The sequence below is a fragment of the Drosophila santomea genome, chromosome X, assembly GCF_016746245.2.
Source record: "Drosophila santomea strain STO CAGO 1482 chromosome X, Prin_Dsan_1.1, whole genome shotgun sequence".
NCBI lineage: Eukaryota > Metazoa > Arthropoda > Insecta > Diptera > Drosophilidae > Drosophila > Drosophila santomea.
This window is the reverse complement of record NC_053021.2, coordinates 4,661,833-4,783,728: the sequence shown is the minus strand read 5'-3', so window position 1 is coordinate 4,783,728 and position 121,896 is coordinate 4,661,833. Positions and strand designations below refer to the sequence as shown.

Genomic DNA, 121,896 nt, shown 5'->3' with positions numbered 1-121,896 from the left:
AGTACGTGGTGATGACCCTCGGCGAGGTGATGTTTTCGGTGACTGGACTGGAGTTCTCCTACTCCCAGTCGCCGCCAAGCATGAAAAGTGTCCTCCAGGCCTGCTGGCTGCTAACGGTGGCCTTCGGCAATGTCATCGTCGTGGTCGTGGCGGAACTCAAGTTCTTCGACTCTCAGGCCAGCGAGTTCTTCCTGTTCGCCGGGCTCATGTTCGTCGACATGCTGGTCTTCATGTTCGTGGCCTACTACTATAAGCCATATGATGAGGTGGCTGCCCTGGCGGAGAGGGTAAGGGCTAGACGGGAACGGAAATGGCAGGATCTCGACCAATTCAAGAGGGACTAAGAATACGCATGCTAACTTGTCATTACACACTGTCTGCTTATTATACATATCCTTTTGTGTAGTTCCTTAATGATACGAAATAAATATTCCACAAATACTGCACAACAAAGTCTTTTTAATATCGGGCGAAAAATTCGAGCAGAATAAACTATTTCGAAGACGACATTTTGAATTTTTGTAATTTGCTATAGTGAGTGTATCAAATGTATCAAGTGTATAAAATGTTACTAACCTTCTAGTTTATCGGCATTCCTTTACATTTATTCAGCTCAACGTGTTTATTACCGCTCGCGTCCACTTATGGTATTAAAATAGAAAATGTATTATTATATTAATATAACTGTAAATAATATTCAAGCTTGCGCGGAGTTGCCAGATGACAAATGACTTAACAGCGTGCTGTAATGCGCACGCTGTCACCTGACATTTGGTCATTTTTAGGCCCTTTTGCGCTGACATTTGGTAGAGAAAAATATAAGAAGAGGAAGAGTTGAAAATCATATGACTTGTCGATCGATAGAGAAAAAAGGTTGAATTTTCACCGTCGCTCCGTATCGAACTGCACGCCCTTCACCACACAATTCGCGCAACTTTCGGTCGAGCGAGAGCAGCCCCATATTAAGGAATCCAGAAGTGCAGGAATCCAGTTCAATTCGCCACCTCTTCAACTTCCAGCCAGCTCCTCTGCGTTTGTGCGTGCGTGTGTCATCAAGATGAACAGCTCGGGCTTTATGTTTAACATCGATAATGGATATCTGGAGGGTCTGTGCCGCGGCTTCAAGTGCGGCATCCTGAAGCAGGCCGACTATCTTAACCTGGTGCAGTGCGAGACCTTGGAGGGTAAGTAGCAGCGCCATCGCAAGCGTAAACCCCATTTTCCCACACGCCCCTGGGTCACATGACCAGCGATAACAGAGTCGTGCGTGTGGGTATACATGTACGGCTGTTAATGTATTTCTGCGCCGGTGTGTGTAAGCTTGTCTTGTGATTTGTTGACGTTTTTCAACTCGATTTTCAACTTGACCGCCGCTCAATTACCTGGTATCTACTCCATTTTGCGAGCCATGGACTCCTTACAGAAGTATTGGAACTCATAGTTAGAACCACTGCCGAATTTTTTACCTTTCCATATTTATTTGAATTCAGGAAAAAAGTAGCATGATTTTCTAATAATGACAATATAAAGTCCGAACAAGTACTTCAGTTCACCATATTTTGTAGAGCATTATTTGTTTAACCTGATTTTACTTGGATTTTACAGACCTCAAGCTGCATCTGCAGGGAACGGACTATGGCAGCTTCCTGGCCAACGAGCCCTCGCCCTTGTCGGTGTCCGTTATCGACGACAAGTTGCGCGAAAAGCTGGTCATCGAGTTCCAGCACATGAGGAACCACGCTGTGGAGCCGCTGTCCAACTTCCTGGACTTCATTACCTACGGCTATATGATCGACAACATCATTCTGCTGATCACCGGAACGCTGCACCAGCGACCCATCTCGGAGCTGATCCCCAAGTGCCATCCACTGGGCAGCTTCGAGCAGATGGAAGCCATCCATGTGGCGTCCACTCCCGCTGAGCTCTACAATGCCGTCCTCGTGGACACGCCTCTGGCGCCCTTCTTCGTCGACTGCATTTCCGAGCAGGATCTGGATGAGATGAACATCGAGATCATCCGTAACACCCTTTACAAGGCCTATCTGGAGGCGTTCTACAACTTTTGCAAGAACATGGGTGGCGCCACCGCCGACGTCATGTGCGAGATCCTGGCTGTAAGTGAATAAATTAATAAGCATATATATCATTTACTTAACATATTGTTTCATTTTCAAAATAAAAACTTTCAGTTTGAGGCCGATCGTCGTGCAATTATCATTACCATCAACTCCTTCGGCACCGAGCTGTCCAAGGACGACCGTGCCAAGCTGTACCCCAACTGCGGCAAAATGTACCCCGATGGTCTAGCCGCTTTGGCGCGGGCTGACGACTACGAGCAGGTGAAGACCGTGGCTGAGTATTACGCGGAGTACGCCGCCCTGTTTGACGGATCCGGCAACAATCCCGGCGACAAGACGCTGGAGGACAAGTTCTTCGAACACGAGGTGAAGCTGAACGTGTACGCCTTCTTGCAACAGTTCCACTTCGGAGTCTTCTACGCATACCTCAAGCTGAAGGAGCAGGAGTGCCGTAACATCGTCTGGATCGCCGAGTGCGTTGCCCAGAAGCACCGCGCAAAGATCGACAACTACATACCCATTTTCTAAGCGCGCTAGATGATCGCTAACCATTTGGCATACAAATAATATTACATGTTTTTTTTTCCTGCCTTTCGATATGCGTTTTTTTTTGTTTGTCCCCTACCCTTGTTATTGAATTGTTTAATGTATATTATATTATGATACCGAGTCTGTATGTTTGTATGTAGCGAGTATTATTGCCGGCCCAGGCAAATTTTTGTCAAGTGTTCAGACCCAAGCCTAGATTTCTCAGTTTCCGTGGCTGCTCCTCCCATTGTTATCAGCATTGACCCCATAGATAACTATATAATATGTATTCGGGAGACCCATAATGTCCCTTCAGGGCTTCGTGTTTGTGTACATATGTATAATTACCGAACGGAACGAAAACAGTTCAAATTGAATGTAGAGAAAAGAAACATCAGCACCATATGTTAACTACTATATAGAAAATGCATACTTATACAAGAACTACATATGTGAATGATAAATCAATTATTAAAACATGTTTTCAAACATTCCCTTAAATGTCGCTGTCTAATAACTTTGTCATTTGCGTCTCATATATGCCAATATCAAGTCAAAGAGAAGAGACTAGTGAAAAGATAGCTCTGTTTAATAGCTCTTACTAAAACGATAACCATTGATACCAACTTTCTTGTTTTTTTTTTTTTGCATAATCTAAAAGCATTTTTCTTTTGATCTTATTTTCATACATATTTTCTCTTTTGAATGCTTAAGTAGCTAAACTTAAAATGCCAATCGTTGGGACAAACTATCTCGGGTCGTCTTGGGGTTACATAAAAATTGGATAAGATGTCAAACAAGTTATTGGCTATCGAATGATTTCAAGTTTGTTGTCGTAGAAAGCATTTCTAAAAATATTTTTTCTGCAAAATGATGGTACTTATAATATAATGGGCTTTTGTCTTTAATCAGTCCATATACATACATGGCTTTTAAAGGGGGAAGACAATAACTTTGACTTGTGGTACTATTTTCTTTAATTCTGGGTAATACCTCTGAATCACTTCTAAACTTTATGATAAATGTCAGTATTAATGATTGTCGGCATTGATGGCATCACATTGTCACTCAATTCATAAAGAAGATAGTAGCTACAGGGCGTGGGTGCTCAAGGATATCCTGATATTCTTTGTCTGCTCGCGGAGTTCAAGGTTTCAGTACTTCCAGGGTGCGTCTACAACAGTATTACTCACCGGGGATTCTCATGCGTAGACAAAGAAATCCTGCTTTGTATTCAAAAACAGAATATACAGTGTGTTAATTTCTTGTCATTTAAAGTATTCAAAAAGCGGTATATAGATACAATCTTTGATTATCTGAGCTGGATGGGCATAATATATGATTGCGCTTGGCCAAGTTGGTCAAGTGATGAGCCGCAGATGGGATTTCAGATCGGCTTTAATTATGCACAGTCAAAAGGAAATCAATAGGTTTTCTTTCTGTGTCGTGGGTTAATTGCATGCAGCATGCTACATACTACGTGCCCGTAGATTGGTGCATTCCCGTTAGGCCTTTGCCATAGCTTCGGATCTTGGCCCAGTGCGTATGGAGTCGCTGTGGAGCAGGTGCCGCCGACGAGCAGAAGAACCGACCAGCCGACGAACCCCGAACACGTTCGATGCGAAAAGAAAGCTGATGTTGTTGGTTCGATCAGCTGGGTACCGACCCGTGGAATCGCCCATAACTCGGCCTGGTGGCTCTAAGTCCGCGCAGTCGAGTTCCGCGTCCCCGAGCGTTGAGTTCAGTCTTATAAAGAGCAGCAGCCTCCGATTTCCTGGCAGACCGGGAAAACCAACCGTCACGCGCGCCAAGCCAAGTTCAAAACTATTTTACCATTTTTTTTTTTCACACACGGAGTGCTAAAGTTTTTTTTTGTGTTCCAAGTGCAATACGGCGGAAGTGTGTCTGACCAGCAGCTGGAGTTACGGCGCACTGGATAGCAGGATATTAGGATATCAGGACAACAGGATAATCTACCCATAGGTAAAGATATACGCGAAGAGGTGAAATGCGGTCGGCACGGAAGTGGGCCAATATGATGACCGCTGCTGGAGTTGGAAAAACCAACGCCAAAGACGGCCAAAGAGGCAATTGCACGTAAAACCCGCCAGTCGGCGTGGAATTGTTGAATTGTGGAATTGTGTCAACCAGTTTGGCCCCCACTTTGCGAGTATGTCCCCTCAAAGACCCGACTCCCCACATCTCCATCTACTTAGTACGTACATATATGGCTGGCCATCCGCTTCTGCGTCTGCTTCTGTTTGCTGTTTGCTGTGCGTTCTTCTTGCCTTGTCATTAACTTATTTGAATTTGGCAAAACAAAAGAGACGCGTCGAGCGTTCGTGTTCTTCGTTTTACTTTCTACAACCAACCCATCATCATCAACCACATTCTTCGCCGTCCGACGTCCCGTGTCCAAAGTCGCAGGTGCTGGAAAGTGGAACTGTTCGTCCGATCGCAACACAGGCACAGTCCGAAAGACCAAGCTTTGGCTCAGTTGCCTTTAGTGGCTAATTGATAAAGGCGACAGGATATGGAGAACAGATAACCGTTCTCGTTCGCAAAGTCAAAAGGCGAAGTAGTCCTAACAAAAAAAAACCAAGATACGTAGGGATAATTTTTTTTTCTAAAATACCTTCATGTTTACGTTTCTTTTAGAGCCACTATACTGCGTACACATTAAGTTCATTCCTTCAATCATTTATACTCATTACAAAGACTTTAAAAAGTTATTGAAAAGTCACATATTTTTTTTATGATTACAGCAGGTGGTAATACTCACATTTCCATAACTCAAACCTAGAACTATATTCGGTCAGGATGAAATATAAAATAAAAGTAATTACCAGCTTATTTTTAAAGTCGGTACCAATATCAATCATTGACTGTGGGAATCCAAGGTTTTCAGCTCGAAGCGTGCTTATTTTCTGGTCCATTGGGTCAGCCTTGACCGGAAATGCCGACCGCCGCACGCCGACTGCTTCCCCGGCCCCTGCCCCTGCCTCTGACCCTTCTCCACTCTTTTTCTGCCCCCACTCTGCTTGGACTACCCACGCCCATGGCGAACAGAAATTTCACCGCTGGCTGCATTAAAGAACTTAACCTTAATTTTGGCATAGGTCTCTCGACATGGTCATCATTATTATGGTAACTTTGATTTTACCTCCTCTTTGCTTTGTGTTGTTGTTGTTATTGTTGTTACTGCTGCGCCTGCTCTGCCCAGCGATTTCACCCACACACAGGCAGAAGAAAGCGGTAAGCACACACATGAACACACAGGGAGCCAAGAAATAACACAAATCAGGCAGAAAATCTCACAGCAGTCGAAAAAAACAAAAACAAAGCCCGAACGAAATTATGCAAATTTCTTCGGGGTCTAGCGCCTACATACATATATATGTACATATGTACATATGTACAAACATATATGGGGTTATATAAACCACACCGAAGGATGTACAAGTCTGACAAACTGTTTAGCATAATCGCAGCTCGCTGGTTTCGTAATCATCGAACGTGGCTTAGAAGCACAGATGCCGTGGCATCAAATATCCAACAAAAAATGGGAGACAGCAAAAAAGGAATATCATTTAAAAAAACTGTTTTTTTCTTTTGAAATTTTTGCATCACTTTTACACTTTCGCTGCCGCACTGAATAATTAACAGTTCGATTTCGATCAGCAAGCTCCCCTCCACCCAAAAAAAAAATCTGATTGTATTATGATAATTTCCAAAAAAAAACATACACACAAACACCAGACGCAGCTAACCACTGTCTCACTTTCTATTTTCCTATGCGCTTAATAATTAATTAATGCTAATAACTTTTCACAACCGTTATAATTTATTGACAAAATTCGAAACCGCTTGAAAACAAACAACAAGTGGGAGTGAGAGGAGAGCACACACGTGGGCTTTTTCTAATTTGTTCGTTTTGAAATGCAATATGCCAAACTGAACTTTCGAGCGTTTCGATTACGTATTGGAATTTTTGACCGGCTTTTCGGTGAAATTATTATGAAGCCAGTGCAACGCCAAAGTGCAGATTGCATTTCACACACGCAGCAATCGGCAGAATGGGTACAGTGAGTCCAGCCTGAAGTAAACCCAATCTCAGAAGTAGTAAAAAAAGGTTATGGTATTCTTAAGCTGTGCTTAACTTTACTATGTTTATTCTTAGGTGTGTTATTCGCAATTGAGGCATATTATAAATAAATTTGAATCTATTTGGGAAGAATAGAATAGAATGCCAGTTATAGGTGTTGGCCTGTGGGAGTCGGGAGTGTCCACTGTTCCTGCCCATTGAATCGGTTCCAAGTCGACCTGCGATTACGACCAAGTTACTTCGACTGTGGTCACATATTGCTACTGCTACTGCCAGTGCCAGTGGGCATTATTACGGACACTCATTCTCGGCATGGGACTTTGGACACTGCCATATTTAGCCACACACACTTTCTTTGCCCAAACAGCCACCAACTGGGTCACAAATGGTGTTTGTTGTTCCGCCCAAGCGGAAGGTCATCAATGGAATGGAATGGAATGTCCAGATGCCAGATGCCACATATCACGCTGCGAGCCACGTACGGTTGAAGAGGGCAGGAGGCGGAGCCCAGAAAAATGAAAGTGGAACAATGTGGAGCTGTTGAGCTCTTGAGCTGTGGAGCAGGTTCAGCTGGTCGAGATTTCTGGGTTTCTGTGCGTTGTTTACCGTTTCCAGACCAGACAAATGATGGAAATGGAAATGATGTAAGGAAATGGGCACCATTAGAATGGGCGGCAAGCATCGCAGATAATACTCGGTAATAAGCCGGTTATGGAAAAATGAATTACCATTATCCCCTGTGGCCCAGCCAGATTACACAAATTGTCCTCGGAGAACAGTGTGAAAGAAAAGAAACAGATAGGAAAGGAAAACAATAATCCACACAGTAGGTTAATAGTCAAAATATGGGTACAAATCGGTCAAATCCATATAGACTCAATGAAGAGCAGCTCTCCCAAGAAAACGAATGTGTTTAATAGCATGGAACAAACGAGCTTTTTTCAAGCATCACCACACTCAACGCGTTAATTGAAATTATAATTCAATATTCAGTTTAACGAACTGTTTTTTGTTTAGTTTCTAGGGCAGCCAAATATTCTCATTCGGATGGTCTTGCCCCACCCAACACCCCACTCCCATCCGAAACGTTTTGCATATTTATCTTTAAATAGTTCTGGCTCTGGTCCGAGCCCTTCGGGTTTCTCCGGCGGTTGAGCTCCAGTTAAGAGCCGCTAATTGATTTGGACATCTTGGGGCGCTCTGAAATTCCCCCCGCCGCTAAGCACTTGAGGTAAATGAGTCAATAGCTGAAATTTCACTTTGCCATCGGTGACTCCCTCTGCCACCCAAAAAAAACTCAAAAAAAAAAAAAAAAAAAACTGAAAAGAGCCCAGTTTGAGTTGGCAACGAGCTCCAACTTGTTGGCTCTTAGGAAATGAATGAATTTCAGAGTGGACAGATGGTGCGTTGCATACATAGGTACATATGTATATACATATGTATAGGTAGTATATATGGAGGCTATTCTAATGAGCCAACCCAATTCGTCAATTAAATAACTCTGCAGAGAAATTTCACTCTCGTTTTTTGTCTTTTCGCGATGCGTTGTTAAATTTGGCTTTTAGTTTTCAAAGCCATTGGGTTTCGCTGTTAATTTGTTTACTTTGCAATTGGAAGTGGGGAAAAGAGAAGAGAAGAAGAGGAGACCGAAACTGAGATGAAAAGAGAAGTGAAAGAAATTATGTCAATATTTATTTAAATTCATTTCTTTTGCAAAATACGAGGCGGAAGAATGCGGTGAAATTTAATCGCTGGCCACTTGAAAGCGATTTCCGAGCTGTTGACTTTTGGAATACCTCTTGGTTTTGTACCCACCTTCCTCAACCGCTCCACTTTGATTTCCATTTCAATTCCGATTTCGAATTCAGATTCGGAATCGGAATCGGATTCTGCCTACGCACAGAAAAACAAAGCAAATCGCAATGGAGCTCGATTTTTTTTATTTTATTTATTTTTACTATATTTTTCACTATATTCATTCACAAAGTGTACGAGTAGTTTATTTTGTGAGTTCTGGGATCAAATGTTTTTTGCCCCTAAAATGCGGCTTACAAAGTCAACAAGAGTGCTCTAATTTAATTCGTTTATAAATTCCAAACCTTGTGCACAAGTCTGTTAGTTGCAAACGTTTTGTGGTAATAACCATACAAACTGCAGTTGTTTCCATTAGGTCACCGTACTAACTTAGATTTTCGTGTTTGCTTAAAGATTCCCAAGACAAGATGACCAGCTCAAGGAACATGCTACTGATGCTGCTCCTGGTGGCCAGTGCCTCCATACTTCACTTGGAGGCCAAGACCGTCTTCCGGCGCACGGACAAGATATCGGAGAACTTCAAGCAGTTGGATCTGCCGCCCGAGGAGATCGATCCTAATGTGGCGCCCCCGGAATCGGAGCCACCCAAGGTGGAGGACGTGGCGAATGAAGTGGTCGATGCCGTAACGCCTGCTTCGCCCATCGACGAGAGTGCCAATGAGATTGCCAGCGGTGATGTGGAGACCCCGAACGCTGTGGCTTCCGCTGCAGAAGCTGTCGGCCCAGCCGCCACCGTTTCTGAGGTCGCAGAGGCAGCTGCTCCGGCGGTGGCCACCACTCTGGCAGCCAAACCCACCACTGCACCCACCACCGCCAAGCCGGAGAATCCCATCAGCAAGTTCTGCAAGTGCTCGGAGAGCCACTGCGACTGCTGCCGAAAGTTCGGATTGCCACTGCTGCCCAGCGGACCTGGCTGCGCCAAGATTGCCTATGTGGGCAACGACGAGATGAGCGTGTCCCTCAAATACGGAGACATCACCTTGGCCTCCCGCCGCATCTCCAGCAAGCGGGCTCGCCCCATTTGCGTGGGCCTCCCCGGCGGCTACTCCAAGTTCTGCGGCAAGGTCTATGGTCTGTCCCGCTCCAAGGAGTCCAAGGACTTCAAGGCCTGTCTGGCCTTTGAACTTCGCGCCGACGACGAGGTAGAGGCCTCCCTGCGCGTCTCCTGCTTCAAGTTTGGACCGGAAGGAGTCCGGGTGGCCGAGGCGGAGCCGTTGCCTGTGAAGCCCAGCTCAGATGACGATGATGACGACGATGATGACCTCTTCGGATTTGCCGGTAAGATAGCCTGTTCACATACGTATACATAATATTGGCTTGATATATTGCGTATCCGCCTGGTCGGACGAACTTCTCTAGCGCATTCTAAAATATTTTACTTAACTCCGTGCTCTTGTACTTTTATTTTTAATAGCTGGTGGCGATGATGATGAGGATGAGGAGGACGACTATGACAGCGATACGGATGCGGATACCGATGACGACGATGACACCGAGGACTATGCTGATGATGACGAGGCCGAGGCGCCCGAGGACGCGGATTACGGCGGCTTTAGTTTGGCCGGACTTCTGGACGAGCTCGACGATGACGAGGATGAGAAGCCGGTTAAGAAGCCAGCGGCTGCTCCTGCCGACCAAACCCGCGAGCATGTGATTGCCGATGGCCAGGCAGCCGCGACCGCGACTTCCACGAACGGCGACCAGGTGCAGAGCAAGGATGATACGGGAGCTCCTGCCGCTGGCGAGGTTGCTGCTGCTGCAGCTGCAGCACCTGTTGAGGGAGAAGTGGTCGCAGCGGTCACTCCGGCAACAAGTGCCGCAGCCGATGAAGACTCCACCACGCCCAAGTCCAAGAAGTCCAAGAAGGCGAAAAAGAACAAGAAGAAGAAGGCCGTCGCAGAGGCGCAGGATGAGACAGGATTCGCCTACGAGCTCCTCAACGGCATCCTGGATTTTTTCAACTGAGCGGCCAGCGCGAGTTTGCCAACATGCTGGGCAACAGTGTAAATACCTTGTACCGCCGCAGCTGGTCGAAACAAATGTAGTTCATAGTTCGTAGGTCGTAGCGCTTAAGGGCCCCCGAAATTTCACATATTTATTTCACCTATTTATTCGGTCCGATAATTTATTTTAAATTTATAACGAATTAAAATGAAAATTGTACTACCCAACAGAAAGCTAGTTGTTTTGTTTTTATTTTTTCTGCGAAGGCACCCACTACGTTCCTGGACTTCATTTACATCTAAATCGGAATGCTGGCATTTTTCGGGATTTTGCGGCCAACATTTCTGATTTGATTGAGGTTTGCAGTCTCTGCTGTTTTCGCTCCTGTAGCACGTTTTGCATTCCAGGTCCTCCACTTTGATCAGAACTAACTCGCATCGAAATTCTAGCTGCACTGTGGAATTAGCCGCAGTCCAAAAGGGGTTGACAAGATATACAACAGAAGCTGGTCCTGGATAGAACCTAAGTTCGCCACAAGTCGCAGGAGTTGCATTTGTGATTTAAAACTCGAGTTATGTAAATCACGTTAGGAGAACAAATGGGAAATGGGAAATTCTTGTAACTTATCTGGGAGTTAATTACAACGAAATGTACTCCTCTTTCCTGGGTTAGGGATGACTATAGGAATTTTTAGTTCCGTTTCCTATATAAGTTATCCAAGTTTTTATTCTCCTACTCTTACCGGGGTCCCGGCATCGCTGGCATTTTGATTAGTCATTTATGGGACCCACCTTCGTCCTTGGTCCTTGCCATAACTTTCAGCTCGGGAATCCCGACTAAGCCGCAGAAAACAGCATTTTTGGAGGTCGTGGTGCTGCGTTGATTAAGTGCCGGACCATTTGTCAAATTCCGGGATGGAGTAACTTTTAATTGGAAACTATGCGCAGCAGTTATGTGGACGGATGCGTGATGGGCGTGATGGGTACGGATCGGCTCCGTAATCCCTTTGGCCTTAATTGCCATGCTTCCCCATTTCCCCTATTGAAAGACTCGCCGCGGTTAACGCAGAAATATAAGCTGTAATTAATTACACATAGAGTAAAATATTTATTTATGGTTAAAAGTGACCATTCAATTTGATTGAATGAAGGTTTCACGAAAAAAAAAAATACGAAATACAAATGCTTATGCATACGTACTAAATCGTGGTATTCAATATACTTGTAAGTATTTCCACGTGGAACCATTTTGCCTTTGCTCACCTAAACCAATTGCTTTGCTCGGAAACTACAAAATCACTCGGAATTAAAACAGGAAAGGAGCAAATTGTCGTTCTATATATATATATATATATACATATATATGGATATCAATTACAAATAGAGGTTTCTGCAAACACACACATATCATAAATGTTTAACGTACATCAAAAAATTTCAAGTATTCATAGTGTATATTCGTGTATAATAGAAACAACTACGGCGTCTTTTGATTTGTAAACAATTTTGTAAGGTAAAAATTATACTATTTGGGAACATTGATTTTGATTTAATTCGAACGGAGTAAAAGAGGGATGGGCACAAAATAAATGACAAGATTGTAGGGAGCTCCAGTTGGCTTTCTATAACTAAACCTCCGTTCGCGTATCACACTTAAATGATATATAAGAACAAGTTAACTATTAGTCAAATGGATTCCCATAAAAATGCCGCTGAACTTGTCCGAAATTCGTATAAAGTTTGGTTCAACTTAACTTATCGCACTCAAATGGCACGGAGTAAAACTTGTGTGTAAATATTTCATGGTATATATTTTGTATACATATATGTATATATATAAGAGGGGTATATAATTATATAAGATATATATTTGTATTCAAGTAGTTTCTTGTATATTCGACCTTATTCAACCGACAGGTCATATAACTTGTAAATGTAATCTTAAATTATTGTGTTGATAGTGTACGCGAAATGGGTTAGGAAAGTTGAAATTCATGTTGTCAGGTTGTGATATTCTTCCGATTTTGGATTTTTACTTTGTATGTATACTTTGTTTGTGTGCTGTTGAGGGAGCAGTAAAATCAGTCTCGATTTTGAAGTAGTAGGTAGTGGTTGAAGTTCCGAAGTGATTCTGTCCGTTAGAGTGTCCCCAGGTCCTTGGATTCATTCCCTTGACCCAGCTTATGTCCAGTTTCTGTTGCCTCTCGACGACAATCGATTTCGTTGCCCCATTAAATCTCATCCAGTTAAATATATTCCTTAAGCCTCTTGGCCACTGGACTTTCAGCTGAGTTCAGCGCACTCATTTGGTTTGCAGTTATGGTCGAAAGAGGTTCAGGATATTTGATGTGGTGTCATACGCTTTCGCTTCACTTGCACTTAATCTCCAACTTAGGTCATTCACGATTCGTTGTTCCGTTCCGTTCAGTATTTTCTGTTTTTTTTTTTGCGTTTTTTTTTTCAATTCTAGCGCTCCCGTTTACTGAAAGCTTCGATCAAGTCTGGCCAAGTACTTAGATAGCTGGCACATAACTCATCGTCTCATTCCCCCGAATACATCCAATGTCTTCTCGTGTTGAGCAATACAATTCTCCATTCCTTGCCGGCATTTTCCATATTGTTCAAATGTTTGACAGGAGAGTGAGCATGGGGAGTTTGTGTGGCTGAGCTGAGTGTGTTCTTTTTTTCAATTTGTTTAAGTTTTCTTGTTCTTGACTTTGTGTACCTAAGATATTTGTTGTTGCTGCCGCTTGTGCAGCCCAAAAGATTGTGGTGGAATATATGACTTATTCTTTGTTTTGTTTTCTTTTGTATTTGGTTTTTTAAGACCGCCTTCCTACCAAAAACTTTGCCAGGTATTACAACGTCAGTTAAAGGCGGTTACCAACAAAAATAACAAGGCCAATTAATAATTTAACCAGCTGTCAAAATGCACTGAATATACTTAGCGTAGCTCGAAAAGTTGTATTCATCTAGAACATAAAGTAATAGAGAACTAACATTAACAAAAAAGAGCACTTTGCAATTGAAAAGTCTGACTTAAATATTCAAAAACAATTAATAAAAAAATGTTGTGAAAATCGTGTTGCTTCGTCGCTTGGCCGTTATTTCTTTTGTAAATTTTCTTAGTTTGTGATAGCAGCCGCCAAGAAGTTTTAAAATCCATTTTTTTTTGCCAGTTCCATTTCAATACAGTATTGCAAGCTTTTCTTAAGCTCATTATGGTATTTGCCTGAGTGCCTCGAGTTCCGACGACCGACGAAATTACAAAAGCAATCGGGAAAACTTATAGGGTATTGGATTTACTTTGCCTCCTCCTACAATGTCATAGAAGATTTCACATTAATAGTTTTTTTTTTTTTACCAATTTTCCTGGTTTTCCGGTTTCGCGTCATGCGGTCCCTTGCTAGCATTCGTAAGTTATTAATATTGAATATTCTGTGTGTAGTAAGCCATTTGCTGTAACTTTTTTTTATATAGAATATTTTTCTTCGTTCAGATGGTAACTGTTGTATTATGTGTGTTATTTATGTAGTGCTGGTGGTTTCAGTGTATTTTCGGTATTTTTACCACACGACATTTAGAAGTGTTAAATACTTATTTGCTTATTCTTGATCATAGACGCGCAAAAAATACTCGGCGCTAGACAATTATTTTGTATGTATCAATATATACGTATAGTTCAGCAAAAGCCAAACGAGCAGCAGCTCCAAAGGTGCACATCTTACAAAAAGCTCTCACATTGCTTTGTTGTAAATTGCAGTTAATATAGGAAAAATATATTAATACCTATATTGTTGGTGGAAGGTTTGGTAAGAAGCAACTATAAGACTATCACAAAGGAGGGTAAGTGTAAAATAAGGTATTTAAATGTATACAAAATGTTTAAAGTGTGTGTTAATAGTTGAGCAATTAAGTTGGACCGTTGGCATTATAAAATGGAATTCCATTAATATGCGTGCCACTATAAAAAATGATGTAAAGATTGCAAATGTGCTTGGACTATTTCGTACTGCTCTTTTTGGCTTTAATTTGTTTGCCAGATTTCTTGTCTTCACATGTAGGACATTGGCTAAAAAAACGTTTGCATATTTGCACTACTACTAAACGCCTTTGCCATCACTTTAAGTTCACATAAGGATTAGGTTATGAAGTCAATATTTTATTTTCTTGAAACTCGTCAGAAACCACGCGATTAATCATTACCACATAACGAACCACAAAAACGACATAACAAAATAGAGTGCAATTCTTTGCCCAGTATCTCTACATATGTATGCATATTGCATTTGCGGTTTTTCCTGTTTCCTTCGAGTATGTGCCACTCGAACAATGCAGATTTTTGTTTATATACTTTAATTTTTGCTGCATTCAATATTTTTTTAAGCGGTTAGGACTTGATTTGCTTTTGCATAAAACGTGCTTAGTCCATTTTTTCGATTTTGTAAAATTTGCTGATCAATATTTTTTGTAAGAAAATTATTGTCCGCATTTGCAGCGCCACCTACCGGTTGGGTTCGGAGTAAAGGGGTGTATGTTTTGTTTTTTTCATATGCAATTGGACTGTCAAAATTTTCTAGATGCTCACTTACAGATGTTTGCAAAGGTAGTCCACAAAATATTTTCAGTCCACAAGTCGCGTTGGCACCGAAAACTAGACCACACTTTTAAATGCAATTTCAAGTGATTATAATTTTCTAGAAATTGTTTGGCCCAAAACAAATTCGCCAGACGAATTGCAGTTGCCATCATAAAGTGCAAAGTGTTTAGCTCTAATCGCTGCAATCGTCCATTGGCCAAAAAAACGGAAAATGTCCCTGTAATTTTTGTTAAATATGCAACTGGAAACTCCTCATACGTTGACGTCCTGCACTCGTGCACTTCCGTGTTCGACTCCACCGCGGTTTGCGCTGCTGTTTCGTTGTGCCTGCGTTCTTGGTCTCTGGTTCTCCTGGTATGGATGGTTCCGGTTCGTTTCCATTTCGATGCTCCTACTTCGCCTCCTCCTATACTCCGTTTATGTACATTCAGTCTATGCTTCCTACTTCCTATGCCGCCGCCGCCGCCGCCGCCAACCGTTTAGATCACGAAGAGATCGCTGCAGCTAGAGGAGTTGCGCCGCTTGAGGCTGATGGCCTTCTTGAAGCGCAGCACCGACGAGATGAATACCTTGGTGCGGGCGGTCAGTTTCTTCACCACCTTGCGGTTGCAGGCATTCCGGTGTCCTCCGACCACTCCCTCCTCACCATCCTCCTCGTCATCGCTGTCGGCCAGTCCACTTCTCTCCCCAAACCGCTCCTCCGTCGCTCCTCCCAGTCGTCCCTCCAGCTGCAAGTCATCCATGGCTCGGAGTTGATAGCGCCGCTGCAGTTCGGCGGCTGCTTCCGCAGCTGCAGATGTGGAAACGCCGCCGTCGAACGAGCGACGTTTGCGGAATGGACGACGATGACGTATGTTGGCCGCCAGCATATTGAATTTGCTCAGCTGCGATGTCTTGACCACATCCTCGTCCTCGTCCACCTCGCTTTCGCCCATCTTCAATATGCTTTCCAGGTTCAAGGGCTTGCGGTTGGGATTCTCGATACGCGACCGACCGGCCTTCGATGTGCTAGGCACTCCGTCCGCATCATTGTTGGCCTCGCCGTTCTGCAGCCTTTCCGGCAGTCCGCCATCGAAAATCTCCTCGTCATCCTGACAAACGCTCATTTGTCGGACCATCCGACGGGTCTGCAGGTGCATGCCACGGTGCTTCTGGATAGTGCTTTGCAAATTCAGGCGCTGCAGCTCAAATTCGGTGAGCAATCGCAAGCGCTGCGGATTGAGTTTCACTTGCGCCACAATGCCGACTAGTAGCTCGTCCACATTGTGATCCAGTCCAGATGATGTCTCAATGAATTTGCATGCAATTTCCTTGGCCACCTTGCGGCCCACTGTAATTGGAGGATGATGGGTGACCAACTGGATTAGTGCTTAACCCTCATTTAAAACGAAAATGTTTTTGCAAACTCGTTTTACAAATAAAATGGCTGTGATTTGATGCGGTCAATCAACATACAAAAATATAAAGAATGCTTACTCTGACGAGTGACAACTCGATGTCGTTGCAAATCCGTTTTGTTGGCTACAAGGATGGCTCCGCGTGACAAGAGCATCTCGTTCTCCTTGAGATACTGCAGGACACGCTCGGCTGCGGCAAAAGTGTTTCGATCTATCACAGAGTAGACCACCACGAAGAGGTCGATGTTGTAGGTGGCGCAGAAGGCCTCCGTCTGCAGTCGAAAACCAATTTGGTGGTGGAAAAAAATAGAAACCAAGATTGATATGAGCCATCTGGCGCAGAAAAGTAGGCTACAAAAATCGTTCTAATTTTTTTTTTTTTTTTTTTTTTTTTTTTTTTTATTAAGTGAAGAATCTGTACATCATATATTGTATCTTAACATCACAGGGGAGAAATATTCTAGGGGTAACCAAACACTATATACAAATTAGTGAAGTAGGAGCATATATGCATAGCAGTTTTTACTGCTGTCCAAATGTCTTGGCAAAGCCTTGTCGTTCTAATGGAATTTAATGCTGGCTGACGAGCTATAACTTGGCTAAAAATGGTCAGAAAGTTAAAAGAATTATATTTTTGTACTCCTATTTACCAATACTAACCAACCAAATCACTTTTTGACCGACTCTATTAAAATAATTTTTGGCACAATTTTCGCATTTTTTGTAAGGGGTAACATCATCAAAAATTGCAAAAAATGTGAAAAAAATAGAATTTTTTTTTGAAAACACAGTTCGATTGGAAATTTAATTACGAACTCAACGAGGTATGGCATTCCATATTTGGACCATTATTTCGAATGCTGTGATCAAAATACTGATAATTCTTTACGCAAAAAAACCGAAAATCGCTTTTCTCCAAAAATCGAATATTTATGATTGGTATTTTTGGTATAACTTGGCTGCAAATGGTCAGAAAGCGAAAAGAAGGGGTCAAAAATTGGAGACAGTATTCAGGAGTTAGCGAAAAAATATAATGATATGCTAGATATGCTCATCCCAATAGCCTACCGAGGCGACTAAGTATCGAAGACCAAAGTCATCGGACAAGAACGAGAACAAGACTAAAACGTCACCACCCTCAAGACCTGATTAACCGGGACTTGATTTAAACGTATGATTACTCACCGACATCTCGCATGCGGGATGATCAATTATTTCCAAATCCGTTTCGATGTTATCGACTAGCACCGACACAGTCTTCTGTCCGTAGTCATCATCTGAAAGAAATATAAAAAATTGTGAGTTATGCAACTTGGGCATACAAATAACTAATTGCAAATTATATTCCTTTATATAACAAAGCACCCAACGTGTATTGTTGTTGCATTGTTCAAGCGTGTATTTCAAGGAGTGCATTTACCATGGTAAACAAATGAAAGGAAGCCCTGAGCCCGGAAAACAATCACGGAAATCAAAATAACAAGTACCCAAATGCAGTTCTAGAGGTCTTAAATCGATCAAATTGCACCAAGGGTGGCGACAGCCTTCGTGGGCGTTTGGGGGGCGTGCCGTCCATAAAACCGTAATCAAAGTGATTTAGCCCAGCAAGTTAATGTCGCAATTGACGCTACCCTTCCTCTGTCTACTTGGACTTGTTTTTTTAGCCCAGCCATGAAACGTGGAAAAGGACGCAGACAGTGAACTTGGAGTGGAGGGCACCGAGTGATGGCAACTGGGGACCGACCCTCGGTACTTCGGAATCGCAAAGCCTCCTTGTCCCTTGGTGCACACGGAAAGTGCTACGTCCCTGCAGCACTGCCAGAAAATTATATTCTTAATCTTACATTTTATTTCAGACGATACACGACATTGCCTTTTTGAAATAATGTTTGCAAACGTGCGAAATCAGGAATTTATAATCCTTATCGTTATATGAATATATATAATATATATATTCCAAGTTTTTAAATCTTAATTAAGCTCGATTTTTGCCAGTGCACGAGCACCGCCCAATGCACGCTGTGTCAGCAGTTTGAAACTAGCGAGCAGGAGGAAGGACAGCTTTGCTGTAAAGGAGTCGCAGAAGCAGACAATGACTGCAGTTTGCGTTCGACTCTGTTTGCATTCAGCTGTGGCAAATATTTAGACGCCAGTCGACCCGCATCTGCAGATCCCCCTTGCATCCCAATGGTGGAATGGTGAAATAGTTAAAAAAACAAGAAACAAAAAGCCCACACAGACACCTCGTCGCTTAATTTGCATGTTGCAAGTAATTTACGAAGCGTGGGCGGTGCCGCACAAATTGAATAGAAAAAGCAAACTCTATCTATGCTCTATTGACGAATTCGGTGGCCGAAGAAGGCACCTCGCCCTTTTCACAGCGAACCTGGGCCCTTCGACGGCTTAGTCGATTAGTCATGCAATTGGCCGGCGGCGAACAGCAACCGCGGAGTCATTGCAATGCAATTATCTAAACGCCTGTGCAAACAAGCCAAAGAAAAGCGGAAAAGCAGGGAAAGCCCCATTCGATTTTGGGGGGATTACAAGCGGTAGCCGTTCAAAACATTTTCGGGGCGTGTATTATTATCCACTGGTGGCTGAAGTAAATGTGTCTGAAATCGCAGAGGATTATTGGGGCTTTCTAGTTCCGGTTTGGGCAAAACCAAGTCAAATATAGATGGTAGTCTATTTTTGTTTAAATACAACAGGAACATTTGCGTACAGTTGTATTCAAAAAGTGTTTTAGCGTTGTTCTTTGAACATTGGCATACATTGAACATTTAACTGAAGTCCGGGCTATTTTCCAAAATCGGAGCCACTTAGATTTATTCCAAACGGACATGGCATGTAATAAATTTACCATCTGCTTTCGAGGGCGTGGCAAAAACAGTTCCGCCGCCCACAACTTTTTGTGGTCATGCAATGCTGGCAGCCATTAGCGAAATATGGCTAAGATGACGCCCACACGCAAAAGCACACTGAAATTTGCGTGTGCAGCAGGAAATCATTCGAGTAACGAAGCCACACACGCAGCCCTCAAGCAGGGTCAATATGGCAAGTATGGCAAGATGTGCAAGCAGGGGACATCCTGCAGCTTGGAAGTTCGGCTAGTAGCCAGTTGCAGGACAACTCATCTATGGTAATTGCTAACAATAGTTGGCACCACACAGGACGGCAAATTCCTGCATAAACAATGCCACTTTTTGCCCTTTGGCCTTGTCCAGCTGCAAATGCCAGAGTGGCGAACAGAGACGAGCATGAAAGTAAAGTTAAGTTGATTAAAATGGAATAACCAAAACGCAGGCAACCGCCTACCTGCCTGGAGGCCAAAAATCAAACATCAGGTAGACACACGTGTTGCGCCACTTGCAGCTGCAATTATCCGGCGCTAATGAAATATTGGGTTTCGGTAACTTCCGCAATGATCGGATTACTCGAGCCAGAACTAAAGCAGTTGTAGCAGGCTGTAGCATCCCGTACATAATTAAGTCAGTGCCAGAGCACTAGTGTGGTCCATTAAAGTCCGCTGCTCAAAGGGTAATTCGATAGTGCCGCAATTCAATTAATTCAACTTCGGAGCGGCCTGCGAATGAAGACATTCACAGAAGGTGCTGCAAGAGGTGATGCAAGACTAGCATCTTTTGGCCAAACTAATTGCGTTAATTTTCGCTTGACCTTGGCAGGTGGAAGAGTTTTCGGATTTCCGATTTAAGCAGAGCTTATCCATGCCCGTATAGCACTTGAAGTTCACATTAATTCAATAAGGTACATTTGCCACAATACGTTTGGTAGGAGTTACCAGGTTATTCTACAACGAAACAAAAACGAACCATGTCAAATGCTGACTGGAGAGTGGACAGACTGGAAAACAGCGCATCGCAGTCTATTTGCGTCTAATGCGATTTTCTGGACGAGAAGCGGGACACTAAGCCGATGGCTGTGGAAATTCTTCTCCACTTCACTCTGAAAATCCACTTAAAAGCTCCAAAGCCGCTATTAAAGTGGTTGGCAGCCAACTTGGCCATATTCTCTAGCGTTTCCACACTCCAGGATCCGGTGATATGGTCGCGAAAGTTAATGAAATTAGCGCTGGCGGTTTTCATATTTTATGACTTTGTGCCATAATTAAAATGCAAATGTGTTTGATTAAAAGCCGCGTAGTGAAGTGGCAGGGGAGGATTCTGAAAGGGGCGGCTTCATTTTCAATTACTTTGCCCAACGTGTGCCTGGACAAAAACAAAATCCGAAATTTACCCAAAACTTAAAAAGCCATTTAGAACATGATTCCCTTATAATTTCATCCAATTTGCGCATTCAAATGCGTAGTTTTAGCTCAGCGAACCAATTCATCTCAAATAACTCGCAGTTGCTGATAAATAAAAAAGAAAGTGACAATTGAAAAAAACGTGGGGTAAATAATGACTTACCGAGACTGAGGTCGTAGGCGCATATGTAATCGGAAGTGGTAAACTGGTAAGTCAGGGTGGTTTTGCCCACTCCGGAGGCGCCGAGCATTGCAATTTTGTAGGCAGGAACATTGGGATCTCCGTCGATGACTTCGCCTGATGCCCCCGATGCGTTGCTACGAATATAATAATAAGCGAATCAGTCACAGTGGGGCAACTCCTTACTTATACATATACACTCAAAAGGAAATTAACTTATTTAAATACTTCTTTGTACCATCGAAAACGAAGTACCATTAGAACTGCAACTAATGAAATTCATACCTAAAAATAAACAAAAAATTACAAGCTCAAGCTATTTGTGCCACTGTTCAGAAAAGGCGGCGTTTTCCTTGTCAATGAGATGGAAAACGCTTTGGCATTGTTGCGATTCATCCTCATCTTGGGCCCCCACACTCTATACACCATACTCATGACTTCAAGATGCCGTTGTCAATGGCAGAGGAAAGTGTTTGGTGTGGAAATTGTATGAAATTAGTCAGTCTATATAGACGCGAAAATGGCGCACGTTTCGCATTGTTGTCGCCATGTGAACTGTCATTTCATAAACAATTTATTGCCAGCCAGCCACTTTTGTTCGCGGAACGCCGAATGGCGAACATTGAACATTGAACACTGAACATTGAACATTGAACGTCGTGCGTAGAACCACTGAACTCACCTATTGTGTCGATCCACGCCGCTGTTTGAGGTGCCGGTGGAAGTCACGGAGTTGATGGAACGTGACCTGCGGCTTCTGTTTCAGAAAAGTACAAAATAAAAGGAATATAAATGGCTGCGCCTGAAAAACTATCAAGGCTTTCAGAACTTGCCTCAGGGAATCGCCCAAGTTGCAGATGCCGTGGGAAGTGATGCTGAAGCTCCGCAGGCGATAGTAGGTCATGTCCGGATCACCGGCATGAATGGCCGAGCGTCGCATCTCCGCTAGACGCGGCTGCAAAGTAAAAATAAAACAGCAATATTATAAAAAAGAATCACTTTTTCAATATAACGCATACGCCATGTGCGCTGTCTATCAGGCGTATACGCAATGTCACACGCTTAAAAATAGCGCATACGCCCCATTGCCATTCTGATAAAACTGTATACAATTTTGTCAACTTAATAAATTAATTTTTCAAATACATTTTGCAATGAAACGTATTTGTGGCCCAAAGCCCACAACTGCTGGCCCGTAGAAAAGTGGAAAAGTTCCTGCACCGATGCCTGATATCATTTAAGGTGTGATTACGGTCTTTACAAATGGAAAACATACGTCGAACCAAGGACACCTCCAGCAGTCTTGGGCGGCCCAAAACAATACGAATAGCGAGCACAAAGTACCGGCTTCGGCTTCTGTTCCTGCCAATTGCATGGCGGTGGATGGGCCCCCGATGGGCTTACAGCGCACACACATATTTGCGGTTGGCCTTTTCGGCAATGGTGGCACAAAAGTTTCTGCACATTTTCGGCTCCCTTGGGGGCTTCAGCCTCTCTTTTATAATTTTTCCTTTTTTTTTTTTTTGTTTGCTTGCAGGCGACGGAAGTGGCGGTGAAGTGTGAATGGATGTGGAACTGCAGTCGACAAGTTTGCCCCTTTTCGGTGTCGAGTGCGGCGCACACTTGACACTATTAGGCCTTTAATGCTGAGCCCCGGCCAGGTGCCAGGTGCTTGCCATTGATACCTTTTGAAGGTTTCCTCGCTCACTTTAATTGCAACCAACTGAACCCATTGCACCGAAATCAATTCCGAGACGGCGCATCTATAGTGTATCTATCTATAAAGTTCGGTGCGGGAAAAGGTGAAAACATCGGGTCATTGCCCCAGACTGTCCCACTATCTTGCCGTTTTGAGTCCCTTGCGACTGTGGCAGGTGCAGGCATTCCAGGTGGCACGTAGTTTGCGCAGCACGCGTTGCACAATTTTCACTCGAGTAATATTACAAACTAATTACATTAGGTGCAGCGACTAGACAACTGCAAGTCAGCCGAAGAAGCGCGGGGATTATGAAACCCATGGGCCGACACCGCCATAAATCCTAGATAATGACACACAGCCCGGGGACAAATGGATGAGTCGACCTTTATACACCTATTGAATATTTATATAAAACTGCGAATTGGCAAAAGAAAAATAACCTATAAAATCTCAAACGCAAACATATGACAACCAGTTTAAAAAAAAATCAAAAATATATTTTAATGATACAAATAAGACGTATGAGTATGGTCGCTTGTCCTGTGATAAGCAAAAAGTGTCTATATATATAGTATAGTATATATAGTGGTAGTGCACTCAACTTGCCAGCGGATTGTGGCGATTTTTCAAGTGTGCCAGAAACGATACAGGAAGGCACAAGTGGGAGTGGATCTGGCCACTGGGGGATGGTAGGTGGAAGTGGGTGCCTGATAAGCTTGGCAGCCAGGCTGCCACTCCTACTGCTCCCGAAAACAACTCGGGCAGCCAATGACCCAGGAGCGGAGGGCCAAAAGTAGAGCCATGTATCAAATGCTTACTCATGCTGAATGTGGCAAACTTGGCCGAGTCCCACACCCACAGAAGTTGGCTCCCCAGATACATGTGTAATCTGTGGTTCCTTCGTCTGGAGCACACATCATGCTTTTCTTTCGACTGCCCTCTACCGTTCGACTATTAAGCATAATTCAGCGCTGAGTGGAGTACTAATGGCTTTCCTTAAACGGCTTTGGTTCCCGGTCCGGGTTCGCGTCCGGGTCCAAGTTTCAATTACTTGTCGTCCCATGTCGATGCGATAATCCCCATGAGCCTGCTGCCTTAACTGACTGAATTGGACTGAATTCCCGCGACGTATGACTATGCAGTTGCCAAATTTTTGGCAAAAAATAAATAGTTTCCATGACTGCCCAGTTTTGTGGAAGTTTGGGATAATCGTGACTCGAATGTTTTATATCGCAGCCCCCGATTGAGTTTAAATACTACTTGTTTAGAAGCCATTTGTCAGAAATATAATTAAATTGCCTGCAAAGTGAAACAATTATATTACTCACCCTTCTACTTTCCGCCGGCATGCTGGATGTCCTTAGGCGTTGCCGCTCAGTCATGGGTTTTCCGGACTGGGAGGCCAGGACGACGGAGGAGGCCAGTTCGGCGATGGCGGTGCCGGATGTGCTGGCTCCGGAGGACTCACCTACGCCTCGTTCCCGCTTCATTGGCAAGTGGGTGGGCAGGTGCTGTTGCTGTTGCTCCTGCTGCAGCTGCAACTGCAACAGCTGCTGCTGCTTTTGCTGCTGCTGCTTGCTGGGAATCATGGAGACCGGAGACGGGGAGTCGGTGGAGTCACCATTGCCATCTGGTCCACTAGTCACCTCGGCGACAGCAGCCAAAGTGGTGCTGGAACCACCGAGAAACCCCAAGCCCACCGTCAAATTTAGATTGTGTGAAGATCCGCCAGGCAAACTGCTACCTACGGCATCGGATCCCACAATGCCCGGCATGTTTTCACCGGCACCGGCTGCTTGGGGATTCAGCGATCCCACTGTTCCATACTGTGGTGACACTGCTCCGGACATGGCCTGCTGAAAGGTCAGAACTCCGGCCAGAGACATGCGATCCCTGAAAACAGCAAGAAATAATGAAGATTTCGTTCATTACATTTAATTGCTCTTATTCTATTGGGGGTTACCTTAGAACTTTAGCCTTTAACATACCTTTAAGTTCGAAAACGATAACTACCTTCATGGTATCTACACCACACCCATTGTGTGATTCAATAGTCATGGCTCGGCTTAAGGTTAATTGCGTTTCAGCTCATAATTAGGCTACTTGGCGAGCTTGATGAAAACTGATTGAAAATTGCCCCGACCCTCTCTCCTTTAGTGTAATTATCCCAATTAAGGCGGACAACAAATATTCAGCGAGAAAAATTAAACTCTTATTAAATTCAAAAGGATATTCAGGGTGGCACTTGGATCAAACAGCAGTAGACGTTGTGTTCTTTTCCCTAAAGCAGATGTTTCATTCAGCGACATGACTGCAAATACCTCTTAAATTGCTCGAAAAAGAGAGAGAGAAAGAGGAATTGCGTTAAGATTTTCTTTGAAACTTCTGGCTTCCCAGGCGGGAAGCAATAGATGTGGCAAACTGTGAACTCATTAAAAAATTCCGTTTTTCCGCAATGAAATGTTGCAAAAGTGCATTTATTATACCCGTTACTCGTAGAGTAAAAGGGTATACTAGATTCGTTGAAAAGTATGTAACAGGCAGAAGGAAGGGTTTCCGACCATATAAAGTATATATATTCTTGATCGGGACCAATAGCCGAGTCGATATGACCATGTCCGTCTGTCCGTCTGTCAGTCTGTCCGTCTGTCCGTCTGTCTGTCCGTCCGTATGAACGCTGTGATCTCAGGAACTACAAAAGCTAGAAAGTTGAGATTAAGCATGCAGACTCCAGAGACATAGACGCAGCGCAAGTTTGTCGATTCATGTTGCCACGCCCACTCTAACGCCCACAAACCGCCCAAAACTGCCATGCCCACACTTTTGAAAAATGTTTTGATATTTTTTCATTTTTGTATTAGTCTTGTAAATTGCTATCGATTTGCCAAAAAACTTTCTGCCACGCCCACTCTAACGCCCACAAACCGCCAAAAACTGTGTTTAAGACTCTTTCTCCCTTCCACTAGCTGAGTAACGGGTATCAGATAGTCGGGGAAATCGACTATAGCGTTCTCTCTTGTTTTTATTTTCCTAAGCTAAATGCAATTGTGTCTGAAGCTCTCACAAGCCATTTGCTAGTGAATTGTGAATGGAATAAAGCGTGAAACATTTGAAATGCCATTTTGGCATTAAACCTTCAGTTCTGCTTTCGTTTTGAAAAAACCCATTGGGACAAGGTCGCTGGCGCTAGGAAGCCAAAGACAATGGCGAGTTCTTGGCCCACAAGGAGGCGACTAGAGGTCACAGTTGGGGGCTCTAGGCGGTCGGGGTCACCTAATTAGGGTGACCCTTTTCCTCTACCCACCTGCCAGCATTGTTGAAAACTTTTTAATTATCATTTTTACTTGTTTATGACTGGACGGACGCCTTCTGAGAAGACTTCTGCCCCCAGCTGCTGCTACTTAATCATCAGCTTAATCTTCCTTGAAGTTGAAGCGAAATGTTGTATTTATTTTTTTGAAGAAGAAAAACTTTGGCGCAAGTCATCACAAATTGCTCTTTTAACAACGTTATTCAAATACTGATTTGAATTAACCAATTCGATTCGTAGTTGAAGTAATGAACTGCGATCCTAAACATAATTAAACTAAAAAAAATGCATACAACTCCCACCTGGCACTGCTGCTGTGCGAAATGCGCTGAAAGTCGGTGGAGTCGATCGGAGCTCCACCGATGCTGTTCCGGGTGTACGTGTAATCCGAGTGCAAAAGATTTCCAGCTATGGATGAGGCGCGACGCCTGTTTAAAATCGGCGATTTTTGGGCGCGTAGACTCTGCTATGAATGGTGGTATGGTCAAAAATAAAGAGACAAGTTCAAAGGGGTTAGAGGTGACGCTGAAAAATAACTTTGTGTTATAGGATTGTAGATATTTATTGCAGCACACACATTTAATTATTTAACTAATTAGTTTTAAGTTGTGTCTGTTGGGCACAAAGCGTGAATATGACACCGCCATACAATCGCGATTGATATGAAAATGAGACATTTACGCAAACAAACTTTGTGGCAATAAATAATAATAAAATCGAACGAAAATGTTCAACAACAATAATAGATCGCCAATACTTACTCGACTGCCAGTTGGATTCTGCGCCGCGTTAACAAAGTCGTTGAAGGTGGTGAGTGGCGGGACAGCCTGCGGAGCAGGTTCCTCATCCAACTCCCACTCCGTATCGTAATCCAGCTCGGTGTCATCTGCGTACTGCTGCTGATGTTGATGCTGCTGCTGCTGCTGATGCTGCTGCAGATGCTGGTGCTGATGCTGCAGCTGTTGTGGATGCTGCAACTGTTGCGGATGCTGCTGATGAAGCTGGAGCTGTTGCTGAGGCTGCAACTGCATCTGCTGATGCTGCTGCTGATGTTGCAGCTGCTGATGCTGCTCAAACTGCAGATCATGGTGCGGATCGTAGTGCAGCTGCTGCTGCATCAGCTGGTGTTCCATGGCCTGGTTATAGCCGTAGGCAGATGCCGAGGTGCTCGGCCCCTGGTTGTAGAAGCCGCTCTGCTGTTGCACCCTTTGCAAGGCCGCCTCACGCGTGTGGTACGCCCCCTTTCCGCTGTGGGTGGGCGGTGTGGGCAGCAGGCGGTGCACCACGTGCACCCCGGGGGTCGGAAGCTGCACCTGCAACGCGGGCTGCTGGTGGTTCACCTGTGCGTGGGTGAGTGCCTGATGGCCAACCACTTGGTGCTGCTGGTGGGCGCCCCCTGGATGTTGCTGGTGGGCCACCTGTTGATGGGGCTGTTGTGGGTGATGGGTCACCACTTGGTGCTGCTGGTTGCCCACCAGCTGCTGATGCGGCACCGGTTGATATGGCTGCTGCGTAACTCCTTGATGTTGCTGGGCATTTATCTGTTGATGTTGCGGCTGCATCATTGTCTTTTGCTGCTGTTGTTGCGGCTGCTTGAGGATCGGCTTGAGGACATTGTAGGCCAGCTGGTGGGGAGCCGGCGAGGGCACGGGATTGTGGGTGCTGCTGCCAATGCTGTCGCTCTCGTCGCAGCTGGCATCTGAGCACCCGGACCGGAACCACGGGCAGCAATCAGGATAAAGTAAATATAACGTTGGAAATTTCATTACAATAAAAGCTAAGCCATTTCATAAACTAAGTAATGCTGCGTAGCTACTGCTAGTTACTGCTAACATTTCGGTATGCCTTAAAATTCAGCTGAGTTCCACGCTGTGGTTTAATTGATCTAACAAGATTGAAAAGCCAAATATAGATTCATGCCAAATCGACACCAAAATAGCTTGGGAAATTGCTGGGAAATGACACAATCTCAGCAGTTGAGTGATCAAGTCGTCTGTTAGTTTCATAATTGTCTTTCCATCGGCCAGTTGACAGACACAAACCACAACGATGTGGCTCAAACTAATATGGCCAGTTCCAGTCGACCCATTCGACGTCCTCTACGCTTTTCATTCCTGATATGGCAAAAATGTGCGAAGAGGACACCTGGGGCACCTGTGTCTGGGCCTGGGTGTCTATATATCGCTTTGGTGTTGTGTGTGTGTGTCTGTCTTTCCCAGGAATTATGTTTCCAAGTTGAAGCCAAATATGAAAATGTTTTGCCAGAACCCAAAAAGCAAAACTTTTTCCGAGACATTTTCCAACGACTTTCTGTTTGCACGCGTGTGTGTGTGTTTGCTTTCTGTTTACATGTTTATAGCCAAGCTTAAGTTTTCTTTGCTGTTTCCTTTTGTTGCTGGGCAAAAAAAATTAATAAACTTTGGCTCTTTGTGCGTCGGTGGGCGCCATAAAAATTTTCGGTTAGACCCGGAGCATCGCTTAAAATATGGCCACATATGACAGTCCAACAGACTCGACTCCACAAATACCCAGTCTAATATTCCTTGGTTTTTAGCAAGTCCCGTCACTCAAACGTTACGACGTACAAAGGTGTGGACCTTGACATTTTACAGAATATTTTATGAATATTCTGCTAAAAACGCAAAAGCAAAGGTAACAATTAAAATTGCAAAGAATGCAATTACACAAATTAATTCAAGGCATAAACGAAACCCAAATAGTCAGCAGTTCTAATTAATACTTAATATAAATGTCTCAATTTTGGTCTTCAAAACATTTAATTTAACGATTAAATGCGTTTCAAAGAGCACAATTTCCTCATCAAGCTACATTCTCATTATTTTTTAATTTTCTCTGCGGAATATACCCAGAAAATGTCGTCCTTGTTCAATGGGTGGCCATAAAAATTGTTTTCAACATATTTATGATTAAATTTCATGGCCCCGAGTTTGCCTAGGAAACTTTCTGGGTGCTTTCTCTTAATTAGCGTGTGGCACATTTCTTCGTCGACAGAGCTTAAGAATTTTATGATGCTGCCATCGTTTAAATTTTGACAACTGTAGCTAGCGACTAAAAGCTAGAAGTCTAATAAATGGGATTTTAAGGATGTTTGTAAGCATCTTTGTATTGTGACCACTAGAATTTCAATCATTCGATTAATGAGCACGCTATTCGAAGTATTTGTCAGTTGTCTTTGTTCATTTGAGGGCATGATTTTAACCAGCAAATTCGTTGATCTCGCCGATTTATCATAACGTTTGAGGCTCTGGCTCTTTTCGGTTCAAACATTTTTCAGCCGCATTCAATCAAATTAATCACCATGAGGGGCCCATCCATTACAGAAATGAATCGCCGGACCTTTTATCGAGCGGCTCCATTCAACAGTTTACCAAATGCAATTAAGTGGACAAAGGCAGAAAGTATCTTAAAGATGAAATCCCTTCACCTGACAAACAGGCATCCACCCACGCAAAAAAAGAGCCGATTATCCATGTAACCCGTTTGTGTCACTCTCCCCCATTTCGCCCCCCTAAGAATGGGGAAAAAAGAGCAAAAAGGCTTCAGGACAAGCAACGGGTAAATGTCGGACCTTTTTTGCTTTATACTCTTCATTTGCCACTTTTAACTTGATGTTTAATTTTCGTTTTTCAGAAAGGGAGCCCTTCCGGATCGTGCCTCTTATTTTGCCTGGTGCCTCTTTGGTGCGGCCTTGACTTATCCGTTTTATTATTTAAAGCGAACTTAAAGCGCATTCAGCAGCAGCAAGTGAAAGGTTGATCCTTCAGCATGCTTTATCCATTTGCCCAATATCCGTAGTTCCTTGATTCGCACGTCGCTCTCTGACACGGGTACGAAATTCAAGTTAAAGTGTATTTTCATTTTCTAGCTGAATTGCTAGAAATTGCTAGAAAATGCAATGTACACAAGCAGCCATTGTCGGGTCGGAGTTCCCTTAACGACATTTTCGGATGAAATGAAAACACTTTTTAAAGTCAAGTGGCTAAAGCTAATGCTCTGAGCAGATTTACAGCTAAATTGAATTAAGTGAAAGAGCTTTTCTTTAAGTCAACTTGGTCAAGATTCGGTTAATATTTTCGCAGCTACCATCACCATGGGGCTAACATCATCAATGAAAACGGTTTAGTTCTAAGACACTAGCTTGCACGCAAAAAGTTGCGCTCTAAAAAAGCTAACATAGAAAATGAACCAATAGGTAAAATTGACTTAATTCAACCAGCAATAAAATGAAAAATGTTGCAACTAGTGTAGTGCAAAGTGTTTCGAACACAAAGGACTCAACTCCGTGGGACTTGTCACTTAACTTGTTGTCAGGTGCCACAAAACAGCCGCAATTGCATCAATGTGGCAGCCACCACAACGGTGACGAGGCAAAAGGGAGTTGCGATCTGGCAGGTGACTTGCGGCCTCGTTATCCGGAGTCTGCAGCCTGGAGACCGGAGACCAGAGAACGGAGAACTGGAGAACCCGAGCATGGACCACGAAGCACGGAGAACGAAGTGCGCCCCATGTCATTGTCACAGTAAAGAGTCACTTTGTGCCCGGAAAACAAGTCCGGCCAGCAGTCTTAATTAACCTGCCAGCCGATGGACGTGCAGCATGCAAACAGGCAGCTCGCTCTGCAATTGGGGCCACCGCCCATGGCACGCACTTCCGACTTCCGCACTTCGTGGCAGGACATGCTCCTTAAAAAGGCGTCCTCGTCCCTTTGTCGTCCCTTTTGCTGCCCAGTAACTGGTGACTAATTCCCTAATCAAGAGCCAGCCCCTGCAGCGCCTGCATTTCCGTTGCGATAATCCAGATGGCCGAGATTTTACTTCTTTTACTTTGCCTGCTGTGAAAAGGTCTGCATAGCGTGCGCTTTTAATTGCGCTCTACAACACTGTCAAGCGATAAGCAGTGCGGATACTTAATCAAGTAAAAACTATGGCAACAAAGAGAATTTCTATTTTAAAATATTGCCAGGAAAGCTCAATGTTATATGTATAAATTTGGTTAATAAATAGTTTCTTATAACATTTTTCAACCAACCTATTTTATAGGTCACCGAAAACAAGAAGTATGGAAGTTCTATACACATCTTGTAAAAACTCACCGAAATCGAAAGCTCTTTCGAGGATGACAGACCCACGTTTCTCCTGCCGCTCCTGTCGCTCCTGCAGATCCTTGTTCTTCGAGGCTGCCAGCTCGGCGGAAGTGAAGGTGCTCGTCTTGTCGATGGACTTTCCCTTCGGCGTTTGTGGTAGCATGTATCCGCCAGAATAGCCCATCAGGTAGTTCGCCCCACAATTGTCCTCGCCGTCGGGAACGGAACGGGGAACCTTGCCACTGCCACAAACGCACTCGCAACAGGCCATAGTCACGTGCTTCTGTCCAGGACCGAGTTGCTGATTCTTGAGCGGCTGCTGACGTTGTTGGATCTCATCTGCGGAATTATCATGGTGCAGACAAGAGTACTTAATGCGACTGCAAAGCAATTTACCGCCGGCTCCTAGGAAGAGAGCGGATCCACGGTCCACTGACGAGTTGCTTGCCTTCAGAGCAGGTTTCAGGTTCGACTTCGCGGGCGAGGGATACAGATTCAGGCCGCTTCCTCCATCACCAGGCCCGTTGCCACCCGGCAAAGTCAAGTCCAGGACGCTACCGCTGCTGCTCGAGCTGACATTCGGGGCCAGGGTCACGGGTCCCAGGCCCAGGGCATTTAGGCCATTGCTGCTCAGGGTGGTCAGCGATCCTCGCGAGCGATTCCGCCGCAGCGAATTGACCCGGTTGGTGGGGGTCGTGAAGCTTACATTTCGAGTCGCATAAAGGTCAACGCTGCTGCCGCTGCCGCTGCGACTTCGCGGCTGAAAGACGCGCTGCTGCAGGTGTATGCCGATGTGTATTGAAACAGAAACCAAAACCAATGGTAACCAACCACTCACCTGTTGAGCGTTTTGCTGCTGCTGTTGCTGCTGCTGCTGCTGTTGATTCTGGATCTGCTGCTGGTACTGCCGCTCGGCGCGACCCCTTCGATCGGAGCGGTCGCCGCCGCTGTGACTCCGCATGCTGCCGCCGTACCGCTGCCGCTGGGGCTGGACGGGGCTGTTCTGCCGCGGAATCACCTGGAAAAGGGGCAGAGAAAAGCAACGAAAAGAGGGAAAGGGAAATGATTAATGTGCAACTGTTGTGCGAGAATGTGAGCGCCGTCGAAGAGTCGTCGAACAAGGCGTGGACCGGGGTCGTGGGCTACCTTATCCTCCAGCAGATTGGCAAACAGCCCCACATGATCCTCGTCTTCGTTCATCATGGCAAAGAAGTTCTTGAAAGTGTCCGGAAACGAGGCCGGAAACTGGCCACGCGCCTCCAACTTGGTATCCATGTCGCGTGTACAACTCTTCTCAATATTCTTCTATATATTTTCTTCTTCTCACTCTCTCTCTATCTCTCTCTCTCTCTCTCTCTCTCTCTCTTTTCTTATGAACAACTTTTTTTTTTTTAATCCATCGTCATCGCAAACCAAGTAACATGCAAGAAGAGAACAGGCATCAAGGTTAGAGTGGGACAGCGAAAGCGATAGGTATTGGACGTGCGGAAACAACTTAAAATAAATAAAATATATGTTAATTTAAAACTTTATTAATTCCGCAGATCTCTGAAACCTTAGAAAATGTTTACCAGCTTGCCCCTAAGAACATTCCTCCTGCGAATAGAGGTTTTCTTTTGAATTTGCAGCTAAAAATTGTTCCTTTTCAAATGGAAATATGCCGCATATACTGTTAATCCTCGCAGCTTTCAGTTTTCAGAATACAGCTTTCAGCGTTCGCATAAGTAAAATTCAGTTCCTTTTGTATAAACATTCATGCAGCAGTCACAATCCATACCATTTATAGGGACTTCGAGATTTAGATTAAGGCCAATACACAAGTTTTCTCAGCGGTTGAACCTTAATTGAAAGCGAACGTCTTTCAAGCGCAACTCAAGGGTAAGTGGGTGGGTGGTGAACAGGGTGGAAGTCCCACCACCCGTCGAAATACCTAGCATACTTTTTTGGCACCCCTTCGCCGCCACATCCACACCCCCACACCGCCAACTCCCATTTAACTTCCACTTCATCTCGGGCTTTTCCTCCGCGGCCTCTTCACACTCCTTTTTCCAAGCGGCTAAATTTGAAAAGTTATCAGACCGCCCCGTCCCGCAAAACTGATGTTTAAGTTGTTGACGTTGGAGGTGTCACTCCAATATGTGTATACATAATATATACACCCCGGAACAGATATATATATATACCCCCATCTCGAGAACTCCACGAAAAAGCATGGGACAAAAAGTTATTTAATGGCGGTTTTTTTTTCGGACTGGACGCCAAACAACTTATTCAACTTTTCTGCACTGCAAATGGACTAAACCCACCGCCACTTCTGTCTAACAAAAAAACAAAACCCCCCCGTCGGCCATGTAAATGAGGTGCAGATGTGCGCTCCACAAAAAAAGGAAACAAAAACATTGTCACTTTGAAACTTTGGCGAAATTCGTTTAGCACACTCCAACGCGCCTTCGAATTTCCCAGTGTTGAAAAGTAGAAACGAGGGCAAAACCCAAATTTAAACTCTTTGTTAGTTTCACTGCTATATAGCGGCATTGAGTTAGTTCCTCGATTCAATTGCACAACGACTGACTCAACAAGTTGCCTTAGTTTTCAGGGCGTGACATTATGCTTCGCTGGCGCTATGGGCGTGGCCAGTGCAGTCTAGACTGGAGTGCCAAGCCCATTCATTGGTCGCGGAAAACAATTAATTGCAAACCAACAAGTTACTTGGCTCAAATGCAAACACACTTGGAAAAGTGCAGTGTCAGCAAATGGGTGGCATGTTTAGATTTAAATCCTTAAATATCCACACTCTTTTGGCCCAACTATTTGTCTAGAAGGAAGGGCTAACATTTGAGTAAATAATTTAGATTATCATCAGCGCATAACTAAGATTTGTTATGTGCAAAAGCGAGAAGCTAAATTATTTCGAGTTCGAGTAGAAAAGTATGCGCTCTCCTAATGAGAGTATTTCCTAACCTAATCCCAACCTAATCCGCTTTACGAAAGCGTTTGATCTAACCGCAGTCGAGTTGTAATAACGAATAACCATAATGCCCTCTAATTTTCCACTGCAGCTCGAATTTGCTGCGAATTTGCGGCCAATTTGCAGTGGGAAAAGTTTTTATTGGGCGGGGGCTCAGAAGTCCCCCAAAAGAACCTCCCTTCGGCAATTTGCGAGGCGTCAGCGGAAGCAAAGCAGCCCCCATTTCCCTACCTTTTTGTTTTTTGTTTTCGGTTTTTTTTTTTTTTTTTTTTTCGCTTTTCTGGGCTGTAAAACAACGAGAAAAAAGTTAGCCTCTTTCGTCAAGTCCCCAGCTCAACCATGTCAAGTGGGAACCTGGCCCAGACTCTCGCGTCGGGCTTATTAAAAAGCTGCGGACACAGTGAATGGCTCTTGGGGGAGTGTAGGTGGGTGCACCTCGAGAAAAGTCGCCCATCTTCAATGCATTTTCTTAGATATCTCTCGAAAATTGCAAACTTCTTAACGAATAACGCCTGGAATATCACATGTAGTGCATATGAATGTGGATATGTGGATATATTATTATACCCATGGTTATGTAAATAATTCTTTGCTGTGTAGAAAAAAATTTAATAAGGGTATAGGCTAGGATTTTGCAAAAGCGTTTAGTGTCCTCAAATGATTGTCGGAAACAAGGACAGCGTTTCAAAAAATATGAGCATACCTCAAATGCAGTGCCATCCTGTCTCGGTGGCCTAGAATCCATATCCCAGGATTCCACATCCCTGCAGCCTTTTTAATTAGCAAACCGTATGTAAATTGTAAATTTTCCTCAAACTAAGGAGATGGCATCTGATTTGAGATTTCTGCTGGCAGCAACATATTATTCTCTGTCTTATGGTTTATTCAGTCATATACTCGTACATATGTACAATATATTAAGTGAACGTGAAGTTGAAGGCGCAAGAACATAGCTACAAGAGAGTTTATCGAGCCAAAAAGGCAACGTCCCCAATTTCAGTAGCAAATTGCACTCCCCTTTCTCGCCTATCCATCATTTTGGTTAGGCGCACAGTCGCGGTTACAATATTAGAGACGCATGGCACCGAAATCTGAATTGAAACTGTTGTAAAAAGTATAAACGCAACAAAAGCATTAAAAGCTAGTACTCATTACTAAACCCCATTAAATACACTCGATGCTTACTTAAGATTCTGGTTGTCAGATGCATAGTTTCCTGAGTTTCAATTAATGTTGAATATACAATAGCCAGAAAACAGCGAAACAGAGTAGATTTATATTACATTCGCTGAACCCCAGTTGCACGCATACGAGTATTTGTGTGAATTTATGGCCTGCCCAAATAGGTATGCTACGCAACGGCAAATGAACCACAGCCTGCGGCCAAAGAGAAAGGGGCGAAATGGGGTCAAAATGTGGACAAAGGGGACGAGAGGGGGAATCTGTAGAATCTGGAGGAAACAGCGTGAGAAGGGAACCAATTGAGGGCTCCTAGAGCAAGGGCAGTAATATGAAACGATGGCATAGGTGGGGCCAAGAAGATGTTGCAGCCGCCGCTTTCTGGAGGTTAAGTAGCAGCCCTGAATGAAACTAGGTTGTTGCGGTTTGCTAGGGACCTGTATCTAAGGTCAATGCGAGTGCAGCATTACTTTGAACTGCTCCAAAAATCATGTCGTTTATTGATATGAAAATGCTAACGAAACAGGTTGCTTAAGCAACTGCCTTAAAGTTGAAATATACTATTGACGTTTTATTCTATGAAAACGGCCAGTGAAAAGCCAGCGGTTCACTGACACATTCAACTGCAGCTGCTTAAACATTCATTTCCCTAAATAATTTCACGGTTTGTCAATCAATTCTAGTGGCAAATAAACAACCTTTTTTCCATTCTTCCCTTCTGAATACCAACCATTTCCCAGCACTTGGACACTGTGAGTGTGTATACACAACACAACACTAAAGGTTTGTCAACTTTTCATTTTTAAACTCGTGCACTGACAATCGATTCGAGGTTTATTTTAAATCAAACAAAAAAACCCGTTTTTGGATGAGAAGTTAAAATAATTATTTCCAAACGTTGGATTCAGTATTTATATGCATTGAAATAAAGTAAAAAGAAAACCTTTAACGTTGCATAAATTTGCAGGGTTTCACAATAGAGATCTCTTGACTTTTGTAGCACCCAAACCCCACCCCACGTTAACCTCTAATTTTCGGAATCAAAACTTTTCCGCTGATTGTTTGCATAGGTCGCGACAGTATCCGAATTGCATGAAGGAACGATCCCATCGGAGGCCGATAATTTATACCTAGCCGACCCAAAATCTAGAGGTCGCAAAGAAACGTCTTCGAGTGGAGGGAACGATACAAAAAAAAAGGGCAACTGGATGTGGAGTGGCACGTGGACATTGGACGTTGGACGTTGCGCTGGGCAACAAACTAACACAAAACATAAAACTGGCCAAAAGGAACCAGAAATAAATAAAAAGGCGCATGAAATTGGATTTGCACAACTACAACACATGGCGGTAAAGTGGGCAGAGTGGGTGAAAGTGAGGGAAAGTGCGGGAAAGTGTAAGGAAAATGAATGGGCTCAATCGGAATGAATGAAATGAATGAATGGAGTAACGGGAGCGGACAGCAGGAGCCAGAACCTTATAAATGTTTAAGATAAACCTCTTCCCCTTTGCCTTTTCACATCTCCCATTGAAAAGGAAAAACAGGCAAAAAATTATGGAGGAGAAAAGAATAACGGAAAAGCAGCAAGGGGCACTACGCACACATTTTCCCAGGGAATCGAGATACACAAGGAAAAATCGAATAAGTTTGTGCGTGTCCACCGCATCAATCAAGTTTTGCAAAGAAATTTGTCCTTTGTATAAATTCTTGGAACAAGTTCAAGACAAAAGTACAGATTAATTCAGGAAACATCAGTGATCCTTTTAAATTCCAAAGAAGAAATTATCATAACTAACAATATTTCCTCTACTTTAGTTCCGGTTTTGTAATTCATATCACTTGAGATCACTTGAAAGCCATATAAACTATTGCGTTTCTTAGAGTGCTGCCTTGCACGCTTGAGCTTTTCTATGAATTTGTTTTCTCCCTTTACATTTGCTCGTCATTCAATTGGGACAAAGAGCTGGAAGCTGGAAGATGGGAGCTGGATATTTATCCAGGGAGAAGGCCACTTGCGGCATGTTGATCTAGCTGTTAAGGCGTTTGTAATGACAGGGATAAAGTTTTATGACAACAGCCACCGGGCAGTGAAACTTTGGCTTTCACCTTCCACTGATTTCTCGGTTCATATTCAGGACTCCGTATCCTTAACCCACCCACATAATCCAGATGCTCGGTAGGCAGCACTGGCCTGCAGCCAACTGGGCAATCAACAAACCTTTTATGCCAAAACATTTGAGATTTGAGCTAAGGCAAATGCATAAGCGTAGGTTAACTTTTGGTGCCCAGAAGTCGAGATGAGTAAATAAACAGTCTGCGAACGGTCTCAATGTCAAGTGGGCAGCTTCATTTAAAACAAATATGTGTTTTCAGGACATATTGAGTTGCCCCAGTCCAATGGTATGGAAATTGTGTCAAAGACTCAGGACTTTTTGTGCACATAACCGAAATCAAATGAGTTTTTAATAACTGACCATGTGCTCGAGCATAATGTTGACTCTGACCAAATGTCGTTTGTATAAGTTTTGTTACGGCCATTTTTAAATTTTACTATGTGCAATAATTGAAAAGCTCATTCAGGGGTTTTTATTAACAAAAATATTTCATTTCTTACTTATTGCAATTTACAACTCTGCTTGCAACTTTACAATTCCATTCTCCATAGTGCAAAATGGCCAACAATGCCTTCAATGGCTCTTCAACAATGGATAAACAAAAAGCGGCACCGAATTCCCGTTATCGAATGCAATAAATCAAATAGAGACCATTATAATGAGACTTTCAGAAATGTAAAAACAGGGCAAATAAATTTGCAAATTAAACCATAATGCAACCGATTGGCCAGGAAGTGGCTACTTTGCATTGCTACTTGCATTTATTTATGGATTCCTCCGTTCTGCGGCTCTAATATTGCCTCCTCTGGTGTCCAACACGATGTATTGTGCCGACAGCTTTAAAAGGGGTCAACGGAATTATAAATAGAAGCACAACGGCCATAGTTTTAACCGGAAGTGAATCTGTCATTCGAATCTGGTAGAGTATTGGCCTACATACCTATGAGGTTCTTGACCGTTTTTAGTTTGTGAAACTAACTAATTCAAGTCCCTAACCTTAAAGAATACCAAGCTAAATAAGAATACCATAGGGACTTCAAGTCGCGGAAGTTCGACATCTGAGAAGTGCATATTCTCTATAACTGAAGCATCTCGAAATCACTTTCCACTCTGCCATTCAATTCCAATTAATCAGACGCTAATTGGAGCCCATTTCCGATATTAATTGATTCCACTACAGACACTTCGGGTTGGATAGGGCGCATTAAGATGCCTCTGGATGTAATTGAACACATGGACGGGGTATGAAAAGCCAGCGAGGGATGATAAATAGTTTGCGGTGCAGCTTCAATGGCTTCGCGGGGGTTAATTGGTTGGCGGGACATAACTTTAATTGCAACAGCAGCGGTGGACTTCTGGTATCCCTATTCCTATATTAAATTATACGCAATTGCGCATTCCATCGTTTGCATACACTTTCTAATACCTGTAGCCGAAATTCGGACTCCAAGTGCAAACAAAACAAAATTTAGGAAATACAATGCCAGCGCGTAGCCAAGCAGCGTTGTAGTTTGAGCAGATAAAGGCCGGAAGACAAAAGAACCATGGGTAACGAGCAGAGTATAGTGCAGAGTCGGGCAACAATAGAATCGGGGAGCCCCATTCCGATAAATCACGGACGAACTGACCGACTGGATCAGATTGCAATGTATAGCAGTTCGCCGGGGAAATCTTCTTCCTTTCACCAATCTTAATGCATTCGAGACACGGTTGATTGACTGCCAAGCACATTGAATAATCCAAAAGAGCGACGGCGAGCACAAGAGCCAACCAAAGTGTTGATTGCAAAATTTATCCCCGTGCATTTCGTATTCCCTACAATCGGGCGGGGAATGGGAATGGGATTGGGAATCGGGCTGGATATACATATATACTATATATACCCTCTGCGGTACTCCTATCCGCCCAACGGTTGACGAGTGGGGTGTGTAATCAGTTGTCAGGCATCTGTCAGGCCATTGGCGCCCCAGCCAAAAGCCAAAACCTGTCACCCGAGGGCTTCATCACTGTCAACTTGCTGGCCGGATCATTATCGCGACGTTCCCGCCGCCAATTTCTATGCAAAAGGGGGAATTTTATTTATTCGCAATCTGCAAAAAAGCGCCAATAGATGTCCCAAATATTACGGATAGTTTTATCTATTTATAATATCTACGCAGTTACTAGCTTTTCATGGAAGCTAAGTGCATGCGATCCCGCCGCAAAACAAGCTTGAAATGGGTACACATGAACTTGTAGAACGAAAAGGAGGATTTTAAAATTGAAGGAATCTTTTTCAATTACTAAAGTGTCATGGATTGGTACAGGTGTAAAATATTTTGAATTTCTAAGCCCGCCGCGCTCACTTCGAAGGCTTGAGATATTTTTAATTAAAATGAATTTCACATAATGAAGTGCACCAGTTGAAGTGCCAACTGCGGGGGAGATTTTTGGGAGACCAGAGGACTGCAGTTGGTAGGTGAAACATTTCAAGCGACTGTCAGGCTGGCGTGCCACTTCATTTGTACAATTTGCCACCCACCTTCTCTGCCCACTTCCCGCAGTCACCACCCACAGCCACCCACCTCAACGACATTTGAATACCAGTAACATCAGCCACGTTGCATTTTAGCTCCGACTCCCGGTTTACTTTTATTGCACGCAACAATTTCGTGCACATTTCCCAAGAGTGCACTAAAAAAAAAAAAACCATATCTGTGAAAATGCATTTGCATCAGGAAAAGTGAGAAAAATAAATTAACAACCTCAGTAGATCGTACAAAAAACAAAACATTGCGAAATGCATTTCTGGACTTGTAAAGTCCAATCGCTTGCCGCAATAGAAACTAAAAAAAAAATTATTTGAACAACTTAAACTGAGCTTTTAAAAAATGGTTTTTCTTTGGTGTAGAAGATGGAGGACGAACGATGCCGACAGCTCGCCTGGACGCTTTTCTTTCGAGCGGGGAAATGGGAAATGGAAGCGGAGGGTTGGCGAAAGAGCAACGGGAATGCGGCTACAAAGCCTCGCTCCTTGGAATCAACTTAGCCGCAATGCGCCTCCAGGTGCTCAACATTGTGTCCCACCATTGCCGGGACGAAACCAAGGATGCGGCAGATGGCTGTCTTCCTGGTGCCGCTTTGAACCACCAAGCACGTTGAGCCCGGGACACTGACACTGGCAAAATCCAGAAGGACCAACGAGAGCAGCCGGATACGGTTCATGCAAATGATGCAGCCCTTGAGGGTCCACCAACTGCATACATACACACATATAAATTGCGGCACAGAGAAACAGATACAAACAACATTGAGGGTCAATTATCAAAAAACTTCTACAGTTTCCCAAAGGGTAGAACATTTTCAGGGCATAGTTCAAATGCACTTTAATTAATATTCCAACGAACATCCAATATTAAATTTCGGAAGCCCCAAAGTCTCCGTTTAAATTAAAAGTTACGTATTTCTTGTAACTAACAACGGAGATAGCCTGCACACGTTTGTTAGCTCAAATGCGAGTATGTGCATATAGGGGGCAAAATATGTATCGCAGATATGAGACCATTAGTCCTCGTTTTGATTGGTTGTTTTCGGGCCTCAAAATGATTTTGTATTATTACTTAGCATGACACACATTAAACATTATTACACTTTTATTTTAGCTTGTTTTTCACTCGCTCCAGCTGTCCCTGTCAAAAAATTGGATCATTAATCACCATTAAACTAGACCAATGCGACGCCTACGGGGTTTTCTTTTTTTTTTTTGTAATGTTTTTTTCTCTTTGTTTGGTTAGAGAGCGAGCAGAGTGGCTTTAAATCGCAGGGATTGCATATTGAAGGACTAGTGAGATTAACGAATTATGATTTATTGCGCTCTGCTGTTGGTCATCTGCCAATCGCCCAGCCTACTTGGGTTTGCTTATCTGGCCAAAACATATATCCGCACTTAACACTTAATGAATATGAGCAGGAAGTCTCCGTCAAAACCCTTGACGAGAAATTTACCAATTTACAATACCACATTGCAAGACAGGGAAGTATTATTGCCAACCAACCACAAGTGCAAGTCTTCATGCCGAGTTAAGTGGCTTGTACTTTGACAATTTACATTTGCAAGTCTGCAATGTGGAAAACATGTATGCGATAAGCAACGAGCGAACGATTTTCTTGCGAATTTAAGGCACAGAAACATTTATTGAATGCATTATTAGTTAAACCAACAGAAAAAAATTAAACGGTGTTAGTTTCTAGCGAAAACTACTATAAGCGCATTATAATACACCTATAGAATCTTTTTTTCACCATAACTGAATTTTCTTTGATAACCTACATATCTGTTTTGGGACAACTGTACAATTGCACGTACAAAAACTGTCATTACAAAATGTCAGGGAATCTATCGTTATCGTTGTAATCGGTTCGAGCTAGGGTTGCTCCCTATATCCAACTCCCAGTTTTCTTTTCGATTCGACTTTAAGGACTAAGCTCGTCACAATATCAACAGCTGCGAGGAAGTAACTTTAATTATTGATTTTTATTCGGCTGCCGCACGGCGACGAGGACGTGGAAAGACGTGGACAAGACGGTTAAGTATGGCGGCTGATGTATCTGGGTGCGTGCTGCCGGCGACACATTTTTATTATAGTGCTGCTTTACCTTAATTACATTAAATCGATATTGCCCGTGTGTGTGTGTGCAAGGTGGCTTGGATGAAATGAAGCTGCAAATGGAGAAATGGTGAGAAATGGAGAGAAATTGAGAGAAATGGAGTCCCAAGTGAGGAGCTTAGCAGCAAAGAAAAGATAATGTGAAAGCAGCCTTTTCATTTTCTTCGCAATTTATGCACCCACACTCATATTTAATTCAGGCGGCAGGGCACCAAACAGAACACCAAACTGCTCCTGTTGATTAGTTTAGACGCTTTTGTGAAGCCTGCCACCACCGCGGGCGAAATTGTAAACAGCAGACAGGTGGCCGGTGGAATTTGAATAGGCCTCTATTAAAATTCGGTGAGTCCTGCCAATTCGAAAATGCGAGGCGGATTTGGTGTAAGCACAGTAAACAAAAGACCGACCGTGAATAATACCGAAATCAGCAATGTATACAATAGGAGAAACAAAGATTTTAATCACATTTTCTTTGACTGTCTAGCCAAAGTTGTCACTCAAAAATGTCCGTTGGCAATGTAACTGGTTTTTCCAGATAAAACGATACTGTACGCACATGTATGTAATTTGGGCCTCGAATGACTTATTTTCGTAATAATTGAAATTTTTAATTGAACAACGAATGCACTGGTTTGTCGGACCTAGGAAATGCCTGGGACTGACAGATACACATTTTGTAATTATAAAAACTCCCACGAATGTTCAGCAACATGAGCTCTTTTGCACAATACATCGACAATTATTTCTATCCGGACACCTTGGCTTTGCACTTCATTAGAGATTTGGATTTCATTATATTGAACACATTTTCCACATCGCTGCAGTTTGCTGTCACAGGAAATTCATTTTCTTACTTACACGTTTTCGCACTTCGATTTAGCACACGCACCTGCAAAATCGCTCCCTGTCACATTCATATTTCAATTTACTGTGAATCCCACGCTGAAATGTCATTGCCAATCTGTGTAACAGGTGTTAAAATGATTTTAATTGAGGCACAAATGGCATTTATCAACTGAGTTCACAGCCAATGTTGACAGCTCGCAAAGGGTTGATTACAGAGAGCAAATCGGACCGACTGATGATTTGCAATGGTTTTCACAGAAGTACCCAGTGTTCAGTATCCAGGTATCCAGTGAATAACTATTAAATTAAACCCACGCGTACGAAAAATACGGATTCCAACTGTGAAACATTCACCATCAACCTAATTCAAACAGACTGTTTCTCTGGCTCAAATACCGCCGTATTCTATGAGTCATTGTGATATTTTTGGGCCCTTTTTCTGTGTATGCATTTTTGTTAGTTACTCGTACTATATATTGTTGGAGGGCTGCGAGCGCGTAATTAGTCGAACCGTGTATTCATATTTGCCCGGAGCAAATATTGGCCCTACAACCACTTTATCCCCCAGTTGGAAGCCACTTAACTCGGGGGCTAACCAAAAACCCCTTCCTCGCACTCAGTACTCCATTTTCCTCTCGAGTTGCGCGGGTTTTGTTGTGTTTCCGGCAACTAAAACCTGGCGTTCGAGTCCGTGGAGAGGTTACATGTGTCACCCACATCGCCACATCCCCTCATCTGCACAACCCATGGACCTCAACCCCACACTGGCTCTGGGCACTCGAGTTTCTGGTTTAGATAAAATGCCTGCCTGGCTGCCAAAAGATAAGATATACATACATACTATGCACAACAAAGGCCTGATCGAAACGCTCGAGTGGTTCCACGTACACTGATAGTTGAGGGATTATGCTTTTATGACTTTTCCCCAACTATACACAGCAATTAAATTCCAAAGTAGTCCCTAAAATGAGAATATATTGCGATTGGCCGACTATTCAAGTACATGTCCAAGTCCAAGGTCTATAACAAAAACCGAACATCACAATTGAGAAGTAGATTTCCCGCAGTGAGGAAATGCTGATTGAAGCCATCTTCCCAAGGGTTTTCGCTTCACGGGAGCTCCAAGATTTGGTAATGGGGAAACAAAGTTACTTGGAAGCAGAAGGACCAAGTCCTTCATAATTAGTTTGACAATGCGGGGGCGTTGGATTTAAGTGGGTTTAATTTAAGCGCTGCTTGCCGAACGCTCTTATCGCCGATCAGCAATGGCATTTTCAATTGTATCAGCAGGCGGCAGAAATCGAAATGCGTGTTGATTGAGCCTATTAAGTATACGCTCTGTTGGCTACCGATTAATTATGAACAACGAGGACAGTGAAATGGCCGAAATGGCCAAAATGGCCACAGCGGGTAAGTACCTTCAACAGGCCCGGGGCTTAATTTTATGATTGATTAATCCATAAATATTAGATCAATAGAAAACAGGAAGCGGCGGAAAGAAGGCAAAACTTGCTGGGAATGTCGCAATTTTATAGCACATACCCGTATCTGCCGGCTAGTACATTTAAATGTCAATAAATATCCAGGCACTTTTCAATCTGCCCCCGCGGGAAGCCCTCATGGCCACTTGGCCTCTGATGGAAAACCTGGCCCCACGTTGGAGTACATTGACTTCGACGCCTTAATGGCTTTTTGACTCGACTCGACTCGATTCGAGTTAAGTTCAGTTGCATTTTTTCTGTATTACTTGATTTTTTTGTATTTCTGCAGACGACGCTAGGTGGAAAATAGCCGTGGAAAATGGTAAAGCCTGGTGGAAAACTCTCTGTAACAGCACACATGAACGCGCTTCCTCGACTGACAGGCAAATAACAACAAGCTGAATACACGCTTCACAAAATCCTGTGCCAAAAACGGGACTGCAGAGGTCCCCAAAATAATAACAGCAAACACAGTCGTTTAATTAAGGATACAGCTAGTCCGACGGTAAATAATTACCACAATAACAAATTACGAAATCTATAGAAAGTACACCAAAAGCTTTAGGAAATGATTGATTTCAACAGACATTTAAGTAAAACGAGAAAAATGTAAGCTAAGAAATTCAAAGTTAAGAAGGCAAAGTGCGTACAGATACCAACTTAATGATGCTGTAAGCCTCAATCTTCAGCATTTTTCCCCGTGCAGACATACGTATGTACATATGTAGATGCCAGGAGGCTCTTATCCAAAGGAGGGTATAATCTTTTTCGATCATTTCTTCAAAATCAATTATTACACCAAAATACCAATTTGAAGATTCCCAGGGGCACACGACCGAACGCGAGGAATAAAATAAAAATAAATAAATAAATCCGAGTCAAAACTTCGCTTTTCGCGCTGTGATTGACAAACTGAATCCGCCTTTTTCGACGCCCGACTTGGCTGCATATGGATTGGTCTATTAGGCGGCAGGTGTGGCTCAGGTGTGGGTTCTCGTGGTTCTCGTGGTTCTCGGGGTGCTCGGGGTTCGCCGGGTGGCTTGTGGGTGGTTCTGGCATTTGGTATTTTGTTATTGTGGCCGGGACACGCACGCCAAGTCAAATTGGCTCATTTATCTTATTTCACTTTGCTCGGCTATTCGAACGAAATGTTTTTCAGCAAGCGGTTTCTGTTGGTCGTTGGTTATAATGACCTTGCACAGAGTGTCCTTATTTCGTGCAGACTGCGAATGAGATTTAAATATTTCTTAAACAAAATTATCGTACATTTCTAGCTTATCTGTCGGCAAGAGTTTAGATTTTCCTTTCCAGGTAAACCAATTGTGCAAAATTCCCTAGCGAATCGTAAACAGGTGGGCTCAAAACGATATTGGAATTTTCATTTGTCCTGCCTGTATTGTGGATTCGGCATTCATACGCACAGATTTGTATGACGATGTTTGTTTGTCTTGAAAATCGCACACTTGTTTATGGAGTAATACAGTGCGAAGCATAAATATTTATACGCACAGTCGGCGACAAGGACAACGACCAAATTTGACTGCCATTTGCACATTTTTCCAGGGGACTGCGGCAGTTGGAAAAGTTTCCAGCTTATATTCGTGTGCGGTATATGATATAGAGACGATTTGAATGATTTTAAACGCATTAGCATATAAAACACATATGTTCCTCCCAGCGGCTCCCATTTTTTTTTACCAACACCCAACTTTTCGACATTTTACAGGGCCAAAGAGAAGCGTCAAGTTGAATGAATTTTCAAACGCAAGACAGATACGGAGTGAGGTGTAGTCACACATGTGCAAAAACAATAGACTTTTTTGTGTAAATACGCGAGGAAAAAAAAAGACAATTTGAATTTGTTTCCATCATCCTAATGCCCTGTAAATTCTGTACTCCTTTCTTCTTTATATTCACATTATTATAAAACGCTTTGTATTAAATAATTTTCATTAAAGGTACTAGTTAGTCTGCGCGGATTGAAAAGGAAAACTGATACAATTCTTTACGTGTAAACAACTGAAAATTCAGCATGTCTCGCGTACTTTTTCATATGCGAATGTGAGCAATTTTTCATTTTGCCAGTGGGCGAAGACTTTTAATGCGATTGCACAGCTGCCACAAACAAAAAAAAAAGAAAAAATAAAAACAGCAGTTTTTTGCCTTCTTTGGAACTCCTTTAAACTAGTTCTTAAAGTTTTCATTTCGGGCAGGCAATGCAGATGAGAAAAACTTAAGTCCAAGTTGTTTATTGACTCTATGACCGAATGAAATTTGAGTGCACGCTCTTTGTTGATTTTTCCCCAAAGCACTTTCAATGTGAATTGTAAATTTGTTGAATTGGCAGCGGTTTTCATACTTCTCCCATCCGAAACTCAACGCATCGAACGTGCAGTAAGTAAAGATAAACGCATTATCGACTGAGCTGCGAATGAGTCACTTCCTAATATAAATATTTCCATAATCAGTTCAACCATTCAATTAGAATCCTTATCACGAACGATGGTCTCCTAATAAACTTCAATCAGATTGATCGTTTTATCGCCAAAAACGCCCCAAAAAGGCAGGCAAAAAACGGAACTGAAATAGGCTTTCATGCTTTATGGCCATGTGATGTGTACATATCCCCCATCTGTGAATCCCCCATTCTTCCACCCATTGTTTCCCGAACTTTGGCCAATGCCGTGTTTGGTTGATTTTCTGTTTTCGGAAAAATTGTTAAGCCCCTTTTGTGGGTCAATCGGCGTAGGAAGATTCAGGGGAAAACTCATTGCGGCATTCTGAATGGAAGGAAATCCTAGGCAAGATTGTTGGGCATCTCAATTTCGCGGAATAGCGTATGAGGTGGAAATCCGTTTACCCTGATTTCTGGGGTATCCGGGCTCTTGCAGGAGGAAAGTGGCATTGATTGCTGAAAACTTCAAGAGGTTATTGCCTTAAACAAAGGTGCATGTATTTAACAAACACATCCTTCACTCAAATTGCAATAAGTGAATGGGGGCAACGAGTAAAACGCTGCCACTTAAATCACATAACGATAAAAAGAGGAAATAGCGGGACGGAAATGGAAATCGAGGGAAGGATAAAGGATAAAGCATTTAATGGGTAAAAGAGAGAGGGAAAGTGAAAGCGGTAGTAGGTAGTAGGTAACTGGACATCAAATAAGCAAAACAAACAAACAGGTACTCCAGCTCCAAATAAACCAAAAATATATGTATGTACATATATGCACACATATATAAACAGATATGCACATATATGAATACAAATAATACGAAAAAACAACGACGACAACAACAACAAAAGGCCGCATCGTCGGCATTAACAACAGCTTTTAAATTTCAGTTATAAATAATGAAAAAACCAACAAACAAACAGCAAACAAGCAAAATGGTTAGCGAACATAAAAAAAAACCCACCGTCAAACTGGGGTGAAAAAACAGAGTATAAACCGCATGCAACTGAAGTGAATATTAAAATTAAATTGGGAAATGGAATATGTATCGGAATAACCACAGCATGAGTTACAATATGAATATATGTGGCGATATTTCACAGAGCTAATGCTTCAGTGCCAATTGGAAACGAGATGAAATAGTAAATTCCAGGTGAACAGCATGGCTAATATCTGATACCAGAATGGGAATATGTTCAGCGCCCCAAAATCAAGTTACATTTTCTACGACTTATTTACGGGCCAGAAAAAAGCGACGGGATTAAGAAATTGTTGTTAAAAATGCCCTCAGATCGTTAAAAGAAAGCGTTTTAAGTGAATTTAATCTAAGAGCATACTCTCATACTCATACATGTCAGCTTTGATTTTGATTACCAGGTCCACTTCCTCTACATTTTTCAACATTTTTTACTTGTTTTATTCGCAATATCCTGCCCACCAAGGCTAGGACATCCGACTGCGAAGTCGGCAGTGGAAGCGCAATGGAGGGAAATTAAATTACCAGGCCCAGCAGATTCGAACAGTCCCACTGTTACACTGTTCCACTGTTCCACTGTCCCACTGTCGGCCCTTCCACCTACCAGTTTTCCTCCTCTGCCATCAAAATATTTGTATACATTAGTGGGAGCAACAAAGAAAATATGTGGAGCAAAACGCCAAAGGACATGGCCGGCATTTTTGATTTTGTTTACATTTGGCATTTTTCATATTTCTGTCGGTTTTTTCCTTTTCGCCTTCCAGTTTCCCAGGGCAAATGACAACGAAGGAGAAAACAAAAGTGTAGCATACATTAGGGGGTCTGCAGTGCCAGGCTGCCCAAAAGGAAAACCGAACAGTGGGTGAATGTGCGGGACAAAACTAAACACTCAAAGTTACACAGGTAATTTGTTTGGTAATTTTCGAATTGAAATCGTATATATATGTATAATTGGGGGAAAGTGATTTCAATGGAGATAGTATAAATTTCCCTCTATCTTGTAAATGTTTATTGCAACGTAACCTAAGTTCTGGCAAAATAGAATGTTACAACAAAATTCCCAGGCGAATAGCAACAATCAAATTCATATTATTCCGCCAGCGAAACGACGACAAAGGCAAAAGTGTCAAGTCCATGAAAAATCTACTCGTGAAAAACAAGAAGCAAGCGAAAAGGGCGCCAAGGGAAATAGGAAAAGGATGTGCATAAGGGGAGGCCACCAGGCAGATGGTACCCTCTTAGCAAATGCAAGGACACCGATATCCTCGGGCCCTACCAAACTGTGTGTGCCCCGTGGCACCGAGAAAAACTACAGAAGCTTAGCTTCTTACTCACATTATAGTCTATCGTATCAGTAACGTATGTCGATATTAAACCATACAATTTTGAAAATAACAAAAACAAAGCGACGTTATCTTAAGTAAAAGGCTCTTTATAAATTTTATGTGATATCATGGCAGACCGGGCTTTGGTTTCCCTCAGTGTACTGAAGTGAGATGGATGGGGCCCGAGTATGTGGGGAGAAAAGACAAAATTGTAGGCAAGTCGTGAGTCGTCTAAGCGTCTGTCTGGCACAATCAAAACAAGGAGCCGTCCACCGGGCCACCGCAATTCTAATTAACTGCCAGATACACAAGGACACTCGCACATCCCAGCATCTAAGGATCTAAGTAACCAAGGATGGTAAATGGAAGGTCTGCGTTTTTATACCCGTTACTCGTAGAGTAAAAGGGTATACTAGATTCGTTGAAAAGTATGTAACAGGCAGAAGGAAGCGTTTATGACCATATAAAGTATATATATTCTTGATCAGGACCAATAGCCGAGTCGATATGACCATGTCCGTCTGTCTGTCCGTCCGTATGAACGCTGTGATCTCAGGAACTACAAAAGCTAGAAAGTTGAGATTAAGCATAAAGACTCCAGAGACATAGACGCATGTTGCCACGCCCACTCTAACGACCACAAACCGCCCAAAGCTGCTACGCCCACACTTTTGAAAAATGTTTTGATATTTTTTCTTTTTTGTATTAGTCTTGTAAATTTCTATCGATTTGCCAAATCGATTTCTGCCACGCCCACTATAACGCCTACAAAGCGCCAAAAACTGTGTTTAAGACTCTCCCTAAGACCTTCTCCCTTCTACTAGCTGAGTAACGGGTATCAGATAGTCGGGGAACTCGAGTATAGCGTTCTCTCTCGTTAATCCACAAATTAAATCGAAACCTCGAAAGCTCGAAAATGTAGAAAACAAGACACGGATGGCTACGGCACTCTATTCTGCCAACGTCCTAAGCACTCGCCTCACTAATGCGCACTAAAAGGCATTAAGAGGCCAGCTTCCTCAAGTGTCCTTCTTGTTTTTCCCGCCCAACTGGCGGTATGTACCTTCCTTGGGCTCGCAACTTTTACTCATGTACTCATCATTAATTGTAATCGCAATAACATTTGTAATTGCAAATGACATAAGTAAGAGCTACACACGGAGCGATGATAATGATAATGATAACAACGAAAGCAACAACACATCAATGGCAGTGCCAACAACTTAAGTACAACAAAATTGAATTTGAGTCACTGGTCCTAAGGCTTCTCACCTGCGATTTGCTTCGTCCTTAGATCACATCTCCTGGGTGGTTCTGCACACTCATGATGAAAATTTTTGGCTTCAGGTGCGCGCTCTGGTTCCAAGTCATCGATAAAGCTACATCGGTTTGATTGCGAAATGCGATCGCAACTAGATGTTCTCAATTTCGGATATACAGTTTATATCATAGTTTGATGCAAGTATTGGTTCGATTGGGAATTTTTAGTAGGTGTCTTGAAACCGATGCTTAAACAGTGGCTTGTAATATTGTTATATTTTTTAATTCTGCGATAATTCGGAAGCGCGCTTTGCCTTCTTTTTCAATCGAAGGAGTTCAATCAAATATCGGGTGATAAGCTTGATCTGATATCGATCACTATAGTAACGATCAAGTATGGGATGCATTTTTAAGCTCTTCTTGGGTTGTACATAGATATCAATAGTGTTGTAATTAATAATATTCAGCGTACTTTCAATAGCTTTTCTCAAATGGGTTTGTTAAGACTATTCGATTATATTGATGTATTAAGCAACAGATCGTACAGAACTATATACTTGTGTGTACTTTGAATTGTCTAAAATGTTGATATTTTTGCTTAGTTCATTATTGGTTTTCTAGTCTCAATCAAGTTGATTGCATACATGGATTTATGTTTAATCAAACATTGATATATTTAAATGGTGAATCAGTTTGATCGTTCGATCTTTTGACACTCTTAAGATATATAAATTTGAGATTAAATATGTGATTCACAGCAAAACATTAATTACTTATATGGATTATATAATGTTTGCTACTGATGTGAAGTTCAATTGATGATAAATTATGTTAAACCAAGATTCAGATGATTGTTTGATTTCAGAATCCTTAATCCCTTGGATTCCTTCTCAGATGTTTAGCACTGAATATAAATTCGACAACGATTTCCAAGATTTCCTTTCAATTCAGATGATTTTCACTTTGCAATTTCGTAAGTACATATGTTTTAACTGATATGTTAACTGCAGCAACAGGAAAAAACAAGACAAAAATATAAAAATTCAATAATTTGGATTGAATAAAAGCACTTTGAAAACACAAAACACTCGGCATAGGCACTGAAAACGCTTCCTTGGCACATCAAACACGACAAAAAAATATTCAAAACTGTTTAGAAACCACAGCAGTGTAAGTTGTACATGCTCTTCTTCTGTTGGGCGCCAATTTCTTATTTTGAGGCAACTGCCGAAGGGGAACTGAATTTTTGGCGCCCAATCGACTGGGTGGCGATGGGGCTGCTGTGGCTCTAAATGCTCCTGTCGGAATGCCAACGAACCGTTTCCAAACACTTTCGGCCGATGACTGGGAGCCGCCGCTGCTGTGCGAATGAATTTAAAGCATTTTCCTCGGCCCGACGAGCTGTGCATCGGAAAAGCCGAGTCCGGGCGGCTCGGAAAAGCTTGGCAGCTCCCACTCAAAAGCCTTTCTTTGCGGCTCACTGACCTGGTTCGCGGCCAAGAAAAACGGTGGCTTCCATGGATCCGGATGTGGGGGTGGAAAAGCCACTTGTTGACGCCAACCGGAGCTTTCCAGCCACCAATCAAAGCCCAAAGCTGATCGCCGAATGAGCTTTTACTAAATTATAAGTATATAATATGATTTAGAATTTTAAAATAACCACGTATCTAATGATATTCGAAATATCCTTTTAAACGGCTTTTTTTTAAGTAAGTAAAAGCGAAAGCACAAATAAATTAATTAAGAATTTTCGTCGGACAATATAAAGACTTTCAAGAAATTAATAAGCTGCATAGAAAAAATAAAATTCTTTAGAGACCGACAAACCCAAAAGATTTCATGCGGTTCGCCTGCCTTAAAACCTTAAAACCGAAACATTTCCCAATTAAAGGGGACAAACTTCTGTTTGTGATGCGAATTAAGTTTTTCATTAACTGAGAGTGTTCCTACTTATGTATGCAAATATGTACCTTTGCCGACGCGTGGAGCTGTCGCAGCTTCAATCCCAACTGCCCCACATCCTCAGCCGCGTGCTTATCCACATCCTCACATCCTGAGTGGCACAACTCTTTTTACTTTAGCGAGGTGAATGAATGCTTTTGAGAATGGAAAGAATGTATGTTCTGCCACCATCCGCGTTTCCACACTGAGAGAAATGTTAGAAACACAAATGAAATAATTCGAAATAATAAATTACCTGCAGTTTTTGTATTCACTATAGGTGGCCAATGGCCGTGCAACTTAGGTGCCCTCAGTCTTTGAACTACGACCACAATATCAAAAGAGAAGAGCTCTTACAAGCAGATAGTTTTTTTCAGTGCAGTTTGGACTTAGTTGCTGCTTGTTCGCAGCACGTCAATTAGCACAATCCCTGCCCCTCGTAACGCCAGCAGTCCACTCCAACTTCCACGTGCCCGCATTGGAGGATGCCCAGTTCAGTGGCGGCCGCCAGTCCCAAGTTGCATATTTCTCGGAAAGTGTGATAAATTTTCCGGCCAATGGCTTCCAACCGGCGGCATACAGTGTGTCAAATAAGTGTATATCCATTGCTTTATTCTCTTGCTTTATACATACATTTGGTTTGCCGCTGTGTGTGTTTGAGTGAGTGTGTTTGGTTAGGTGAGTTGTTAAGTAAGTTGTGCAAAATTTAATTAAAGCTATGTTAACCCTAGGTTGTATACATAGGCGCAAATTATTCCAATACACATATACTACATATGTGTACGCATATATATATCATGTTTTCATACATATAGTTAACTATGTGTGTGAAGTGCGTTTCAGAACTATAAGAATACTGTGCAGTTTAGGTAAAGCCATATATTCTGTAATTTTGCTGATGTTTCTTGGGAATTAAAAACGCCAGCTAGCGACTTAACTTATAAAACAAATATACAAATAGTTTTTGGGAGCTTTAATCTTAAAAATGAAATTGCATTAAGCTACTTTAGTTACGTGTAAGTTCAAGAATAATTTCAACAACTTAAATAGAGTTGCGCTCGCACATTAGCGAATAGCCAAATCGATTAAGTAAAGTTTAACATCACATTTCGAGACATGACCACAATTTTTTTCTTATAGCTATGACACGCACTTTATAAACAAGGGGGGAACGTTTGGTAAATATGGAAAAATAAATATACTTTAACTGAAAGTTATCTGATCCCGACTATAATCGAATAAACATACTGAGCTAACATTAACAAATTAAATTATTGTCTTGTCTGAATCTGGCAAAAATGCCAAATCCCGGTTTACTTAAGGAAACTGAAAACAAATTTTTGACCTATGGCCTTAGAGTTAAGTATCTTTTAAAAAGTATTGAGATATTGCAGAAGGATTTTAAGGTCATAAGCTAAGATACAAAACCGTTCCACCCTGAAGTTAAACACTTAAGTTCGCTCTTTTTTTACGAAGGGGATACTAACTATCGAATACTTTGGATCAATACCTGGGCGGCAATTGGATTGCGAATCGCTCAGGATCAGAACATGCCATCCGATCGGGCGACGGGTATGAGCACGATGAGGAAGATGACGAAGTTTCGCATGACCAGACGCCAGTCGCTGGGCACCGCATACGGCAGCAGGATTTGGGTGAGGCGATGTACTTCGTGCGAGGCGCACACAAAGATGAACGATGTAATGATCATGTTGAGCGTGGGGAAACCGGGCAACAGCACCAGAACTCCATGCCGATCGGCGGCCAGCCAAATGTGATACTGGCAGACGAACAGCTCCAGCGAGATGCGGCCAAACCAGGCGAAGAATGCCGAGTATCGAGTACGTAGGATACCCGAGATGTTCCTGAGGACCACATAGCCAACAATCGGGATGAACAGGATATACGAATGGATTTCCTCACAGTTCTGAACGTTGCGGCAAAGGAACGTAAACGAAGTGTACACCCCGACGCCCAGCAGTGCCAGCAAAGTGACTGATATTGATGTCCTCCGTGAAAACAGATTCCCATGGTTGTTGTCATCGAATACATTGTACTTTTGGGCAATGTGAAAGCAGGCGGCATATATCATGCCAAAGGCCACCGTATACCGGTCCAGTTTCCACTGATGCCACCACTCGTGCAGGTCATCGTCAGTGGTCACAAACAGCGCCTTCCACGGTCGCGTCACGAAGATCCGTTCGAAGAATACCTCCGACATGAAGAGCACTGTGATGCCGCCCAGGCAACCAATGCACTTGCACACCAAATAGAGATAGTGCAGCGGATTAGTGTCCACAGAGGCCGACGAAATTCGTGGCGGCAGTGCCAGCACAAAGTAGACGATGCACAGCCAGAAGGATAGTAGTGGCACAAAATAGTAGAACTGATACGGCCGGTTCATGCAGAAACACAGCAGTACACTGAGAAAGTTTGCCCGGAACATGGCCTGGAAAAAGCGCACGAATAGGGAGCCACTGCCACCCGTCTGCCACATGTGCGTGAAGTGCGTGTATCCGGTAAGGAAGAAGTATCCTGAGATCAACAGCTTGATGTGCATGTGAATGGGCAGCACTCGCTGTGCTCCGGTCATGTAATATATAAGCACCACCAGCAATATCCAGCCACGCAGTTCATCCGTTTGATCGCGATTGAGCACCTTAGTGAACCGCGAATCCTCCGTAAAAAACAGTCCGAGGGCAAAGACATAGCCCACTGGTATCCAAAAGCTAAACTCAGAGTAGTATTTGTTCTCCTTCATAAAGAAGTTTGTGCGATCGCAGAGGTAGAAATAGGCCAAAATTAGGCCCAGCAATGATAGCGCCACCATGGGAGTGCCATAGTCGGTTATCAGAGCGGATAAGGCATTACTCGGTGATCCTCCACCTGCTCTTCCGCCTTCGTGGGATTGCTGCTGCTGCTGCAAAGGCACATACAAAGTCTGGCCCCGCAGATGAAGCAACCATCTGCGCAGACACATGCCACACACAAGCGTCATGCAGACGCCAAAAAAGGCGTATGCCACTATTTGCAGCGTGGTGTATGGCTCAGAGCTGCTGCAGCAGGTGCCATCATTGTAGTTCATGTAGTCATTGCAGTACATGTTCCACAGCAGCTGAACCTCCAGTCGCTGGCCATGGGCGCACAGTTGATAACCATCGACGGCGTTGTCCAGCAAACCATTGGCTATGTGCCAGGCGGATTCCCAAACACTGGCCTCCGTGTAGCGGAAAACACCCCTGGCCACATGGTTTAAACGATCGATGTGCTCGTTCTGGAGCAGCTTCCAGTGCGGAGGAAGTTTCTCTTCGTCCACGCGGTCTGCCAACTTCCACAGAACACGCGACGTTTGCGCCACCAGGCGATGAAACGGAGCCACCAGCAACGTGAGATTAGCGGCATATTGCCGCAGCACATCGTCTGTGGTGTTTCCGGCGAGCAAACCAGTATAGGTGAAGCCCACAACGTACACGGAGGACAGCTGCTTCTCGGCTTCCAATCGGTACAGTTGCTCCACAAGCAACGGACTCACCTCCTCTGCCCGAATGTACTGGGCCAGCATATGCAGCTTCTTGTCCTCAAAACGGGCTGAGCCATCAGTCACAGAGGCGTTATTGTCCTCCTCGTCGGCCACCTCATCCGCGGCCAATGGCAGTCGCAGTTGCTCCACAAATCGTTTGTAGAGCAGCCGGATACTATCGTCGCCAATGAACACAAAGTTGTTCTTGTTGTCGAAGAAGGCAAGGTAACGCAAACAGCGCCTTGTGTCACTGTAAATAACGAGAATTTGGGTTTGGGTGAGTCATTAATGGGAGCTTATCTTGCGGGGAATGTGCGTTGATTACTCACGTGAGGGAGTACTTGTGCACCATGCAACCGTACGGCTGCCACTCGTTGTCGCCCTTGAATCGGCCCTTGGACAGCAGCCACTGGCAGGAGTCACTTCCTGCGGGAAAACAAAACAAAAATCAATATCAATAATAAGCTTAGATTGTTAGCCAACATCCCCAGTATAAACTTTACATGGGATTGGAAGGAACAAGAACTGCAAAATAGTGGGACAGATCTTAAAGCTCTACATGATTACCTTTATTAAAATAATCAAGAGTTCCTTTAAAGCTTTTCTTTTCTAATTTAAATGTACCAAAATGAACAAGATTGTAAGCTATATACATATATGTCTTGTCGAGACCTTAAGGAGAATGAGCAGATGCCTATTGGAATATGTTTGTGTGCTTAAAATGGGTATGATTTTTGAGCCCATATACATTATAAGTGTCCTAGTATATAGATCTTTAAAGATCTTGTTACCGTAAACTCACCGTAATTCCAGTTAAGCAGGCCGTGATAGACGATGAAGCCGAGGACCAGAAGCAGAGCCACCTTCTTGGCATTGGCGGCGTTTAGTTGCTCCATAAATATATCCGCTCTGGTGGGCATACGATGTCCTCCGGCGGCGCCTCCAATGCAAATGCCGCCTAGTTCGGGACTTGGGGATCCATTTGTTGACGTCCCAGAGGTTCCGGGTGTACATGCTCCTACGCCTCCTCCATTTCCGCCACTTCCAAGACTTCCACCATTTCCACCGCGCAGTTCGCGTAGCTCCATAATTTATGAGCTGTCTGCCGCCGCTTCTCCTCCTCCTCCACACGGTCTTTGTCGGAAAGTGTGGCCTATATTGTAGATAATTTGGCCTATTGCATGGGCATGGTTTAACCCAGTTTCGCTTGTTCCTTGGACAGCGACTCCTCCTTTTGCCTGCTGTTTCGCTTTTGCTTTGCTTTTATTTTACTTTACTTTAGCTTTTGCTTCGCCGGCCGATAGGCAACCGCGTCTATCGCCCGCCACCCCCGCCGCAAGAATATCGATACCACACAGCTGATGTTTGAATTGGCGGCGAATGGCTAAGAAATATAAATAATTAAACATTTTATAAATAAAGTCTAAGCATCAAATCATAGCGTGCAATGAACAAGTTGGTTTATTATCCACACACATTTTCAAAAATTCCTGACACGGAAGCGTATCGATTCGCACCGGCTAGCTATCGATTTTCGATATTCACTTGAAGACAAGACGCACATTAATTGAATTCGTTTTCGGAACAATTTTGACAAAACTACGAAATTCCGGGCGAGCACCATGATAACTGAGAAGGAGCACCCGCTGGACAATTGCCAGTTGTTTGTTCAGCTGAGGAAATTCTTTCACGACTACGCCCAGAACGCCAAGAGCCTGAAAAACATAATTTACTGGAGTGGTAAGTGGAGGGCCAGAAGTAAGTGCCAAAATATGTACTTTATTTGTTCTCAGGAAACGAAGAGCACATTAAGAAGATCTGCGACGAAGTGATGGGCCTACTATTGGAGCACGAGCTTATCCTCCAGGTGCCACATGCCAAGCACTCCGATCAGGTTGCCCTACCAAATGGTCCAGCTGCCATGAACCACTTGCGTGGACTACTGGTGTATCTGGTGCTGAATACCGCCAACGAACAGTTCTTGGGCGAATACCAGTGGAGCGCCCATGTCATCCATTTGTGCCACCAGCTGCCAGCTATCCCACAGTTCATGACCATTGCGATAGCCCTTACTTGCGGTCTCCAGCAGCCGCTGGAGGAGTTCCTTGCCTGTGGACCCCGCTGGCTGACCTTCCAGTATTTTGAGACATTCAATGAGGTTCTGGCGCACATTCATTCGGATTGCTTGGATGCGCTGCCACTATTCATTTCCGCCTTGAAGGCAGCCGGTCGCGCAATTATCAATCACAATTTGCCTGAAGAAAATAAGCGACTGCTACGTCAAATGGCCAGCATGCTGCAGCGTCATCTCTTGGATTCTGACGGGCGTCTTAAAACGCTGCCGCGTGCAGCCAATCGCAGGATTTACCTGGCCAAGGTTATGGAGCAACTGCTGGAAGTTCTTATGGATACCCTTAATGATCCCCAGAAGCGCGAGAAGCCGAAGTGCTTTGCCATCTACAGCCAGATGAGCGTGGACATTAGTGCCAGCTACTCAAACGATCCCATAACTGATCTGCGACTCTTCGCCCTAATACTGCTAGACGCTCTGCAGCGTATTTTTCAGCTTATCAGCGTCGACACATTTATGCACTGGCTTGAGATACCATCACAGCGTTTGTTGTATAGCTACCAGGAGCTAATCTGCAGCCAGACCGCAGAATTGCTAAAACTTGTCCAATCGGATGAGGAGCTCAGGCAGCATTCCGTCTGCACGCAAATGAAAAGCTTTGCGGAGGCAGCAAAAACATTGGAGCAACGCATTGCAGAGCTAACAATCGGCGAGTTGTTGGCCTTTCTCGATGGCGATCTGGGCGATCAGGTCACCAATGAGCAGGCGCTCGCTGGTCTGGACAATCTTTTTAGCCGCTTCATAGCCTTTGGCAACGATGAGTGCCTGGAAACTATGGCAAATCATTTAAATTTGCTCACCAAGAAGCATGCCCAGATGATACTCAGTTACTTGGGTCAGGTGGTGCTGTCGAAAATGGTGGCCGAGGACGAGGGCATATCCGTTACGGAAATAAAGCAGGAGGACGACGAAATGAACGAAGAGGAGGAGACCACGTCCAACGAAGGGGACGAAGAGGAAGGTCTGCTAAACATGGTACTGCGTCCCCTATTTATGCAATTAAATGTTACGGATAAGATCGAAATACTACTATTGCGCGATGAGCAAAACATTACCCAAGGTTTTAACTTTGAGGCACCCGATCACCAGGAGCGTCGCATACGCTTCTTTAATCGTTTAGATATGAACAAGAGCTTCCCGATAGACGAATTTCTTGGACTTTGCTATGAGAACGCAAAACAGACTTGGGTGGATTTTTCCCGCCTGGCCGTAACGCATACTCGCTTCACGCAACTGTTCTGGCGCTTGGCTGCTCAGTTTTGCCCCAAGCTTGCAGCCTTTCATATTTCCGCTTGTGCCGAGGAGTTCCTGCTGGACGAGCAACTGCTGCAAAAGCCGAATGCCTTGCGGTTCCTAATCTACTTATATGGCCACCGACAGATCCTCAACGGCTTGTACTTCTCATCGCGGCAAATGTGCGTTTGCTTGAAAGACGGACCCTGTCCCTACGGAGAGGAGCAGCTCAAGCAGACGCAAAATAGGTTCCTAGAGGCCTGTGCCAACGGTTTGGCTAAGTTTAGAAAGTCCATGGATTTCCCCAGCCTGCAGTTAATCTTTCGACTGCTCCTGCAGATTACTGTGAGCGAGAAGCAGCTGAACTTGCAAGGCAACCGACAATTAACTTTACTCCAAAAGGAGCACCCGAAATCGGAGGCCGGAGACGATGCAGACGATGTCAAGATGGCCAAGCATTACATATTTATGCATACATGTTTGCCAGAGTGGCGTATGAAACACTGGCCGCTAATCTCGCAGGTTATGAAGACCATTGATGCCTTACGCTGGAACTTGGCCACCTTTGAAGAGGCCCGCGTAAATACCTTAGAATTGGCTGTGCGGTATTGGGGCCACGGTCTGTCCCATCTGACATTCCTAGGCGAGGGTAGGCGTTCTGGTAGATATACATCCAAGTCGTAGCCTACTAATTATTGCTCTTTTACAGAATTTCGCCAGAGAGTCTTGAATCTAGTGAGGAAATTGACGCACAAGGACTTTTGGATCGTCCACCTTACTGAAGATAGCTTCAGTAACAACCGCTGCTTTCTCAGATTGCTGACTCAGTCCACTGCATCGGAGGCTACTTTACTCTTTTCCCAGGTCCTGACTAACCGCACCGATTACGCTCTTGTGGGCGAACTAAGCGATGCGGTGGTGAAGGTGAACAGCGACTCCGCTTTCAGGGCCTTCAAATTCCTTTTTCGACAATATTTGATCGCCTTCCGGAAACACACCAGAATTAATAAGACGTTCAGGAATCGCCGTCATTGGGATCATTTGATGACCGTTGCGTCCAAAGCTCCATTCTGCATTCGCAGCGAGATTATGGAGGAAGCTAGTCAAGCGTTCGCAGTGCGATTCAACACAGATCTCCAGGAACAGCAGGGAGCCAAGTGTTTGGACGATATGGAGATGCCCTAAAGTAGTCATATTCTTAAGCCAAGTCGAAACGACGTCGCTTGTTTAACATGTAAAAGAATTTTGTGGAAGAATTGAATGTATAATCTTACATTCTTGATTCTTGAACACCGTAATAATTTGTTATCAAATCATTTTAGAACTTTGTATGTCCTTAAAAAGGGCGACTTTATGTACATAACATATGTAATAACACAACGAAAATTTGTTGTCCATTGAATAAATGCTTTGGCAGCAAAGCGAAATTCCTTAGATTACATTTTTTATAGTTTTGCATGTTATATTTTCGACCGAATAGAGCCAAAGCCTTTGATATAATATACATCTATCGATTTCAAGCTCAAGTGGCGCATGCGAATCGCATTATTTTAAAAACTTTTGTTGGATAAGGCTTAAATTAGTATAGGTTTTGGTGTATTAAGTTCAGAATTACGGATGTGATATGGAATAAAGGTTGCTGAATTTAAGATGTATTAAAGGACACGTGTGGTTCAAATTTTTATTAATAACATTATGAAATTACTTAAATAAAAAAATAAAAATTATATGACATAAAACATATTCATAAAAACAATATTTTTATAAGGTATTTTAACGACCGATGTTTTGAAAATATCGATACGTCACTAAGCGTTGCTCTTAAAGGAAAAAATCGAAAAATATCGATAGCCGATGCATCGGTGTTTTTTGACATCACTAGCTGGCAGAATATCTGGCTTTTTTTGCATTTTGCGTTTTCAACTGAAGTTTGCGAATAAACCGAAGCGTGGAAAACCACAGAACTCAAACAAATCGACAGAAAAGCATCTGCAAGTCGGTGAAGAAATTGCACGTTGATCGTTGTTTTTTTTTCTCGACATTTTCTGGTAAAAGCCCGTGCGTGCGTGTGAGTCTCTCTCGCTCTTCCTTTTTTTTTTAGTCTATGCGTGTGTGTCGCATAAATTTACCGATATTTCGCCTGTGAGAGCGAAAAAAGAGGCGAGTAAAGTAAAACGAAACAGGCAGAAAAACAGCAGCAGTTTTGTTGAAATATTGGTATAAAAACGCAAACGTAAGCAAAAAAAATTAAATCCCTCGTTTATTGTACTTGTGTGTGCCTGTGTCTTATATTTCTGCGTGCGTGTGAATTCTAATACAATTTCGTGTGAATTTTCTTGACAGCAAACAGGAACAACAAATAGCTAGGCAAAAACAGGACGCACAAAAACTAAAATCAAAGCGAAGAGAGGCGCTAAGCGGAGAGAGTGAAATTCCCAACAACAACAACGACAAGAACAACACCAGAAGTAGCAGCAGCAGCAACAACAAAAATGATCAAATCCACAATGAGCGATGCAGAACTCTTTGAACCTCCGATGACCATTACCCCAGAGCATGAGTTGCGTTTTGTGGGTAAGTTTATGCACATTATTTTAACGTTTTTGCGGGAAGGTCGCTGCATATCGACCAAAAAAGCCAATTCACCTCCAATTTGTTGCAAAGAGCAAACTGCAAAGTTCCCCTGTTCTCTCTCTCTCACTCACACATTTCATCTCCCTCTCTCAATGCTTTCTATACCCATCTCTTTCGCTTCGCTTATCAATAATTTCCGTTGTTTTTGTTGTTCTTGTACATGCGATTTTTGGACACCTTTTATTGTTCTTTTCGGGGTCTACGTTTTTCACTACTCTGCTTCTTTCCGGTTTTTTTTCTTTAGCTCTTAAATGTATTATATTTTTTGATGCCGGCAGCTGGCGTCGCTCTCTTTCTCACTTGCACTCGCCATCTCTCTCACTCTTGCTTGCTCGATTCGCGTTTTTGGCTAACAATATATTTTTATACACAAAAACTTGTCATGGGCCATTTTAATTTTTTCTTGTCTTTCGCTCCTTGAATTTTGGCCAAAAAGCAACAGCAGCAGTGGCAAAAACAATGCAATGTGACAGGGAAAGAGCTCGCACAGTGGGTGCGACAAGTGGCAAAGTCATCACTCCTGTTGCCAAGCTGCATTTTCCAGTACATAAACATTTAATTTTTCTGCGAAGTATGCTCTTGGTTTATCAAAGTCTCAATTGCAGAATGCAATGTTTACTTAAGTGACCAATCATGTTGATTGTGGTCAAAAACAATGCACAAGTATTACTTTCATTTGTATTTTGTCAACCATTTCGTTCTATCCTTTCAAAATATATAATTGTAAACGTTTAGTTAACTAGTCAAGTATATTGCTTTTGCTTCCATTGTGCGCAAATATTTTAATACTTGTATGTGTGTGAGCGAGCCTTAGCCCCATTCTGTTGCAACCCCCTTTGCCCACGTTTCGCGTTAGACCGCGAAGGGTGTGGGTGGCGAGGGGTGGAAAACACATGCATGACGCGACTTTGTCTAATGAAATTTCCTTGACACACACTTACACCAAAGGAAAACACGCACACGCAATGTAAAAAAAAAAAAAAAAAAAAAAAAAAAAAAAAATCCTTAAAGTATTTTGTTTGTTTTTGCCTTTTTCCTGGTTTGTTTTGCTTTTTCCCCCAATGTCCGCAAAAAATGTTGGACAAAACGATTTGGGAAAGTTAAAAAGACCTTGCGTTCGATTTCTAATTGATCCGAAACATTCTGATTAATACTAGCCTTTTAAAATGATGCCATTTTTAATTATGCCATTAAATTATAAGTAATTCACCATATGAGTTTGTAAAGTATACACTTCAGAACTCCAAAATAAGTTACGCATTTTGGTAGTGAATCCAACTTCAATATGAAGGGTACTCAAAGTACGACTACCCGATATTCATTTTACTATTCGGCATTTGTGCCCATTTTCGATTTTGTTTTGCTTTTAATTCAATTAATTTGAACTTGCTTCGGCCAATGACGCAATGAGCGTGACGTGACACAAAAATCAGGGAGAGTGGGAAAAATCAGGAAGGTAGCAATGTGGGAAAAGTAGGGAAAGTGCGACTGTTGGGTGGGGCTATCGCCAATAGAGTGTGACTAATCGGGTGCATTCAATAAAAAGGGCCATAAGGTCTGCAGCAAATTCCTGAAAGTGCGATAATGCCTGTTTTATTTGAAGATCATTTCAAACCAGGATATCATAGGGAAAACAGAAAATAATAAAAAACATTAGCTCAAATAAAAATGTAAGCTATATATTTATCATAAAATAAGTATTTTTCTCAAGTTTTTTGATGTATCGTTATCCTATCTCCTGACTTCAACGGCTTGCTTTTGTTATTCTTCCTTTACAGGTCCCTTCAACCGACCCGTTGTCACAATCATGACTCTGCGCAGCAACCAGGGTCTGCCTCTGGTCTTCAAGATCAAGACAACCGCCCCGAAGCGCTACTGCGTGCGTCCAAACATCGGCAAGATCATGCCCTTTCGATCGACCCAGGTGGAGAGTGAGTATTTCTCAAATGAAATCCTTATAATATCGATACTATTCGTGTTACTTACGTCCCCGTCCGCATGTAAATAGTCTGCCTCCAGCCATTCATCTACGATCAGCAGGAGAAGAACAAGCACAAGTTCATGGTGCAGAGCGTCATTGCGCCCTACGATGCTGATCTAACCGATTTAAATAAATTGGTAAGTTTTTTTTCTTACTAGAATAAGCCTTTTCTGATCAACGTGTCTACTTTTGCTTCCGCAGTGGAAGGAACTGGAGCCCGAGCAGCTGATGGACGCCAAACTGAAGTGCGTTTTCGAGATGCCCCGCGCTGAGGCAAATGCTGAGAACACCAGCGGTAGTGGCACCATTGCCGGTGGAACCGGAGTTGCCGGTGGCGGAAGCGCGGGGGCCAATACTAGCTCAGCCAGCGGCGAAGCGCTCGAGAGCAAGCCGAAGCTGGAGAGCTTTGTGGATAAGGTAAGTTAAGCCGAACAGGCACCTCGATCGATCATAATCATTAATAACGACAAAATATTACCCAACCTTAGCCATCCAATTTGCCCGATGTGTCAAAGAATTTGGAGGCAATGGCCGGAGAGATTAAGGAGCTGCGTGAAATCAACATCGAACTACGAAAAGAGAATCTTCACTTGAAGGTAAGCTAAAAGAAATACATGAAGATTTATAATTAATGCTATGAACTCTTTTTTTAAATGTATTTTAATGTCTTACCGTTTTCCAGGATCAAGTCACACGTTACCGGAGCTCGCCGGCCGTCAAACAGGTGAATGAGCCCTATGCCCCAGTCCTGGCTGAGAAGCAGATTCCGGTCTTTTACATTGCAATTGCCATTGCTGCGGCCATTGTTAGCCTCCTGCTGGGTAAATTCTTTCTCTGAATGCCATAAACGAACGCCAGCAACATGCTACATGCTACGTGCAGCAACAGTAACAGCAAGAACAGCGGCAACACCATCATACAGCAACAGCAAAAGCAGCAGCAACTAACAACAGCAACTACAACGAAAGAACAACAGCAGCAGCAGGAGCATTAAGATCCATAATCGGCAAAAGAAGCAATCCACAGAGACGAATGTTAAGCTGACTAAACCGGGGACCGTATATATACGGATATGATAAAAATCAAAAATAATCATTGTTTGTTAGTGAAGCAAATATCGCTCAGAGTAATGATTATGATGTGAGAGTTGCTATTTAACTCCAAAATATTACTCAAAGTCAGATTGCAGTTATATTGATACGAATTTTGACATGATTTAAATGTAAAGCATCCGCAACATTTTTAAGCTGTATTTACAAGAATTCGCTGGGAATGATCGCAACCGGACTTTGAGTAATACGAATATACGAATCTCTCACAAAATAATCAATACTTAAAAATAGGAATGATAACGAATGATTACTTTTGGTCCCTGAGCTAATAAAAAAAAAACAGCAGAGAAAGGGAAAAATAGGAGAGACGTAAGAATCGTATTTTCGCAAAGAGGAAAATCTCTCAAGAAATATTTAAAATCCGCTAAGATCCCATACGTATAATAATAATTGCTCAGATTTTCGATTGCATTTTTTCGCTATTATTAATTAAGAATTTTAGTTTAAAATGCTTCTTTTATTCGTTTTTGATGCATTTTCAACCCGGAAAAGTAAAGTATTTCAAAGAATAACCAAAATTATCATTAATCATACCTTCTCGACGAATCTAAATGGAAAACCAAATTGTTACTTGAGTGCGAGAATAAACTTTAGTTTTTTAAATTTCTTTTTTATTTGCTTTATTTTTTTTGCAACCACCACATAGACCTAGATGTCAAATTTAAATCGAAAACAGAAAAGCATTTGTCAAGAAAAGAACCTTTAGCAAAATTCAAGCAAAAATTGAAAAAAAAACACTTGTATGGGAAACCAATCAATGAAAAGCTTCAAGAAATAAAAGAAAAACAAAATGCTCTGCAAGGCCGACGCTCTCTAAAAGAAAAGTTGCTTCACCTCACCCCTCGTTCTATCTCTATTTCTCATTGTCCGTTTGTCCCTCTCTAAACGAGATCTATATATACTTATTTATATAGAATCATTATTGTTTTGGTTGGCATTTGCATTTACTTAGTTTCGTTTTAGTCATTTCAGTGGTAACACTACTACACCCACACACACAAACACACACACACCACCCAATGAACGCTATATATATATATTATATGAATATACTGAATTTCTATAAGCAAACCTTTATGTAATTTTTGTTGTTTGCCAAGGTCGAATTGAACGATTTCCAGCCTAATGGCACCGAAATTGAGAAAATCCATTAACTGTATCCGACACGCCGATATATACGATCTAATAAGTGCAAAGAAAATCAATCATTTTTAAACGTTTACTAGAAGCTAAACAAACGCGTGTTGTTCATGGTTTACACTGCACCCGTGGATCCATAGATATAGTTCCGGCACACCCACTCACTTGGTTCCTTCCGTAGCGCCATCTAATTGCTCGCGAGTCTAACACTTAGAGACCGGGCATTTAACTGGCGAGACAACTTGTTTCCCAACACATTTCATTGCTATTGTTCGTGGTTACGACTTTTTTATATAGTTTGCAAAGCATTGAAAAAGGGTATATAGATTTATACATGAATATATATTCACCGACATGCATGATCGCTGTATTTTCATATGCATGTGGAAAAACTCGTATTTAAATGTTTAACTAGAAATACAGAAAAATAAACTAAATACAAATAAAAAGCGAAGTGAAAATAAACAAATGATAAAGACAAGCAAATCATAAGCAAATTGTACTTGATGTCAGCTGTAGCAAAAACAAAACACAATATATATTAACATAATAATAATAATAATTATAATAAAATGTGGAAACGGAACTTAACATTCAAAAATTGTTTCGATACATTTAACAACATTCAATTGCATTATTTAATTGAAATCAACCAACAAACACTACACACACACGAAAGTCTCATCTCAAAATAGGCGTAGGCGCAAAATCAAAGAAAGATGTAGATGTCGCAGGTGGCGGATATTGCGAGATGCAGGAGGAGATCACAGCCCACACACACACACACACACACGAGAGAACAACAATTATTATAATATTTACAGCATGAATCTTAAAAACTAAGTGTTTTTTTCTCAATGAAAAAATAAATTAAAACATTGTTAATTAAACATCAAATATCATTTGAAATAAATTTAAATAAAACGAAAAGGAAACGCAATGGCTTATTATACATCCGACGTCTTGGTTTGTGCTATAAATCCATTCAAATCACCAGTTATTTATTCTTTCGTTGAGAATCCCCTAGAGAAACACATTTGGATTAGTTCTTAAATTTCTGTTTTCTGGTTTTTCTTCAGCTTCGTTTCGTTTCATTTCGTTTTGTTTTTTACAATTTTTACATATCTACAACATAAAACGTACGCGCTTGGAACAAATCGGAAATACGACTCGAACAGTTAAGGGGAGAGCTTTTCAGCTAGCCAAGGTACATAATATTGTATAAAGAACTCTAACGCTAATCGCCATTGTCCGCACAAGGAAGGCCAGAATTAAAGTTTAAGTAATGATTTGTAAGTAAAGTGCTAGGCGTAGGAGTCCAGGCTTCTGGATGCGTGGTCGCTCTCGCCGGGAAGTGGAAATGTGTTAGCCAGAGGTTTGGTGGCCCGCCTCCTCCTCCTTGTTGTTGTTGCCAAGTATCCAGTCCATGAGCATCATCGATGGCGAACGCAATTCCGACTGAGCTGTTAATTTGAATTGGATTCGGTGGATTCGGTTAGGGAAGAGACTTGTTGACGTTTTAGTAGCGTCCACTCACAAAGATCCACGCCAATTGGTGTTGGTGCTGGTGCTGCTGTTGGTGCCGTGGCTGCTGTTCCTGTTCCTGGTCCTGATTGCGATCCCGAGCCCTGCTTGGCCATGTCTTTCTGCAGCTGAAGCATCTGCTGTAGGCGCTGCTCACGCTCGTCTACGATGACCTTGTCCTTGGAATGCTTTACCGTCTGCAACTCAGCTAGCCTTTAAAAAACGGAAATAATAATATCAAGTCCTTACTCCTTTATACTGTGGGACACCACTCACTTCTGCTTGAGGTCACTGCCCGCTGCACTCGTCGTTCCCAGAAGCTCGCTGTTGCTGCCAGCACTGCTGATTTTGCTGGGACTGCTGCTAGAGGCGGCTGATGAGGATGCCGTGGCACTTGCTGCTTTACAATAGAATACAGAAGAACCAATGTTAGGATTTGATTCATACATGAATAATAAAAATGCTCAGAGGTGGCAATCCGACTTACGTTCATCGCTAACGCGACTCCGCTCAGTTTCCAACTGTCGCAGTGTGTCGGACAACTTCAGTTGCAGGTGATCACGTTCCTCGAGCAACTGCACCAGTTCCACAATCATTTCCTCGACTCGCATGTCCCGCTGGTGGAGCATCATGAGGGCATAGTCTAGATCCGCTTTAAGCACATACTCGGGCAGTGGTTCGTTGGCAGTTAAAGATGGTGGTCCACCTGCTGAGACTGTTGTCGAGGCAGGATTTCCACTGGGTCCTCCACGATTCTGCAGCCGGAACGGATCGTATTGGGCGGCTAGACGAGCGTACTCGGCTGAACGAATTGCCAGCTGTTCCTTGAGGGTCACAATCTCCATTTCCTGCGTTTCCAGTGCCTTTTGCATCTTTAGCATTATGTCGCTGGTGGCATCACCTTGCGTGGACTGCTGACTTTGTGGCAGTTCTCTCTGCTGCTGCTGGGTAACCTCCTCAAGTTGCGCCTTGAAGGCAGCTTCCCTTTGAGAGAGATGCTCCTGCCATATGCTGGCCACCTCTCCACACTTTTGCTCCACCAACTGTTCCCACTGCTGATTGATAGCTGACAGATCGGGTATTTGCTGTGCAGCGGGATTCTGAACAAGATTTTGGCTTTGCAGGATTTCTAGAGAACGACGCAGCTCGGTGATTTCAATGTTTTTGGTATCCAGCTGGAGCAGCGTTTGCTTCATCCTATCCTCCAGCTCTAGGCTGCTAAGAACATGATTGTTAAGCACACGCAGTTCCTCCTCCATGTCAGACTTTTCTTGCTGGAGTTGCTGACACTGGTTTTTCAGCTTTTCAACTGTCTCTCCATCCGTTGAAGAAGCAGCGGACACCTGCTGATCTTCCTTGTCCTCCTCTAATTGCTTGACCTGCATGCGTAGCATGTGCAGCTCTTGATTTTTCGTCAGGATCTCGAAGACAAGCTTCTCTGTTTGGTCCTCGCGCATAAGCTCTTCGATGCGTTGCTTTAAGTGCACAATCTCTGATTCTTTCTCCTGCAGTTGAGCCATTTGCTCATCATTTCTGGAGTCCATGTCTACCGAGAGTTGTTGACCCTGACATCTCTGATCTTCCAGATCGATTAGTTGTTGGCGCAGTTTCTGAAACTCCAGTTGTTGATTCTCCTGCTGCAGTGCTGCAATCCTTGACGCCTCATCGTGACCCTGGATACTATGACGCAGTGCTTCTAACTCGGCTTGATCGCGTGTGCGCAATGTTTCAAGTTCAATTAGTTGTTGGCGCAGCTGCTGGAGCTCCAGTTGTTGTTTGTCGTGCTGCAAAGTCGCAATCCTTGCCGCCTCATCGTGACCTTGGCTACTCTGACGCAGTGCTGCCAATTCGGCTTGATCGCGTGTGCGCAGGGCTTCCAGTTCGCTTACTTGTTGGAGAAGTTGCTGGAGTTCCAATTTTTGGTTGTCTTCTTGGAGGTTCGCCAGTTTTTCCGCCCCACCGTAACCTTCGCTATTTTGTCGCAGTGCTTCCAATTGGGATAAATCGCCTCTGCGTAAATCTTCCAGTTCGATTACTTGTTGTCGCAGTTGCTGGATCTCCTGCTGCAGGCTCTCAATCCTGGCCGCCTCATCGCCGCTCAACGATGAGGAGACAGTAGTGGTAGGCTCACCCCACTGGTCAAGTTGGCTAAGCTTTTCTTGGAGCTCCCGAATGCGAGCCTGGTACATCTGCACATCCATGTCCTGACGCTCCTTCATTTCCGCCATACGATCGTTTCCTGCCGTCAGGACATCGATGCGCTTCGCTAGCTTCTCTTTTTCCAGGGCGTGCTGTTGTGTTAATTCTTCCGCTTTGCTCAGTCGAGACTCTTGCAACTGGAGCTGATGCTTCAGCTCCTCAATTATGGTCGAATCCAGATCATTATCCACTGTCACCGTGGGCGTGGCGGTCGTTGTGGCCTTCGTTTTGTATTCCTTTAGGCGCTTCATCAGCTTGGCGGCTTTGGTTTGGAGTTCGGTCTTTTGCTGCTCGGCATTGGACAACTGCAGCTCCAATTGGGCGATTCTCGTATGCAGGTGTTCCACATTGGTTTGCGGAGCCTCGTTGGCGGCACTTGCCCAGGGATCTTCATCAACACCCCAATCAATGGATTGAGCAGTTGGCTCTTGAACTTCTTGCTTTGGCTGGCACAAATATGCCTTTTTGGGATGGATCAGTGGTTCCTCCACAGGTTCCGTTTGCGGCAGGCCCAAATCCAAATGGTGACTCACGGCATCGGGCACTGTTTCCTCCGCTTGAACGCCAAAGAACATGTCCAATGTAGGCGCTCCCGCCGGTTGGATAAGCTTCTCCAGCGCCGCCAAGCGATCACGTTCTTCGTTGGCCGTTTGAATGTCGGCCAACTGCCGAGTCCGTTCGCTTAGCAGGCGATCCACTTCCGAAATGCGCAGCTCCAACTGCAAACGTCGTTCTTCCTGCTCCGCCAAACTCTGATTTCGTGCCAGCAGTTTCGTTTCCAAATCCTGCGCATGCTTCTCCAGATCAGAAACGTTTCGCTGAAGATCCTCGATTGTAGGTGGTGGAGAAATGGGTGGCGCTGCACTTGCCGCTAGAGAAGAAACCCTCAGCGGTTGGGCAATCTCATCGAAGGGCGAAGGAGCGGCCAAAGCATCGCCACCAAAGAACAGAGATGCCGGTGGCGGATGCTGCTGAGATTGAACAGCAGGATGATGATGGTGTTGCTGCTGCTGCTGCTGCCTGGCCAGTTGAGCTTGCAGTTCGCTTAGCTGCTCTGCCAACCGTTTGTTTTCCGTTTCGATGTAGACCTGATCATCAGTTTGATTCTGACCCAGAGTGTCCCACTCAGCGATTTGCTGTTGTAGTGCCTGCAACTCCTGGCTGTGATTGGCGCAGAGAGCATCTATCTGGGTGCGCAGGTTGTCCATTTCGGTCTTGTCCTGCATGGCCTGCATGCGCAGTTCCTGGAGCTCCAAAACATCTTGCTCGGCACTGTCATGCTGCAAACGAAGCAGGGTCACCTCTCGACTTAAAGTGGATCTCTCGCGTTCCACCTCCTGAAACTCTTCGTTCAGTCGCTGAAGTTCCTCAGTTCGTTGGTTTACTAGCTCTTGGGACCGCTCCAGCTGCTGAACAAGCTCTCGCGTTTCGGCGGCAGCTCGTTCCACATGGCCATTGAGGTCGCATTCGAGTTCATCGAGCTCCGTGGCCTTGGCTGCCAGTTTGGCATCGTAAACCTGCCGCTGACGGTGCAGATCCGCCTCCTTAGCGTCCAGTTGCTGTCGGAGATCGCCCAGCTCCTCCTGGCTGAGGCTGCTCATCTGTTCCCGTTCTGCCTGGGCGGTGGCTGTTAGTTGAGCGTGTTTGGCCTGCAGGGTCTCGTAGTCTGCTCGCAGGCGAGCCAGATGCTGCCTGCTCTCCTCCGCATCGCTGCTGACCAACTCAAGTTGGCGATTTTGAACTTGCTCCCTTTGGCCAAGCTCATTCAAACGCTTCTGTAGCTGCTGATCCTGTTGGTGCTGCTGCTCCTCCAGCTCGCGCTGTTTCTGCAACTGTTGCTCCAGTATTTGCACTTTATCTTGGGTCGCCGCTTGTTGATTAGCTTGATTGGCGGCCTGTTCCTCAAGAACAGCGCTTCTGGCCTGCAGCTCCGTATTCTGTGCCTCCAGCGACTCAATGTAAGAGGCATCCTCCTGTAGTTTGGCCTGAATACCTTCGTGAAGGGTCTCCAGACGGGCAATGGTCATCTCAAAGTTTGCCTTATCGCTGGCGTACTGCTGCGCCAACAGAGAGTGTTGCTCCTGGGCCGCCGTTAGCTGGTCACGAAGGTGCTGTTGCTCCCTCTCTGCCACTTGGAGGAATTCCGCTTGTTGCTGCTAAAATAATTTGATTTGTTGCAATTAGAAGGTCTAAATAAGTTATCAATCTTTACAGGCAAAACTGCTAAGAAATGATTTCTATGTTTACAGAGTTCAAAATGACGGGCTGTCTTACCGATTGGGATTCCAATTGTTGATGTGAGGTCTTGGTAATCATCGTATCATCGCCTTCACCGGCTGTCCTGCTCTTTTGGCTTTCCAGCTGAAGAATCTCTTGTCGGAGAGCAGTAATCTGTTTTGGGTGAATATAATCGTCGACATTACAAAGAATAAGGCAAAAAATATATTACTCACCTGCGCATCCTTTTCTAGACTCAGTTCCTCTTGGGCGGCCCTCTTGGCTCGTACATGTTCCACCTCGCTGTCTTGGTCCTGTTGCAATTGCTGTAGTTCTCGCTGCAGAGATTGAATCGTAGCATTGCGAAGCTTTATTAATTCCTTGGACTTTTCAAACTTCTTTGATTTTGCCTCTAATTGACGCCGCAAATCCTCGACCGCCGTGGGTTCTTCGTTAACACTCTGTCCAAGAGTATGGATGTTCTCCTGGAGCTTGGAGATTTCTTCCCTGAGTCTGGCGTTTTCCTGGCCCATTTGAAAGACTTCCTGCTCGGCTTCTTGGCGCTCGCGCCGCAGCTCCTTGCTTACCAGATTGGATTCTTGGAGCTCCGCATCACGTTCTTGGATTATTTGCTTCTGCTCTTGGATTTGCTGCTTTAACTGACGCAGGGCATCGCGATTTTCCAGGTTGACGTGGATCTTCGCCTTCAGGTCTTCGTTAAGCTTGCTGACCTGTTGCTGCAATTGCTCCACTTGATGGGTGTCCACGATGGGTTCACGCTCCACCTCTTCTTTCTGCTTGAAAAGCTCTTGCTGTTCTTGGAGTTGACTAGTAAGGTCTTGGATCTTCTGATCGAGATCGGCATTATCCTGTGTCCGTTTCTTGAGGTTAAGCGCATACTTCTTGAGTTTCTCGCGCAGTTCGCGGTTCTTGAGCTGCTCCTCCTTATGGGCTTGATCTAATCCTTGATACTCCTGAATTTGCTGGTTCAGAGCGTCGACAGTCTCCTGGCTGGAAGCCAATTCACTAACCTGCTGGGCAGCTAGACTTTTGCTAACTCGCAGAGCCTCTCTGAGCTGATCCGGATCCTCTTTGGCTCTCAATTCGCGAAGCTCCTCTTGGGCGGATTGCAGTTCAAGCATCTTAAGGTTAAGAGCGTGCTCACTTTCGCTGACACTTTCGATGAGTTGCTGCTTTTGCTCGGCAACTAGAGTCTGCAGTATACTCAGTTCGCCCTCCAGAGATTCGGCCCGTCCTTCTAGCTCTCGACGAATCCTTGTTTGCTGCTCCAGTTGCTTCTCATGTGTCATTTCCTTGGAATTGAGCAGCTGATCAAATTGTTCTGATTGCAGCTGAAGTTGTGTGATCTCGGCACTCTGCCTGGCCACCAATTGCAACTGTTCTGCTTCGGTTTGACGCAGCTCCCTGATTTGATCTAGCTGCTCCTCGATTTGCTGGCGTTGCTCGGCCTGCAAAGAACGTGCGTCCTCCAGCAGGGATTGCAGTTGAAGGAGCTCATCTTCTTTTTGAGAATCGGAACCAACTATGGCCAATGACGCTTCTGTTTCCGGATAGCTTTCCCTCAATTCATCCAATTCCTGGCGCAAGCGAGAGATCACTGCCTTGAGTTCCGCGTTCTGTGCGTTTAGCTGCTCGTATTCCGCAAGTGCTTTTCCATTGGGAGCGGTTACTGCCACCACGGTCTCCACAACGGTAACAGTTTCAACCGCGGTGCTCGCTTCCTTAACCTTGTGAAGAAGCTCACTCAACTGGGTGTGACAGTTTTTGGCCTCCTTGGCCAGTTTCTTGCACACATTGAACTTGGCCTGCCTATCGTTTGCCTTGCGATAGGCCTCCAATTCGGAGTTCAGTTTGCTCAGCGATTTCTCGCATTTCTCAAAGAGCACGGGTCCACCTTCGCCAGCATCCAGTGTTGCCACCACTTCGGAGGAACGCTGCATTGAACTGAGTTCCTGCGAAAGGTTGGAAGAGGTGGACGTGGAGGAGAGCAGATCCTTCTCACGTTCACGCTGCAGCAGCTGCAGAGAACTGGAACTTTCCTCCAACCTTGCCTGGAGTTGCGAATTCTCAGCGGAGAGTTGTTCTAGCTTGTCCAATACCTCTCCGCGCTCCTGAGTGAATAGTTCAAGGCGTTCTCTAAGCTGGGAAAGACTTTCGCCAGAGGAATCCTCCTCCTCAGTGTGATCCGTTTGAGTGAGCTCGCTCACGTGACTAGGCACTGGCGGATGGACTTGCTTCTGCTCCTGCGCGTCGCCCTCGCTGGCTGGACGTCGTTGGCCTAGGCACTCTAAGTGATGGCGCTCCACTATTTCGATGGATTCCGCCGAACTGGATGAACTGAGTAAGGCCTCCAGGGCCTGTTGCAGTTCCAATTTCTGCTCTTCCAGCAAACGAATTGTTTCCAGCTGCAAAGGGTTTGACTCCGGCAATTGATCTGGCTGGCGATCATCCTCCTGCATGTTGGCTAACTGCCATTGACCCTTCTCGTCCTCGAGTACGGCGATCCTCTGCTGCAGTTCCTCGTTTTCAGCCGCCAGTGAAGCCAACTGCTGCTGGCCATCTTGTGATTGGAATTTCTGAAGCTGCTTCTCCGTCTGCTTGCATTTCAGCTTTAGCTTTATGTTGGCCTTGTTAGTTTCGTCCAGCTTTTGCTTCAGTTGCTGCAGATCCTCATGCATCTGCTTGCTGGCAGCACTGTCCTCCAAATGGTCATCCAGAAATAGGGGCTTACTGCGACTGCTTTGCGCCAGTTTCTCCTCAAGCAGACGCAGATTCACATTGAGCACATTGAGTTCCGTTGTCTTTTCTGCGAGTTCTTCGCTTTGGGCAGCCATTGCCGACTTATTTTCCTCCAGCTCTGAAAGCTGCGCCGCTATGGTGGCTTCCAGTTCCTCGAGACGCTGGGAAATACTGTCATCGCTCACCTGAAGCTTCTTTTGGGCAGCAACTTCCTGACGCAACTCCTCATTAGTTGATTGCAGGTCCGCTAGCTGGTTGGTGAGTTCTTGAAGCTGTTTGGCCAGCTCCGCGCTCACCTGCGCATCGGTGGACGCTGCCTCCGATTGCAGACTGCTGGAAGACTTATCCTGCTCTTGTTCCAGCTCCAGATCACGTTGCCTTTCGCGCGCTGTGGTCAGCTCTTCCTGAAGTTCACATCGGGTCGTTTCTAACAGGTCGTTGATGTTTTCCAGCTCTGTTAGTCGTTCTCTTAGGACTAAAACTTCTCCCTGTAGGCGGGAGTTCTCCTGCTCCTTCAGGTCATTCCCTTCTGGCACCTCGATCTCGTTCTCCTTCTTTACTTCTGGTTTAGCCTGGACCAGACGCAATTGCTCCAACTCCTCGTTTCGCTGGGTGAGCGTGCGCTGTAATTCCGCACCGGAAAGTTCCAATTGCTCGATGAGATTAGCGCGCTTGGCCAGTTCTGTGCGCAATTCCTGCAGCTCCTGTTCCTGACGGCCCTGCTTAAGCTCCGTCAACTTCATACGATTCCTGAGTAATTTCACCCGACTTTCGTCCACGGCCTCCTGACCTTGGGCCTCCAAGTCCAAGGCAGAACGGTGACGGGAAACGGGAGGGTTAGAGGTAGACGCTGCCTGTCGAAGGTCCGTCATGGAAGAGCCCAGTTCGGCTGTAGTTTGATAGCCAATATTCGACTTTACCGAAAGAAGAGACTTGGCCAGATCCCTCTTGCGCTGTTCCAACAAAGCACGATTTTGTTCCGTGCGCTGTGTGAGCATCAGAAGCTTCTCGCTGCCACTGGCTTGGAGTAGAGAGATATCCCCGGGGTCGTTGTCCTTAGTGGGTGTGACCAGTGGAGTGGAGGAGTCGCCGGAGCGCGTCTTCAACACGGTGAGCTTCTGACCCAATGTCTTAAGCGATTCCATGGAGTCACTCATGCTGGACTTGTGTCGCCCATCCTGGGATTTCCTCAAGGCGCGTTCTTTTAAGGCAGTAAGGCGCTCCTAAAAGCAAAAATTTGGAGTTTTGAATGAATCACCTAACTCACAACTCTTAACTCACCTGCTGCTTGTACAGATTCTCTTTGAGGCTGTCCAAACGGCCCTTGCCCTCGATGCCTCTCGTTGTGCTGGCGGATACATTCTGTAGGGTAGATTAAATATATTATAATGGATACTGCTTTACACCTGGGATTTGCTCAGATTTACTAACCTGTAACAAGGACAGATCGTTGGAGCTGCCCGCCAAGCGTATATCCGCCTCACCATATTCGTGATCGTCGGGCTGCAAGTGATCATGATCAGTATACATCTATGTACGTACAAGGAGCACCAAGTTAGACCCACCTGAACGATGGAGAAGTCGTACGAGCTCTCCAAAGCAGCCGAATCCTCCGCCATTGTCGTTTCAATTACAAAATATTACTAACTATCCTAGTGTACCGGTGCAAACGCAGCAAAAAAAAAAAGCAAACAAAAAAACAGGAGAGAAACAAACAAAAACACAAATCGAGGAATCGGGAATATATATGCGGACTGGCTATCTGAAGGACCGATTATATATCCACGTTGGCTGCGCAGCGCTAGCTATCGACATTGACTGGAACGAGAGAGGGTTTACCATATAGCTAGCATATAACATCCGCTTCCGATCGGTCCCAACTGTCTATAGTTTTAATTTTGGTTTTCTTGTTGTTCTTTTTAATGGAATTCGTGGCACTGACGTGTGCACCTCTTTATGTGTGTGTATGTGTGTGTGTGTGAGTGGGGCTGCGTGTATCCCTGCGTGTGTGTTTTGTTTGCTGTTTTTTGAAACTCTTGTTGATTTTCGGCTGGTTTCTGAGTTACGAACCACCAAGCACTAGATTGCAACGTAAAAGCTTTCTTATATGCACGCTGACAAACATATATTTACCAATTCTAATTAATGCCAGCGTAAAAACAATGCGAAACCAGGGCTGCGCAACAACTGAATTGGGTCATATTGCCCTGGTAAGTTATCGAATGACAGATTGCTCGATAACACTTTCGTTTTAATCGATATATTCCCAACTAATTCGAAAACTTGGCATTACTTTAAAATTTCATTTATTTCATTTTATACAACAAATTACACTATGTATATACCCTTTTATATAACCGATTACAATATTCGATGTTTAATTTATACGTTAAATTGTTTTCAGTTTGTAAACTTTTAGTTTTGGCTAATAATAGTATTGCATTCAATAGATACATAAGTAAATAAACACAAATTAAAACTGGTCAATGATTAGGTAAACTTTGGACACTTAAAAATAAAAACTAGCATGACATTGTTGATGTGTGAGGTATTCAAAACTGATAATAAGGAACCATCATCAGACTAGATGCACCACTTAAGTACAAAGGGTCGAAACTCTGTTGAAGAAAAAACTCTTGCCTCCAATGTTTTTTCTTTATGCTGTAGGAACAAAGCGAGTTATGGTTCGGAAAAGATTTCTATGTTTTTAGGGCCTCTATAGCCGCCGCGTGTCCACCGCGCTCCGCATAATCCAAGGCGGTCAGGCCCAGCATGTCCTTTTCGTGAGGATTCTCGAAGTAGGGCAGGACGTACTGCACCACCTCTGGAAATCCATGCAGAGCAGCCACGTGCAATGCCGTCCTGCCCGAAGGATCCGGCTGGGCGAGATCAGCACCGGCAAATTGGTAGGACTTCAATCTAACCATCGATCCCCTAGCAGCTGCCGCACACAGTTGTTCGCCAATCGCTCGCGAAGATCCCGTCAAATGGGCACCACAGTTGATGAGCAGCTGGATGATCTCGTGGCTATCGGTGGAGACAGCCTCCAGGAGCGGAGTGCGATCATAGCGATCCCGCACATGCACGGATACTCCATTCTGCAGCAGGTACTTTACGATCTCCACGTTTCCCAGCTGACATGCCAAATGCAAGGCCGTTCGCTGGTCATGGTTCGTTCCCGATAAGTCGGCGCCATAGGCTTTCAAGTTGTTGATCTTCTTGGGATCGCCTTCGGCCACAGCGGCGTTGATCATGGCCGGAAAGAGCGTTTCGCCCAGCTGATCTAGTTCTTGAGGCGAGGACAAGTGCAGAGATCGAGCCACTGCATCCACCAAGTCGTAGTCCTCCATCTTGGCAGCCTTTAAGGAGGTCAGTTCGCCCCTCAGGTTTGACTGCATCATCTTAAAACGCATATGCACATTTTGGATAATCCATATGTATGTGTTTTATTATAGGCCTAACTTACCTGCTTCTTTACCTCAAGTGACCACTCCTCCTTGCCGATGACATAGGCCAGTTTGGACAGGGCCGCCTCGGGAGTCATATCGAAACCGGGAATTACACCCACATCGCAGAGCACTTTGCCCGTATCATAGATCTCCGCCACTGTGCCATTGGGACACTGTGTGCAATTGATGATGATAACGCCTCGTTCGCCGGCCGCACGCAGTTCATCGATGAGGTCCGTTCGGTTCGATGGTATATTTCCAGATCCGAACGATTGCAGAACTACGCCGCGAATCGGTGGCGCCAGGAATGCCCGGAATGTGGAATGCGAAATGCTTGGAAAGATTCGCAACAAGCCCACGTTCTCATCGAGATTCAAGTGAACGCGAAACCTTTCAATACTGCATGGTCGGAATATCAGGCGGTAGTCAACGTTCACATCAATGCCGATCCTTGCCAGCGGTGGAACATTTGGTGAATCGAATGCGTCCAAGGCATTCGAACTGACCTTCACCGTCCGATTGCCGCGCATTAGCTTGTGCCCGAAGAAGACGCACACCTCCGGAATGATGTAGTTACCGGCTATTATCAAGGCCGACGTAAAATTGTCCTTGCCATCGGTTCGCGTCTCAAAGATGGGGATTTGGGAGCCCGTGATGATCACAGTCTTGCCCAGATTCTCCAACATGAAGGATAGCGCAGATGCTGTGTAGGAAAGTGTGTCGGTGCCATGGAGTACCACAAAACCGTCGAAGAACTCGTACGATTGCTAAACAAAAAACAATAAGAATTAATAATACTTTTTATGTAAATTTTTGTTATAAGTACATACCTGAATATCGCTAGCGATTCGCGCCCAATCGTTCATCGTCATATTGCTGCTGTCCAGCAGCGGTGTATACTCCGTGATCTGGTAGATAACCCTGCGATCTACTCCCTGAACAATGGGCAGCACCAGTGGAGCCATCGATGCAGATGTTCCAAACCGGCGCAGCGCGTACTCCTCATCGTGGATGTTCGGATATTTCCGGATACTGCGCACCAGAGCATTGGGAATGGGTGCCAGCGCTGGAATAATTATGCAATTTGGTAAAATAAGTTTTTCACAATAAGGTTCACTAGTGTGTGAAATGTTTACTAAAATACCTGATAAGAACACGAAATACCAAACAAATAACAATATACAAATACAATATAAGCCAATATTTGTAAGCATCAACAATCTGCTGACTGCCACTTGATTTCAATATTAAGTGTCTATTTGTGGACATTATGGCGTATATTTGTTTTGTTTATTTTTCAACAATATTAACTCTCATTTCTTGTCAAATAAAATATTTTGAAGTGCATTGCAAAGCTGTTATATCATTTATCTTATCTGGCTATTATTTTGGGACTCCTCTTGCTTGTAAAACTAACATATATACATAATATGATATCTTGTCTAGTTGGACAGTGTTTTCTAGATTCTTTGTAAAAACATTATTGAAACGCAAAGGACATTGGTTTCTTTCAAGTTCCAATGAATCTCCGTATTTGGGGAGCCGTGGGTGGCTTACCATTCCGCTCGTTGCGCACCATGCCGATGGTGCCTCCAGTGTAGATAACCTTCACCATGGCCTCCTTCACATCCTGCGCCATTAGTTTTCCGTCACTTTTGTTCCTGCGGATCGTGGGACTCGGCAGAGTGGGCGATGCCGGCGGCATGCTTTTGTCCAGCGAGGCCAGGCGCTCGTGACCATTGGTCTTAAGGACGGGAATAGCCATTCCGTTTGACGACATGGCTCACTACTATATAGTAATAATATTGGAAATATAGACTGCGAAGCGCCGGTTGCGAAGCCGCCTTATCACTGGGTACTCGGATGGTGTCGTTCCGGAGCGTAAACAGAAAATCCATTAACAGCCCGTGCCTTTGATGATTATTTGGCCAACTCGTTATCGGGGGCTAATCCGGATCGGCTCGGAATACTAATAATAATAATAATTCGTGGGGGGGCGCCGAGATAGCACGTGGTATTGGGGCTCTTTCGCAGAGGAAATTGAAACGGAAAGCCCAAATCACGGCGCGCAAACACTTATATAGATAACCGCAGAAGACTTTGGCCCACGACGTACATGACTAATCTAATGAAATTCAAATGAAATTTCGCTGATAGCAATATTATGACCATAAATAATCACCCAATCAGCTGGGCGACTATCGATAGACCGGTTCGTTCGCGTTTCTTTCAAAACTTCGTTTCTATTTCATTTCCCATTTGACTTCACTTCTTTAAATTATATTAAAAGCATAGTCTGTCCTAGCCTTTGTTGTCTTGTCTATATATAGGCGAAGCTCTATTATTTTCTGTATTGATTTGTTTACACATTCTCAGGTTTTTCCACCGATGTGGCAAGTACGCGCAAAGCGCTGCCTTACTATCAACGACACTAAAGTGCTAATTTCCAGAAGTCTGGCAGCGCAAAAGCTTCGCCACGTCCGGCAGCTTCGAAATTCCGTTAGGTTGGCGGTAAAAGTGCAAAACAGTTAAGTACAGTTCGGTCGGTTTATATCTTGTGGTGAAATACATCAAGTGATTGAGACAAAATGTAAATTGCATTAGAACAATGATTCGGGGGACTACTACAGCTCGTTGTGGGCGTGACTGGCGGGCAAATGGGGCTGCAGGTCCCTCCAAAAATCGGCGCGAGGCTGCATTAACTCGTTCTCAAGTCGGAAAATGGATGCGGAGTCCTCCACTTTGGTGCCCAATCGGGCATATTCCACTGGATAACTGGAAGCGGGACTCCAGTTCGGCAGATGGATGCTGGCATTCGTGGGATTTGGATTGCTGCGGAGAAAGTGTTATTAGTTTCGGCTTAAAAAGATGTCCTGAATGGCTTATACCCAGTCTTCGCAAAGCTAACCCACAGTTTGAGCATTAGTTCGCGGAGCTCTAGATCCTTTTGCGTCGGCACCGCACTCACGAATAGCTCCCGCCCAATCGGGAACAAATACTGGAGCTCCTCTGCGTGACACGCTCCGTAGAACTCGTTCCGGCCGCCCTTGAAAATCTCCGTAAAACTGGCGGCTCCCTTGTGATCGAATAGGTATACATAAGTGGGGGCCACGTCCTCTTGGGACATCCGGAGGCGCAGATACTCATCGATTCCGGCCACAAACCATCCGTCCGAGATCAGCTGAGATGGTAAGTAGTTTGTACAATGCCGATTAGTTTCATGAGCTTTTAATTCATATAGATTAAGGATTCCCCACTCACGTCGGTTAAATTCTGGTGGTTGGCCTTATCATAATCATGGCCCGACTTGAAGTAGAAGCTTTCGATGCGCTGCGTAATCCTCTGTCGCATGGAATCGTCGTGGTGATCGTAGTTAAGTACGACTGGCAGGACCTGCTCGAACTGAGACTTAAACTCGGCCAACAGTTGGGGAAGGTTGAGCAGGGCGGCGGTTTTTAGGAGACCTTCCTCGGCGGTGGCGCCCACCATAAGTGGAAGTTCCAGTCCATGTGGCTTGGCCGCCTGGCGAGGTGCCACTGTGAGGAAGGCACCATCGTGCTCCGGTTCGATCACGGGCGGAAATGGTATCATCGGATCAAAGTCCCAGACCTGCAATAAAAAGTCAAAGGTATAGCTTAACCTTCCCTTCACCTTATTTGTTTAATAACAGCTTGAATGGCTGCATTGTACTTAATTTTGGTCAATACCACTTTAACTTTTTTCACAAAAGTCTTGCTGGTAGCTATATCTGTTTTTTTTTTTGTTAATTGTAACAAAAGTATTTTACATACATAACTTTAGATATCTGAATTTGGTTATGAGGCTACGTCATGTTTTGTGTAGAGTTGCATAAACAAATGTAAATAACTACGTTAAATTCAAGATTATCTTCCTGTTAGTAACAACTCCTTAATCTTTTGCAGACTACAAATACTTACGAACATGTCGTATAGGGAGGCCACTATATCCTCGGCTGGGCTCTTTCTCAGACACTCCAGTTTTTCCGGCCATTCTCCAGCGGTGCCGCAGCCCACTATGTTGGCCAATTTGGTTGCCCTTCCAGCGGCCACTCCCTTATGCGCAGGCTGTGCCCAGGGATTGAAATAGGTGCCAGATTGGGCTATACCACGATGCAGTAAGCCGCGCGACTTTTCCGACAGCATGTGATAGGTGACACTGGCACCTCCAGCGCTCTCACCAAAGACCGTAACACTATTTGGATCACCACCAAATGATGCTATGTTTGCACGAACCCAGCGCAGCACCTCCAGTTGATCTTTTAAGCCATTGTTACCGGGACAATCGACCGTCTCAGTGCTAAGGAATCCCAAAGGTCCCAATCGAAAGTTAGCAGAAACCAAGACGATGTCGTGGTCGAGCAGAAAATCAGGACCGTAGAAGCTGCTGATACCAGAGCCACACTGCCAGCCGCCGCCATGGAACCACACCATCACAGGCAACGATCCATTAGTTTTCAGCCTCTCCGGCGTGTAAACGTTCAGATAGAGGCAATCCTCGGAACCCTCCAGGATCATGTCGCGTCGGAAGGGATCTCGCTGCAGACAGATGGGTGCATCCTTGATCGCTAATCGTTCACCCTCCCAAGGAGCTTTCGGCACCGGCGGACGAAAGCGAAGATCATCGAGCGGTGGCTCTGCATATGGGACACCCATAAAAGCCCGCATGTGCCGGCCATTGTGGGTGGTCAAATGGCGTCCAATTAGCCACCCGCCGTGGGATAAACGCACGTGCAAACACTGCGAATTGCGTCCATCGCTCCATTGGATGCAAATGCACAACAAAATAACCCGAATCGACCAAAGGCCAGCGTTTTTTGACATCGTGTTCCTGCGCTTGAAGTCCGAGATCAGACTGATTTCGCTGGTGGACAGCACGCGTAGTTTTAAGATTACAACACCATCATAAAGTCAGCAATCTCAGCGCGCCAGCTTCCGAAGCTAACTTGTTTGCCGAATTTTTTTTAAGCGGCCCGTCTCTTAGCTCATTAATTCTGCTTATTTTCATACCCTCAGCGGAGTATTTTAAATATGGTAAGCAATCAAAAAGCTCTGCGCACAATATGTATTTACTTATTGTTTTAAGTCGAATACAATTTACTATCTATTAATCAGATGTACAAATTGTCGAATTACTCGTTATTTTTTCCTATCTCGAAGATTTTGTGTTCTCTTACATATATCACTCTTGTATTTCCATTTACAGGAACCATGTCTATAGCTGGAAGGGTGTGCAGAAGCCAAGGTGCAGCAGCGATATCTTTCTTGCCACTTAGCTGCGTGATCAGCATCAACGTCGCCATCAGCACAACATCAAGCATCGACATTAATTTCGGATGTTTAGGTTTCATTTTGGAACACTGCGCAAATTTGGTCAAATCTGGCCGAAAACCGTGGTTTGAGGTGTGTCATTAAGTCATTTGTGTACTGCCTTTTAATTGATGTGATTGAGGTTCTTGCTAGTGTAATGCTAATTGATCATGATATTATATTTCCGTTGCTTATTTGCAGGTTGTTGATTGATGAATCGTGCACTAAAAATGATCATGTTCTAAAACATAATGAAAAGCAAATACTCTTACATACAAGTATCTACAATTTCAACAAATTACGAAACTGTGAGTGATTCCTTATTTAATTATTTATGATTTCATTATACTTTGAATTAGTATGCTTGTTTGTGAAGGAATTTTATTCTTGTAATCTATTCTTATTTATTAATGCCCTGTCATTGAAGTGATCAATGTTATACATATACATATATGTTTTGGGTTTTGAATTTGACTTAACCCACTGTTGTCGTCTTAATGATTTAATTTGGTCAACATTGGCTTGTCAATGACAAGGCATATCTAGTGGAGAACACGAGAACGATACTACAACTATAATGTATTAATGGTATTTCTAAGCAGATGCAGATAACGTTCGTCCCACTTTGGAATGTTGTTATAACGTTCGTAATTTGGCCTTGGATCGGTCCAATCGGTCCTAAAGTACAAGCAAAATCCATAAGTTTAGCCCCAATTACTTGCTAAAGTTTTCGAGTCGTACAAACGGAATGGCTAGAAATTGTTTAAAACTTATTTCAATTGTCAAACGTCTTGGCTGTTTCCAAGTGTAGAGAAAGCCTATTGAGATGGAGCGTAACCGATTAGCGATTATGCTAATTCACATTTTTTTAAACTCATCTGAGCATATTTATGCGCGTATAAAATATTTGACGATGCGCCGCCGAGCCCACCAAACAAAAAGAAATCAAAACAAAAGCGCAAACTTGAACGTTGTTGAAACAGAATAAAAATTCGACTGGGGGACGAACTGACGCGATATGAAGAAGCGCATTTTTAAAAATGCCTTTGCATTCCGAAAAATACCATCGAGCTAATAGGTCCCTTTGAAGTTGCCACGAAAGAGAGCTGCTGATGAGGTAAAAAATTAAAAAAATTACAGAACTGCCGAATTCCTAATAGAGCGGGATGGCTCAAAACTTTTCCTTCGTCGGGAGACCCTTTTTAATTCATAACCTGACTTGAGCTTTACCTTTTTTTTTTTGGGAACTAATATGCGACACAGACATGATGCGGTGCTGCACCACCACGACACCACATTTTTGCCATTGTGACAAATGTCCAGACCGGGCACACAGATTTATTTAGCTGCAAACAATTTTAATCCACTTGAGTGCCAATTTATCAGCCGGCTAACAAACAAACCAGCCACACCAAATTGATATGTGCTACCGAGTAACTATATATGGCTGCATATAAGTAGAAGATGGGCAGTGGCGACTGCCGTTGGCTCAAGGACCTAATTCATTTTTCTCATCCAACCAAAGTACGAGTATACGTATTTTATGGCAGTTGACCGACGTGTCTGACAAGGTTTTCCTTAAAATATGCCCCAAACCTGTTTTCAATGCACTTAATGAAATACCATGTTTACAATTACGTTTCTTGCTTTACGTTGATTTAAACAAGTGAATAATGTTTCTGGCAAGGTATAAAATTAAGAAGTTAAACTACTTAGCTTTTCACTATTTTATATCGATCTAAACCCATTTCTCATTCTTCCGCCAAAATTCTTCAGTTTTTTAATGCAATTTACGTTGTATTTTCAAAAATTTTGTTGAATTTTAAGATAGAAGAGGGAAAGCTCTTGGGGTTGACAAGAAACCCTTTTTTTTTGGGGCGAAGGTGTAAAGGGGATTTGCTGCCCAACAGCGAAATGGAAAATGATTTATTGAAGGTGAAATATTTATTGTTGTTTTTTTTATTTTTGGCCTTTTTTTTGTGTATGATTGCTGTGCCTTGTTTCGGTTTTGTTTCCACAGTAAACAATGGCTATGCGGCATCTTTTGAATTCTTTCCACCTCCATCGATAAAAAAAGTGAAATAATTATTAACAAAAACAAGCGGCAAACATGGAACAACAGATGCTCCGGCGGACGAGACGAAAAACCCGCATCCCTTCCTTAAATATTTATTTATTCTGCGTTTTGGGTCAATTCCTCTGGTTTCATTTAATTAAAAAGAAAAGCCAACTCGCGAGGCATAATATCAAAAACAAAAAAAAAACGTAAAAGAGGGAAAAGGGAATATAAATATCCAGTCACATGCATGGATATCTGGGTGTCCTTTTGGGCTGCCGCCCGGCTTGTCCTGGTATTTACTTAGGATCAGGTGGTGAGCACTCATTCCATCGCCGATTTTTCCCAACAATGCCAAGAAGCCGCCGCGGCAGGCGAAGCCAAAATTTCAATTTCGCGGTTGCTGCATATTTTCCCAGCCTTTACTTCTACCCACTTTGCTTTTGACTTTGCCAACAAGGGACAAGCCACTTTCGGCAATGGAATTTAAACGAATTTTTAAACAGGCCAAGTTCCAACTCCCTAGCCCCAATACCCCACACTCACCGTCAGGTTTTCCATGCCCATCTCAACTTTAAAGCCGTCCAAAACCCCAAAAAAAAAACACAACGGAGAGCTTAAGCGATAATTGGCCACTAGGAAATGTCGATGATGTTGAATCGGGAAATGCAAATTGCTAATGTCCGGAACGGGCTTAGTCGGCTAAGTCCAAGAACTCAAAATATGAAAAAAACAAAGAAACCAAAAAAAAAGCAACTTCGACTGTGGGCTTAGGCCAGGCGACCTGACATGGATCAGTTTAAGCGTTTCAAGTCAGAGCCAACAAATTGATATGCAGCAGATGTTGCCAGGTTTACATCCATAATAGTAATAATAATCAGAGACCGGGGAGAGATAATGGCCAACCACCGAGAAGTTTGAATACACTTACTGGCGAGGTAGTGAAATTAAGTATCACTGTGCATCCCCGATTAATCAAGTAACTGCTTATTGTTGATTATTCAAAACCATCTGCATAACGACATGTAGATATGTAGAGTTTGGCATAGGAATCCAAGGTCTCAGAAGCTTTAATTTCTATGGACTTTGCCTGAATTCGCCTGACCACTTTGCTGGTTAGTGTATGCTCCAGAAAATATCAGAGAAAGAGCAGCTACTCAGTCGGAGTCGGCTCAGGCGTGTGGATGTGGATGTCGAAGCCTGTCAGAGGGATTAGCTCGCCTGATTGGACACGATGTGATTAACTTGTCGTCAACGCGGTGACTCCGTCGCCAAATGAGAATCTGAATCCGACTTTTGGTTTTCCCGCCGACTGTGTCGACGACACGTTCCACGCTTAACCGGAGGCAGCACCGCACCATCCACTACCATGCCACCACCACCCAAGCCTCCTGTCCGTTCCCGCTAAACAAAAGTGCAAACATTGACAGACGGCTAACGACGCGGGGATGGGAATCGTATGGGCATGGCGGGGAGGTTGGTGCCTTGCAAAAAGAGTGTGTGGGTGCGGAATTGCCAGCCCAAAATTAACCCATTACGCACTCCATTAACGCAGTTTGCCTATGCATGTGGGCGCCGTCTAATTAGTTGTGGCAGCTGATGCTCCACACTCTGCTCCGATATTCCTGCACATGTGTACCTAATACAATTACCAACGGCAGACAGGCGAAATGCCACCCGCAAATCAAGTTATTCAGCTTGGCTTAGTCCAAATCTAGTGCACCCACACTAGCGGAACATCGCAATTTTAATCCGATATTGCAAATGATCTATTTCAAAATGATATTACACAGCCTCTTTCGAAAATTGTTAAGCTCAAATATCAAATAGCTTTTAATTACCTGTTACGAAATAATTTAGCTCATCTCTGGGTGAAACAATATATTGTTGCTTTTGAGGGCAATTATTGTTTTTCTGTTTTTTTTTTCTCTGGGGTGCCTGGCATTTCTTTGCCATGGGGCCCACGTTAATATTGTTTTCATTTGTTTCGCTGTGCTCCTTTCAGATTCTTTCATTTCGAGTCAAGTGAATTCTCAAGTCGTTCTCTCGATTGCCGGCTGCGGATTACGCGCCAGTGCATTCGAATGCCTGGCATTTTGCATTGCCAACAATCACAACAATTGGCCAACAACCAGTAGCGAGCAGCTAGCAGCTAGCAACCAACAACCATATTGTTGGCCATATGGCTGCCGGTATGGGGATTGCGGTCTGGGATGATCCGCCCTGTTGGCTGCCCAACAAGCCGCTAACAATCAAGTGCACAATTGCCATAAGGCCAAAAAAAGGGGGGTACGCAGTCCAGGAGACAGGGAGTCCCATTAAATTGCGGTTTATGGGCGGCAATTTGGTTTGATTTACCGTCAAATATTGCCTGGCATGTCAGGGAATCAACAGCTACAAGGCGAAATATTTGATTTCGCTTTAATTGATGGTAATGACCAAGAAGTTAGATCGAATGGATCGCATTGCACATACCTTAAACTGAATAGGTACCTATTGTCTTTTGTCCAGCATTATTTCCGCTGTTTGATTGGCCATTTGGTGGCTCACTTTACAAGCTGTTGGATTTCAATCTGGTCTTCTATTTTATGGATAGACCAGCACACGTCTGCTTCTTTATCCAATTATGAATTTTTGTCATTACGCGATGCCATGGCCATGGCAATGGCAATTGCTGCTTCCGTCGGTTGGCACTACCCCCAAACCAGACCAAAGCAGGCCATCCCATTACCATTTCCAATCCCCAATCCCATTCCCATTCCCGTTCTCATTCCTATCCCTCTGCGGCGACAAAAAACGAACGCAAAAATCTCATTATGATTTCATTTCGTTCAAATGAAGCTCTCGTGCAGGGACTCTGCTCCGGCATCCGCGTCCGCAATCCACATCCGTGTCGGTGCCCTCGTCCCCGCCAGCGTCCTTGTTCTCGTCCTTGTCCAGCTGCCAGCGGGTGGCAGTTGCTAGCCCACTGCGACCCCCCCCCCAGCACCACCCACCTTCCGGTCTCATGTGTTCCTTGGCTGTCCGGCAATCGCCGCTGTGGGGCACTGCAGCCAGAGCCAAAGGAAGCAAAACAAGATATGTTCTGAAAAGAATACACCGATCAATGGAATACTCTACGGCAGTTGAAAATATAATATGATGATCAGTTGCTCATTCATCATCTTTGCAATCGCTAAAAAGTTAGCTAAAAGTTACTCGTTGGAATGCACCCAAAATTCTGCCCCACCAAGTAACTGAACGAGAATTACGAAATCGCTGGGAAAGTCGCGTTGCCCTCTGTCAGGGTATTGGCACTGTTCCTGTTTCAGATTCTGTTCCTGATATTCCTGCCGCGGCTGCCGTGGACAACGGATAAGGCGATAAATTTATTTTAAAATAAAATTTACTTCCCCACTGTTCACTGCGTTTCCCCCCAACCACCCAAACCCCCGATCCCTGTCCCATCCCATTTCGCTGTTTAATTTTGTTTGCTTCTCAGGCGAGATCCTGTTTAAATATGTATTTTTTCGGCCGCTGTCCTTGCTGTCCTTGCCGCCATCGTTGTTATTGTTGTACCTTCTGCTTACCTTAACGGCAAAAAAATATTGTTGTGTCCTGCCGTATTTAAATTAAAATGTTATTTATGTCAGCTGTTTGATTTCTTAACTTGGTCGCCCCTGCAACCACCAAACAAGCAAAACCCACCCACCCACATTCCTTTTTTTTTTTCTTAGCTCCCAGGGACACAGGGCATTATTTTCCTCGCTTCATCGTTTTCTTTTCTTTTTTCGGGGCGCTTTTCTTTTGTTATATTAGAAAATCGCAGGGAAAGTAAGCCGCTTAGTTAGTGTTAAACGGCTGGTGGAAACTCGCGAATGGGGAGGGGTACAAAGTTGGGGCGGGGGAGGTTCACTCTTGCATGGCCACTTGACAAATACGCAATTGCAATTCCAATGCTATTTAAAAACCATAGTTAAAATCAAGAAATACATTGGTTAGCTCAAAGGATAGAGTTGACTGATTTTAAGGATATGTGAAATGGTTATGAAAGTTATTAAAATTTGAAAATAGTGCACTTATAGTATCGGCATCCTGACGGCAGGAGCATAGAAACAAAGGACTTTGCACACACACACACATGTCCTTTTGGCAGTCAGTTGTGTGCGTGTGAGTGGGTTTTGTTTGGGGGCGGCAAGTGTGCGGCTCATTTGTCAGTTCGTTCGCCTGGATAATTGTCCTGCGATAAACAAAATTAGCAGCAATTTACGCGAAAATAGCTGAATGCCTATTTGACGGCCCGAAAAGGACGAGGGCGCCGAGGCGGAAGGACAACGAAGTGGAGATGGAATGGCAATGGCAATGGCCAGAGAACGGCGACAAATGCCATCATCAGCGTCATCAGCGCAAAAACACACATTTTGTGCCGCCGTCTGTGTCTGTTTCTGTTTCTCGGGGTTAACCTAACCCAAATTTATAGTGCCAGGATATATTCATGTGTCTCTCACGCACTTGGTGTTGGGGAAGGGGTTGGTGGGTGATGTGGGGCTGCGGACCGATTTGGGATGGCCGGGGGTTGATGGACCCTTCGTTATAGTTTTGATGAGTGGCATTAATGAGTCGTCTCTGTGTCTCTGTGTCTCCGTGTCTCCGTGTATCCGCGCTTCATTCTCGGGGGTTGGCATTAATGACACCCACACATGGCATCCAATTTGACAGTCAACACGACGACAAATTAGTGAAATCACAACTGCTACTGGAACACCCCGTCCAAGCCATTCCATTCCATTCCATCCACTAACCAAGTTAATTCCAAATGCCTTTCCGGCATTAAAGTCACCCAGCGGCTAAAAAAGTTTAACACTTAAATAGATATTAAATCTGTAAAGAAAGATTCCTATTAAAGCTGATTCTAAAAACTGCTCTATTTCCGACGAACATCCGATATTGGTTATGTTTATAAAGTGTCCGTGGAGATCTTGTTATACGGCAATCTCGGCGTTGAATCTAAGCCAAATTTGTTGACTGCCGGAGGCTTGGGCACCCACTTCACTCCACTTGGCCACTTAACCTACTGAAGATAAACCACCCCACCGTATCGTTCGATTCTTGGCTATCTGAACTTGGACTCTATTAAAAATGCTTACAAATGCGCTTAGCAGCTGAAATAAATCTCCATATGTAAGATGACAGCTAAGGATGGGAATGGGAATAAGAATGGCATGGTATAGGGCACTGCTTGCCCAATTCGGATGCGGAGCAGATCTGGCTGTCACTTAAAAGCCATAAATAACTCATGTCCTTAACTCATTTCGATTGCTGTCGATAGCTATCGCTTGGCGAGAGAATTGCGGGGTCCTCGTGGCACTGATTTTATTTGGTCAAAGGCAGCTGACGCGACTCACATGGCAAAAAAAAACGTGGATTGGGATCAATGTAGTGGTTGCTATTGGTCGCAAGTGTTTTAGAGCACTTCTACCAAGGTCTGTTCCAAATTTGGCATCCCTAGTTCGAATGTGTTACAGCATTCCTAAAAAACACAAAGTTGTTTTAATTTCCCTAGGAAAAGTAACACGATTCAATCCCCATTGTATCGTCTCAACGGCTGCAATTTGAATGTCTCGCCAAAATGATTGGTTAATAAAGTCGTTTTCCAAGCTCATCGAAGGAAACTCTGAGTGCATTTCGCAAGTTCAATATTTGTCTTTAAACGGCAGGACAGGTGCAACCATATGCCATAAAGACATTTGGGTTTTGGGGGCGCAAGAGAGGGCGAGTGCCAAAGACTGCCACAGAGGATGTTCCCTTTGCTGGCACGTGTGTTTGAGAATTTTACTTAATTTTATTATGAAACCAAAACTGGAGTGGGGATTTTCGCTGGAAATTTCCCCTGCAGCTGATAAGGCAGCAGCGTCTTGTGACTTTGACTTTAATTACTGGATTTATAGGTCCTTGGAGATAATCTCGGGCAGCTTGGTGGCCCACACTCGCACACAAGCGCATACATATAGATAGAAAAATTTGTGGAGTGGAGTGAAGTACGGAATAGCTGCTGTTTTGTTTACCAACTGAAGAGCAGGCTGGGCAGGGCTGGGCACTTTTGGGTCGGGGTGGGTGGACAGAGGAAGACGTCGTCGTTGTTACGGGGTAATTAACATCAAAGCCCGACAAAGCTCATAAAAAGAAGCCAGCAGCTAGAGAGCTGGCGAGATAAACAAGCTCATATGCGAGACTTCTCCGGAGGAGGACAAAAGCGATACTGATGGAGGGAGGGGATAAGTTTGGTAGTGGAGGTCATCAACTTGTCTGGAGTGACGACGTGAGCGTTTGGCGACTATTTCCCTGCTCCTGTTCCCCGATTTTCCCAACGTGAAATAATGTTGACAGCGCCAAAAAGGATGCCAGACACACACTTTCACACACTCAATAGCACACACTTTTATATACGCTTACAAAGCACATACGATAGAGAGACAGATGTGCGAGTCAGTGTGAGTGTGTGTGGGTGCAGGAGAAAGGACAATGATGTGGCACGCACATGTTTGAAGCAATTAAAATCAGATAAGTTATAGAAAATGGCCTGTCGTCATTTAGACATGGAGCCGCTCCAAAAAGGAGCAGCACTGTCGTAATATATGTATGACGGAATGACTGTGATGGGGTATATCAGTTTTGCAAACAAATTTCGCAGTTATTTAGTGAAGGAATCTTTATAAGCCTTAGTAAGAATCAAAATCAGTACGCAGTGCAAGTTGTATGGCTAGTTTTCAGTGGCCAATTTCAAAGTGATGGGTAACAGTGGTTCGTTTCCTTTTCATTCGCATGTCTACTCCAGTCACACGTGTCCGTCCGTCTGTCCGTCGGCATGTCTGGTGTCTTCCGTTACGTTACGTTACGTTTGTCACGCCGCCTTTTGTCCGCCCACCGCCCACACCGCTCCGCCGATGACAACCGCTTCTCTTTGCCTTGCCATAATGAATTTCAACGAGCGCTGCGAACTGCAAAGTGCCAGCGCAAAGTGACAGCCAAACGAGCAATCCACTGAAGCACATACATACAGCAGAGGTCAAGAAAATAGCATTCGAATATCTCTGTTGTATTAAAATTTGCCTTTCGCAATTAGCATAAAATGTACATGTAAAATGGGGTACATCACACATCTGGGAAACTTCTCTAAAAAAGTAAATAAATTATATTTTGTCGAATAAAAATATAAGTCATATATATTAAACAAATATATAAATTAACATGAACTAATACCGAAAACGTTTCAAAAACTCGCATTGCTAACGATTTGGCTGCTACTGTGCTTATCTAGGTATAAATCAACCTGCTCTGTACGTGTGTGCATAGGTGTGAAATATTTTTCGGGTTCAAATGATGGTAAACATGGAGACATGGCATTTGTGCAATCCGCACAACACCTCAAAAATGCCATACCCCCAACAAAGCCAACTCCCAATTGCAGACTCCAACTCGAACGAAAGGCTCCAATTGGAATTGTAGCGACAGTGGGTGGGCCGGAGGGTGGTGGGTGGTGAGTGGCGCTGTGATGTATTCATGGCCTTGACGTTAACGGAGTGACAAAGTTCGCACCCTTCACTGCAGAAGGGAGTGCGAAAGCAGCCAAGAAAAATAATGGCAAACTGCCTAACACTGCGAATTTTGAATGCTCTTCATTAGGCGAAATTCAATTGCTTTTTAAGGAGTGTATCTATAGAGATATATTATATTTTCAAATGTGCTGATACAAAGTATTTATATTACTTAGAATGGTCTTAGATAGGCATTGGACAAGGCAGTCTTCCTTACAAGATTTTTAAGTTTCAGTCCTTAAGCTGTACGATTTTTTGACGAACTGAATACCCCAGCTAGTACACCCAACTTGAGTCTAAATCTGCGAAAAGCAATAAAAACATCCACCTTCAAAAATTCGCACGCTCTTGTGAGTGTGTGTCCTGCCCTCTCGACAAATTTTAAGGGGCTCATAACCAAAGCCCGAGTCCTTAGGATTCCTTAGTGCGGCATTTGGTGGACTGGAAGGTGAGATTTTAATGTAGGTGGCCGCTAAACGATGTTGTCCTGCACCAAATGGCGTCCTTAGATTGGAGTCTGTCTTTAAAGTTCGGAACAGAGAAATTGTAAGCCCGTTAAATAAACAGTGGAATTTGTTATAAAACGAATTCAATTTTAGATCATTGGTAATCGCATTTATCTAATCTATTGGAATTGGGGTCTGCATTTTGCATGACTTTTTACCAAAAATAGTAGTAAAGTGGTTAATTATGCCCAGGACCAAATCAGTTGATTGGGCGATGGATATGCAAATATTCAGTCGAGTGAATAGCACCCCAACTGTATCCGATGGAGAGGCCAATCATTTCAAGTTTTTTCCCGCAGTTCAAGTTGCCAGACAAGTAGGATCCATTCCACCTCTAGCTGAGTGCATATGTGTGTGTGTGTGTTATCCTTACAGTCCTGGTTTCCATCTGCCGACTGCATTTCGCATTTGCATCTCCATTTCCATTTCTGCCACTTGAGCTGCATCGCCATCAGTGTTATCCACATTCGCAATTTTTCGTTTCTTTCCCATCTTTCGCCCCCCTCTTCTATATCCATTATCCTGACAGGCTTTTGTTGATTTCTAGCTGACTGGGTCCCCAGTTCGTTTCTCTTTTCGTTCTTCCTTCACTTCTTTTTTGGACCCCTCGGCTACCTTCTTTTTTTCTTCAATTTTTTTTATTTGTGGCTGTGTGTATGTGTGTGTTGTGTTTTTTGTCATTCACACAAACATATCCTGCGGCACTGAAAGAGAGAGAAGGACGAGAGCAAGAGGGATCTCCAAAGTCCCGACTTTGGCGAATGTGTGTGTGCCTCGATTCTGATTGGACACATCAGTGCGACACCCACACACATGCGACACCCACCCACACACACACACGCACACAAATACATATATCCTGGCCATTCGGAGGCTCCACCCACATCGGTATAGACTTTATGTACAACTCACGCGTTCGGTATATAGGATCCACACCCCCTCGGCAGGTCAGTGGTTAGGGGTGTCCTTCCGCTCTGACGTGTGTGTGAAATCGTGGTAGGTGCTCGTCCTCCTCCGCCTCCTCCTCCATAACACCATCCTGCGGCCCAATAGAACAGATAAATCGATGCCGTTTTCGGGCTTAAGCTGCCATCATCATAGCACTTTATGCCACCCATTTTTGTTTTCACATCCATGTGGTTGATTTGTAGCCAACAAAAATAATCAAAAGCGCATAATGAAATTAAACATATAGCATTTTGTTTTAATTAAAGTTGCAAACTTTTCCTCTTTGTCACAAAAGACTTTCAGATACGAAGAATTTGACTAATAAGCAAGGGTATTTCTTTCCGAAAAATGGATGATAAATTCATCCAATATAAAACACTTTTTTCACGAGTTACCAATTAATGAGATGAGGTTATTTTACTTGCAGCAATCCTTGCTGCAGGATTCAAGAGGTTTTTGGGCAATTTTCGTTTGAAAACTTCTTGGCAGATCCATAATGAGTACGATGGCTTCTGATGGCTGCCTTATGGATTACATTTCCTCCTTTGTCTTTGAGGAATGGCGTTGTGGGGGATGTGGGAGCACTAAGACTAATTTGGCATTCCGCTGGCAATCGCTGCCAAGTGGAGCACGAACACACAAAAACACACGGAGCATTCGGCACGAACCGAACTTAATGCGATCATGCACCAGAAGCCCAAGGTGCGATTTTGGACTCCGGGAACTACTGACTGGTGACTGGTATCTGGGATTGCGAATGGGATTGCCATTCGGCTTGCCTTGTCCCCTCGGTTGCGGCCGATAATCCTGGTGAAAACTTGAAAAGAGCAAAAGGAAATGATTTCATTACCAGACACGTCCAGCTGCACTGTGAGAAAAATGAAATTCCGAAATCCATATGTGGGTAAGGTTGCTCTGTTACTGAGTAACCTACTTTCCCCTGAATGCACCAAACCCTTGGTATATTTCACCAAATCGATACTCTTTCAACTCTGAAATGTGTCCATTAGTATTTCTTCAAGTGCACCGTTGCGAGGGCGAAGTGTGTGCGAAAAGTCTTAGAGCTGGGCGGCACGTACGCTTTTATTAAGCCCGTCGAGCGTACCAGCATTGATTACCAATTCAGCGGTCATCTAATCACGGACGGAACGGCGGTCGCCACCGGAACGTGCCGCCTCTCCGGCTCCATTGAGTGTATATCCATATCCTTACCGCTACCTGGCCCGATGGCAGCTAATTAAAACGCACTAAAGCGGCTGCAAAATGTCTCGTGTCTTGTTGAGGCTCGTTGAGGGTGAGGCAAAGAGCTGCGGCGTGTTGTGGCATACAAAGGCCAATACTGTTTCAAGTTTCGAATGGGATGGATTGGGTAGCCGGGTGGTAGGGTGGTAGATAGTCGTCACACTACCCATGCGCGAATTATGAGCCATAATTTGTGTTAGCGCCAAGTGTCGCCCATCCCCGCCAGCGCCTTTTCGGATGCGCGAGTAGCGAGGAGCGACAAATGCGGCGGCAATTTAGTTAATTGCCTGCAATTATCCTAATGAGCGCCTTGCCTTTATCCAATGCCTTTAGCCGATGTCGCTGCCAGCCGAAAGCAATCTCCAACCCCTCCCCTCCCAAACCTCCGTCCCCCATCGCTCGTATATCTTCCCCAAGCTGACTTATTGTATTTATGACCTTATGGCGTTTTGGCATGCATAAAACAATTAGTGCAACAACAACGGCGCCACCAAGTAAAAGTACACGGAAAACGTAAATGTCTGTTCAATAAGATCGAATTCATACATTAAGGGCAGACGAATAGCATTTCGCATGTATTATTTTGGTTAATCTATCGAACTAATAAGCTGTTATTTGTATTTATGAACATTTTAATTTATTTGTGTGTAGTCTCCCGACTCGGTCACACATTGCCTATAACTAGATAAGTTTTGTCAGCGCTGAATGGCATTCTGATTGAACTGGCATCAATCAAGTGCGGGCTAAAATCTGACGTTTAAACTTGGCAATATAAGGTCCTTACTTATATCCGCAGATCTGCAATTTTTGATAGTGCTATGTCGATTTTTGTGCAAAAATTCGCCGTATTGAGTACATGTTCCCACCTGTCAGTGGCAGGAGCAAAGCCAATTCCTCAGACCCGCGCTGAAGTAGTTTCCAATCGCAGTTCGAACAGCCAGCCGAAAATGCAATTTAGTCGAATTTGATTATGTGAAGGAAAACCATTTAAGAGACACCCCCCCACACATACACAACACACACAAAGTGGAAGGACATAACCGCATGGATTCGCATGTGCTCCTGACATGCCGTTAGTCATGTGTGCTGGCGGAGCTTCGTCCTGTAGCGCCGTGCTTCGTCCCAAATGACATGCCATTTAATGTTAAACTTTAATGTTTTCTTGTAAGTGAAGTCATAATTTTGTCAAGCGGTTGTGCCGCCGAGAGCTTCTCCTTTGCCACTCCTCCTCTTTCAACTTGCCACCCATTCCCAGCAGCCTCACATATGGAGCCACATCGAAGGCTCAGCACAGGTGGCATTATTTACGCAGTTCACTTCCTGTCACCTTACACTGAGAGAGATGAGGTGCTTCAAAGCACCAAACGTCGCCTGGCCTTTGCATTTCATAGCCCCAGTTTTTTTGAGTGCCTTCGCTATTTCGTCTGGAGTCGCTCGGCTGTTGTTATTTATATGTTGAGAGTAAGTCCATTTCGTGGAGGTATACGGTGTATGGTGTTCGTAGTTCTCTGGAGGTGGTGGCGGGGGAAAAACCGGGACGCGTTGACTGTAACGACCTCATGAAATAATGCGCCAAGTGGCGTCCTCGTTTTTGTTTTCCTTTGCCGCCAAAGTGTTTTATGCCATAATATTTATCTGTGCGCGTGTGCCCCTCATTATGGAAATCGTGGATTTGCCAAATGCTTGCACGATCATTTGTCATTCTTTTTTACAGTCTCAGGCAGCTACTGCTGACATGGCTCCGGATTTTTATCCGGACCTCAATCTAGTTCGGCTGCTCCCCCTGCAACCTTGTAAATTATTGAAAACTGTTGGCTGGGCGATTTGGCGGCGGTGGCATCATGAATGAAATATAAGCCAAGCCACAGGCTGTCATAGCTCCTTTCGCCGCTAAGTGGCGAGTCCTTGTCGTCTCGATTCGCTGGGATTTCCCATATATGTGACAATGGGTCCTTCTTTTTTTTTTTTTTTCTTCGTTCCATTCTTTTCTTTAAGGGTGCACACAGCATTCAGCACACACATGTACGCTTTTAATGGGCAGTGTGTGTGGGTGTTCTGGGGAAATTGCAATCGAGTGATTGATCAGGCAGGAAATGGCACCGGAATCTGTAGTTTGGGAATACACGAAATATCATTTCACTTGAAAGTCCGCCATTTCACCAAAACAAAGTCGTTTAATAATGCATGCTTTTTTTATATTAATATTTATTAAGTGAAAAATCAGTACATTTTAATATTGTATCTCAATATCACAGGGTGGAGAAATATTCTTAAGAATTACCAAACACTAAATTAAAATTAGTGAAGTACATAAATATGAATAACTTTATTTTTATTTTAATCATTAAATGTACGTTTATTAAATAAATATGTAGCCTGCATCAAGGCACACGTGAACACAAATATATAATTTAATAAACTACCAACTAAGTGTGGAACATACCTGGCCAGGTCCATGATGCACTGCATCCAGAATGAAGACAGGATACCCAAATGGCCTCTGGAACCACTATCACACACACCGACACACAAACTAATACTTTTCCTATCGCATCACAACTTCCGGTCAACAGATTTATGAGCTGTCAGAGCTGCTATCCCATGAGGATTGAGTCAGAACTGATTGGGAATTATAAGTATTGGTGGGCGAAATTTTATTTTACATTACATTAATTATGTAAAATTATGTAAATTAAGTAAATTACAATGTATAGAAAATAACTTTTGATATGTTCAATGATTTGCGTTGAATGTTACCTATGTTTCAATGTTGCGAATTCATTGTTGCACATTCAATGTTGCAAATTCAATATACCCCTTGGGATGATAAATTTTAGCTGGTATATATCTATTATATCGACTATATGTTACATGTCCAGTCTTTACCCGAATAAAATATCTCTTTAATTTTGAGAAAATGTTTACGCACTTTCCGCCAAGTCGTCGACTTTTATTGATTTCTTGTGAGCACTCTGCGCGGAAAAATCCTTTTCTAGTCCACGCCCCCTTACCGCTCACCGCCCACTCTCGGGAGTTTTTGGATAAAAAACCATTGCCGTCGACGCCGCCGCCGTTGAAGAAGTTAATAAAATAAATACAAAAAAAAAAAAACAAGAAACAAAAAGTGCGGCAAAACTTTTGCGACGCACTAAATGTTATCATTTTTGTTGCTGTTCTTGTTTTATTCGCGGCGGCGTCTAAGCCAAGCATAGAATCAAAATAACGAACACAGTAACAAAAAAATAGGCCACGCAACTCTTTAAAGCGCCACTCTCCCCAGGCACCCGCCGCCCACAATGCCCTGCGTTATCAAAAAGTTTGCAATTAGGTATTGTCAAAAGTTTGTTCTTGTTGTTGTTGATGTTGGGAACTTTGGCGACGGTTCGGCCTAATAATAATATGGGGGGCAGAGCTACCGCCACACCGAGTGTGCTTAAGTTTCTTTTTAAAGCGAACGAAATGGAAAACAGCTGATCAGTGGCTCTCCTCCTCGCCCCTCCTCAGCCATCGGTGGTATCAGTGGTATCATCAAACAGCTGATTGCGTGGGCTAGGTTTGGTTTTGGATTTGGTTTTCAGTCACAGTTCAGTGTGAAAAGAGAAGGCGCATGGAACGTGGCGGAATGGAACGCTGCGATGCGGTACGCATGGGAATGGAACAGTGGGGAAAAGTTATATCTGAAGGGAAAACTCCTGAGCTCCCCGGTCGAAACTTTTGTCTCAACGCAAAGTTTGCAGTCGATGGGGGTATGGAGCTGGGATAAGAAGAAGATAATAGACGCGAAGTGGGAAAGAAACAAAGAACCAGAAGCAGAACCAAAACAATTTAAGCCTTTCACTTTTACCATTATTATCGCAGTTGTTGGGGTTCATTAAATTGGCTAACCGAAATAAGGCGGTTCTACCACTTTCTTTCTTTATAAGGAGTTTCAATCTGCTCATTTTAAAATAAATAGTCTGATCAAATTAAACGAATAGGTAATAAAACATAGTGTTACTACAAAAAGAAAAAAAAAGTAATGCCTTGTTCAATTATTGATTCCCAATTTCTGTAACGACTATCTAAAGATCTGAAGAATATTATGTCATAACGCCTGTGATCGATCACATTTCGATGGGTGTTTACAGGGTATGTGTAAGTCATATTGTGGGTTTCCTGTTTGGATGAGTCCCTTTTGCAAGTTTATGTTTTTTTGCGGCTGGCAACTTTGCCGGGTCAAAGTTCAATGCTCGACGCGACGTTGTCGGCACTTTTTGTTATTTTGTATAAAATTTTGCTTAAAACTGGCGTAAGTTTAATTTTTCTTGCCCAACTTTAGAACAAAGTTTCCGCTTTCCCTCCATCCTGCTCGCACTCCACTCAGCAGCCTCTCTCTTTACCACCAAGCAAGCAGTGAGTCACTCAAAAGTTACGTCGCAGGAGGCGTGGCAGTGGGCGGTATGGAAGGGGTTTTTGGCACGCCTTAAAGTTTAGTTGCTGGCCGCCATACGCAAAGTTCTTTGGGATTTTTCTTTTACAGTTACTTTTCCCAGTGTCAAGGTCATTTCGAAGTTTTGTTGTTGTTCTTCTTTGACTTGTTATCGCCGATTTTGCTGCTGTTGTTGTTGTTAGCGCTGCTCATTAAATGCGTAGCAAAAACAAATCCAAATAGAGGCGGAAACTTTGCTTTGCTTTGGAACACGGATCAAGGTCACTAGAGGCATTATAGCTCCCAAACCCATCAAACTTTCACCATTATCAACTTTCTCCCGAAACGCCGCGGATATCGCACAGAGGTAAAGTAAAGTTTTCCGCTCGCATAGAGGTATGTTTGCATAGTGCTGGGAATATCTTGTTGAATTGCGACTGCATTCAAATTTAAGCAATCAATGGAGTGCTTTAAAAAACCCATTGGGTCGTGAAGCAATTGAAGCAAACTTAAAGCCTTTATAGAAATTGACCTGCTCGTATTTACACCCCATTTTCATTCGCTGTCTCTGCCTGCTAAGAGCACTAAAGATTAGCTGGGAAAGCTTTTGTGGCTGCTGCTGATGTCCTGCGACATTTTCGCCATGCTCCACTCAACAAGTTCCATTTGCTGGCCCACCAACAAGAGGAACAACAACAGCAGCAACAACAACGAAAACATCAGCATAATCAAGAGGAGATTATGTAATTAGTCTGCAGCTGATTGATGAGTCCTGGCAGCTGTGAGCTAAAAAGTGTCCTCGGCCCACAAATCCGAAGGCAATCAGGGGTCCTTGTGATAAAATTTAAATATAGAAAACCCCCTCAACCCCTCTCAACTGACGTTCATTTTGCGGACGGTAAACAAACAAATAAAAACAAGATTTTCCCTTGGAGTCCTGGGAATCCTTCTCGTCCTTTCCGTAGCTGCTGACTCCTGCAGCTCATCAGCAGGGCATCAACCACCAAAGGCGCTGATGATGATGCCAGGCAGGTGGGGAAATGGCATTGGCTCATCCACTTGTCTGAGCGAAATGTGACAAAGGACTCGTCCCCCAGAAGTCGGCTTTTGTGTCCGGTAAAACTTTATTAAGGATATGCAAATATCCTTAATTCGAAAATGATTTTTAATAGGATCGAATGGAATTAGTTTATTACTTTTAATGAATTTTTTATGTTCGAATTTTTTTTGTCGAAGGAACTCTCAGCTTTTGTTGCGCATGAATATAATGCTTTTCATTTGGACATTCCGGGCGGGGATATAATTTCTAAAAGCCAATCACGTGGTTTTAGCCTGCGAATCGGCCAGAAAAGGAATAAAAATCTTAAGGGAAAGAGAGCTGGCACGGACAACTTGGGTCGAGCCGTGTCCAAGCAAGACTAATGGTCGGTCTTTTGACCCACCACCCTTTTATTTGTGTTCCACCCACAACCGTCACCCAACTAATTTGCTTGCAGATGATTTATTGATTTAAGAGCCGAGCCACATTGAAAAGCCCAGCCCATCCCGTCCCATCCTAACCCATCCCACTCCATTGCATCACAGCTCATCATCTGAAAATCTAGGGCCTTTGTTTATCTTGCTATTTTTATTTCCATGTGGATTTTTTCGTAGTCAGCTAATTGATTTTCCCTGCCAGCTAATTTCTATCCAAAAAGAGTTTTTCCCTACCCGGTTTTTCTGTCGCTTTCGTGGTAATTAAAATTTTTGCCGCAATTCGAAAGTCCGTGACTTGATCGAGGCTTTCAAGTCGAACTTGACTTTAAAGAGCACTTGACATTATACGAAAAATGTAGAGAACACTCGAACTTAAATACAGGCTAACGATGGCGGACTAAGTATTGTTTTGGCTGTAATTTCCATTGGCAATGCCACATGTTTATCATTTGATTCATAGCAAACCCATTAATATCCATCAGCAGCTCAATTTTCCATCGATTGTTTTTGAATTTCCATCGGCTGTTTCAATTTCCAAAGAAAATAAGGACTGTGGCCCGCCTTCTGGTCTGCTAGTCACAAATTGTTGGCTCATTTCGATAATGGCCGTGGACGAACCCCCTCATCATCATCAATCGCAAGAGCCTTATGCTATTTTGTTGATTTTCAAAATTCATTTGAAGAAATTACAAAATTTATTATGCCCGGGCCGAGGCTGAAGCGAAATTTGTCAAACAGAAATGTGGCCAAGTCGCTTTTGGCCCAATGCGGATGGAAATCGGCTGGGAACGGTCCCTTTTAGCCAGGTCCACTCCTTGTTGTTTTTGCTGGCAAGCAAATGCCGCTGTCCGCAAAAACCCAAACACGTATTTTCAATTATTTCCGTGCCAACGTCAACGTTGAGGTAGACACGTAAAACTCTCGGCCACCGCGGTACCACCACTCCAAAAACTACCGGAGTTGCAGTTTAGTTCTCCTGGAGGTCCTGACTGATATCGATGAAATGGCCGGGGCAAAAGAGGAGAAGCCATCACCGGGCTTATGGAAATTTCGTATGCAAGACATATTTGGCCAAGAAACAAAAGCCAACAGGACAAAGCATTCAGCCCCAACACGCGGAGAAACGGTCAAAGGATCGCAGAATATATATTAAACATAAAATTATATACAACATTTAAGTTATTTAACTATTAACTGATTTGACGTAAATTTATTGAAATTTTCACTGGCCTAATCTGGATGTAATATTTTAAACAAAAAAAAAATCCTGATCTGTTCTGGTTTCTCTGTGTAATAACTTTCCATTCCAACGCCTCGAGCGTCTTCGCTGTCCTGTTGCCGTGTCATCAGCCTGTCGTCTTCTTGGCCAAAATTTAGTCATTGCAATCTACTTAATCATTTTCGAGGAGGAGTCTAGGATGTTGGTATGGGTAATACGGCGGGTCCTTGGACAAATGGTGCAGACAGTTCCATGTGGCATTCGTAATTTGGTAACTGCAGCTCCGTGAGGACAGTTCTGGCTTGCGACTGGGGCCGGGTCCGGGTCCGGGGAAAATTCCTTAATTGTTCCGGTTAGCCGCACAATCCATTCTGTGCATTTTACATTTTAACCTCAACATCTACGACAGCAGCAGCCGCGTCCAGGTGCGACTGACACTACTGACACCACTATGCCCAGCCAGTGGACCCATTTCCATTTCTCGATTTCCCTCCATCCAGTCAAAAAATGAAAATGGAAAATGGTAAATGGGAAATGCGGCGAGACGAGGCGGGGGCAAAGGTAAACCACAGAAATACAAATCAAATTTTGTTGTGCGGCCAAAAAGCGTTTGCTACGTCGCCTCTACAGCTCCTTCTACTTCCTCTTTTGGTCGTAGTCCTGGTCGTTGTCCTGGTCGTCGTCCTGGTGCTCCTGTTAGTTGCTGTGGCTTTTTAAAATCCCATCCAGGCAGTCCCTTGGCTAGCGGGGATCGACTTCTGGAAGGAAAACTATCGTTTGGCAATTAAATACTTTAAGTACATTTTTCAAGTTCCATTATTATATATTGACGAAAGTGTGAAGCAGAAACAGAGAAAAATGCAAATCTGATATGTAATCTATTACTTTTATTCCTGAGTATCCAGTGCTTCGAATCCCCATGGTAGCAACTGAATGGCATTTGGTTTCGTGTGCAGCTTGCATACGTGTGCTCGAGCTAACTAACTCACCTTTGCCCTACCGAAATGCGGTTGTGTGTAATATGCTGGGGATATGCAGAATATGTTTTATGCTTTCGCATTTGGAATCTTATTTGGCTGCTCCCCAATCCTGGTTAGCGTGCACACAAGGTGTACATGTTTATGTATATGTTTTTTGCTATTTGAAAGATGGCTTGCATTCGGCTGCGATGTTGTCCCCGCCAGCTAACCAAACCAAACCAACCCAAAACCGAACCGAACCGAAACGGAGCCGGGCGCCAAGAACTGACAGCGACTGACTAACGCACTGACAGCTGCCACCCGCAGATCCCCGAGAGGCACGGCGTTTTTCGGGGACTTTCTCGGTAACGATTTTAGCGGAATTGGAAAGGGAGTGGGAGTGGGAGGGTAGTGGGAAGTGGGATTTCACCCATCGACAGCAGCGCGCGGCTATAAAACCTCAACCTTAATTGTGCGGCGCACATTCGGCGGTTAGTTTTACGCAATTCAATTTGGCTGCAAGTGCTCCGAGAACCGAAATCTATGCAAGACGACAGGCAAAAGGGTTTGGTCCGCTTAAAGCGCTCTTAAGTGTATCCCAACGAAAGTTGTTTGGCCTTTAAGGAGCTCCTTTGCCTCGCAATTAAACAAGATGCACATAGAAAAATAAGTATCCGAAATCACCTAATTTGAAAACATTCACCAAACAATACAATTCTTCAAAAATTCAAAACTTTACCATACAATATAAGCATGTGCCATGCCGTGGAATGCTATTTTACTTATATTTTTTGATATTTATTTGATACTACTTATTTGGATGCAAATATTTCAACAACTCATCGGATTGTTTTGCCAAGTGCGTCGATAGGAGGATTTTGTTTCGCCATCCCGCCTCCATTTAGCCCTTTCTTTTCCGACATTTAGCCGCTGGCATTTGAAAATGTAGCCAGTTTCAGTGCTGGCCAACAGTGAGCGAGAAGAAAAAGGTCAGATAACTGGAAAATATTATTAAAAACGAGTGAAAAGACGCCGAGACTGAAGCCGAGGCGCCAATTTAGATTGGGTTCGAGTTGGGCCGCCTGGCTGGTCGGTTTTATCCCTGAGGAGTTTTGCCCTGCTCCTCTCCATAGCCACCACATACCTACCGCCTTCTCACTCAACAAAATGGACCGGACTTGGCCTGGCCTATCCGCAAATGAATTAAATTTGAGTTTTATTATTAAATTAACTTGGCATGAACACCTAAAGATCCAACAACAGAAATTTTAACCCCATCAGCGGCAGGAAGTGGGTGGACCTGCAGGCTGAAGGACATTCACCGGATGGGAGAGTGGGGATGGTCCTTCTGGATTTTAGATGCTGCTACTGCTGGGTGTGGAATTGAATTTTCCCCAGAACTGAACTCATCTCATCTCCTGGCTCGCTCAGCTGTAAAGTGGAATGAAATGTAAATTTTTAATAAGCGTTTTCGCTAATGGCTATTTAAAACTTCGAATTCCCTCCTGCACCAGCCCTATGAAACCCTTTCCATCATTTTGGCCGCCCGAGGGGGTGGCTGAATGGATTCGACTGATTCGACAGTTAGTTCCCGGGTTGGTGGAACATTTTTGGAACACCGAAAAGAATGATGCTGCGGCTGACATAAACACATGACCATAATTTAACTGAAATTATTGTAAATACATTGGCTAAAGAAGGAAATCAAAAATACTTCCAAGAAATAGTCTTAAATTTTCAATTCGACAATGCCCATTTAAATCCAAAATGATTTAGCTTGGCACGCCTATTTATTTTCAGTGCAGTCAGCCAGCCGTCCAGCGAGCAAAAACTATAAGAAAGCAATTTTCTCATTTGCGTTCAGTTTGCTCAATTGAAAAACTGTTGAAATCATATTGGGGGTTCGGATGGGGCTTGATTCGGGGATGTTGTACGCAGGCAAGGGTTGCTGGCCATAAGGACCAACGGGAAGCAGGATCCTCTGTCCACTCCACTCTACTCCACTCTACTCCGCGCTGACGCCAGTCCAGTAAATGCGTGCAAACAATGGACGACTCAAAAATCCATTCAGCGGATGCAATCCGGCGAGAAGAGGGCGTCGGAAACGTAAAATTCGAGCGGAGAGTAGTAAGCGCCAAATAGTTTTCCAAAAATTTTAATGGACTTCTGCAGCAAAATCACTAAAAGCATTCATATATAATAGATTGGAAAGGGCCAGTTAATTTTGCTGATAATATCACGAAGTATGCCTAATATTGAATACCTTTTATTTCATATTTTAATTTCGGATAGTCAGATTTAGTTTTGCAATCTCTGCCGTTGTCCTGGGCAATTCTGTCTCAGCTGCGTGTAATTTAAAGTACCAGCAGTTGTGGAGTGGGGGCATCCTTCAGACGGGGAAGAAGTATTATCTCATTTTCTGTATTTGCAAGCTCATTTTGAAGGACCGAAAAGGACCAGAGAAGCCAAAGAACCCCCTGATTTGCTGTTGACTCTGCTCTCTGGGATAATTTTAATTCTTTGGCAACATTTTTCATCATTTATCATTTCATCGAAAGCCAAACTCAAAATGACTGACAACGAGCTGATGCCACCGGAAGTGGCTGTGTGCTGCGCTGTGGTTGGGGAAGTGCTTTCGGGTGGTTTATTTGTGGTCGGGGGGCCGTGTGGCAACCTGCGGTGCGATTTGCGATGTGCGATGACTGACGACTGAATGGAGCGGAATGGGATCCCTCAGCGTTTGAACGTGAAAAAAAGTGTCGCGCGTACTATGGCTACACAGTAAGAAAACAGGAAGTTGGGGGGCAGATAAATTACCAAACACTTAAGTTGGATTTTCGAGATTTTTATCGCCCCTGCTATGGATTAAGTGACTACGCGGCATTGTCTGCTCCTTGAAGTTCAGGTTCAGGTTCAGCTTCAGGTTATATTTCAGTTGTGGATTCGGATTCTGGGTTCAGATTTTGGCCTACAGATTTTAGGCCGCTGCTCATTTGGGCTCCAGTTGCCGTCGAGGGGGGGGGGGGGGGGGGGGGAGTGGTAAAAGTGAAAAATGTGCCAATTCATTTGGTTTAAATTAGCGACCTCCGTCAGGGGCGAGCAACAGTCTGTTCCGGATATATTCACCCACCTCCAATCTGCAAAGCCGCTTGTTTTGGTATTGTTGGAGGTCGCGGTTCTGATAACGCCCATTCCAATGGTTTTGATTAATGCGCCCAGATAAGCGCGATAAATTTCATTAAAAATTGCACGGCAATTCATAAAAACCATCTACGAAATGAGTTGCAAATTATTTATCCTGCCACAGGAGGAGGTCGAGAGGCAGGGTCTAATTGAGGTCTGGCGTAGATACACGTAGGGCACTGAAAGAAAAGTTTCGGGACGAAGAGGTTGCAATATCCTATGCTATATCCGTTTAGAGTACACTTTAAAACCATGAAACACCGAAACACTGAAATATTGCGCATACGCATTGTGGTCTTCAAATAGTTTATGTCAAATTAGAGATATCCTTTAAAACAAAGTAAGCTAGTGAAGTTATGATTGCTATTAGTAAAAATATTTGTAAGGGTCAGTACATTGGGAAATATAAATATGGATCGAAACTGTTTTGCAATAACGTTAGCCCATTTCTTGGTGTGCATCTGTACATACATGCATATGCATTACGTATAGGTGTGTTTTTCCGTGTGCACGTGTGCCATTGCATGTGTGTGTGGGTGTGTGTGTGTGTGTGTGTGGAGCACTAAATGCTGCAGAGGAAATCAAATTTAAAGCCGAGCAAAGCGCAACAAAAGCTTCAAATAAACTAGCAACAAAAATGCGATGCCCACACATACAAGAGCCAAATAAAATGCAGAAGAGAAAGAGGGAGAAAGTGTGAGGTGGAGAAGTGCAGCCAGAGGGAGAGAAATCCAGAGAGAGAGAGAAGGAGAGAGGGAACTGCCCCCAAAAAAAGCGAGTGCGAGCGAGCGAGAGGGAAAGAGCACTGCAGGTAGAGCCATCGAGAGAGAGAACGAACTGCAGACGCAGTTGCCGTCTCTGTCTGTCGGCATGCACCCCTCTCTTTCTAGACTGCATGCTGCAGGCGAATGGCCCGAAAGTTTCAGCTTTGCGATAGGCGAGGCCAGAAAAAGAAGGCGGGTCCATTGCCACGGCAACGGGAAAATGGGAAATCCAGAAAGTGCACAAAAAGCTGTATCTGAAAAAAAGTTGGAAAAGCCAAAGCAGCAGCAGCGACGTCGACAGCAGAGAAGCAACATACAAAGGAATAAAAAAGGATATGAAAAGAAAAGAGAATACGGAAAAAGAAGCTGGCCATCTCGCTCTAGTCCCTCTTTCTTCTCTCTCCCTTGCTTTCTTTTCGGTCGTGTTGGCCGCCATTTTGTACGATTAGCGGAATTTTTTTTTAGTTTTCTCTGCAGTCCTGGCTTTCTTTTCATTTTTTTTCATCGCATTTCTCTCCTGCAGTGGTTGAGTGCAAATTGCAGTGTGGAGAGGGTAAAAGGAATGGGAAGCAATCAGGTAGAAGGGGAGGCAGAGAGTGGGGCCTGGTGAAAGGGAGGCTGATGGAATTAAAGCTTAAAAATTTGACAATTGAAAAACACTTGCCGTGATTGCACGTTGAATGGGGGATTACTAGAATTTCAATTTCTAACAAATAAGTGCTAGTCTATACTTAAGTGGACAACAAATCTAATTTATCTATAGATTTTTAAATAATTAGATTATAGATCCTTATAATTCTCCATACTCTACATTTTGATTACAAAATCAATCAATCAAAGTGATGTTTCATTAACAAAGGGTTAACTATGAAGTTAGAAGGTAATTTATTTTAGCATAGGCTTAATATAATGGAATTTCAGGGTTTAAAGTAAATTTCTTTCCACAACGTTGCCTTGAGAAATCAACTAGAATTAAGCTGCCCCAAAATGTATGCCATGAAAAATGTAGAAAATGTAGAAAATTCCTGTGATTTTATTGATTGACTCGGCAGCTGCCAAAGAGCTAATTGCTATGGTGGAAATGTGTGAAAGCCCAGCGGCCCCACCCCTTGACCCGCCAACTGTGACGGAAAAAGGGGGCGGTCTGGGGGTTGCAGAGGCGCGTAAATCGCGCCAACAATCGCGCTGAAAAGTATGTCATAAATTCTGACGCTTTCGCCAAGAACAAGGGTGGGGTTAAAAGACGACGAAGAAGAATGAGAGGGGGCTCCTTCAAGGGGCTGGATACGTTTTGGGGACGGGGTCCTAGCAACAACAATGGGGATAATAACTAAGGCCAGCCAAAGGACCAGGCCAGCAAAAGCAGCTGCGCCAACGACAATTGCTGGCAATTAAAATGTGGCGCGCTTTTGGGACAACAAAAAATTACACGGAACAAAAAAATTTTTTTTTAAGTGTAACGTTTTGATTCTTAATATTTTAGTTTTTTCGGGTAATTACCTTATAAGAATAAGCGTTGCTACTGCAGTAAGAAATATTTTTTAATTCAAAATGACTATTTTTCCCTGTGTACCGAAAATAAAAACAATAAACGCAGCAGCGATAAGCAGGACAATGGACAAGAAGAAGCGAAGCAATCTTTGTGAGTTTCGCCTTGCGCCTTCGCCCATCGGTGGTTACACCTCAAACCACCCAACCACCCGACCACCCCCTCAAGGCCACACCCCCACAGTCTATTTTCTGTTCGCTGTCATTGCCATTGTTAATGAGAATTTCTTGTTTTAATGAAAACAAATCATTGAGTGTAAAAGACTTGGATTTTATTTTTCATTTCCGTGATTTTGTTTGTGCATTTAATTAAGAAAATGGAATTAACGCATTTGCCACTACTCTCGTTTCCACTCATTGCCACATTTCTCCCCATTTCCCTCTGTTGCGTCATCCATTGAAATTGAAGTTCAATTTCGGAACAACGGAATTTTTCTTTTGCGCCTCGTCCTTTGTCTTGGTTTTTATTCTTTATTTCGCGGCATTTCCCCTCAGTGTCCATTGTTTTTCCTATTTTTCGGTGTTGACGCGGGGCGTGTTGGCTTATTGGAAAAATAGTGGGCTAATAAAGGAGGAAACCTCCCATGAAGGCGTGTTTTGTGGTTGCAAGAGATCTAAGCAAAATTACTGTAAATCCTAAATCGTGGACCACAGGCTTATAACATTTACAAGCCATTTATTTATTATTATTAATCTTCTTAGGCTCTCTATTTGTTGGTTAATTATTTTGAAAGTTTTCTTACATTTTCATAAAAGAAGACCTTTAATAGTAAAGTGTTTTTCAATGCAGCTTTTTACAAAAAGCGAACTCCCTTACCAAATTTGTTGACTCCACCTTGGCCGCCAAATGGTTTGGTGTAAAACGAAATTCGCGCATAAAATTTGAGCCGAAACATCTGCGCCGCGAGTGAATTAATTTGAATTAATTTAGCAGCGGGATAAGCGGTGGCAGTGCTCGTGAAAAAAGTGGAAGGGGTCCTTAAGTAACTGCCACAGCACTTGTGCACCCACACATTGAGAAGCCAGAACACTTCCTTGGAAAGAAACCCATGAATCTGTGCTTCTTCGGAACTCGTTTTTATTTCAAGTGTGAGCTGGCACAATGGTATTTTCTGAATTCCTTGGAGAACAGAAAAATTCCAAAACATGTACTCCTTAAACTACTACTTGCATTCGTTATTTGTGCCACTGTACTTAATCCGCGCTTTTCTTAAGTATTTATTTTCCAAATGCGGTAATTTGGTTTTTTCCACAGAAAGTGGGGGGAAAACAAAGCAGATGCAAATGAATAAAAATCCAGAACAACAGCTAGAATGCGGCACCACCTGTCTGAAGATTGTTTTGGCTGCTCTGGCTTTTGGTAATAATTTCAAATTGGCAACCGAATGTGTGTGCATATGTACGAGATTTATGTCATTAAAAAAAGTGTGGCGGGAAAATCGCAAATGGAAAAAATGTTAATGAATCCCAGAAAACGAGACGGAAGTTCGGTGGAAAGTAGGGGGGTTGCCAAGTGGATTTGATGTGCGTGTGTGTGTGTGTGTTTGTGTGGAAAAACAAATGCCAGACACATGAGGCAGCAAGGCAGATTTACACTTTGGCTTTTGTAAATGAGTGCGGCTTACGTAGGAAAATGTGGGGGTGGGGCAGGGGAAAACCCCAACCCATGCAACCTCAATCGGGGTTTTCACGCCTGAACATTTCACAACTGCAGGCGGTTTTTCAATTTTCGGTCACTGAAAAAAGGCCCCCTTTTCCCATTTCCCCCCTCTGCAGCCACGCTTTTTTACCACACGCTGCGTGCGTCCCAAACTGGAATGAAATGCGAATTTGAATAAGGCTCTCCATTCTCCATTTGCATTGTAAGTGTTACTTAATTTGTGTGTATGTGCCTCCAACGCCCAGAAAGCTGACCAACATGGATTTTGACCGCAAAACAGTGGCAGTGCCACCCCCAACCCCTAAGCGCAAAGCCCCAAAACCCCAAACCCCAGGGGCAGGCGGGGGGTAAGGGAAGGCAGGCTGGGGTTCTTTGGCCACAACCAAAGTTAAATGCAGCATAAATAATGTGCGTGAGCCCGCCCGGCCAAAAGGTCAGGCCCCAAAAAGTGGCCAAAACTTGTCTTTAAGCGTGCATATATATCTCTGTCTATTTTTCTGTTACTGCTGAAATAAGTTTTAACCATAATTGTTGTGTTCGAATGGTCTCTTAAATACAAATCCATTCATACATACCTATGTATCCCAGTCACAGTTTTCTTTTTAAATCACAAAGATGAAATGAAACCAAAGCAGAAGTAATTTGTGACACTCCACCGTTATATATCTCCCGCAAACGTTCATTCGGCGTCTCGCCACAGTCAAGACACTTTAATTATTATTATCTGGGGGATAATCGATTTTAATCATAATCGCTGCGCCCCTCTTTAATGTCATGCAAATGTCTGGCTTAAAGAATAAGTTGAAGAAGCGGTGGGAAACTTGAGAGCCAAAAGCAAAGCAAACCGAAACCAAACCGAAAACTGAACCGAAACTTGACGGAGGCCTTGTCCCTGACCTTGCCCGATTTTTGGGCTATGGTAAAGTCTAAGAATAAGAACCGGGAACAAGTACAAGAAGAACAAGTTTAAGTGGCAAGAAGAAGAGCCAGAACCAGAAGCGGCAGCGGCTTTCATATGGCAAAAACCCCAAAAACCTAAAACAAAGTTATACTTTACGGGCGTTTAAAGCGGCCAAAAGTGAGGCGGGGAAGATCGGGAAGCGCCGAAAAACTTTGCTTTAAAACTTTGACGCTCCAGTCCCCTCCGCTAATGTTCACCCCTTTTTACCCCGTCTGTCCGCTGTCTATCTAACCATCTCTTTCGCACGACCCTCTCTCTGCCTCTTTCTGTCTGTCGCCTTTTTTAAGTTTTGCGCCTTTTCGACAAAAGTTTCGTAGTTAATAATAAAAATTAAAACTTTCGCGCCGGCAAATAATAACAATGAAAAGAGACAGCACTATATGGGCAGAAGGATTGAGCGAGAGGGGGAGCGGCAAAGTTTAGATGTGCTCACGCCATCTCTGTCGCACAAACTTGTTGGCCCAATTTTCGGGGTCAAAAATTTGAGATTCCTTAAAGAGTCTTAGGCCGGGATATCCTTATTGTGTGTGACTCAAATTCTTCGCATTATTATATGGAGCTACTTGTGCCATAATTAAAGTTTGCATATCCATACATACATATGTACTCTGTATATGCAAATAATTAGGGGAAGGAGCGGTATCTAAACCCCACTTGTTTGTGCACACATAAATTAGCAAGAAGCCAAAGCGAAAGTCAGCCAAGCGTAGCTCGAAGTTCTCTGGTAAATCCCCCCATTGGAGTGGGTTTCCTGTACCAAAACGACAACTTCCGCCTCTGTGTGCGCCCCTTTCGAAACTGCATGCACTTCCGTTTCCGCTGACATTGTGACTGCACAAGAAGGATCCCGTACGATTGCCCCATCCCAATGTTGCCCATTTCGCCCCACCTAGTTCCACCGAATCCACCTGCGAACCGTTAGCGGATTCATCTTACCGTTAGTTATGGCGTCTGAAACAACTATCCCCCTCGCTCCCACCCCCCCCGTCGTCTGGTTAGGTTGCATTTGCATGCGGTGCAAACAAACTGTTAAAATTTTGTATCTGCCCTAGCTACCTACCCCACCTCTCCCACATCTAGCGATGGCATCGTGAGTGGGTCACGCTATCGACTGGAATATGGATCGCCATAAACTCTAAGCTCACGCCTAAAATAAAAAACTAACACAATCTGAACGAAAACTTGGTGGTTTGGGTAGTAATTTCATTATCATTGTTTTCTTTTAAAAATTGAAAAAGGATTTGAAAGTATTTAGTACATAAAATTGTGTTATGTAAAGCAATGTGTGTATTTGTTAGTTGAAAAGGTAGTTAACACCTCTGCGTATGTCCATATTTAACGTACACTAAACAACAAAACCGACTTAGATCCCGAGTCACGAATTCATATCCTCCCGAAAAGGCCACAAACACAGCTAAGAAAGCGTCGCTCTGTATGCGCATAATTACCCAATTAAACTAAAATTACGTTGCGTGCTCAGACATGTTAAAAACCTTTTGAATCAGTGCAGACAGAAGTCGTACACCCCTCCGGAAAAAGCACCTCCGCCACGAACACAAAATCAACTTTAGCCCAAAACACCAGCCACTTTCCACTTTTATTCGCTTGACAGCGGCGAAATGCAAAACACGAAATTCGTTTTTAGCCAGTTTTGCGCCAAAAAATGCCCCAAGATTAGATGGAACAAAGTCGAGTGGAATGTGGAATGTTAAGGGTTGGCGACCGTTGCCGTTAGCTGCAACTAATAGGAAACATAACTATAAATAATTGGCAATTGGAATGCGGTTGGCGAGGAGGGGGCTTCCTTGGCAAAACTGCCGTAATTGTTTATTTATGAGTGCTTGAGTGCGTAATAAAATTACAAATATTTGCACACGCAATCCGCACACATGAACATTACTTTGCGGAGGGCCAAAGATTACGGACTAATAAAAAAATCACTGGACATGATTTCGTTTCCGGGGCAGCAAGAGAGAAAAAAAAAACCACACGAGTGGATAAGAAAGTTGAGTGCGTAACGCTACATAAAGCACGATTACACATGGAGAAAAAGGGGGCGGTGGCCATGTGGGTGGACATCGTGTTACAAGGACATCAAAGCGCATTTTGCTTCAATTTACTAAAACACCAAACAACAGCAACAATGGAGCAGGGAAAAATGGAGGAAAATCAGGAGCTACGACAGCAATATCAACAACAATAAAAACATGAGCCGCGCAGATACAACAACAACTCAACCAGAAAGAAAAAGGGAAACCGGATAAGAATGTTTATAAAAAATACAGGAACAGTAAGCACTACATAAATGGGATTGCGTATGTATAACTAGCAATGCATTCGAGTTCATAAATTCGGCTGTGCACCATTTACATGGAAATAAAGTAAATTCAGCAAAAGGGTATCTGCAAGGTTGTCCTTACCTAATACGATATCCGAGTCTTCACTGTAGCATAAAAAAGGCATCCATTCGGCGGCGCCTTGATAGAGCCACAACAATAAAGATGGACAGATGCTGGTGGTGGTGGGGGGGGTTCGGCGATATGGAGTAGTACACAGGGATGAGGCTTATAAATATATTTGCCTCACTTAAAGTGACCAAATTGTTATCATGATGATATGTGTTAAGATTAAAAGGACTTTCTTGTCCCTGTCCGTTTGCTGCCGGCGGTCATGAGGAGGGATTCAATGGACTTACCAGAAGGGCGACCGGCACATCTTTTTTTCACATGCTGATTCCATCGCTGAACAACTGAACCCCCCGCCAATTTCCCTCCGTCCTGGACAGACAGACTTTTACGCTGATTTTTATTTCGTGGCAATAAATTTTTATGTGCACTGGGTCACTTCATAATTCGCTTAAGCGTAAGACACATGACCAAGTCGCCCTCTCGTTTTGGGTTCTTGCCTTTCGCTTCTTTTGTTCTGAGTGCACTTAGAGAAATCTTTTATACACCCGAATTTATAATGATAACCATTAATAATAACAGCAGTCAAAACAGCTAACAGAGATATTTCCTTTTATAAAAAAATCCCATTTTCTGAAGTGAACAACAATGAAGCGTCATTTTGTTCAGTGTACAAACTGCCCTGAGCTGACTTGTACTTACTTGTGCCTTGCTCCCTCCACTTAAATCGCTGCCCGGCGGTCAAATGCAGAGTGGATTGGAGTGGGTGGGTGGTCTCTGAAGTGGCGGTGGTGGCCCCCAATTCCATGGGACTGTTCTTTATCATGGGAATTTGCCTGCTTGAGTGTTACTTAAGGCAACAGGAAAATTCTGCTGGGTTGCCTTGTTTCCTTACATTTTTCGAGTGCCATATGCAAATGGCGAAGCGTTTAAAACTATAAACAGCTTTACGGTCTTATCGGGGTCTCAGTGGACTGGGGTTCTGGTATTAAATGGTATGATGGACGATGGCTACTGTTACCAGAATGCCTTGGAAAGTGTCATGCCACGCAGCTCGGTGCAAAACCTTCGCACATTTTCAACTTTTGATTGCTGTAAAAGCTTTTTAATTGCCAGGAAATTGGGAGGGGGCTTGCATATGGGGCAGCTGCAAATGTGTGCAAATTTAATTAATTTTCGAGAGGCAGCGCGCATAGAAAACCATCTGCATGTGTGTGTATGTGTTTGCGTGTGCTGTAAATCCTTTTTTACTCAGCATAATTAAAAAATATGAGTAACACACACACAAAATTAAAAATCCTAAATCAAATTTCTGTACATCACGAGGGGTTAGGGGGGGTGTGCGTGTGTGTGTGTGTGTTTGAGTGTGTTGATCTCAAGGGCATAATGTCGTCGGGGTTAAAAATAATTCAAATGCTTTTGCAGCTCATTACGAAAGGAAGTGATGAGGGATTGGAGGCATACAAAACAAAAAAAAAAAACAACGAAACCCGAAAATTCCGCCCAGACCCGTAGCTTCGTTTAGCCTTAACCCATTCATGCCCCAGTCCCCCACTTCTGCCTTCCCACCCCTCACACCCCATCCCCACACACATTTTAACATTTTCCAATTTTCAGAAAACCCTTATCATAAATTAAGAAGTGCTCGTCAAAAACTGTCTGCCCAGGATTCCCCAGAGGAGATTTTCAAAAAGAGGCGGCGGTGGGCGTGGCCCGCCCCACGCATGAGGCGTGCGTGTTGTTTGCTTTGGATGGAAAATTAAGATGCGGGCTCGAGGCATTGATGATGAATGTTTGAGCGTTGGCCAAAGAAGCACGAGAAGGCCAAAGGAAAATCACACACAAATCACAGATCACAGGAGCTCAAGATGGAGATGAAGCCGGCTCTCCAGATAGATATGCAGATGGGAGGCAAAGCGTGGTATCTCTTCTGGGGGAAAGGGTTGCGGCCACGCGTGCCATTAAAAGGGCTAGGATTGGTTACACGTAGAGGAAAAACAACTGCTTGCAGGAATATTTTATTAATATTCTAGTAAAGAAAAAGGCACAAGAATAGAAATGTGCCATAGTAAAAGTGGCAGACACGATGAACTTATGAAACTTATTTCCGATACAGAATGCACGGGTTAATTATGATGGAATTTTTGTTATCGTGTGAGGAGGGGTGACATTTTCTGAATAAGGGGTCTCCTGTTCGCCTTATGCTCGCTTGTCGCTTATCAAACGCCGAGATGCCGCTAATGTTGCTGCGGGTATTCGTGCGGGAGCAAAAAAGGGGTTCAGGGGGCAGAGAAAATAGTGAAAGCGAGGGGGTGGTGGCGCTGGAGGTGGAGGTGGGGCAGTGGCCTCGTCTGGCGGTCTAATCAGGAGGCGAGCAAACAGCCGCAGCTCGAGATAAAGATACTCGGATACATAGCCATTGTCAGAGACAACGGAAGCAATACACTGAAAGAAATAATATAGCCCATGCATTGTATATAAAAAAGCTTACAGCTGGTGAGCCCATGCCACCAATCTTCCTTCTATTTCATAGAACATCATAATTGTCTTACGATGTTAAAATCACTTTTTAAAGATTTGTTTTACTTACTATAAATATTGTCTCAGTGTAGAAGGTCCTCACGGACAATGAACTGAGCTCCGCAAAGAGCCAATCCTTTTGTCTTTAAACAGCAAACAGAAGCTGGAAATGTTGGCAATCCTGGAGAGGCACACGCATAACCCTTATCGGGGCACCAGGTCCCCATACCCACTCCAAATCGAGATCGTGGGCCGGGCAGGGCAGGGGGATGATGGCTTGGGGGAACGGTGGTGGGTTCAGAGAACGGGTTGTATTATTTATGAAAATCGTCGACGTTATCGGGCATTCTCAAATATTTACAACCAAAAGCTTACGGTTGCCATAATTAAAATTGTATCCGAAATTTGCAACCCCTCAGCTCAGAGATTTAAAACCCCGAGAAGCGCCAACCCCTTTCCAAATTTTCGGTGGAAAGGGGGGAAGTGGGTGGTTGTTGGAGTTGTGGAGGTAAGAATAAGATTTTATGGCTTACTTTTCATAATTTCAAATGGGCTGCGAGTGCCAAGCGTTTTTCGAATTGTGGGGCGGGGTAGGGTTGGCTGATTTTAGTATATGTTAATCGCCCCCCGGCCGAGGACCTTTAAAGCCTGTTTGGCCACGTTCCAGGCACAAATCCATCAATTCAATTAACCCGAAGGGTTAAAGCATCAGACAGAGAGATTTGAAGACGAAACACTTAAAGTGGAATGCAAATTTCGCAAGGGCCAGCGGGGCAGCGGGGTAGCGGGGTAGCGGGGCGGGTGGTTGGCTGAGCAGCTAATTTAAATGCCGGCCGAAAGTGAACTACGAAAAGCGTTTCTTGCAGGTGTCCGACTACGTCTGTTGTGGTCAGGACAAGGACGGAAGGCAGAAGACAGGCGGAGGGATATATCCAAAGGATGTCCTGCCAGCACTTGACAAGGGTTTTTAATGACTGAATGAAAACGACAAACTAAACCGGTGCAACAGGACAGTGCTGTCCTTGTCGTCGTCATCGTCTGTGACTTTGAAGTTTTCCTGGCTTTCCAGGGCCTCACCTCCAGGAAGCCATTGGTGTCAACAAAGGTCCAGTCCGTCCAGCCTGTCCCGCCGGCCTAAAACATCTTGTTCACACTTGTCCAAATGGACCACCACCGACTTGAGTTTTTTGACTAGAGCTTTTCCAGGGGGTAAATTATTTCGGCAGGATGTGTTGTGACACTACAAGGAAAACAAGCTGCTTGGCCACGCTCCTTGCATCCGACCATTTTCATTTACCATTTTCCATTTTCACCATTTCCCCCCGACCGTAAAGTGTCAAACATTCAAAGTAGTCAAATCAAGTAACCTTTTGTTGTTCACCGGTTTGGGGGCCATCCTCTAAAATCCCACCCACAAAGGACTCCATGTTTGGACACTTAAGGTAAACTTTGCTGGCTAATTGGTTGTTTTGTGGAAATTAATTGCCTTAACTTGATTTTTCCACTGACCAGAGTGGAAAAAGCAGACCCCAATTCCTGCACTTTATGATGCATGTCCTGGCCGCAGACACCCACACCATCTGGGCAAAGAAAAAAGCTACCCCACCGAAAATATTGATATTTACTTGGTTCTCCAAGCCGCAGACGCCCCAAAAATCAAAGGAAGGAGCAGGGGCGTATGCCAAAAAAAAAGATGTTACGAGTCTCGGTTTTATACACGGTATTTTTTAACAGCGAGTGTATATCCTTTGTCTTTAAAACTTGAATTTGAATCCCAGTCTAAAGTTTTTGGAATGCGTACCATGAAAGTTATACGAGTATCTGTTGTTACATTTAAATGGCATTTCCCTTTTCACATACTAGTGCCCCCTCAAATAGGGTATTTGGAAGTCCCAACACTCCACTATGCCATTAGTTCTTGTTGTTCCCGTTTTTTTCGGCAATGGTCAGGGCCTTGCAAGTTATTAATATTTGCTTTGTACTTCTCCGTGGGCCGTTTGGCGAGGCTTATTAAAAAATTGAATGTGTGGGCTGGCCGAGAAATTTTGTATTTATATATATATTTTTTTTTTTTTTTGTGGCAACCAAAACCGAGGGCCGGAAGGGCCATAAAACAACGGCCGCCGAAATTGAACAGCCACAAGTGCGCCGAGTTTCCCCACTCCGTTCGCCCACTGGTTTTGGCCAGACTTTGACTTCAATGAAGGGACAGCCGTCGCCGGCTGTCAATATGGAAATTTATATCAGTTGCACTGCAGGATTGCTTTCCAGGGGGTTGGGCTCGGATTTTCGGGAGAACTTGAAGCATTCACTTTGACGAAGGTTCCGATCTGTGCGTTTGCGGCTTTAAGATGCTGGCACTAATTGAATTTCGTTGGCCTGCCAAGTCGGAGCACGAAACTAGATTAGTGTCCTTAGTGGCAAGGACAAAGTCCTGCTAGCAGCGGACGAGCACGTTCCACTACCCCCTTCTAAAAATTCCATTGGCAAATTTACTTTGTGGATTGATTGCCTGCGAGCTGAGCTCGTAATCGAAACTATTCCGTACTTCCAAGATAATATGTGGCTTGAACGGAGAATGGTTCAGGTAATTAATTGAAATTACAGACCTCATCGATTGACCTTCCGCTCAAAAACCATGTGGCCATAAGGCCGTGTAACAATGTGGAATAAGATTCAACAGTGTCCTTTAATTGACAATTAAATCGAAAATTACACTGTCTCCAATGTTTTTGTGTAAAGTTGATGATGGCTAATCGAAACTAATATTTTGCAAGTTTATTTAAAATTTATCAGGAGGAATATTTATATATTTATATATCTATTTTGTGTACGAATTTGTAACAGAAAATATGAACCCCCACATTTTGTCTTGGAAATACAAGCTTAGAAGACACTTTCCTTGCTCTCGCAAACACACATGCTCTGTCAAACTAAAGTGCATTAATTGAGTAATCTTAAGGTTGAATGTAGACATTTGCCTTTTAGCCCGGGACACCATCCTGGCTAATGCCTCTGTCTTGGTCCTGGCCACTTTGGCAATGATGTGGTGTGGTGGTGAGCTGTTGGGCTGCTACAGGTTCAAACTTAAAGCCAAAGGCAAAGCCACTGTCATCTTGGCCACCGCAGTCATAACCATTAGCCCTTTTAGCCTTGGCGTGTCTCTTCCTAATCAGACAGCGAAAGTTGTCTGCCGAACTGCCAAAATCCCCCTATCCAGTACCCTGAATGGTGATCCTTTTTCTTCGGTCCTTGTATTGATTTTTGTTTTGGTTTTTAAACTGCCAGCCACATGGAACACATTGCACAACAAATGACTTTTGCGGCTGGCAAAGGAAAAGGAAAAAGGGGCGTGGTGTCTGGTTCTCTGGGAGAGGGTTAATTTGCTTTAATGTCTGTTGTAGGGAGTATGGGGTTTTGGTACAACCATTAGTTCGCATATAACTCCTTCTCAGTATGGGCGAACCCCCTTTTGTTCTCCACTTTCGAAGAGAGCGCCAAAATTCAAGATGTTTACGCAAAGGAAATCCCACGTAATGACCGTAATAATCGCAGTTAATTAGTCGACGTTGTCGACGGTCTTTGCTGTCTATGCAAAACACACAACAACAACAGCTAAAAAGGGGTGCGGGGATGTGGGGTAAGATGGGTGACTGGCAGATGGAACAGACAGCGGCGCCGGAGTCCGGAATGCTGCCCATTGCCCGGAAATGGCAACAAAACGCACTACAAAACGCCAGCCAGCCTCTGTATATCGCCCTCTCTTTCTGTCTTCCTTTCAGTGTGTGTGTGTGTGTGTGTGGGTCCTGCTAGTGGCATTCCTGGTGCCTTGCGCCTGCTTATGACTAACTGCAATCGACAACTGTGGGGTTAAATAAAAAAAAAAATGCACAATATTTAAAAGTTATATTCACAAGTATAGGATCCAATCTGGAGGTCTTAGAGGAAACTAAATAGTTCGAAAAGGCATTTTATAAATATTATATTATATATATTATGTTAATAGCAGTGTTGATAAGTGTTGGACCCACTGTACCGTTGTTGGTGCCCCTTTTTTCTGGTCGAGCGCTTTCGCTGATGGCGCAGATAGTCCTGCCTCTCGTCTCCTGCCCAATCCGTTACTCCGTACTCCTTTTCTGAAGCCAGGACACTATCGTACACCCCGTTCTGGGAGGAGATTCCTCCATCGCCCGACTCCCCGGGCGCTTTTCTTGCTGTTTCGTAGTTTCGCCGTGTGAGAGTTTGAAATTTTTCGGTTGCGTTTATTGCGTTCATTACCCGGGGGTTAAACTCTCCGGCAGGAGGAGATTTCTGTGGGGGTAAGACATTCAACCGATAGCTAACTGACTGTCTGTCCACCCAACCCATGCCCAGTCCAACCTCCCCCGAAAAACTGCCTTTGATTATTTTCAAAAACTGAAAACTGAATGCCGAAAAAGCGAAAGAACCAAAAATGTTGGCGTTATCTTGGGCGAGAATGAAAAGTCATTACCGCCATTCGTTCCAAAAAAGAGGAGGGGGTTTCTTGGGTTCTTGGGTTGGGGAAGGTCCTGCCATTGAAGCGGAAACGGAAATGCGTTGGCCCAGAAAGGAAGGAGGGGAACTGAGTGCGACAGCTTCTCGAGGGCTTTTCTCTGGCCAAATTGCTGTGCATTAATAGATTAATGGTTTACCAGCCTGTAATTAGGGTTGGGGTTTCTGTTTCGCTACCGAGAACCTATTGAAGTACGCTCCAGACCACAAAAACATCAGAAGCCAGAGGGACCGAACGATGAACGGTTAATAATCAGATGCGGGCCACATTTAATGATAGCATTCAGCGAGCGCCCATTAAAACAAAGTGGTCAACATGCCACGCCCACTCTGCGGCCGGCTTAAATGTAGCTACACAGGAAAAAATCACAAGCGGTCATGGCAAAGAAATAATCGTTTAATAGATGCATACTATATAAGTGGTTAAATAGTGAAGGGATATGTAGTACTACTACTTACACTGAATGAATATACTTTATTTTACCTGTAGGT

At 43.8% G+C, this 121,896-nt stretch overlaps 9 protein-coding genes and 1 long non-coding RNA gene across 20 annotated transcripts; 5 read left to right on the top strand and 5 right to left on the bottom strand.

Moving 5' to 3' along the window:
- The first annotated feature begins 816 nt into the window (after positions 1–816).
- Positions 817–3,107, top strand: LOC120456265 (V-type proton ATPase subunit d 1). Its single transcript, XM_039642989.1, has 3 exons — positions 817–1,184; positions 1,606–2,114; positions 2,190–3,107. The coding sequence occupies exons 1-3, from the start codon at positions 1,058–1,060 to the stop codon at positions 2,604–2,606; spliced, it is 1,053 nt and encodes a 350-aa protein (XP_039498923.1). The 5' UTR covers positions 817–1,057; the 3' UTR covers positions 2,607–3,107.
- Positions 3,108–4,330: 1,223 nt separating this feature from the next.
- LOC120456018 lies at positions 4,331–10,601 on the top strand. Its single transcript, XM_039642582.1, has 3 exons — positions 4,331–4,589; positions 8,920–9,804; positions 9,941–10,601. The coding sequence occupies exons 2-3, from the start codon at positions 8,934–8,936 to the stop codon at positions 10,489–10,491; spliced, it is 1,422 nt and encodes a 473-aa protein (XP_039498516.1). The 5' UTR covers positions 4,331–4,589; positions 8,920–8,933; the 3' UTR covers positions 10,492–10,601.
- Positions 10,602–15,548: 4,947 nt separating this feature from the next.
- Positions 15,549–52,660, bottom strand: LOC120457251. Of its 8 annotated transcripts, none has more exons than XM_039644644.2 (15): positions 52,472–52,660; positions 52,245–52,420; positions 51,760–51,891; positions 50,287–51,278; positions 32,171–32,404; positions 31,034–32,042; positions 26,682–27,619; positions 26,223–26,386; positions 23,939–24,503; positions 21,745–21,866; positions 21,594–21,668; positions 20,894–21,048; positions 17,652–17,743; positions 16,546–16,738; positions 15,549–16,399 (listed from the first exon to the last, which is right to left on the bottom strand). In XM_039644644.2, the coding sequence occupies exons 5-15, from the start codon at positions 32,297–32,299 to the stop codon at positions 15,549–15,551; spliced, it is 4,293 nt and encodes a 1,430-aa protein (XP_039500578.1). In that variant the 5' UTR covers positions 32,300–32,404; positions 50,287–51,278; positions 51,760–51,891; positions 52,245–52,420; positions 52,472–52,660. The 8 variants fall into 8 exon arrangements, with proteins under 8 accessions (XP_039500578.1, XP_039500580.1, XP_039500582.1 ...); XM_039644646.2 differs by having other exon boundaries at positions 26,223–26,383; XM_039644648.1 differs by lacking the exons at positions 51,760–51,891; positions 52,245–52,420; positions 52,472–52,660 and having other exon boundaries at positions 31,034–31,363; positions 31,421–31,799; positions 31,863–32,042; positions 50,287–51,002.
- A 146-nt stretch (positions 52,661–52,806) lies between these two features.
- LOC120457255 (N-acetylneuraminate 9-O-acetyltransferase) lies at positions 52,807–57,038 on the bottom strand. The gene is made up of 3 exons (XM_039644653.2): positions 56,538–57,038; positions 56,065–56,161; positions 52,807–55,985 (listed from the first exon to the last, which is right to left on the bottom strand). Exons 1-3 carry the CDS (start codon positions 56,821–56,823, stop codon positions 53,759–53,761), a joined length of 2,610 nt encoding a protein of 869 aa, XP_039500587.1. The 5' UTR covers positions 56,824–57,038; the 3' UTR covers positions 52,807–53,758.
- Positions 57,039–57,213: 175 nt separating this feature from the next.
- LOC120457253 lies at positions 57,214–60,533 on the top strand. Its single transcript, XM_039644652.1, has 3 exons — positions 57,214–57,475; positions 57,529–59,748; positions 59,809–60,533. The coding sequence occupies exons 1-3, from the start codon at positions 57,358–57,360 to the stop codon at positions 60,282–60,284; spliced, it is 2,814 nt and encodes a 937-aa protein (XP_039500586.1). The 5' UTR covers positions 57,214–57,357; the 3' UTR covers positions 60,285–60,533.
- A 430-nt stretch (positions 60,534–60,963) lies between these two features.
- Positions 60,964–65,433, top strand: LOC120455571 (vesicle-associated membrane protein-associated protein B/C). The gene is made up of 7 exons (XM_039641938.2): positions 60,964–61,332; positions 61,443–61,673; positions 63,512–63,664; positions 63,742–63,851; positions 63,916–64,131; positions 64,203–64,310; positions 64,397–65,433. Exons 2-7 carry the CDS (start codon positions 61,592–61,594, stop codon positions 64,550–64,552), a joined length of 825 nt encoding a protein of 274 aa, XP_039497872.1. The 5' UTR covers positions 60,964–61,332; positions 61,443–61,591; the 3' UTR covers positions 64,553–65,433.
- Positions 65,434–67,008: 1,575 nt separating this feature from the next.
- Positions 67,009–76,863, bottom strand: LOC120455569 (protein lava lamp). Of its 4 annotated transcripts, none has more exons than XM_039641933.2 (10): positions 76,800–76,863; positions 76,232–76,484; positions 76,098–76,169; positions 75,948–76,028; positions 72,143–75,889; positions 71,964–72,080; positions 67,978–71,845; positions 67,767–67,890; positions 67,504–67,703; positions 67,009–67,429 (listed from the first exon to the last, which is right to left on the bottom strand). In XM_039641933.2, exons 2-10 carry the CDS (start codon positions 76,283–76,285, stop codon positions 67,332–67,334), a joined length of 8,361 nt encoding a protein of 2,786 aa, XP_039497867.1. In that variant the 5' UTR covers positions 76,286–76,484; positions 76,800–76,863; the 3' UTR covers positions 67,009–67,331. The 4 variants fall into 4 exon arrangements, with proteins under 4 accessions (XP_039497867.1, XP_039497868.1, XP_039497870.1 ...); XM_039641934.1 differs by having other exon boundaries at positions 76,232–76,745; positions 76,800–76,823; XM_039641936.2 differs by lacking the exon at positions 76,800–76,863 and having other exon boundaries at positions 67,978–71,842; positions 76,232–76,780.
- Positions 76,864–77,003: 140 nt separating this feature from the next.
- Positions 77,004–80,363, bottom strand: LOC120455570 (L-asparaginase). The gene is made up of 4 exons (XM_039641937.2): positions 79,673–80,363; positions 78,946–79,181; positions 78,133–78,882; positions 77,004–78,067 (listed from the first exon to the last, which is right to left on the bottom strand). Exons 1-4 carry the CDS (start codon positions 79,893–79,895, stop codon positions 77,366–77,368), a joined length of 1,911 nt encoding a protein of 636 aa, XP_039497871.1. The 5' UTR covers positions 79,896–80,363; the 3' UTR covers positions 77,004–77,365.
- Positions 80,364–80,643: 280 nt separating this feature from the next.
- Positions 80,644–83,025, bottom strand: LOC120455572 (venom carboxylesterase-6). Its single transcript, XM_039641939.1, has 4 exons — positions 82,054–83,025; positions 81,377–81,724; positions 81,004–81,296; positions 80,644–80,947 (listed from the first exon to the last, which is right to left on the bottom strand). Exons 1-4 carry the CDS (start codon positions 82,954–82,956, stop codon positions 80,740–80,742), a joined length of 1,752 nt encoding a protein of 583 aa, XP_039497873.1. The 5' UTR covers positions 82,957–83,025; the 3' UTR covers positions 80,644–80,739.
- LOC120455574 lies at positions 83,018–83,750 on the top strand. Its single transcript, XR_005616756.2, has 3 exons — positions 83,018–83,166; positions 83,339–83,535; positions 83,644–83,750. It is a non-coding gene; the product is annotated as an uncharacterized LOC120455574 (long non-coding RNA).
- The last annotated feature ends 38,146 nt before the right edge of the window (positions 83,751–121,896 follow it).

Excerpts from the sequence above, each read along its gene's own strand:
- LOC120456265 (XM_039642989.1), top strand. The coding sequence starts at position 1,058 with ATGAACAGCTCGGGCTTTATGTTTAACATCGATAATGGATATCTGGAG. Across the intron at positions 1,185-1,605 it reads GCAGTGCGAGACCTTGGAGG|ACCTCAAGCTGCATCTGCAG; the intron begins GTAAGTAGCAGC and ends TGGATTTTACAG. Across the intron at positions 2,115-2,189 it reads TCATGTGCGAGATCCTGGCT|TTTGAGGCCGATCGTCGTGC; the intron begins GTAAGTGAATAA and ends AAAAACTTTCAG.
- LOC120456018 (XM_039642582.1), top strand. The coding sequence starts at position 8,934 with ATGACCAGCTCAAGGAACATGCTACTGATGCTGCTCCTGGTGGCCAGT. Across the intron at positions 9,805-9,940 it reads TGACCTCTTCGGATTTGCCG|CTGGTGGCGATGATGATGAG; the intron begins GTAAGATAGCCT and ends TATTTTTAATAG.
- LOC120457251 (XM_039644644.2), bottom strand. The coding sequence starts at position 32,299 with ATGGATACCAAGTTGGAGGCGCGTGGCCAGTTTCCGGCCTCGTTTCCG. Across the intron at positions 32,043-32,170 it reads CCAATCTGCTGGAGGATAAG|GTGATTCCGCGGCAGAACAG; the intron begins GTAGCCCACGAC and ends CCCCTTTTCCAG. Across the intron at positions 24,504-26,222 it reads TCGCACAGCAGCAGTGCCAG|GGATCGCATGTCTCTGGCCG; the intron begins GTGGGAGTTGTA and ends TGCTGTTTTCAG.
- LOC120457255 (XM_039644653.2), bottom strand. The coding sequence starts at position 56,823 with ATGGAGCTACGCGAACTGCGCGGTGGAAATGGTGGAAGTCTTGGAAGT. Across the intron at positions 56,162-56,537 it reads CCTGCTTAACTGGAATTACG|GAAGTGACTCCTGCCAGTGG; the intron begins GTGAGTTTACGG and ends GTTTTCCCGCAG. Across the intron at positions 55,986-56,064 it reads GTGCACAAGTACTCCCTCAC|TGACACAAGGCGCTGTTTGC; the intron begins GTGAGTAATCAA and ends CGTTATTTACAG.
- LOC120457253 (XM_039644652.1), top strand. The coding sequence starts at position 57,358 with ATGATAACTGAGAAGGAGCACCCGCTGGACAATTGCCAGTTGTTTGTT. Across the intron at positions 57,476-57,528 it reads AAACATAATTTACTGGAGTG|GAAACGAAGAGCACATTAAG; the intron begins GTAAGTGGAGGG and ends ATTTGTTCTCAG. Across the intron at positions 59,749-59,808 it reads TCTGACATTCCTAGGCGAGG|AATTTCGCCAGAGAGTCTTG; the intron begins GTAGGCGTTCTG and ends GCTCTTTTACAG.
- LOC120455571 (XM_039641938.2), top strand. The coding sequence starts at position 61,592 with ATGATCAAATCCACAATGAGCGATGCAGAACTCTTTGAACCTCCGATG. Across the intron at positions 63,852-63,915 it reads TAACCGATTTAAATAAATTG|TGGAAGGAACTGGAGCCCGA; the intron begins GTAAGTTTTTTT and ends TTGCTTCCGCAG. Across the intron at positions 64,311-64,396 it reads AAGAGAATCTTCACTTGAAG|GATCAAGTCACACGTTACCG; the intron begins GTAAGCTAAAAG and ends ACCGTTTTCCAG.
- LOC120455569 (XM_039641933.2), bottom strand. The coding sequence starts at position 76,285 with ATGGCGGAGGATTCGGCTGCTTTGGAGAGCTCGTACGACTTCTCCATC. Across the intron at positions 75,890-75,947 it reads AGAATCTGTACAAGCAGCAG|GAGCGCCTTACTGCCTTAAA; the intron begins GTGAGTTAAGAG and ends TTTTGCTTTTAG. Across the intron at positions 71,846-71,963 it reads AACAATTGGAATCCCAATCG|CAGCAACAAGCGGAATTCCT; the intron begins GTAAGACAGCCC and ends AAATTATTTTAG.
- LOC120455570 (XM_039641937.2), bottom strand. The coding sequence starts at position 79,895 with ATGTCGTCAAACGGAATGGCTATTCCCGTCCTTAAGACCAATGGTCAC. Across the intron at positions 79,182-79,672 it reads GGTGCGCAACGAGCGGAATG|CGCTGGCACCCATTCCCAAT; the intron begins GTAAGCCACCCA and ends TAATTATTCCAG. Across the intron at positions 78,883-78,945 it reads GAATCGCTAGCGATATTCAG|CAATCGTACGAGTTCTTCGA; the intron begins GTATGTACTTAT and ends TTTTTTGTTTAG.
- LOC120455572 (XM_039641939.1), bottom strand. The coding sequence starts at position 82,956 with ATGTCAAAAAACGCTGGCCTTTGGTCGATTCGGGTTATTTTGTTGTGC. Across the intron at positions 81,725-82,053 it reads CCTCCCTATACGACATGTTC|GTCTGGGACTTTGATCCGAT; the intron begins GTAAGTATTTGT and ends TTTTTATTGCAG. Across the intron at positions 81,297-81,376 it reads ACCACCAGAATTTAACCGAC|CTGATCTCGGACGGATGGTT; the intron begins GTGAGTGGGGAA and ends TTACCATCTCAG.